Source organism: Panthera pardus, unplaced genomic scaffold, assembly GCF_024362965.1.
Source record: "Panthera pardus isolate Hobbes unplaced genomic scaffold, ASM2436296v1 HiC_scaffold_15, whole genome shotgun sequence".
NCBI lineage: Eukaryota > Metazoa > Chordata > Mammalia > Carnivora > Felidae > Panthera > Panthera pardus.
In genome coordinates this window covers 8,747,845-8,856,100 of record NW_026526710.1, presented here as the reverse complement: position 1 = coordinate 8,856,100, position 108,256 = coordinate 8,747,845, and the positions used below count along the sequence as shown (strand labels likewise).

Here is a 108,256-nt window from a genome sequence, read left to right as displayed (position 1 = left end):
CAGCAAGAGACTACCCCAGTGGTCAGGGGCACGACTGTGTCTCCAGAAATTGTAATTTCCCCAAAGTCCCTGACCATGTAGAGAAAGAGCTATCAGCATAGTAGAGAGATCTGGTGAAGATCTTTGCTTGAGACCAAGCCACTTAACCTCTCTGAGATTCAGTTTCATTATCTGCAAAATGAGAGCGTAACTCCCACAGGGTTGTGTTGTAGATTTTCTTCATAATGTATGTGAAAGGTGTTCTGGAAACAATAGGTTTATGCCAAGAGTGGTGATTCCAGAGGAAGTCTTCTGTCGCACTCTTTGGGGCCAGTAGTGTGGCTGTGGTTTCCAGACCGGTCTGCCCTATGCTTTTCCTGTCCCTTCTTTATTTTCCCCAGATGGCCAACGCAAGCCGTCTAGGAGGCTGTCATCCACAGAGAAGGACCTTGCAGGAAAGGGTGAGAGTCTAGGAGTGGTGAAGCGGGGTGCTTTTCTTCCTGAGGGCCTCTACCTCTGAGGCCCAAGACGCTGTCCAAGGTACCAACTGGACAACTGTCCCCAAACTTTCCTACTGGTGGGGTGCCAGTTTCCTAGGACATGGGAAGACTTGGGGGGTCAGTTCACCAGGGTATTGTGAGAATGCACAGATCTGGCTGTGGTGCCTTCTTGGCTGTATGTTTTGGGGTGTCTTATGACAAGACTCAGTATATTGCCTGTCACTCTGGTTCTGTGGGTCTGCGCGTGCCTTGGTAAGCTTTAGAACGTGGTTGAGAGCCATTGGCAACAGTCTGTGCCCATTAGAACCGGGGCTTTTCCTAATTAGAAACTGGAATGCGCAGAAGTTGAATTTGGCATTTTAGGACCAGTTTTCACCTGGCCCGTTTGAACAAGGGGGCACACTTCCCATTACAGGTCATTGTGGGTTGTGTGTTTAACAACGCAGTGGCCACAATGACTGTAGACATGACCGTTTTTATCCTCCTCATACATGATAGCATTTAGACCTCACTAATCCAGCAGCTTCTGAACAGCAGCCCAGTAGACTGTCGCCATTAGAACCCAAAAGCACAGATGCCAGATTCTGACGCCCAGGTCTAACGAGTCAGCGTTTCTGAGGGAGACCTGAAGTTTCTGTGTTTTTAACATGACTTCTGCAGCAGATTCTAATCCCCTCAGCTCTTGTCCACCACCTCATCTTCCAGAGGGGGAAACGAAACTCAGAAAAGGTATGTGACTTGCCAGAGGTCACACAGCACTGTATTGACAAACCTCTGTGTCTTGACTCTTTGCCAGTGCTCAATCTGATAGCATCATGTTTACTCCAGGATAGAGAAGCCCCATAGTTTCCGAACTTAAAGGAATTTCATTACGTCTCTCTCTCTCTCTCCCTCTCTCTCTGTAGCGCTCTCTCTCTCTCTCTCTCTCTCTCTCTCCCAATTGTTGTCAGATTGTTCAGGAGAGACTGATCAGGATTCCTTCCAGTCTGACCTTGTGGTGCATCAGCCCTATGACCCTGTGTCATGTTGGGCATTAGCTCCATTGGTGAACCCATCTGTCCTTGCAGAGAGGATTTCATTTAAAAGTGATCTATTGGGTAAAACTTTAGGAGCCGAGTAATCACAGGTGCTGATAAACCCTGTCTAACTACCATTGATTTCACCAAAACCATTGGTTTGAGCTCTTCGACAGCCGCGTCAGCCCCCGACCCAACCTTTCCAAGTCCTGCAGGTTTATATCACTCACAGGCCTATGAACAGCACCCAGCGATGCTGGAAGATTGAGTCTACTTGAATCTGTTAAATAAAAATGATCGATCAGCAGAAAAGGTCCCTAAGTCCCCCATAAAAGTGTAGCTAACAGGGTGCAGCAGACACGGGTCTTGGCATAGGCGTGTTTCGTGACGATCGGCCGAAGATGAGTAGCAGTTATCTGTGGCTCTGCGGCAGACGTCAGCACATTTGTCAAATGTGTAATGATGAGTGCTAAATGGCAGGCTCGGTGCCGGACCCCAAGGGCAGATGCTCAGATTAAGGTGGGGTGAGCCCTTCTCCGACGAAGCCTGTGGTCTGGTCGGGCAGTGGGCTCCAAACAAGCCTTGTGGCACGTGTGACGGTTCTGCGGGAGAGGCTGCAGTGAAATGTTGCAGCAGTCATCCCGGATGGACGACTGGGGGTATCCACGTAGGACTGCTCAGAGGAGGCAGCATCGGCCTTACTGATTCGTAGCATCCTGTCAGTGACAGGGTCTCCGGTGCCAAACTGGGTCAAGTGCAGCCAGGTTGAAAGGCAGAGACCACACGGAACATCGAGAAGGGATGTCATCTGGGGAGGCACCTGACACCAGGTCCTAGCACTTGTGGATTCTGTGACTCGGGGTGAGTGAGTTAACCTCTCTGAACCTCAGGTATGTCATCCATAAAATGGGGGTTATGGCTACCGCATGGAGCTGTTAGGAAGATTCAGTGAGATAGTATATGTGGAAGTCTGGAACGGGAAACAGCTTCAGGCCCGTGTTAGTGATCAGAACAAAGCAAAGACATGAAACCAAGAGAGACCCCTTTAGTTAGCCCTCTGTTGTGGACCATGCCTGTTCTCGCTCAGCGCCGATTTTCTCATCTGTGAAATGATGTTTAGCATTCAAGGGCAATGCCATTCGGAAACCTGCAGGAATGTTCTGGCTGCCTGGTACGGGCTTTGCATTTTGGTCTGGTCTGGTTTAGTTTTCTTTTCTTTGTACCTTTAGGTCAGAAACCCCACCATTAAATATTGTTTATGTCACTTGCGTGGCCCTTGAAGACATTTTCCATTTACAACCCCTCAAAGACCTTTTCCACTTTAACGTTCTGGGGCTCGCCAGAGACCAACATTTGCCCAATTCTCGTCTGTCAGTGGCATTCGTGATTTCTGCTGACAGTTCCTGAAGGAAGCCTGGTCTGTTAGCACTGGAAACACAGGGGCCCTTGGCAGGGGTGAAGTTCTCATTTCCAGCCCAGGCAACGTTTTCTCTTTCCTCACCTCTGATTTGTGATGTTCTGCCCCCGACCATCATAAGATCACCTCTTGTCAGTTGGGGTTCCCAGAAAACACAGGTCTTCTTTGTTTGTTTGTTTGTTTGTTTGTTGGCCACTTAAGCTGCTTTAGGCATCTTGACTAAAGGCACCTAAAAGAAATTCCACAGATTATCAAGGGTATCCCAAAAAGTGTCTCGGCTTCTGCTGGGAAACTTGGCCCACCGGTGTTAAATAATACTCTGGAATGCCCTCCTTATTCAAAACTTGACAGCTACATCATTACTATGGGGATTTAAATGGTGGGCCTTTCTGGAACCTGTTTCCAGGTTGAAATGAAGAAGGGCACATGGCAACTTCAGATGCTGTGGATGACCAGTCAGTGCTTCTGAGTTAAAGGATTTCTTGTCATGAACAAGAGTCTGGGCAGCCGTTTCTTCATCTAGCAAACGAGCCCCAAGCTCCCAGCTCTGTGACAGAACCCCGCAGGAGAGGCTGGGGCGTAAAGAAACAGAAGAAGTTCTCCCTACCCTCAAGGGGCTCAGGTGTCCAAGAAAGCGACCAACTTGCCCATAACTAGAATGCAATGGGGCACATGATGTGGGCAGTCCATCGCCTTGGGTCATTAAAACAGCCGTGTGGATTTCATTGTGCTGTATTTCATCCCAGGAATTGTAAGCCTAAAAATGTAACCTAGGGGGATAAATCAAAATACCACCTGATAATAACTGACATATTTTGGGCATGTTTCTTTTTTTTTTTTCCTTTGGATTTTGAGGCAGTCTCTTAGCTGTGACTGTTCAATATCCAATAAGGAAAATGAAAACAATTACGTTCATGTAACCAGAATGCAGGTAATGAAAATAGTCAATAACATCTATGTGCTAGTTCATTAAGATAAGTCTTAGCTGGAAAAACCTTCATCTGTCATTTCTTTCCGAGTATCACTGTAGTCGCTGAAATAAAATCCTTTTATTTCTCGCCAGGCAGGGCATAAAATAATGAGCCAGGATGGGTGTTTGGGGTTGATATTTTTATTGGTTTTGATTATTTTTTTTAACAAGCATGCAAAACTCCTACGTGTAGGTAAATATTTCCTTAACTGCTGTCTTCAATGCACAGGATTTCTTGGGGGTACCTCCTTCAAGGCTTGCCTTCCGAAATTACACATTTCTTTCCGACTCTCCTGCCTAATGATGGCTTCTTGGGCTTTTGTGGGGGGGGATTTGCATTTCAGAAATAACAAGAAGTCATTGAAAGGCACATTTTGTGTTCAAGATGGGTGATTACACGGGATGAAATCATGTGGAGATTCTGTCTTGAGGAGGGGCTCTTTTTAAAAAACAGTATGGTATAATTAGACTTGGAGGTTTTTGTTTTTTTTTTTTTGTCTGGTTCCAAACGGGTGTCTAAGTCAAGCATTGTGCTTTGTGCACTTGATCTTGAGACTCTGATGACGAGAACCAGCCCCCATGAAGCCAACAGTCTGCCTGCTCAGGAACCACTTGACAGCCTGTTTCCATGTTGCGATTGGCTTCTGTCCCCTGAGCGGTAGGGATTAGATTTAATACTTCAGTTGCCATTGTTTAAAATGGGACCTTAACTGAATATTTGGGGACCTTTTGCAAGTACAGATAATTTTCTTAGGTGTTATAACAGCACTGTGCACCTTGTGAGACACTGTCTTTAAGATATGTGTGCTTAAGAGTTAGGGGCTGAAGCTTCATGACATTTGCAACTTATTTTCAGATGGGTCGGAAAAGATAGATGCAGACCGAAGATAATAGGGTAGGTAGATAGATGAAGTCAGCGAGAGCTGATAGATGGATGGGTAGGTGGGTAGATGGACAGATGGACAGACAGGTACAAGCAGGGCAAATATAGCAAGTGGTGAGTCGTCCAATCTGGTTAGAGGTTCATAATTGCTATTGTACTATTCTTTTCAATTCTCTGTGTTTAAATATTTCATAATGAGAAGTGGGGTGGCAAGAATAGCTTTAGGCTTTCCTCTGTGTTGAATTTTCCCAAGTTTCTTACAAGAATAACATTCGGCTTCTCGTCTCTGCCCCCCCCCCCACACACACACGCGTACGCACACATGCACACACATATACACACGCTCACAAGCACCGCTTTTCCTGGAAGAAATAATCCTGCAGTTTAGCAGAATGTCACTGTTTTTCATGGCAGCCTTTCTTTACATTTTCCCCCCAGCATTTTAATTAGGGCTATGAGTCACTGTGCTTTATGAAGGCTGGTGACAATGTCATTTACGGCTGTTTAGCATCCCAATCGAGCCCTCTTCTGAGGCGCTCATTACATCAGGGGCATTGAGCAGTGAGCAGACACTTCTCTCTGTCAGCAGCAAAACAGGTTCTGGGCCTCTTGAGGAATTCAGAAACAAGGTGGAGGTTCGTCTCTGGAATATCTTCCCAAGTTGCCTTTTCCACTGCGAGGCTTGATAGCCCGGGTGTGGTTTGAGTGCGTTTCAGCTCCAAAAGGTGATCCAAAATTGAGGATTTGACATCCTTCTTGGAGACAGCAGGCTCTTCTCCCAGGCACAGGGGTCTGACTTGCCCTGACATTGGCTTCTAAATGTATGAGACCCCTCTGGATATGAGGTGATGGCAGGAGGCAGGATTCTGGAGCCCATCCAAGCCAGATTCGAATCCAGCCACTGCCACTTTCTCATCCTGTAACCTTGGGCAGGTTATTGAATCTCTCTCTAAACCTCGTTTTCCTCTTCTGTAAGCATGGGGATGATTCCACCTCACTGGGTTATTGGGACCGTTAAATGCTCAGTGCCTATTGGGTGTTCCGTGCATTTATTCGTAAGGACGAGGACCACCATTAAGGTAATCCAGTGTAGACATGCTACACCCTTGACCATTGCGGTTGCTTCTGGTGCTCCTCATCCCTAGACCCTGGTCAAGGTTTCTCAGCCAGGGTCCAACCAGGAAACAGAAGACACCTGTAGCTGTGATACTTTGATTCCAAGATAATGTAATGAAAGTATTATTTAAGAATGCAATTTAAGATGCCAGCAAGGGAGAGTGAAGCATTCAAGGACCAGCAACTGGGCCAGTGATGACCACCCCAGGCCCAATGGAGCAGGGGGAGGGAGCACGTTACCGAAACCTTCGGGCCATGGAATGGGGTGTGGGGAGCTCTCAGAAGAAGCTGTGCTCAGAGAGAAATATAGACCTCTCCAGACCACAGCACTGAGATGGCATGGATCCCCCTCTCCCTCCTCCACATCTCCCTTTTCTCCCATTGGCCAAACCCAATCAGAAGCCAGAGGACAAGGATCCTGTTGATATCCATAGAGGTCAGCCTCCTCCCGGGGCCCAGATAAGTTAGGAGAAGGATGGAGAATAGATCTGGGGCCACAGGATAGAGAACGACCGTCCCTGCATAGACAGGGAAAAGAGGAAGACCTTGTTGATTATCAGGAAGAAAGCCAACCCAACTCGGCATCTTCGGGCAGAAACATGCTTCCCTCATCTGGGATGAGCTGGAGTGTCTCCAGTTTTCTGTAGGATCCCCATGAAATTCTCAAAATGGATCCGGCATTTACTTTCATTGCAAGCACCAAAATACATCCCAAGGTACTTTGAGGAAATGGGGAGTGGGCATTATAAAGTCCAATCCATTTCAAGGCATCATGACTTAAGCAGCAAATTGTAGGGTAGCATCTTGGGTAAATAAAGCATGCGGTCTTCTGAGGAGGTAAGGCTTATTGGAGAGGCTGCAGAAATAGGCTTGGTGTTCAGTCAACAAGCAACCAGTTGGATGTCTACTCCATGATGCTCTGAGCACATAGCTGGAGCGTTGGCCAGGTATGACGTACCTGCCAGGTACTCATGTTGTGAAGCAGGAGTTCTTAGATGCCTTCGAAGCAAGGCATTCTAGTGGTGGCGTCCCAGGGACCCTGAAATTTTGTTGTTGACCTTTGAAGAGCTGTAGATCAAACATGAAGGAACTTCTTGGCCAAAGCCCCGTGATGATGTAGAAAGAATCACAGAGTAGGAGCCGGGGCACCGGTGGGGGTCCAGCAATGATGTCAGCACAGGCCAGCATTCTTCACACACATGCCAAGGGCCGGGTGCTGTGCTAAGCGCTGGGCTCGCTGAAACATAACTTTTCCAAGTGGTAAATTATGGTAAAATTCACATAAAATAAACGTATCATTTTAAACCATATGATTTAGTGGTATTTGCATACATCCTCAGTGGTTTACAACCATCAATTCTGTCCCGCTCCAAAACGTTTCCCTACCCCAGTGGGAAACCTCATCCCCACTAAAACTTGGAAACAAGCGTTCCGACAAAAACCTGTACATGAACGCTCAGAGCAACACCATTCATGATAGTCAGGAGGTGGAAACAACCCAAATGTCCATCAACAGGTAAACCAAAGGTGGTGTGTCCATACAATGAATAATATCCAGCCATAAAAAGGAATGGATTACTGACGTATGCCACAACGTGGATGAACCTTGACAACGTGGTGCTGAATAAAACAAACCAGGCACAAAAGACCACATGTTGTAGGATTCCGTTTGTACGAAACACCCGGAACAGGCAAATTCATAGAGACAGAGAGTAGATTGTTGCCAGGCGCTCGAGGGGGACGGGCGGGGAAAGGCAGAGGAGAGAGAGAGTGCTTCACTTGTACTCATTTTTTAAAATCTTTTATTTTGAAGTAGTTTTAGACTTCCAGAGATGTTGCAAAAATAGTGCACCAAGTTTCTTTATATCCCTTATCCAGCACCCCCTGATGTGAACGTCATTCAGAGCTCTGGTACAATTGTTAACTAAGCTACCAACCTCACTTGAATCTCACTTTTCCCACAAATGACCGTTTTCTGTTCCCAGATCTTATCCAGGATCCCACACATTTTTAGTGCTAATTTCTCCTTAGTTTCTTCTCCTCTGCGACAGTTTGTCACACGGGCTGCCTCTTAGGAGTTTGAAACTTCTGAAAACTACTGGTCAGTTACTGTGGAGGATGTCCCTCAATTTGACTGTGTTCAATGCTTGTCTCACGATTGGAACACGGTGGTATCCCTTTTTTAAATTGACTCATTAAATACTTGTTTTGATCAATAATAGACAAATGTAGCTGGCATCTTTGTACCACGGTTCCGTGGATATTATTCCTTAAGATGAGGCTGTAATAAGGGTGCCTGGGTGGCTCAGTCGGTTGAGGGTCTGACTTTGGCTCAGGTCTAATCTCACCATTCGTGAGTTCGAGCCCCGCGTGGGGCCCTATGCTGACAGCTCAGAGCCTGGAGCCTGCTTTGGATTCTGTGTCTCCCTCTCTCTCTGACCCTCCCCCATTTGTACTCTGTGTGTGTCCCTCTCAAAAATAAATCAACATTTAAAGTTTTTTTTTAAAAAAGATGAGGCTATAATAAGTATTTAAGGTAAAAAGTGAGTCAACTGTGAGGAAGACAGATGATTGCATAGGTGAGGCGCAGGTGGTCAGGGAAGCACGACATCGTTTTGTGTAATTTTCACAAGAGCCTCGCAAAGTAAATACTAGTATTTGCCATTTTACAGATGAGGAAACAGAGGCACAGAGACGCTAGATGTCTTGCCCAAGGCCACCCAGTCAGTAAATGGCAGAGTCAGGATTTGAACCCAGGGCCTACAGTCTTAACTATGACAATCCCCCGTAAGACTTCCTTCCTGCCTCTGTGATGTCAGCTTAGATGGTGCTTGTGGTGGTTTTACTTTCCAGGGGGGACGTTCGCAGAGCCCTGTTCAGTAAGGCTGAATCAGGCGGGCATGTGTCGCTCAGGGCCGAGGGAGGAGTGTCTTCTAGGGGCTTTCCAGATGCACTGGTACAACATGGGATGAAGACCCAGCCAGTGCAGGGAACCCCAAGGTAGAGTCACCTAAGGAAAATGAATGAGATCTTGGACTGTGTGTTCCCTCTAAGTGAAGGGAAGCTGGTCTCTGTGCAGCTCTTGTCGGAACGAGTAGGCAGACTGCTTTGACGTCAAAAGCGAAAGCTCCATTTAGAGAGAAAGGTGTCACTCCAGGAAGGGTTTTGTAAACCCCTGCACCAAGTTGAGTGAAGCAGCAGCTAGGGAGTTAAAGGTGACTGCTGTGTGAAATGCTCCCCCGTTCTCGTAGCTGTAACCCAGGGAACATGAGGGCTGGATGAGCATCGTCCACGGGGCACAAGCGGGGACAGATGCAGAGGGCTGTCAGGAAGGTGGGCATCCCATTGAACACCCAGATCAACCAGGGGCACCTATGGCAGGACCCAAGTCACTAAGCACATCTGTCCTTTCATTGGGCAGCTTCTAAAGGTGACCTTCCTTGTTTCTCTTAAAAACTCCCTATGTAACAGGGGTCCCACGGTCAAATAGATACCTCCAAGGTCCTGGCAAGGAACAAATGAGTGAGGGCGGCTGCATGGGGCTGAGGGGAACTGGAGAGCCCATGCCCCATCTACAGGGGGCGCTGCTATGGGGCGCCTGGGGGGGCTCAGTTGGCCAAGCATCCAACTCTTGATTTCTGCTCAGGTCATAATCTCACAGTTCGTGAGTTCAAGCCTCATGCTGGGCTCACCCTGATAGCACGGAGCCTGCTAGGGATTCTCTCTTTCCCTCTTTCTCTCTCTCTCTGCCCCTCCTCTGCTAATGCACATGTGCATGTGCTCTCTCTCTCTCGCTCTCTCTCTCTCAAAAAATAAATAAAAATAAACATTTAAAGTGGGTGCCGCTACCCACCCCAGCTGTTTGCCGACATTCAGAAATGCAGATTGAGGACTAGCACACCGTCCAGCATTCCAAAAAAACCCAGAAATTTGCATTTCATGTGAAACTTCCAGGTTTTTTAATGTAGTGGTAACCAATTTGAAAAAAAAAAAAATGTTTTTAGCTCTGTTGACCAAACAGAACTCATGTGTATGCCTATGGGCTGTTGTCTGTAGCATCTGACCCAAGACTTTTTGAAGCAAGTGATACCCTGGGTCTAAAGCACTTTTGTGCAGAACGGTTTATAGTTTAGGTGGAAATGAAATTTCACTGGCAATTGCCATTTTTGCAGGTCACAAAATAGGTGGATATCTGCAATTTTACTCGGTTCGACCTAATATTATTCTACCCCCTTGACTCAAGTATTCTGCTTGAAGCCTGAAGTGACTGCAAAAGGGTAACACAGGCATTTAGAGTCAAAGTGGACCAGGGTTTCTCAAGACATAAGGGCACACCAATCGCCCGGGGTCATCTTAAAATGCAGAGTCGGATTCCTAGGTCTGGGTTGGGGGCTGAGGTTCTGCAATTCCTAACCAGCTCTCAGGTGGTGATTGCTGTTCCGTGGACCACAGCTTCTATATAGTAGGCACTGGACTGTGTCCATCACTGGTGACTTTACAGACTTTGTTGAGAACCCCCTCCTCTTTGCCTCTCCTTTTTCTGAATCCAAGTGTTCTTACCCGAGGATGTGAGGTCTCCTTTATTTGTTCTTTGATTTGTAATGGGCCGTGTTGTCACCTCCCTGTAGCTGCGTGACAGCAACAAGTGAAATGACCCCGGCCCTGCCTTCCTGTGTGGCAGCCACCAGCCAGAATAGTGCTCTGGATGTGGCACGGGGTTCTCCAGGTCCCTACGGTCCCCATCGCTCCCTCTCACCTCCCGCCTGGGCCGCCTCCTTCAATAGTGTGGACTCAGGGATTGAGACTCTGATTCACTGAGCACCTACTGTCTGCTGGTCACCTTGCTGTGCCCCAGGGATCCAGCAGTAAACCAGAAAACCAGGGTTCCCATCTTCAAGGAGCATACGATTTCATAATTCATTTAGGATGATAGGTTTGGGGAACAACATAGTTACTCAGTAAAAGCTGAGTAAAGGAAGGAGTTGTGGCTGGGGTCTCTGACACTACGATCTTTCTTTTTTTATTTTATTTTTTATTTTAAAAACTGTGTTATTGTTTGTGGCTCCCTTCATCAATACTAGACAAGTATAATCAGCTTTTTATCTTAACAATGAATTTGATCTTTTAAACATTTTCTTTGACAAGCAATTAGTATGGGGTCTATGGAACCCTACAGAGCTCTCGGGTATCTAGGACACCCGAGAATCCTGAAATTGCATGTGCAGCTTTTGTGATGATTTTCCCCCTGCCTTCACCTGTCATGGTTTCTTCCCACCCCCTGTTATCAACCTTGGATAGGCAGATAATAATTGGAGGTGGTTCATCAGGAAGGGTGGGGAGGGATAAGATACTTGACTGCTTGGATTTATTTTGAATAATCAAGAAACAGTAAAAACAGACATCAAGGGCATCTACCGAGGAGGCTGTGCCTCACATCCTGAGATGAGCATTAGTGTCAAATATAGGACCCCGAATACATTTCCTGATTTCATGAGGGGAGTAAGGAAAATAAGCATAGAACTTGAGGTTGAGAAGAAATCATGCAAGAGACCTGAATCCTAGTTCTGACTCTGTCTCTAAGAACCTTTGGCAAATCCTTCCCTATCTGTAAGCCTCAGACATCTCATCTGTAAAAGGTAGGGTTAATCCAGTGACTTCTATTCTTATTGCTTACTGGGTCATGGAGTGCTTAGACAATCATATTAGGGATTGTCTCCCCATGTAAACACACATATGCACGTGGTCACAAAAGTTGTGCACACAATTCCAGGATTGTCAGGGATCCCTGAGCCCTGCTGGGGGTCCATATTATGAACAATTGGAATAGAAACCCCCTACAGTCCTTTCAGCGACCAATTACTAAAATTATAGGTGGTTATCAGGCCAGCTGAAATAAAAATACACAGTAGTACTTGGAAAGTGACAACAAAAAAAGTCTTTGAACTGTCATTATTTGTAGGTGATATAATTATCTGCTTAGAAAATCTGAGACTAAAATTTACTGGAGATAATAAAATAGTTTATCAAGTAAAAAAATAAATAAAAAGCAACGAGTTTGAGCTCAGACAAACTTGGTTTGAATCCCCATCATTGGCAGTGGCTGCATCAACTTCTATAATATAATTAATCTCTTTGAGCCTCAGTTACGATCTATAAAATGGGAATAATAAGATCATGTCCTTCATACAGTTGTTGCAAGAATGAAATTAGGTAATTCAACAAAGTGTTTATATATACAAATGTTCAAAATATTGGGTTGAATTTGATCATTTGCAAAACTGCTAATTTAGGAGAGTTAAACCTAATTAATAAAAATTAAATTAAAGAAATTGCTGTGGATAGCTGATCATTTATTTAGTAAATATTTATTTTGTGCTTACCAAGTGCTAACATATTTTAAGAGAGTGAATTATATCTTTCAAATCAAAGCAGACCTAGGCTGCCTTTACAAATGTACATCAAACCCATACCTGCCTTGGTGAGCTATTTTTCCTCCTGTCTTTCACCCTTGTCCCCACATCCATGCTAATATAGGGCAACCAAAATGCATTTAGTTAATCTGAGAGTCTTGATCTTTTACTCAAGTTTAACCCATTTACATTTATTGTTTTTACTGATATATCTGACATATGTGGTGTTATTCTTAACGTCGTAGTTTGCATTTTCTATTTAACATATTCTCCCTTTGCTGAAATTCATTTGTAACTGATTCAGACCTACGTGGATACTGTGATCTATTTGCAGGGAACTTTCAAGTTAAGGGAGCAGATATTATCACTTCTTCCTTAAGATAACCACTCTTACTTCTTTTTCCTTCCGTGGGCACCTTTTGCTTGACCCAGTTTCCCTGCACCAGGGACACCTGGGCATGAGAGGAGAAACTTGGTTGAGTCTCAAGTTGATACTGAGCAGCAATTTGAAGAGTACCATTCTTGATGTTGTCCTTGAAATAAAGACGTAGCATCGCTACTACAGTTGACATTCACAGTTTACAGAGTGCTCTTTACAGCATCTGTCTTATTTAATCTTCACAAAAACCTTGGACATGGTTGTTATTACCTTTTCAATTTCACAAAAGGAAATTGAGATTCAAAGTGTTTAATGATTTGCCCAATATCAAATGGCTGGGGAATGAGCCAAATCAAGTGTACGTTTCCTGTAAATATACAGTGTTGATGTGTTCCAAAATTATGGAAATAATGATATCAGGAAATGTTGACTTTTGCAATATCCTAGACCAGAGTTAAATTATTTATTGCTATGCAAGCAGGACAGTTCATCCAAATAAGATTCATTCATTCTTATCCTTTCTTTTACCCTATTTTTTCCCTGCCCTCTGATGCTCTCAGCCAAGAAATAGCATCACATTCCATCTTCTTGTGGAAGCCAGAAGCTGGGAAATCACCATTGACACCTCTCTCTCCTTTGTGCCCTCTACCCACTCAGTCACCACATCTTGTTGACCCAAACTCCTAAGTATCTTAAACCTACCCTAAGGAGCACCTGGGTGGCTCAGTCAATTGAGCATCTGACTTCAGCTCAGGTCATGATCTCGCGGTTTGTGAGTTCGAGCCCCATGTCGGGCTCTGTGCTGACAGCTCAGAGCCTGGAGCCTGCTTCAGATTCTGTGTCTCCCTCTCTCTCTGCCCCTCCCTCACTCATGCTCTGTCTCTCTCTTTCCAAAATAAATAAACATTAAAAAGATTTTTTTTTAATTATAAAAGGGGTGCCTGGGTAGCTCAGTCGGTTAAGCATCCAGCTTTGGCTCAGGTCATGATCTCATGGTTCATGGGTTCAAGCTCCACGCTGGGCTCTGTGCTGACAGATCAGAGCCTGGAGCCTGCTTCAGATTCTGTGTCCCTCTCTCTCTGCCCCTCCCCCACTCACACCCTGTCTCTCTCTCTCTCAAAAAGAAACATTAAAAACAAAGTTTAGGGGCGCCTGGGTGGCTCAGTCGGTTAAGCATCCGACTTCGGCTCAGGTCATGATCTCGCGGTCTGTGAGTTCGAGCCCCGCGTCGGGCTCTGTGCTGACAGCTCAGAGCCTGGAGCCTGTTTCAGATTCTGTGTCTCCCTCTCTCTGACCCTCCCCCGTTCATGCTCTGTCTCTCTCTGTCTCAAAAATAAAAAAAAAATTTAAAAAAAGTAAAAAAAAAAATTAAAAAAAACCAAAGTTTAAAAAAATTTAAAAAAAACCTGCCCGCTTTCCCCCTTCCTCCCTTCACTATGCTAACCACTGCCATTACTCATCTCTGGCCTGCCACAGCCTCCTAACTGGGCTCCCCGTAGCCAGCCTTGCCTTTCTGACCCATTTTCCATGCAGCAACCAGAGTGATATTTATCAACTCTAAACCTGACCGTAGAACTTCTGTCCTCAAAACTCTCCAGTGCTCATCATTGCTGTAAGAATAAAGGCCAGAATCTTAGCTTAGCTCTCAAGAGTCCTATGTGATCCAGCTTCTGAAGACCTCTCCAGATTTATAAGACATTGGCTTTCTTCTGCCACAGTGGAGAGGGCACAGTGGACTACCTCAAATGTCTGCTCTCTCCCTCTGCCTTCTCAGCGCCCTCTCTCCTCCCCTCCTCCCTCTTACCATCCACCCCTTCAGTCTGGCTAACTCTGACTCTTCCACCAGGAAGCCTTCCCTGACCACCACCACCCAGACTGTTTGGTTTCCTGTCCGTGTTCCTACTAACAGCCTGTATTTCCACTTTGTTCTGCCTGCTGCACTTGTCACTAATATCTCTTTTCCACCCCACTCTCCCCCACCCCCAGGTTGTAAGCTCTGAGGGCAGGGAGCTATCTTATCCATCCCTGCTTTTCCACCGCCATCCTCCTTGCTGACCCAGGTGGGAGCTGTGTACACTTTCATAATGAATGAATGGATGGTGTGAATGAAAAAAAAAGGAAGGAAGAGAGGAAGGGAAGGAGAGAAAAGGGGAGGAAGAAAGAGAGAAAGAGGGTAAGGTTAATTGGGGGTATGAAATATGCACTAAGTCTTTGTAATGGTTCTTAAGCAATGTTTCAGAGCCCACTGGTAGTGCTTCATTTTTACAGTAATGAGGCCATCCTCTTGGCTGTGATTATGTTCACATATCTGGCCTGAAATTGCTCATTTTCCTTGAGGTGCAGTCGAAAGCGACTCTAAAAATAGTCACGGAGCAGTGCCACACGTTTTACATAGATTATCCCATTGGATGTACTCCCACTTCATTTCTACCTGAAAGGTAGAAACCATCATTGTTCCCATCTTACAGATGACAAAGCTGAGGCTAATAGGTAGTAGAAGTGGGTCACAAACTCTCGTCTTCTGGCTCTAACGCTCGCCACTCTGACTGCTACATGACACAACCAGCAATGGAGCATGTCTGGCGAGGGTCGCGGGCAGTGGAGGTGCATCTTTGCGGATTTTTGTGCCACTGAGGGGTGATGGAAGGAAGCTAATTACCTTAGCCCCAAACCCTGGGGTTTTCTGTCTGTATGATGGATTTAGTGCTCTACAGCTGACTGAACTCACTCATAAAAATGAGCTTTGCAAAATGAAGATGAAATGTAGGCTCCATAATTCCCCAGATCTATTCCAACATGGGGACGACAGCCCTGTAGCTCTCTACTGATGATGGACTGGACCCACGACACCCCCATCCCACCCCAGTGGTGGTGACTCATCGCCAAGATCCGGGGCCTGAGTTTCTGGCTGCCTGTCTTGAGTTCCACATTCCAACACACCAAACCCTGCTCCTTTGGTGATGCGAGGACTCGGTGACAGGCACCCACTCCACTGAAAACCAAGACCAGCCTGTGTGTCCACGGCTTTTAGTTGTCCTTCGACACAAAGTACTTTAAGCAACGTATGTCTGTCCATTCACACCACAGAGGACCAAGAGCATAATGGCTGCCAGCGGGATAATTATTAGTAAACCAGTGAGAAGAAGATTCGTCTGATGGGCACTGACTGTAGGTACGGCATGTTGTAAGAGCTCAGAAAATATTAACTATTATTCCTTCTTCACAGACACCCTGAAGAAATGCTGTTCTCATCCCCATGTTACAGATGCAAAAACCGTGACTCAGAGAGGTTAAGCAAACTGCTCACCATCACAAAGCCAAGTGGAGAAGTCAGAGTCCAGATTTAAGACAGTCTGGCTTCAAAGCCCATGCTCTTTGGTTTATATATGATAGAAAAACAGAGTAAAAGATGAATAAGTAAGCATCACCAAAGAACATATAAAAAAAAGAATATATAATAAAAAGTAAGCTTTTCTCCCACCCCACCCCTAGCCTCCCAGCCCCCTTTCCCAGAAGCAAGCATATTTACCAATATCTTGGGTGTTTTTCCAGAGATATTCAACACATCATCAAACTTCTATGGAATTATGGATGAATACATAGGATGGATATGTAAATATATTTATATGTCAGTGCTCTCCACCTTTTAAAATTTAATAGTGTATCTTGAAGCTGCTTCCCCATTGGTCCCTTTTTTTTTTTTTTTTTTTAGAGAGAGAGAGAGCGAGAGCACCAGCCAGGGAGGAGCAGAGGGAGAGGGAGGGAGAGAATTTCAAGCAGACTAGGGCTCAGCATGACCTGAGAGTATGACCTGAGCCTAAATCAAGCGTCAGATGCCCAACCGACTAAGCCACCTCCCCATCCCCATTGGTCCTTTTAGATCTATCCCCCACCCTTATTTAATGCCTACACAGGATTCCACTGCATGGATGTGCCATTGTTTACTTAATCTGTTGATACTCTGAACAACCCTGCAAGGAAGGTGTGTGTGTGTGTGTGTGTGTGTGTGTGTGTGTTAAGGATGTTCCCTCTAGTGTATCTGCAGGAGAAAGTCCTAAAAATTGAATTGCCAGGCCAAAGATCTGTGTATTTTAAGTTTCAGGCTAAATCTTGCCAAACTGCCATTCAAAGAGTTGGTACAGTGCAGCAGAGTGAGAGAGTGAGGGCTTCCCGAAGCCTCACGACGAGGCACGCTATCAAACTTGAAACCCCCGTGAATCCTCATTCTGCTAACTCTGAACTACGCTTGTAAGATGTGGGCATCCGATCTGAGATCAGGGCCATCACCACCAGCAAGCTGTAGTCATGAAACTGGGGGAGTTACATGTCTCTGGGACCCCCAAGACACAGAACGCCAGCTCACCTCCTTGATTTGCAGAGGTTGGCGGGTTTGTAGCAATGACTTGCCAGCGTGGGAGAAAGCGTGTCAGCTTGATTCCCGGGTGGTGTTCTCTCGGGGGAAAGACTGCAAATTAGCAGTTCGGGAGATACAAGGAAGTTGATTGTTTTGTTGTGTTTTGCTGTTGTTTTTTTAAAGAGCACGGTTGAGTTACGGTTTGGGTCTTTGGTTTTGTTTTGCTTTTAAGAGATGGAGACTTGGAATTTGTTCTTAAATGAGATTGAAGGGAGATGGCAAATGGTGCCGTAACTCCATCCGTGATTTTGTGAGTGTGCAAGCAGAAAACACCCAGGAGTTCACAGGCTGGGTGCTGTTTCTTCGATACTGCTCACTTAAGAGGTAATATGTATGTAATTAAAAACATCATTTAAATGATGTTCAAAGAGAAAAATAAGGTAGTCAGTGCAAAGGATGTCTCCCTCCTACTTCTGACTGCTAGTATTCCTTGTGAATTGCAACCAATTGCTACCCATTCTTTCCAGAATATTCTCTGCATTTACATGTGAAGAATTCACACATGTGCATCTTTCTTTTTGTACCTTGGAGCTCATTTTGTACCTGTGAATAGAGATCTGGCTCATTCTTTTTTTTTATTATTTATTTTGAGAGAGAGAGAGAGCGCAAGTGCATGCATACGTAAGTGGGCGGGGTGGGGGGGCAGAGAGATAGAGCGGGGGAGAGAGAATCCCAAGCAGGCTCTGCAGCTGTCAGCACAGAGCCTGATGCGGGACTTGAGCTTACAAACCATGAGATTATGATCTGAGCCGAAATCAAGAGTCAGACGTGTAACTGACTGAGCCACCCAGGCGCCCCTGTTCTTTCTCTCCTACTAGCCTTTGAAACCCAGTGTGTGTTTTGCTCCTGCAGCAGACCTCAATGGAACCAGCCACAGTTAAGGAGTTCAATGGCCGCATGTGGCTAGTGGCTAGCCTCCTGGGGGGCACGGCCCTAGACACCCCCCCCCCCACCGACCTGTTGTTGATCCACGTTGAATGAGCCTCTTGCTTCTCCAGGCCTCTGTTTGCTCATTTTTGAACGGAGGTTGGGTTGGATCACCTCAACGGCTGTCCTTCACCCTAACGTCCTCTGACTTTCGGTGCTACAAATGGAAAGTCATGGACAAGCCAGGACAGTCAGGTCTTCTATGGCAGCTTGATCTCCACATCTAGAAGATGGGGACCATCAAAGGTGACCCTGATCAGAGTGAGGATGAAAAATATGGCAGCTGATGAGGGTGTGCTTTCGGGAGGAGGATACATGAGGCGTGTTGGTGTTAGGGGTGGTGTTAGGACTAGGACCGACCCTGGTAAGTGCTCAGAATCCACCTGCTAGATGCAAGGTTGCTGCCTGGGTTCACTTCACCTTGTCCATGGGTAAAGGTGGGGATAGCAGTTTCTCCTTGCGGTCCCTGCCAGGATCAAATAAGGCACCCGTGCTGAGGGCTCAGCGCCGTGCTTAGCACACAGGAGACTCTCCCTTACTAGAGACTGCTGCCCTCCCCACCCTTCTGGTTGCAAAAATGCAGCCCAGAACGGGGAGCGGCTTGCCCAAGGTCGCACAATGAGATGGTACTGGCAGACGCTGGCCTATTTTGGCTCCCTCCTTCTCCCTGGCAATTGTCCCGAAAGTCAGCCGCTAATTTCCTCGCAGCCAGGTAAATGAAATAAATACCCCCGACACCACTGAACTACTCGAATGAGGCCCGGGTCCAAGTATTGTTTCCACGGTATGCACGAGGGCGTGCACGCATGTGATTTGTTTAAAGTCCCTGCTCCAAAGGGTGGAGGCTGGGTCGGCAGGATACGCAGCCCGGCACCCGGCTCCTTGTGTTCAGAGCCCTGTACCGCGACCAGCGCCAGATTCCGCCGTGTGATTTCCAGCAAAGGACCCCGTCTAGATGGCACATGAACGACCTCTGGCAAAACTGCGATGGTGTAGAAAATTAAAATTAAAAGCCAGGAAGCCCGAATCGTTGCATATTATGTAACAAAAACAGGAAGCCATTTCTTCTGAGTGTTTGCTGTGTGACATTGCTTGAGGACCCCGATTTCGCTATTTTATTTAATCCCCCTGGTTACCCAGGGAAGTGTAATTGCTTACCAACCCCATTTTACAGATAAGGAAATAGAAGTTCCGAGAAAGTAAAGAACTCCTCTGGAAACACACAGAGCCAAAAAGGCCCTTAAGAATCTCCCCTGTGGGGGCACCTGGGTGGCTCAGTTGGTTAAGCTCTGGACTTCGACTTAGGTCGTGATCTCATAGTTTGTGGGTTCGAGCCCCATGTCGGGCTGTGTGCTGACAGCTCAGAGCCTGGGGCCTGCTTCAGATTCTGTCTGTCTCTCTCTCTCTCTCTGTTTCTCTCTCTCTCCCTCTCTCTCTCTCTCTCTCTCTCTCTCAAAAATAAATAAATATTTAAAAAAATTTTTTTAATCTCCCCTGTGGCAGAAGGGTAGCCAACCACCCCAGCTGACCCAGGAGCCTCCTGGACACTGGATATTCACAAGCTGGGACAAATCGGTCTCCCTGTGGCAACTTAATGTATTCATCTGTTAAATGGGGATATTTGAACCTGACCCTGGTCAGAGTGAGGATAAAAATATGGCAGTAGGTGAGGATGTGCTTTGGGGAGGAAAAGGAGGGAGACAAAAGTGTTGCGGGATTGTTATTAGGATCCAGATAGATCCTGGTGAGTGCTTAGAGTCTGGTCACCGAGACACAGGGCTTGTTCTCTCTCTCTCTCTCTTTCTGTCTCAGCAGACAGTGAATATCCCTGCTCCTCCCAAGCCCAGCCTCTTTCCGGTTGTTTCCAAAGATCAAGTTGCCTTCCTAAGGCCGAAGTCTGAGAAACAGCACCCCAATTTCCCAAGCGCCAACCAGCAGCCCTCCCTGATTTGGAAACCAACCGAGAAAGAGGAAAAACTGAGCGTGGCTGGGAAGGCGTGTGGATCGCTTTATTCTTTTCCTTTTCTCTTAAGCCAAGCCCAGGTTCTGTCCTTTCCAAGGTCTGGCCCAAGCCAGAAGTGGCAAAAAAAAAAAAAAAAAAAAAAAAAAAAAAAAAAAAAGCCCTCGGAAACCTCGCCTCCCTAGAAGCTTACGTGCGAGTCCCTTCTTTAATTAATGAACAGAGTCCACTGCCTAACTTGGACGCTCAAGAGAGATCTAGAGGTCCCGGCTGTCTCTGCTTCCACCTAAACAACGAACGTCCTGGGTTCAGTACCCAGAAGAAATGAGTGAAGGAAGCCAAGGGGTTGGGGGGAGGGCCGGTCCTCCACGGTGAGGAGAGACACAGGGGCTCTGGGTGGTTTTCTCTGCAGAATGCTGGAAGACACTCAGCTGGTCGACACACGGGCCACACACGCTCACACACACAGCAGAGGAATGACACAGCATGAGGGCGATGCATGAATACACAGAGAGAAACACACACACACAGCGACGCCAGATGGAGAGCGCAGCCCGGGCTGGGCCCGGGGATTCATTCTCCCCTCACCCACGCACAGGGACTGGTGGAGTTACATACTGCGAGCTGCAAAGGGGGAGGTTGACTTGCTCCCCGCCCCGCCTCGAGGGGATCCAGGAAGTGGCACCTCCTTCTTGGGGGTGTCTGCCCCCGCCTCCTGCTCACAGAGGCAGTGGGAGCCGGTCAGCTGCCTCAGCCCCCGGATGACCCCGGGAATTCGCCAAAAGGGAAACGAGGGAGTGAGTGTCACTTTGTTGGTAGTGGCAGATGGGGGCTCCCTCCCCGCGCTGAGTGTGGGGACGATGCCCGCAGGGAAGGGTGTCGGGATAGGGCTGGAACCAGGACTTGAACCGGGGGACAGAGAACGATGGAGGGGTCCTCTGCTGCCTCCCTCCTGCCCCCACTCCACCCACAACCCACAGACGACCTGCTCCAACCCAGACACGTAGGACTCACTAATAGCCGCCTGCTGTGTGTGCATTCCACAGGTGCAACCCACCGCCCCCCCCAGGCCATAGCATCTTCAGCGAGGTCCCCTGTTGCGCCCTGGTACCCCTAACCATACCCCGTGTCTCCAAGCCTGGGGGAGCCAGGGAGAGTGAAGAAAATAACCAGAATATGAAATTTAAAAAATCAGAGTGTAAGTTTAAAAGCTCGGGCTCAAGAGTGGGGCACACCTGAATTTAAACCTCTCTTTGCCATCATTTCTGCATGACCTTGGACAAGTGAACTACCCTTCCCAGGCTTCTCATCTACTGAAGGGTAATTGTGAGGATCAAAGGAGAAAAAATATATACGTTAGGAGCGTACATACTCAATAAGTGTCTGCTATGTTTAATCTTTTGGGATTTTTCTTCAGTCAACAAATACTCATTGAGCACGTGCTGTGCGCCTATGCTAACCCTTAGGGGGACACGGTCGCTCTTCCAAATGTTTCCGCATTAGGATTTCGGGTTGTCTGTGGAATGTAGATGCCCTCCAGAGTTTTGCGTGAACCCATGTCTTCCGTGGTTATCACACCAAATTTGGTTTATACTGGTTTGTAATGCGGCCACGTCTGTCCTTTTGAGCCTGGAACAAGTCGCTCATTACAAAAATGGTCAGAGAGGCCAATTGACATCATTGGTGGCCCTCCCCCTTCCAGTGGGTTTGTTGTGGGGACTTTGGGGGTAGCTGGGACAGAGGGCCCAAAGGTCCGTGCTGGCTGAGCTCCTGACCCGTGAGTGGAAAATGTTTGTAAAACACAGAGAGCCAAAGACCACGTGACAGGTTGACTTCACGAGGTGGGAAAGAGATAAGAGATAAGATCGTGATTCTTGCCATCTGATTTCCACAGTTATCAGTGGTTTTTCAAGGAGACCCTCGGTCTTAGAGGGCTTTGCTCATGGGAGATGAAAGCAGGCAATTTGCAGCTCACTGGGGAGGTCCCCCCACTCCCCTCGAGGAGGAAGGATTTCATTTCTAGGTTGGCTTCCAAGCTCCAGCGTCTCGTGGTTGGACTTCTCAGTTGGCTGCATTTTCCATCTCGGTTTTGAAGGTGGTGTTGGGCACTCCACATCAATCTCTCTTTTGTGATTCTCTCCACCCCCTCCCTTGTTCCTTCTCTCCAGCACGGGTCTGACGGGCTGGCGGCGCCGGGAGAATAGTGCGCCCAAGCTTGCGTCACCTCTAGACACATCTAGACACATCCACCAGACACATCTCCTCCCCAGTCTGCCTGACCTGTTGCTTGGGGACACGTCCCACGGCTGGTCCTGACGTCCGCCTGATCAACCATCGCTTCCTAGAGAACGAGGAGGAAGGCAGACGCAGGAGATCATGCCACCGATGGCCGGACAGCAATGAGCGGGTGATGCCGTGTTGACGTCAGAGACGGAGAAGACAAAGCCCCAGAGCAGCTCATTCCTGAGACGCCTCAGCACCAGCCCCCTCTTCCTCCGAGCACGCCCTGAAGCCTGGCTCCTCCTGGTGAAACCATCTTGGCTTGACGCATTTTGAGGTCTTAGTAGACACCATGGAGAATCAGGTGTTCAGCGTTCAGCAGATCCAACCCAACGTCATCTCCGTCCGCCTCTTCAAGCGCAAGGTGGGGGGCCTGGGGTTCCTGGTGAAGGAGCGGGTGAGCAAGCCACCCGTGATCATCTCCGACCTGATTCGGGGGGGTGCCGCGGAGCAGAGCGGCCTCATCCAGGCCGGTGACATCATCCTTGCAGTCAACGGCCAGCCCCTGGTGGACCTGAGCTATGACAGCGCCCTGGAGGTGCTCAGGGGCATCGCCTCTGAGACCCACGTGGTCCTCATTCTGAGGGGCCCCGAGGGCTTCACCACTCACCTGGAGACCACCTTCACCGGGGACGGGACCCCCAAGACCATCCGCGTGACACGGCCTCTGGCTGCCCCCACCACCGCTGTCGATCTGTCTCACCAGTCATCGGCCAGCAGAGAGCACTCACCGGCAGTGGACAGGGCCACGGGTCCTGGCAATGGGCCGCAGCACGCCCAAGACGGTGGGCAGGAAGCCGGCTCTCTCCCCCATACCAAGAGCCGGGCTCCCGGGCCCCCGGGCCAGGACTCTGCCAAGAAGAGCATCCAGGGCAGCCAGAACAGTGATTTGCTCAAAGAGATAGAACCTGTACTGAGCCTTCTCACCAGTGGGAGCAAAGGGATCAATGGCGGGGGACCTTCCAAGGCAGAGACGAAGGATGCAGAAGTCCAGGTGGACAGGTAAGCCCTGTGTGTGTGCATGGATGTGTCGTACGCAAACGTGTGTCGCAACTCAGTCTCACAGCCCAGAAGCCGACCCGAGCCGTCCCAGACACCTGCAGAGGCACATGCCCTCAACCGCTCTTGCCTCTTTCAAAACTGCAACCGTAGGAACAGAATGGGCGTAACCTCCAGCCTGTATCTCTTGCCACGAGACCCAGCTGACAGTCGCGGTGGCTGATGTCACGTCTTCCAGCAACCCCTCACTCAGCACGGGTATTTTTGCGATCTGCGATTCACGGGGCAGAAGACTCAGGCTCAGAGAGGAGGGGCCCTTCCCGAGTCACCCCGTGAGCGAGAGCCGCGTGTCCGCGGCAGCCTCCGCATAGGGTGAATGCCAAGGTCCTGGGAAGACAGAGGGGATGGGCTGAGGCCTGCGCAGGCCTCAGCCTAAACCAGCTGTCACCTTGGGCAGCCGCTGGAGAGCAAGGGAGGTTCTAAGGGAAAGGAATGGAATCGAAGTAGAGGCCCTGCCCCCCCCCCCCCAAAACGGCGCTCTTGCTCGGAGTCTGCAGGAACCGAGGCGAGAGCAGGAAGACCCGGGTCCCGGCCCTTCTGTGTTTGCCAGATTGGCATTTTCTGACTCTGTGGAGGAAGAGAACAGGTGACACAGTGGGCGATTCTAGCTCCTTCTCTGGGGAGGAGTGGGCAGCTGGGCCAAGGGGTCAGAGAATAGTGGGTCCAGGGATAGAGGAGAGAGGCAAGCTTCTCTGTGAGCCCATTCTGGTCTCAGGTTAGCACAGCCCCCACTTCTTATCCAGCCCCCATGTGGGGCCACCCAGAAACCCAGGACAAGGTTTCCCACCCACCCACCCACCCCATCCCCAAGGACCCCTGAGTGTCCAGAGAGCACTTAGAGGTCCCCAGGGTGTCCCTCAGGAACCTGGATTAAAGCAACTCTCTCCAGGCCCCTGCACTGATTTCATTTAACACATGTTTGTTGAAGACAAACCCGGCACCAGGGGTGGAGGGAACACGCCGACCCTCTGACCGTGTGAGTGAATGAAATAGACAAGCCCCGTGAGCTTGGGGACCTTACAGTGTCACAGGGAAAAGGCAAAGAATCAGTGAGATAAAAATGTTAACATAAGTAGGCCGTCAGATATGTGCTAAGGGGATACACGGAATCAGACGGGGGTCAGGACGTATTGCGGAAGGTGGATTTTAGAGAAGAGAGGCTGGGCAGGTCTCAAGGAAGCAGACGTTGGAAGACCCGGAGGGAGGGAAGAAGGGCACGTCGAAGCTTTATGGAGGAGGGGCATGCCGGGCAGAGGAATGGCAGGTGCCAAGGTCCTGAGGTGGGAGGGTGCCTGATGTGGTGGAAGGCCTGCGTGGGACCCAGTCTCCCTTCCTGACGGGTCAGCCCCCCAACCACACTTTGAGGGGGGCCCTCGGTCTATGGCATCGCACCTCAGGCCACCGTTGCATCCTGGAGCTTTTCCAACTTCTCCCACCTGAGCAAAAGCCCAGCTGATTCCAGCAATACCCCGAGTGGGAAGATGGGGTCTCTGCCAGAAGCCCCAGGGATTCCCTGCTGCCCTTTGAGCTCCTGTCCTCCAACCTGCTTCTTCCCTCTTCTGTGAGCTCCTGGGGGGGGGGGGGTGCGCAGTTTGGAGTCTCCCCATACCTTTGGTCCCATCTCCACAGGAGATGGAGAGTCTTGGCCCCAGTACACAGGACGTGGTGTTACCCTCTCGGTGGGGCAAGTGGGTGGGGGCCCCTATTGTCCTGACCTTCCTTGCCAGAGCTGGGGGCTGGGATCAGTCCTCAGGGCTGTCCTGGCATACAGAGATCTGGGGCCCATTTCACCCATGACTAAGCCTGGAGACCCTCCCCACCAGGCTAGAGCCGGGTCCTCGGGGGAGCTGCCATTTCCCAGGTGTCCCTACGACAGCACCTGCAGCAGAGATAACATATTTTTATTTTGAGATAACATAGGTCTTGATGTAGTTTCTGGGCAGCCAGCGGCCCCCAAGTCTCATCCGGTGGGCTTAAATCCTAAAGCATCTATAGAATCCAGAATCAATCATTGGCCTGGTTTTCTAGGAGACACCAGATGTGCCCCCCCGCCCAACAAAGTCTTCTGAGCACAACCTCTTCTTCCACATTCTGGATATATGTGCCTCCCTGCTCCTCAACACCCCCCTCTCCTAGGAAAAGCAATGGGGCCCTGAATGAGTGTGACAGTCCCCTCCCGGAGGCTGTATTTAATGCTCCATGTGCTTGGTTCTGATTCTCAGCTGGGCACGGGGTGGGCATGGGGTTGTGAGCATCAGAATTCCCTGGGGCTTTCTTTCAGCCCCGCCCCAGACCTAGGAGCCTGAATCTCCCTGTGTGACATAGAGAAGTCCCCCGGAGGGTCCCTCTTATCATTGGGAGCTCGGCCCTCCCCCTCCGAGAAGCCAGTGTGACCCTCTCCCAGCTGGCAGTGCGGGATGCAAAAACCTGATGCAGGACACTAGGCTTGGGCGATGTTGCCAAACGTGAAGGACTTTAACGGGAGCCTGGCCTCAGGGGCGCCTCCAAACACCGCCTCTGAAAAGCAGCCTTTGTTTCCCCGAGGACGGGGGCAGGACATGCTGGTCTGACACAGGGTCTCCTCCGGCAGACCTATTTTCCCAAATTGGGAGGCTGCACCTCAGCTCTCAACCCGCCCTCATCCATCACAGTCCTCCCTCCAGTGACCAAAAGGAGCAGGAAACACTGCTTTGAAGAAAGTGGCCCAGGGCAAGTACAGGGCTCCATGAACCCCACTAGGGTAAACGGTTCTCAGCAGGAGTATTATCCAATAATAGTGCATGGTCCCCTAGCTCAGTGGCCCAAGCCTGTGCTCAAAGCTCCCCACCCCCCACGTTAACAAATATTTTTAATTTTTTTAACGTTTATTTATTTTGAGGGACAGAGCACGAGCAGGGGAGATGCAGAGAGAGAGAGGGGGAGGCACAGAATCTGAATCAGGCTCCATGCTCTGAGCTGTCAGCACAGAGCCTGACCCAGGGCTCCAACCCATGAACCATGAGATCATGACCTGAGCAGAACTCAGACGCTTACCCGACTGAGCCACCCAGGCACCCCCACAAATATTTTTAAATGCCCCCTTTCTTAACCAGGAGCTAATAATGCCCTAACTATAAACTAAAGGAGACCAGGCATAAAAGTAATTTATCATAACAGAAGCTGTAATTTCATCTATCAGCGCTCAGCTATTTGCCCCTAAACAGAGAATTGGTCCACTCACGACCGCGTCAGATGCAGGTGGAACCAGGTGTATTGTTTTGGCCACTCAGATGCCACCAGCGGTGTCTCCTTGGTGATGTGATCTTCCGAAATGGTGACAGACTCCCAATGAAATGATGTCCTGTCTTTTCCCAATGGTTGCATGCATGGAAAACTGAGTGTATTTTAAAGCCATGTTTCAGCGTAAGACTGAATCGGGGTCTTGACTCAGAAGTTTAAGCTTGCTTTTCATCTTGGTTGATGTGCTAAGGCCGCATGGCAGGCAGGACCCTTCTTCCTTGTGTGGGTTTGCCCCTGGACCATCCCCAATGCCACCTCCTTTCCACCGTGATGCCAGGGACCCTCACCATCATTGGAAAAACCAAAAGTGCCCTCAGAAATCACCAAACTAGGTGACAGGAATAAGTGCCTTGTTAAGTGTCAGCGTCCCAAGTCAGGAAATGCAAGCCCAGAGACAGAAGGGTCTTCAACGTCACTCTCCGGGCTTGGCGGGCTGGGGACGATTCCAGCCCCTTGGAGCACGTGGCCGCCTGGAAATTACTCAGCCTTCCAGTGGCTTCCCCATCCCGGCTGCTTTTTGGGGTGGGGGTCAGAGCTGGCAGCCTGGATTCTGGATGCCCAGTGAGGCCGGCTGCCTACCAGGCCTGGAACCCCACATCTGGGTCACAGCCAGCAGGCCGTGGCTTCCGGGGGCCAAGCAGAGGCTGGGGCTGTCCCTGGTTCTCAGCGGTGCCCTTGACTCTCCTGCTCTCTTGGCCTCATTTCCTTCCTTCCGTCTTTCCTCTTGGACACGGACCTATTCACCTGCTTCATCTAACTCCTTGCCCTCACGGGGCGTCCCTAGTCCTGTTGTTTGGGAATGCTGGCCCTCCGTTGGGGAGAGAAACGATGTTTAGTCTAGACACAGTCTCTCCCTTGATCCCAGGGGGAAGGTGGGCCCGGCAGGTGGTGGCAGTGTGCGGGGAGCTTAAGGAAGGGAAATCTGGGGGCTTCTGGGACCTTCGGCACTTGGGAACGGTCACTTTAAAATGCTGCGTGTCAGAGGATATCCAGGTTGTTCAGATTGCTGCCCTGAAGGAGGGTTCTAAAGAGGCCAAGGTCCCTGGTCCAGCATCCATCTGGACCAGCCGGTCAGCCTCGCCCTGCGTTCTGATGACTTCTCCACTCGCAGGGCACTCGGTTACTTACAGAGAACCTTCATAATAGCCATCTCTTCAGAGCTTGGGTGAATTCAGCCCTGCTTCGTAAGTAGGTTGTATGGTTTGGGCCGCCTTATAGGCAAGGAAACTGACACTCAGAAAGGTGGGGCAACTTGCCCAGAGTCACACAGCCCTGGCCACAGAGTGCTCATCTTGGTTCTGCTAGAAATCTCATGGTGGGTGGCTACAGTTGACACGAAACCGGGCGAGAAGAGGTGGCTGGAGGTTCAGAAGTCAGTTTCGATCCTAGAGAATGAGCTTAACTGGGGAGAGGAGGTCTCCTGTGACAAGCTTCTGTTTTATGACCAACATGCTAATCAAGCTGTACTGAGCCCTCCAGGGGGCCTGGCCTCACACTAAGGTCTTTACATCAATTACCTCATTTGCTCCTCGTAGCACCCCATTTTCCTAGTAAGCAAGCCAAGGCTCAGAGAGGCACAGTCACTTGTCCCAGCTCACAGAGCTAGCAAATGACAGAGCCAGGACTTGACCCCAGGCCCATGCTCTTGGCCTCCACTAACATAGGTTACACTGTTGGCCACAGTGCACTTGACCGCTAGCCATCAAGTTTCTGAGGACTTGGGGTATTTTCTCAGTCTGGAAGGGAAACTGAAGTGCCCTCCACGCAAGATAGCACCCCAGGAGAACTGACCTCAGACCAACCAATGACCGCACTGATTCCAGGACTGTCTGCAATAGAGGGTCTCCTCCGTGACTGCATTTGACATGTCTTATGGCTTTGAATCAGTCCGTTGGCATTGACTCCAATGACTGCCTTCACACTGAACCTCAGTGCAAGTTTTCATTCTCACCTTGACCATGTGAACATAAAGGACTTCCCCAGTCCGTCGTTTCCTGGGGAGGGGAGAGAAGTCCTGGTTATAGAGCTATTACTCTTACTTTGCACCCTCTCCTTTCTGTGTCCCCGCCATCTTGTCAAGTGGCACCCCAGCCCCTCATTCTGAGGAGGAGCTATGGAATGAGCCCACGCAGCCACCCATTCATCCCCAGATTGTGTGCAAGGAAGGGGAGCTTCTCACCATCTTTCATTCAGCAAATATTCACGGAGCATCTTTTCTGCCCCAGATACTGTCCTTGGAACTGGGGATCCACTGATGAGCCTCTGCCATTATGGAGTCACAGACAAGAAATGAATGATAAACAGATAGACTCAGGCTCTCAGGCAATCATGTTAGATAGTGACACATGCTATAAAAGAAATGAAATAGTGATTTGAAGAAATATGGCTTGGGATTGGGAAAAAAAAAAAAACTAGATCAGAGGGTCAGAGAAGGCCTCCCCGAAGAGGCAACATTTATACTGAGGCCAGAAGGTATGAACCGTGTGAAATCTAGGGAAGGGCGTTCCTGGCAGAAGGTACAGCAGGAGCAGAGGCCCTGAGGCAGGAACAAGGTTGTGATGTTCAAGGAACGGAAAGAAGGTCTGTGGGACGTGAGTGTAGTGAGTAGGAAGAGAGCTATGCGCGCATACACACACACACACACACACACACACACACAGCCCAAGCCATCCCTGCCCCTGCCACCAAATATTCATTGTATCCATTTCCCCTTGCAGTCGTAACAAATGACCACAAATGTGATGGCTTGAAACAGTATACGTTTATTCTCTTACAGCTCTGGAGATCTTACATCTGCTCTAGGGGCAAATCTGTTTCCTTACCTTTTCCAGCTTCTAGAGCTGCATCCCTTGCCTTTCTTGGCTGGGGCCCCTGCCTGCCCCTTCCAGCATGAGCATCTTGCTTCTGGAGTCTCATGGCCTTTGTCTTCCATGGCAGAACTCCCTCTGCTTCCTTCTCATAAGGACGCATGTGATGGCATCCTTACAGCCATTATGGTTAATGGCCCATCCAAGATGATCTCCCCAATTTCAAGATCCTTAACTTCATCACCCCTGTAAAGACCCTCTTTCCATATAAGGTAACATACGTGGGTTCTGGGGATTAGGATTTGATGTCTTTGGGGGCCGTTTTCAGCCCCCCTCCCCCATCCAACAAGCCCTACTGAGCAATTCTGTGGCCAGACCCTGGACTGGCCATTACTATGAGGTCTCATTGGACTGGGCTCAGTGTTCTTCCTTCTAGACCCCCCTTTGCCATCATTAGCTACATATTTTAGGAAAGCCCCTTGACCTCTCTGGGCCTCGGTTTCCCCATGTGTAAAAGTAGCATGTGGACCAGGTGAGCCCTAAGATTCCTTCCAGAACTACCATTCAGGGTCCTCCTGAAGGTCATTGGTGGGCACGCTCATCACAGGCCAAACAACTTACCGGTCCACCTCCTGTCAAACCCACCTGGAAGGTTCACTGCTCCATTCGACCTCCCCAGACCATCACTCCAGGGAGAGGCACTCAAACACCCCTTTAGGTCAGAGGTCACAAACTGGGGATCGAGGGTCACACTCAGATCTCCCTCGAGTTTTATTGGGCCTGCAGAGTTTTCTGAAAAAGCGATTTTGTGGCAAAACAGAGAAATCAAGAGGTTTCACATTAAACCTGGTTTCCAGCCTCTCAAAAATAAAGAGAGCATCGGAAGAGCTATTAGGACCAAGTCTCTATTGTGGGGAGACAACCAGCCTCGGGAGCTGTGCGGGAGCTGGCATGGGCTCTCCAGTGGCCCAGGATCCAAAACCAGCCAATCTGCTCAGCCCAGACGCTGCAAACACTGGAGGTTGAGGATCCTGCCCAGCATTTGTGATGTGAGCAATTACAGTCGTGATTGCTGCTGAGCCCAGAGGCCCTCACCTCACTTCTCAGCTAGAGGATTTCGGTAAAATTCCAGCTCTCAAGAGCATACTTTTCTCCCTCACAACCTTCCCCCACCCCAGCATGAAGAGCTCTAGAACAAAGCTTTGCAGAGACCCCAGATTCATTTTCCACAGCCCCCAAGTCCTCCTGTTTTAACTTAGCTCCCAGCATCCACAGCCAGGTGGAGGGGGGGTGGGCGAGAAGGGGGGTGGTCAGGGAATAGTGTGGTGTCTGTGGAGAGATGCAGCAGGCTTCCTGCCAGGAGCAGCTCTCCTCAGCAGCCTCCTTGCCCGGTTGGGCCAGAGCAGGTGGCCCCCACTTCCAGACTGTGCCCTGCACACAGGCTTGGCCCTCCTGCTCCCCATCCTGGGTACTTGGGGTTGGTTGGTGGTCAGCACTGGGCTGATCAACACATGTGTCAACTTCCTGTGGAGTTGAGCCCACCCCCTGTGTGAGAGTCCAAGGCCTGGCCCCCAGGAAGCCCCCCAGTTGGAAGGATTTGGCAAAGGTTCTTAGAAGGTCTAGAGATGCCAGACTGACTGTTGGCTTGGGCATGATTGTCTAGCTAGCAAAGTGGAGGAAAAGGAGCTTTGGTTTAGTCCTTGCCAGAAAGCATAGAAAATGCTCGCCAAGTGGGAGTTAGACTTCCGTGCCTGGTTTTATGGGGGGAAAGAAGAGAGGGAGCTTGGGGGATGTTGATATTTCTGACCAGGAGGGCGCCTTGCTGTTCACAGCCAAGAGTCAGGCCCAGAGCCCTCCCAGGAAGGTGGGTCTTCAAGGAGGTCTGTGAACCATGTGGGGTGCTTTTGACAATGCAGGTTCCAGGGTTCCCTGGGGACCCAGACTCTCCAAAGGGCGAGTTCAGGAGAGTTTTAACAGTTGATGCTGATGCACTCTGAAGTGAGAAATTCCAAACATGATGGCATGATGGCTCTGGGGTTACTGGTCCACCTAGAATGCAAGCCCACTGGAGGATGGCCTTTCCAGAGGGCTAAGGACACCTGAGAGGAGATAAAAGCCACTTAGTGAAGACATTCTCTTCAATCCCATCTGGGAACAAGGGACAACTGGTAAATAAAGCCTTGTAGACACAGAGATGGGTATAGAACAAGGAAGGGAAGGACTGGGAAGCATGAGATCGGGGTCCTCAGCCACACCCAAGCCAGTGCTTCTCAATAAGGAGGAGTACATTTGGTTTCCTCTCCAAAGGGACATTGGGCAATGTCTGGAGAGATTTTGGATTGTCACAACTGGGAGGGACTCTGGAAAGGGAAGGAGTGTTACTGGCATCTAATGGGTAGAGACCCCCTAGAGAATGCTGCTAGACATCCTACAAGGAACAGGACAGCCCCCCACAACAAAGAATTACCCAGCCCCCCAAATATCAATAGTTCCAGTTTGAGAAACCCTGATCTAAACTGAGACCACTCCAGGCAGCTGGAAGGACCCACACTCATGAGTATGGCAAAGGGAAGTCACCATCCTGGCTTCTAAGAAGTCAAAACAGTCCCCATCCACCTCCACCTATGGACTCCCAGTATATTTATTTAAATGAAGAAATGATGCATTAAAGTTACGAAAATCTCATTCAACAGATAAAAACATTCAACATCCCTACTTCATTTGGAAAGAAAAATCAATACCTAAATTTGAAGTTCTTCAAAAGTATGAGGTTCAACCAAATGGCCCCTCCGCTACCCTCTTAATCTCTGTTCTCAGTGATTCTCAGCCAGCACAACAGCAAGAAGGAAACACCTGACTTTCAGGCTTTCTCCACTGCTCATTGGTGCTGTGACCTTTGACAAGTTACCTAATCTCTCTGAGCTTCAATTTCCTTAGTTGTCAATGTAGTGCACATGTTTAGTTAGTTCTGACTATGTGTTAGGCATTTTACATGCATGACTTCATTTAACGCCCAGGAGAGGAAGAGTGTGAAGTGGGTGTTGAAGGTTGAGTAGGAGTTGGTTCCTGGCAGAGGGAAAATGAAAGGGCATCCTGGGGACGGCAAGTATAAAGGTAGGAGTGGACAACAGTGTGCTCCTCGGGAAGAGGGGAGACTGGAGATCAGGACCGAGAATAATGGAAGTTGGGAATCTAGAATGGAAGCAGAGAATTCCCAAAGTCCTGTGCTCTGTGAACAGCTTAGAAAGGGTCTGGGTATCTCTGTCTGTGCCCCCCAACCCCCAGGGAAGATGCCCTTCTTGGCTAAGAGCTACGTGCGTCTCCATTCCCCAGTGTTGAGGGACGTTAGGCTTTGAGGGATGCTCACTGCTATAACCAATATGTCCAATGCTACAACCACCAGCTACATTTGGCTACTTAAACATGATGAAAGTTAGATAGCATTTAGATTCAGTTTCTCAGTGACCATAGGCACATTTCAAGTATTCAATTGCCACATGTTATCAGTGGCTATAAAACTGGACAACATAGACGTAGGATGTTCCTCTCATCACAGAGAGTTCTACTAGACCGTGCTTGCTTAGAGGAATCTTTTTTGTTATTATTATCTCAGAAAGAGAGAGAGCACATGAGTGGGGTGGAGGGGCAGAGGGAGAGAGAGAGAGAATGAGAATCACAAGCAGGCTCCACACTCAGCATGGAGCCCAATGTGGGGTTCAATCCCACAAGTCTAGAATCATGACCCGAGCCAAAATCAAGAATCAGACACTGAACCAACCAACACACCCAGGTGCCCCTTAACTGTTTCATAGAGAACTAGCATTTCCCTTTTTCTGTTTCTGGCTGATCATCCCATACATTAGCAGTAAGAGCAACCACCAATAAGTACCACACAGCTAAGGGCTGTAAGCTTTACCTTATTTAACCTTTGCAGCAATCCCATGAGCAAGGTATTATTAACCCTATTTTAGAGATGAATAAATGGAGAATTCGAAAGTGTGAGTATCCAAAATATCCAAAGTTGCACAGCTTATAGCCAGCAAAGCCAAGAGTTGAACCCAATGCTACCCAACCCATAGCCCATGCTCTTAACCAGCAAACTACCCTGCCTGTACGAACCCCATCAAGCAGCTAGATCCCAGGGTGAGCAGATTTGCAGCAATAAGCCAGATATTTCCCTCAGACCTGGTTATCACTGTCAGACTGAGAGTTGGGAAATACTGACATGTACTTCTGTTTTTGCTCCTGGGTGAATGGAAACAAAATAGCTCAACCTGGATGTTCCCTCTGGTCCCATATTAAAAATACTCTTCCCCTGCTCCTCGCACAGGACTCTTAAATAAGTTTGTTGTTGACAAAACACTTCAAATGCATTATTTAAACAGAGGTGTTAAAGGCTTTTTTACAAAGGGGGAACTGCAACACAGAATTAGCTCTCCCTGAAAATTCACACAAGACAAGCCATTTTGGAGTTGCTTAGGTAATTGTTGCCTGTTTAATTCTTGCAAACTGGCCTCTTTCAGCAAGAGATGTTGTATTACTTGCTCCTTAGCCTCTGGCTTAGAGTAACTAGTTTTTCCTGTCTCTGTGTTAAAAAAGGAAGGATCTGGGCCAAACATTCTTCAGACCTAGTTTCAAATCCCAGCCCTTCTTTGTCTTACTGTGGGAACTCGGGAAACTTACATGACCTTTCCAGGCTCAGTTTTTGCATCTGTAAAATAGGGCTTTTGTTGTCTGTTGGGATAAAATGAAGTAACATCTGTGCAAGCACCTGGTATGTTACACACGCTCCAACAATGCTAACCTCTCTTCTCCGCTGAATCGCCACTTATAGTCATGTGGTATCATGGGATCAGGACTTTCAGAGCTGAGAGGGAGCAGAGTGACATTTAGAGCAGCCCTCTCAACAGACAATTTCTCTGTTTATCACCATGTAGGTGAGCCGTTGACTTGTGAAATGTCTGTAATCAAGAACCACTCCCCGTGTGTTTTGGTGACATTTTTAAAGAGGGTAAAACAGAATGTTCCCTCTGACAATTGCAGACCTCTCCGACCAGAAGAGTCAAAGTGGCTCTGACGCAGGCCACCAGGACTTTTGGAACATTGTGAGGAGGAGAGGTCTGGATGGCCCCGAGTGAGCAGCCAGAGGGCTTGAGCCCTGGCTTCCGATTGACCCCAAATGACTGTCAGCGCCAGACTAGAGGTTGGGGGAAATTACAGAACCAGGATTCTAAGTCCCCAAAGCTGGGAATATAGAACAAAGGGCTAGGTAACAGCTTTCACACCTGGGACCAAAACCAAGAGGGGCTCCAGAGTAAGCCACAGACAGATGCTATAATCAGAGTAAAAGTGGACGGGCGAGTTCAAAAGAAGCCAGTTGTCAGGAAGCAGGGGGGCAGCGCCTGGAGAGAGAAAGAGGCGAGGGATGGTCAGGAGGTCTGGATTTCGAGGCAAAGTCAGTTCCATCTCAGCCATGACTTCTCTCCTTCTTAGAGGATGACCAGGCTGTGGAAACTAACTAAGATAGTCTCCCCCTGAATCTGAGTTCAAGAACAGAGAGCCAGGAAAACTTTGGTGTTAATAAGCCAGCCTTTTGAGTCAGGAACCAGTCTGGGTTTGAGTCCCAACTCCATCATCCCTGGCTGTGTGACTTAGGCTAGTGTTTTAACCTCTCTGAGCCTCAGTTTCCTGATCTTAGGAGGATTCTGAGGATTATGATTATAGTAATGAAGATGCTAATGACGGTGATGATGGAGGAGGTTGGTGATGCTGGTAATGATGGTGATGATGGTGAATATTATGATGTAATGAAGGTGATGATGGTAATGATGACACTGATTATGGCAATGGTGATAGTGATAATGGTTATGCTGATGAGGAGAAGTTGGATGAGGAAGATGGTGGTGGTGATGGTGATGGTGGTGATCATGGTGGTGGTGATGGTGGTAGCAATGGAAGTTTGGATGGTGGTGATGATGGTGGTGATGGTGATGATGGCCATGGTGATGGCACTAATGATGGTGGTGATGGTGGTGATGGTGGTGGTGGTGATGATGATGGTTGATGGTGGCAGTGGTGGTCATGGTGATGATGTAATCGTGATGGTGATGATGGTGATGATGCAATCGTGATGGTGGTGATGGTGGTGATGGTAGTGGTGATGGTGATGGTGGCAGTGGTGATGGTGGTGATGATGCAATCGTGATGGTGATGATGGTGATGGTGTTGATGGTGATGATGGTGGTGATGGTGATGATGGTGGTGATGATGGTAATGATGGTGATGATGGCCATGGTGATGGCAGTAATGATGGTGGTGATGATGGTGATGGTGATGATGATAGTGATGTTGGTGATGGTGGTGATGGTGGTGATGGTGATGACGATGGTTGATGGTGGCAATGGTGGTCATGGTGATGATGCAATCGTGATGGTGATGATGATGGTGATGGTGGTGATGATGTTGGTGATGATGGTCATGATGGTCATGATGGTCATGATGATGGTGATGATGGTGGTGGTGGTGATGATGGCCATGGTGATGGCAGTAATGATGGTGGTGATGGTGATAATGTTGATGGTGGTGATGATAGTGATGGTGGTAGTGATAATGGTGGTGATGGTGGCAGTGGTGGTCATGGTGATGATGCAATCGTGATATTGATGATGGTGGTGATGCAATCGTGATGGTGATGATGGTGATGATGATGGTAATGATGGTGGTGATGGTGAGGGTGGTGGTGATGATGATGGTGATGATGGTGATGATGGTGATGGTAGTGATGATGATGGTGATGGTGATGATGGTGATGATGATGGTGGTGGTGATGGTGGTGATGATGCAATCATGATGGTGATGATGGTGATGGTGATGATGATGGTGAGGGTGGTGGTGGTGATGATGGTGATGATGGTGATGGTGGTGATGATGATGATGGTGGTGGTGGTGATGGTGGTGATGATAGTGGTGGTGATGGTGGTGATGATGCAATCGTGATATTGATGATGGTGGTGATGATGCAATCGTGATGGTGATGATGGTGGTGATGGTGATGATGGTGATGATGGTGATGACGATGGTGGTAGTGATGGTGGTGATGATGCGATCGTGATGGTGATGATGGTGATGATGATGGTGATGATGGTGGGGGTGGTGATGATGGTGATGGTAGTGGTGGTGGTGATGATGGTGACAGGGGTGGTGGTAATGATAATGATGCTGATGAATGGTAATAATGAGAGCCCCCACTTCAGAATGGGTGTGAAGAGTGGGCGGAAAAACTGTGACCTTGAGCATCTTAGCCTTTGTCTCACTTACACCGTCTATAAAATGGTGGTTAATATTCACACCCACCTCACAGAGTCGTCACAAGGGTTAAATTAAAACATTTGTAAAGTGCTTGACACACAATACGTGCTTAATAGACACTAGCTATCATTCTTAATGGTATTTTATTTTTTTGCTCTGTTCCCCTCATTTTCAGAATCATTTCTGTTTCTCTTGGGCTGGTAAAGTCTTATTATCCATGTTTATTCAGCACTGAGATAACTTATCACCCTGGACCCCAGGACTCATTATCTTATCTGTGGGCATTAAGTTGTCCAGGGGGGTCTGCCAGGAGATGAGCCTTCTGCGTTCCTAGGTCTTTGAAACGGGGAGGGAGGAGCAAAAGCCCTGTCATCGTCATTCTGAAGGGATGTCCACACGGTGGGTGCACGCCACCCATCGGTGCCGACGTCAGTGCGCTTTGTGCTTGACGACGGGGCTGCCTTCCCACGTGTTGCTGGTGATACTACCGAGGGGCACGCTGGGCACCCACAGCTTGCTGGCTCTACATAGAGTCACGTGGGTGAACCATGGAGGTTCTGTACAGACTCGGAACTTTGAGGGCAGGGCAACCGGCCTGTCGTTCCTGATGTCTCGCCTTTCTCACTTCCCCTGCTTTGCCTTTCAGAGGTATGGATGGCAAGTCACACAAGCCACTGCCCCTGGGCGTGGAGAATGACCGAGTCTTCAGTGACCTGTGGGGGAAGGGCCACGTGCCTGTCGTCCTCAACAACCCGTATTCAGAGAAGGAGCAGGTAAGTGGCTCTCACACTCTACCCGCGGTCCCTGGCCCTTCTCCGGTGTGAAGATGGGGGGAGGGATGCCAAATGGCCAGCCATGTGGGGATGGAAATGAGCCACCATGGCTGAGGGGCGTTGAGGCCAGGAGTGTGTATCCTAGGATATGGATTTTACCTTTGTTTTGTTTTGTTTGTAATCTTGCTGTACCTCAAATGTAATTCTGTTTCCACCAAGAAAGGCACTCACATGCCATTTGCACTCCAAATTTAGAAGGTAAAGACACATGGTAAAAAGTTATCTTCTCTCCCCTAATCCCAGCCACATGGTTTCCCTCCACCGAGGCAAGCAATAGTCATCATTTATGTGGTCCTTTTAGTAATACTTTATGCATAGACTGACGAAGACACACACATATTATTTTCACACAAGTGACAGCACATTATGCATATTGCTTTGCACTTTGCTTTTTTCACTTACCGCCGTATCTTGGTGATGAGTCCCCATTAGTGGGCAAAGAGAGTCCTGGTTCTTTTTCGTGGCTGTATAATATTCCATTGCATGGCTCCACTGTACTTACTGAGCTCATCCTCCATAATGGACACTTCAGTCACTGCCAGTATTTTGCTGTGACATCCCATAAATGCCTTGCTGTGGCACATGGACAGACTTTTCAATAGAATAAATTCCTAGAAGTGGAATTTCTGGGTCCAACATTACATACATTTGTGGTTTTGGCAGACATTGAGAAATTGCTCACTGTAAAGATTGTCCCAAACCTACCAGCCAAGCAGGAGAGTGGTGGTTTCCCCACAGCCCTGCCAACCTAACGTATTACCGAATTTTTCGGTCTTTGCCAATTTGCGGAGATGTGTTTTGACAGCTGAGTCAATACTGTTTCTGAGCACGGATAGATTTGGCCACAGATCAGCAGTGCCTTTTTGTTACCTTCTCGGGTACCTAACGGACCAGGCCGGCGCAACCCCATTAAAGCATATGAATTTCCCACCCAGCCTCTGCACTGCAATAAAGTATAGGTCAGAATGACAAATGCGAGGTCAGAACCGGGAGATGGCCCAGGTCACTCAGCAGGCCACCTTCTTCTCTCCATCTGTCTCAAGCCCTGGACGGCATAGGGCAGGTTGCCAAATTCTGTCTTCTGATGCGTGTATGTGGATGGCACCTTTCACTACTACCAGTTCACCTGAGCAACGACTCAGAGCCTCTCTGTGTAGCCTTAGGGGAGGATGGGACATTCCAGAGCCTCGGTGGGGATTGCTTTCCTCAGCTGCTGATAGCTGGCCAGGAAGACAAGGATGTCACGGGTCTGCGGTAGGTCAGAGCCGTGCTCCCACCGGCCAGTTCTTCTCTCTCTTGCAGTGACCTCTGAATGCTTGGAAGATGAACAGCATCGTAGACTTCTGCTATGCTGTCCTCAAAAGTCAGGGCCACGCTGTGAGCAGGAGGGGACTACTTTCCGTTCATGATTAAATGAACAAAAAAGTTAGCATTTTTCCTTATATTCTCTTTAACTTACAATAAAGGGGTATTGGCATAATTCAGACCCTCCCAAGACAAATAAAAAGGACGGAAAGAGGCAGCCTCAGGCTAGATCCAGGCTATGGCCATGAAGTGTTAGGTCTGCACTCTAGCGTCCTAAGAGACAATTTATATCTGTACTTTGAATCTACTGCCAGTGTTTTGCAATTTTACCTAAATATCATAATCACAGCTTCTCTTAACAAAATGTGGACAATCTGACCACCTCGAGCCTGTGTTCTAACGGGACGATAATCTGCATGGACTGAGCAGCAACTGTCCCTCTAGACAGAGCAAGGACTCCCTAGTTTGTCTCAATCCCCGCTACTCCATATCACATCCCTCTTGTTAAGGCTGTTGTCTGTTGTCACCTTTTATAACATCAATGCTGTTGATTTTCTTAGGACGAAAGGGAAATATTTTCATATCCATGACTTTGTGATAAGCGGCAGTTAGAGTTAGACCAAGAGATTTATATGTTTCAGGAAACACGAGGAAGATTTCGTGTCTTACAACAATGAAGAATATTCTTTCATGCTTAATATACATCCGTCTTGAAGTTAGCCAAGCTGCCTTGCTGATTTGCCTTAGCTTCCTACCTGTCCCCTCCAGGTATCGGAGTTTATAATCGCTGGTCTGCAGTAACCCCCGAGATCTGACTCACAGAGACAAAGCAGAGGAAGCCTTGACCCCACTAGAAAGACCCTTAAAGTCACTGCCGAAATCGGAGCAGTGGCAGGACGAGAGCCATCTCCTTTTATGCTGTCCACCTCGGTTAGACAGTGACAGCTTGAAAGCCATAACCTCGAACGCCAAGCCTGAGTAGTGAGGTTCTCAATGTTGGGAACAAGGCAAGAGTGATTAATAGGACCGCTGACCACCCCCATTTTTGGAGCTTTGTGATGAAATGATCAAATGTCTTAGGTCAGGCAGGCTGCTTTATTTCCAGAATTCCATAAACTGGGTGGCTTACGAACAACAGGTATTTATTTCTCACAGCTCCAGAGGCTGGGAAGTCCAAGATCAAGGCACAGACAATTCAGTGTCTGATGAGAGCCCACTTCCTGGTTTCTGGCAGAGGTCTTCTCACTGTGTCTTCACAAGGCAAAGGGGCATCTCTCTGGGGTCTCTTTTATAAGACATTAATCCTCTCCATAGGGGCTCCACCCCTGTGATCGAATCCTGTCCCCGAGGCCCCACCTCCCAATACCATCGACCTGGGGGTTAGCTTTCAACATATGAATTTGGGTGGGGGACTCAAGTGCTCAGTGCATAGTCATCAGGGAGAGGTGCTGTGAGACCTTGTCTCAGGGCCCCTCGAAATGGCAATTCCCTTTGCTTGGAGAAGTAGAGAAGGTGATAAAGAGAGAAGAAAAGACTGCATCTTCCTGAGATGAAGGCAGCCAGGCAATTTTAGAATTTGGGAGCCCCTGGACGCATGGGATACAGACCAGCAGTGGTTAGGATGTACATTCACTCCTTTATCATTAGCAAATCCTTGGTGTTGTCCGTGATCCCAAAACCACTGGCCAGCGAGATCATCCTGGCTCAGTTGTCTGAGACTCAGTGTTCATATGCCTCTCAGAAATACAGCTGGAAGGGGACAGAGATCCAAGCGCCTGGTTAAATTGGAATCCAGCCCCAGAGCTAAAGGAAGCAGCCCTGTTACCTCCTGCTAGACATCTCCATAGGCACAGTGCTGAGAAATGTTTCCCGGGCTGAGCAAATTAATAGAAAAACGTAACGTTCTTCGTTCTGTCCTAAAAGATCGGCGTATGTGCTTAGTCTCTTCTCTACCTGCTCAAAGCCCCTTTACCTGGAGCTCCTGGGATCGGCTTCCTTCCTCCCAGTTGTAACCCACATTTGCTGCTTTTTTAGGCATCTGTGGGGAATAGCATTGTTAATAACACAAAGAGAGACCCGGCCGCTACCTGCCTTCGTGAGTCAGGAATAGACAGCAGAAAGTGGAAGCATAGCTGGTCCGCATCTTCCCCAGGGACCCGGCAAAAGGCAACAGAGTCCAAGTGAAGCAGGGCGGATGCCGGTTAGACAAGAGAAAGCACTTCCTGATTCAGAAGACTGTTAGCTCCCCAAAGCAATAGTGAGGTCTGCTTCATCCTTCTTGATTCTCTCCTTTGTCCGAATTCAAGTAAAATCAGCCACAGAAGCACCTTCTCTTAAACCAGTCTCAGGAGGCTGAAATGTCCATCTGTATCTAATGGTTATTTCTCTTGCTAACAGTCTGGTTCAGCAGTGGGCATAGCCAGCGAGACCCAAGTCCCTGGAACACTGGGTGTGATTCGAATTCTCATCTTTAATTGTATCTGGCATGTGCTGGTAGATTAAAAGGATCAGTTTACCCATCACCAAACATTCACCCCATGCCTGCCATGTGCACGGCTCTGGTGGAAGCGAAGATGAGTAGACATGGCCCTCCCTGCCCTTAAGACCTTCGCAGACAAATGTGGGGAGACAGACACAGATACAGCGCAATTAATCTAAAACACAAAGGGACACAAAACACTTGGGGAACATAAATACCTCAGCAGGTATCAGGAAAGGTTTACCTAAAGAAGGGACATTTGAACTGGGTTTTGAAGATCATGTAGGAGTTTGCCTAGTAGGAAGTAAGAAAAGGTATTCTAGTAAAAGGAATAGCAGTGGCTCATACACTGCCTTTTTTTTTTTTTTTTTTTTTTTTTTTCTTGCTAAGGATCATTATTGAACCTCTGAGGTTGTCTTTAGCGTTAATACCAACGGGGACACATATTGAATTTTGACACCATTCTAAAGGCCCTTTACGTAATAACCCTCTGAAGTGCAAATGCCATCCTGGGAAAGTGACTTGAGAAACTGCCATTGGTCTGTTCTCCCTGCAAAACCTCAGGATTTGAATCAAGCCCTTCTCAGCTTCCCTTCTTATTTTTTTTAATTAAAAAAATTTAATGTTTATTTATTTTTGAGAGAGAGAGAGAGAGAGAATCCAAAGCAACCTCCAGGCTCTGAGCTGTCAGCACAGAGCCTGACACAGGGCTTGAACTCACAAACTGTGAGATCCTGGCCTGAGCTGAAGTCGGACTGAGCCACCCAGGTGGCCCTCAGCTTCCCTTTCATTAAGCACCTTACCCACCTGGTTTGCTTTCCTAAAGGGGGAAAGGGTGTCCGCCTTAAGGGCAGAATGTCTATTTTCAGATGCTAATTAAGCATTGGTCGTCCAGTCCTTAGTAGATGTGAGGGAGGGTCTTGAGCCTGGGGGAGGTGGGATGTCCACTGTCATCCTCCCCCCATCTTATTCAGCCTGCTGCCTGTCTCTCCAGCCTCTTGCTGACAGAGATGATCAGGTAATCAGAGAGATGACTGTTTTATCGAAATCCCCCTCCCCCTGCCCGTACTACATCCGGAGCCTGGCATTTCCTCACCCCTGGGGACCTGGGGCTGGCTGGCTGCTTTCAAAATGTCAAAATCTGTTGAGAAGCTCTTCTCTACTATGAGGTACGCGTCGGCATCATCCCAGTCTCTCTGGGGAGCCCCAAATTATGAGGCATGTGGGGAGTGCTTGCGGATCCCCAGTCTTGAGACGATCAGAGGAGGTCTGGGCCCCTCTCCACTCAGGCACAAGCCCCAGCTGGCCAGCAGGTGCTGGCTTTGCTGAAAACCGAAAGGCGAAAGGCGGCAGCCGGCCCCACCCCGGCTGCATCCGAATGAAGGCAAACCAGCAGAACTGTCTGCCTCTCGATGACAACCCAGCCTGCCACAGGGAAAGCTAAGTCAGCCCTGACTCACCGCGCGTTCACGATGTCAGGACAAAAATAACAATAATGAGGATTCCGACACCACCCTGTGCGGTGTGGCCATTGGAACCCTCAGACTCCCCACCCTCAGCACGGGGCCAAGAGCTCAGCTCTGGGGTCCGCTGGGTTTGGGCCTCATCCCACTGGTGACCTTGGACAGAGAACAAATTTGCACCTGCACCGAGGCTCTGTTTCCTAACAGATTCATCCAGTCGTGGGGAGATGAGGTGTGGAATGGCAGGATCTGTGGCAATAGTCGCTGATATTTGCTGAGCAACCTCAGGCACGGTGCTGGGCGCTTCGGGTCCGTGGTCTCCGTTAACCCCCAGCCCAATTCAGTGAAGTTCTATCGCCCCCATCTGACAGGTAACTAAACTGCGGCACAGAGGGTTAGCTGGATGAAGGTCACATGACTAGTGCGTGATGGAAATGGGCCTTGAACCCAGGCCACAGAGCCCACTCTTAATTCTTAAAGGTCCGGCGCAGAATAAGCGTTCCAAAAATGTGCATGATTATTATCGCTGCTTTTGCTGGCGTTTCATCTGGCTAATTCTCGTGTTGCTGATTCAGATGTAGATTTACTGCTAATTGTTATATTGCTAACGGGAGGCACGTAGGGCAGGAAGCACAATCCCCTTTATACAGATGACACCCATGGGGCTTAGAAAGGGAAGGTAAGCGGCCACGGAGTCACCGAGTGACACAGCTGGACCTGTCTCCCTCTGTGACTCCGTTGTCGTTCTCGTCGATCGTTGAGATCGAGGCAGTGTGTGTATCTTTCTGCCACTGCTTGAGGCCAGGCTCTGGGAGGATACACTGCGAGCAGCCTGTCTGCAGTGGGAAGGCGGGGGCTTTGCGGGCCCAGCTCTGTTGCCTGTCAGCTGTTAATTTGAAGCTTGTCATTGCACCTCTCAGAGCCTCTGTTTTCTCCTCTGAAAAATGGGTTTACCATGAGGATTCCGTGAGCCCCTGGATGTGCAATGGCCCGGCCCCAGCCGGGCACCGAATAGGCATTCACGGGACGCCGCTCACGATGGAAGGAGATGGGACACGATCACTGCCCTGGAGAAGTTCACCGCCTGGGCGTCGTCTTTTCGTCAAATAGTTGCCTCAACCTCCGGAAACTTCCATGTCCGGGACAAGCGACAGACATCACATACACGCACACACGGCAGTTATTATACCGTGATAGTTGGAATCTCGTAGAATCACACTCAGACGTTCCCTGCAGACCTGCCTGGCGGGCGTTAGCCAGAGACACTGGCTCCATCGGGCTGCCGGTGGATTATTCCCTTCCCTAAGCCTCTCTGAGCACTTAAGGAAACTCCTGTGTTTGGAGATTAATCTCTCTCTGTGGGAAGGTGCCCAAATTGCAAGCGATAAACTGCTACTGGACTCATTATCGCCCCCAGCTCAATCGGACTAGCTATCCCTTGGTTGGTTCCAGCTCGTGACCAGGATAAGACCATCTAGGCTGGATTTCCCCAAAGTGCCTTCAGTACCCCCCTCTGTTACGTTACCCAGTGTTCCAGGGACGCCCTCAAACAGGGGACAAAAACAGCCTCAACAAAGATACTTCTGGGAATTATGTGGGGCAGAGTCTTCGTCAGGCCCCAGTGGCAGCCAAATCCAAACCTTGTTTCCCTCCACCCACCTTGTCACCTGCTGGTGACCCTCAGGGTCTTTGTAGGTCATTTAGCCATGAGATCAGCCTTCCTATCCTGCCGCCCCAGGTGGTCAGAGCCAGGGAGGAGCCAGGAAGCGGGGCCTGAGTTGATGGGGGTTTGGGTTCAGCCCTGCAGGAATTTCCACGTCTTTTGCTAACTGTTTGTTTTAATAGTATATTCAAAGCAAGCCGTCCTGGCGCTTTCCAGTGCGACAATGATGTCTGGTCCAGGAATCCGTGACACCACTCTGCGTGCTTATCCATCGCATCAAACCGTATTCCTATTCTTTTCCCAGATAAGCCAAGTTCGGTCAAAGTCATTTTTCCTCTTTGTGGAAACTGGTAGTTCTCCAAGCAGATCCTTAGAGGTCGATAGAGCCCCAACCCACTTCCATTTTCCGAGGGTCCTAGGATATTTTATTTTTTTTAATTTTTTTTAATTTTTATTTTTTTAACGTTTATTTATTTTTGAGACAGAGAGAGACAGAGCATGAATGGGGGAGGGTCAGAGAGACGGAGACACAGAATCTGAAACAGGCTCCGGGCTCTGAGCTGTCAGCACAGGGGCCCAATGCGGGGCTCGAACTCACGGACCATGAGATCGTGACCTGAGCTGAAGTCGGTGCTCAACCGACTGAGCCACCCGGGCGCCCCCAGTCCTAGGATATTTTAAAAGGTGAAAAGGACAAAACATAATCACCAAGTTTGTTGTGCATTTTAAATATTTACCTTTAGCAAGTTAATGCTCTCATTTAAACACGCACACGGTGCCAATGTAGCAGAAGGGGGTTAGGCCACAAGGTAATTCCAAGATTTCTTTTAAAGTGAATTCGGGGCGCCTGGGTGGCTCAGTTGGTTAAGTGTCCAACTTCAGCACAGCTTATGATCTTGCAGTTTGTGGGTTCGAGTCCCGAGTCGGGATCTGTGCTGACAGCTTGGAGCCTGGAACCTGCTTCGGATTCTGTGTCTCCCTCTCGCTTTCTACCCCTCCCCCACTCGTGCTCACTCGCTCTCTCTCTCTCCCTCCCTCTCAAAAATAATAAAATAAACATTAAAATTAATTCATAATGCACAGATATATTTTGGTCTGGTAATGGGACCAAATTTAGAGTTGTCTAATAACATTTAGTTGCCTCACGACATCAGTGCAACTTTAAGCATCTACTCAACAAAATAACTTAAAGACCCCTTATCTGCAGAGGCCCTTGTCTGTGGATCCAAACTGTGATGGTCTGACTGTAGAGAACCTCCTTTCTTTAATCATCCTCTACAGAAAATGAACTGTTGAATCGGGGGAGGGGGGTAGAGAATAAACGATTTCAAGCTTCGGTGGACTTATTATAAAGAATGAATCACTTTAGAAATAACGCTTGGAATACACCACAAGGAAATTATACTCCAAGGTACGAAACACAGTTGGTTAAGTTTTTCTTTTTTTTTTTTTTAATGTTTATTTATTTTTGAGAGAGAGAGAGAGAGAGCACGTGCACAGGATAGGCAGAGAAAGAGGGAGACAGGATCCCAAGTGGGCTCTGTGCTAACAGCAGAGCCCGATGCAGGACTCAAACCCACGAACCGTGAGATCGTGCCCTGAACCGAAGCTGGACGCTTAGCCAACTGAGCCACCGAGGTGCCCCAGTTAAGTTTTATAAGTAGCAATTTTTTTCACGGCACAGATGGATACATACCTGCTGGTTTGCGGGTCTGTGGTCCTGGCCCCTGAGCTGCCACAGCTCATAACCGGGTTACACTTGCTGCCCTGGGGAGGTGGTGCCCACAGGCTGCGACAGTGCTGCTTGAGGCTGCAGCTGAGGGCACGGCGTGCGGCATCTGGCCCCCCAGGGTGGCTGGCCTGACGCCCGGCTCAGCCCCAGGATGCTGCCCTCGTTTTAGGACAAGCCAAGCGCCGCGGGTTGCTGCAGGCCCAGGAGGGAGAAGCTGTCCCTGGTGCTGACAAAGAGTAAGAAGTTACTTGCCTTTACAGGTTTGGGCTTTAGCTGCTGGGTTCGTTCCCGGGGCTATTCTTACAAAGCATGACAAACTGGGTGGTTTAAACAACAGAAGATGTATTGTCTCACGGTTCTGGAGGCTGGAGAACTCCTGGAATCAAGGTGTTGGCAGGTTGCTTCCTTCTGAGGGCTGCGAGGGAGAATCTTCCTCAGGCCTGTATCGTTGGCTTAGGGATGCTCACATGGCTTCTCCCTCTGTGTGTGTGTGTGTGTGTGTGTGTGCCTCGAAATTCCCTCCCCACTTTTTTTTAAAAGTTTATTTATTTTTGAGAGGGAGAGAGAGCAGGGGAGGGGCAGAGAGAGAGGGGGAGACACAGAATCCGAAGCAAGCTCCAGGCTCCGAGCTGTCAGCACACAGCCCGACACGGGGCTTAAATTCATGAACTGTGAGATCATGACCTGAGCTAAAGTCAGATGCTTAACCGACTAGGCACTCAGGTGCCCCCAAATTTCTCCTTATTATAAAGGCACTGGCCATATTGGATTAGGGCCCACCTGAATGACCTCATTTTAATTTAATTGCCTTGTTTAGGACTCCACATCAGGCCGTATTCTTTTTTTTCTTTTAATTTTTTTAATGGTTATTTTGAGAGAAAGAGAGAGTATGAGCAGGGGAGAGAGAGGGAGAGAGAATCCCAAGCAAGCTCCACACTGTCAGCACAGAGCCCAACGCAGGGCTTAGTCTCATGAACCGCAAGAACATGACCTGAGCCGAAATCTAGAGTCAGACCCTTAACTGACTGAGCCACCCAGGTGCCCCAAGGCCATATTCTGAGGTGCTGGAGGGTTAGGACACCAGCATATGAATATGGGAGAAACACAGTTCAGCCCATTAATGGTTCCTAAGATGTTGTGTCTCCCAGGGGCTTCCCTCCCTGCTGTCAAGCTCTTGGCCCCATCCCACTGGGAGGCCCCTGACTGTGACAGCCCACGGTTGGGGGAGGGCAAGGTGCTTGGCCTCTATTTCTAGATCTCCCAGATTCTGATGTCTCGTGTCTGTCTTCCTGCGTTCAAATCCCCCCTCCCTCCACCTTGCCATCCCTTCTGCTCCTTACTCCCTAATCTCTGCTAGAAAGCTCCAGAAGGTTCCAGAAGGCTCGCCATACTCCCACTCACGAAGAACCTGCAAGTCAGTGTTGACTCGGTCCCCTGCCCTCCCACCCTCTCACACCCCCAGGCTGTCTTTGCTGCTGCTGGCACCCCAATCTCCAGCTCCTCCCACCCCCCTGCAGCTGCGGCTGTGTTCTGCCTTCCCGGCTTCCCACCTGCACGTGGGTCTCTCTGCCCTCACCCTCTCCCCACTGCAGCCCTTGCAGTCATGTGTCCTGAACTAGAGCTTTGATAAGCTCCCCCCTGCATCAGGCAGCTTCCAGGGTCCCCCCTTCTCTACTAAGTCAAGACAAAAGCCTTTGGCTTAGCCTTCGAGGGGCTCTATAATTTTGAAATGCATTTAGACCTGGCATCCATCAGCACGGGCTACCATCACAAAATACCACAGGCTCTGGGGCTTAAACGTAGAAAGTTATCTCTCATAGCTCTGGAGGCTGGAAGTCAGAGGTCAGGATGCCGGCACAGTCACATTGGGTGAGGGCTCCCTGCTTGGCTTGCAGACGGCCGCCCTCACTGTGCCCTAACTCTGCCATTCTGTGTGTGCGCTGAGAGAAAAAGACAAAGAGAGAGATGTCTCTTCCTCTTCTTATAAGGCCACCAATCCTATCAGTTTAGGTCCCACTCTCATGGCCTCTTTTAACCTTAATTACTTCCTAAAGGTCCCGTCTCCTAACAGAGTCATATGGGGAGTTAGGGCTTTAACGTATGAATTCAGGAGGGACACAGTTCAGTCCATCGCAGACCTCAAGTGTTTGTAGCATATGTAGATAGAGCTAAGTGGACAGCGGGTAGAGAGAAAACTGTATCTATATCTAATTATCTGTATAAGACATAGAGACATAGATACGTATGCATTCACCTACAGAAACATATATACTCATAAATTGCAGGCAGGGATAAGGGCCTTGAAGAAAAATAAAGCATGATAAGGGAACAGGGAATATCAGTGGTGGGGTGCTGTTTTAAAAGATGATCAGGAGAGATCGCTAATGCAGGTGGAGACATAAGTAACATAAACTGAAGCATTCAGCCACTGGAATTCGATTCTTTGGATCAAGAGTCCACAGACTTTTCTGTAAAGGGAGAGGTAGGAAATATTTTTGGCTTTTGTGGGCTGTATGATCTTGGTCTCCGTTACAGCTACCCTGCTCTGTTGCTGTATCACAAAAGCCTCCACAGACAATATAGAAACAAATGCGTATGGCCATGTGCCAATAAAACTTTATTTATGAACACTGAAGTTTGAACTTCATGTACCTTGTATGTGTCATGAAACATTACTCTCTTTTTTTTGATATTTTTATTCAACAGGCTAAAAATTGGAAAACGATTCTTAGCTCATGGGCTGTATAAAAATGTGCAGGGGACCAGGTTTGGTCCCCGGGCTGCAGTTTGCAAACCTTTGCACGCAACCATATGAGGCTTCTCCCAGTTGTGGGATGAGAGTGGGGACCACTGTAGGGCCAAGAACACAAGTCGCTGGCACACAACACGTGTTCGATACGTATTTATTTTTTGTTGTTGTTGTTCTTAAGTAGGCTTCATGCCTAGCGTGGAGCCCAATGTGGGGCTTGAACCCATAACCCTGAGATCAAGACCTGAGCTGAGCCAAAGAGTCTGATGCTCAACCGACTGAGCCACCCAGGCACCCCTCGATACATATTTTTTTTAATCTTTTAAATGTTTATTTATTTTTTAGGAGACAGAGAGAGACAGAGCATGAGTGAGGGGAGGGGCAGAGAGAGAGGGAGACACAGAGTCTGAAGCAGGTTCCAGACTCCGAGCTGTCAGCACAGAGCCCGATGCGGGGCTCGAACTCACAGGCTGCGAGATAATGACCTGAGCCGAAGTCGGATGCTTAACTGACTGAGCCACCCAGGCACCCCCCTCAATATGTACTTTTTGGAGAAGAGAGAGGAGGGAGGGGGCAGAACGAAACAGGGTGCAGTCAGTTAAGTGTTCAGAGCCTCCTGTCTGTTTTTAGGGGCAAGCATCTGGGCACCCCCCCACCAGAGCCCACCAAGACCTAGCCGTGTCTCCTGCCACCTGAAAAACTTCCACTGACTACCCCAGACACAAATCTAGAAAATGACATGCGTAGCCACAGCCCAAAGCCTGCGTATGCCCTGTCCCCAGCTTAATAACTCACAAGTGCCACTAATGTGCATTTTTAGCGAGAACCTTTCAGTCCCCACTCAGAAAAGTCATTTGCATCCCCCATGCAGGGCCCCTGACTGCTATATTAATCTCCCCATTTGTCCCCTCCTGAGTCATCTAATATGACTGCTGGCTAATTAAAACATCAAAGCCCCAAGTACAACAGCCCCGCCAGAGGCCTCCTACTGCCTGCTTTCAGGGGTGCCGTTCGGTGCAGCCCAGGGTGGAGCAGGGCAAGGCCCACGCCTGGGGCCCCCAGGTTCTGGGCTCGAAATGACCACCCCTCGCACATCTGGAGCCTCCACAGATGGCCTTTTTCATTATGCCTGTTACCTCGCTATTTCCACACCCTGCCGATGAGGGCTGCTCAGTGTCCCCCCCCCCCACCAGCCGCACCCCACGCCTCTTCCTCCCGCCTCACTGTGCTCCCCACCGTCTGCCCTCGCACCCCCTCTCTGGGTCCTAGGCCTGACCCCAATGCCACCAAGGCACCTCTTATCCCCCATCTGGGATTCCAGCTACTCCTCAGCCTCTGGAACATCCTTAGGGATGGTCAAGAGAGTTTGTAACCTGGCTGAGTGATGCCCAGTATTTAGGGAGAGTGGCCGGGGTGCTCCCACATGGGCAAGGTCAGATTTTTTTTTTTTTTTTTGGTTCTCATGGATGCTGAGGAATTTGTCACCACAGAGTCTTGGCTAAAGATGTGACTTCTGTCACCTGCGTGTCTGCTGGGAGAGACAGTCACGGAGACAGAATCTTAAAGAAGTGTGGAGGCTGTCTGGCCAGGCCTCCAAAGGAAATGGAGCTGTTTGTATGTGGCCTCACAAGGGGACAGAAGTAAACTAACTTGGAGCTGAGCAAGCAGAAAATGTGAACGGGAGTGAAGGGAAGAACGCCTCCAGATCCTTCTCCTGCCCCCAGGGTGGCAGGACTGTAGTGATACTTGCGGCAATGACCACAATGACCACACTGGCAGGTGCACTAAGGGCAGCAGATTCTCATGCCAGCAGCAAGAAGTGATGGCTGACACTCAGGAGGTGATTGCATTCATCCAGGCGAAAGATGATGTTGGCCTGGCCACGGGGCTCGCCAGTTCGGTGGGAAGTGAGAGGAGGCGGTGGGTTCTAGAGCTATGGAGAAGCTGCAATGGTGGGACCTGAGGAGGCACTCGCTGCGGGGGATGAAGAGAATGATGTCCAGGACAGGCCCCAAGTGTGGCTTGCACAGGTGGTTGGATGGTGATGCCCAGCACTGAGACGGGAATCGCTGGGGATGACCAGATCTGGCCACAGCAGGGAGGTGTGGAAGATGAGGAGTCATGGCACCTTCCATTTGTTCTCTGCTAACTCTTGCATGGTTCTGGAGAGGTCTTTAACATGCTGTTCACCTACCCTCTGGGCCCCAGATTCCAACATGGCGGCACAGACGCTTTAGCACAGAGCTTCTCTATTCTGCTGGCCGGAAAGGTGGCTGTGGTGTGCCTCTCACCTCAGGACCTTTGCATAAGCTGTTCCTTCTGCCCACAAGACCTTGCTCTTCTCTCTTTGCCGGATTAATACCTACTTGTCCTGCAGGTCTCTACTTAGAAGCCAAATGCTCTGGGTTAGGTGCCCCTTCTGTGGGCTTCCACAGTTGTGCCCTGTACACAACCAACTTCTCATGTTAGGGCAGCCATTGCACCTGGTTTTAATGACTCGTAAACTGTCATCCATCCCCTGACCCCCATCTTGCACAATGAACTCCATGAGGGCAGAGATCACATCTGTCTAGTTTGTCACTGTAGGCCTGGCCCTTGCTACCTTGCTTGGAACATAGGAGATACTCAATAAACACATGTTGAATGAATGAATGAATGAATGATGCATAATGGCCAAGAGACAGGAGAGTCAGCAGTTCAGGACATGGTTTGAAAGACAGACTGCTAGGATTTGACTCCTGGTTCCAGCTTACTAACTTTGTGACCTTGGACGACTTAGTTAACCTCTCTGTGTGCCGCAGTTTCCTCATCTGTAAAATGGGCATGATAAGACTTTGCTTGGCACATAGTGAATGCTTATTGAATGCCAGTTTCCAGTAGTAGTCCTTCAGTGTGCTCCGTGATTTCTTTCCCGGACTTCGTCCAGTTCATTGGAATTCACAGCTTCCTCACCATCCTGAGCCCCTCAAGCTGATGAGATGATGATTCGGCCTCCTTTCTGACTTCATCTCCTTGAACTAACCGTACTCACGCACTCCAGCCACACTGGCCTCCTCACTGGCCCCCTCACTGGCCCTTTGAACTTAACAAGCTCATCTGTACCTCAGGGCCTTTGCACTTGCCTTTCTGTCCTCCACTTAGTCATCAATATATATCCTTACAACCAACTGATATTATATCATTTGGGTGTTAGTTTACTTATAATTTATCCTCATATCTCTGACAATAATGTCCCAGAAGGGCGAGGGCACTCTCTGTCTTGCTCATTACAGTGTCCCCAGTGCCTAACAGTGTCTAGCCCATAATAGGTCCTCAATAAATACTAGTTGAGCATGAGCATGCCCTGACACAAGGTCACTACCCAGTGCTCCGATCTTTGGTATGAATGTCACTCCACATTGGCTTGTCTTCTCCCTTCTCTCACTCAGCTGTCATGTCAAGGTGTGCCTGCTGCCTCTCCCTGACAGCCGCTGACTGACTGATGCTTGTCTGGTGCAAAAGCAGATAGACAGTTCCTCAGAAACACCCAAGACAGAATGTGATCCTTAGTAATGAGGTCTCAAGTGGATGGGCCACGATGCTCAGCCCAGGACTTATCCCCCACCACCTACTGGGCAATTTGTTTATAGAAGTGAAGACAAATGGGGGACTGAAGGTGCTCAAGACAGAGGATCAGTCAGTGCAAAGGCCCTGAGGCAGAAACACACTGGGCATTTTTGAGAGGCAGAAACCTGAAGTTTGGGGAAATATTCATGCTTCAAAACTATCCAATTAAATCTTTTCTGTTTCCCCAGTACTCGCCGGAAATAGTGAGTTTGGGCTGTAGCAGGAAAGCCCGGAAATCCAAGTAACCTGACCTAGCTTGGGGTGTGATTCCTCAGGCCTGAAAGCCAGTACCGTTCAGAGAGGCTGATGGTGTCCCTTGCTCATTTGCTCATTCAACAAACATTCATTGAGTCCCTGCTGTATGCTAAGACCTGTGTTAGACACCAGAGAGACCACCTTTGAGTTCCTGACCCCTCTCCCCAGAACGGAGCCCAAAAGGCTTTTCCATGGTGCCTCCTTCTTCATAGGCAGAGGGACCAGGTTCCCAGCCACCTTGCACGTGTCACCCCGGGAGAATCGAGTCCTCTCTCTGCAGACCCTTGGTAACTCTGGCAGATTCCAGGAAGAATCCCAGAGGACAGTTTTCGAGTGCCCCCCGAGCCCCGTCTCATGTTCCACCTCCAATCTCTCCTCCAGCCCCCTGCCTCGGGAAAACAGTCTCCTACAAAGAACGGCAGCCCCTCCAAGTGCCCCCGCTTCCTCAAGGTCAAGAACTGGGAGACTGACGTGGTCCTCACTGACACCCTTCACCTTAAGAGCACACTGGTGAGTACCCCAGCAGGGCATGGCCCAGCCTCCCAATTAACCACATTTGGCATTGGCTAAGCCTTTGTTGTGGGGACAGCCCCATGCACTGTGGGACGCTTAGCATCACCCCTGACCTGTACACGTGAGATGTCAGTAGCCCCCTTGAAGTTGTGACCACACCAAAAATGTCTTGAGATATTACTTACTGTCCCCTGGGTGGGAAGTCCCCTCCCATTTGGGAATCACTGGCAGATACTTACTCACTCATGGAAACACTTTCTTTTTTAATTTTTTTAATGTTTTTATTTATTTTTGAGAAAGAGAGAGAGACAAGGTGCGAGTGGAGGCGGGGCAGAGAGAGAGGGAGACACAGAACGTGAAGTAGTTTCCAGGCTGTGAGCTGTCAGCATGGTGCCTGACGTGGGGCTCGAACTCATGAATCGCAAAATCATGACCTCATCTGAAGTCGGATGCTTAACCAACTGAGCCACCCAGCTGCCCTAGAAATACTTTGTATTTGTGTACCTTGAACCTGAAAGAATTCAAGAAGAATTTCTGCTTCTGAACGCATTTTCTTCATCTCTCACAGTCTGACCGCTGATGGAGCCTTGAGCAAGCCCTTCCTTTGCTTTCACTGTGTTTCTGCTAAACTTTTATACCATTTTTTTAACATTTTATTGTATTTTTTAAGAGACAGAGGGGCACAGAGCACAAGCAGGGGAGGGGCAGAGAGAGAGGGAGACACAGAATCCTAAGCAGGCTCCAGGCTCCGAGCTGTCAGCACAGAGCCCAACGCGGGGCTTGCACTTATGAACTGTGAGATCCTAACCTGAGCCGAAGTTGGATGCTTAACCGACTGAGCCACCCAGGCGCCCCTATCATATTTTTAACAGTCAGCAAATCACCATATTGCTTTACATTTTTGTTGAAATTGAGCTTCTTAGAAGAACATTGTATCGGTGAGTTATAGCCACGTAACAAATTTCCCTGACACTCAGTGGCTTGAAACAGCCACCACTCATTTTTCAAAAGTCCACAGACTGCCTCGGTGGTCCTGCTGGTCTCAGTTGATCTCAAGCATCTGCAGTCATCTGAGGGGTCAGCTCTGGGTGGGCTGGCTAGGATGGCCTTGGCCGTGATCGCTCACCTGTTTCATGTGGTTTCTCTCATCCTCCAGCAAGCTAGCGCGGCCTGGTTCCCATGGTGGTTGCGAGGTTTTCAGAGGAAATGAGCAAAAGCATGCTTGATCTCTTGAGGCCTAGTCATGGGATGGGCACAGTGTCTATTGGCCAAAACCAGCTCACATTCAAGGGGAGAGGGGAGAGGTTCCACTTCTCAATGACAGTTGCTGCAAAGTCACATTGCAAAGGGTGTGGATGCAGGGAAGGGAGGCATTGGGACGACCTTTTTGCAATCAATGTGCCATAGACGTGTTCAGCCATAGTAGTTCTTCCTTGATGAACATGGGCTCAGAAAATACTCGAGGATTCGGTAGGAATGAGTCTGATTCCCAGGGAGTGCCAGTCAGAAAGCCCCTCTTCCCCTAGTTGGGTAGAGCAAACACTTTGGGGACCTTCGAATGCTGCCCATCATTCCTTACCATGCCTGATGACCACACCCTACAATGACTTGAAGCTGGCACCTGAGCAGTGCCGTTTGGGAATTAAAGGCCAAGCCAACTCTACCACAAATGTCAGATCCATGGCCTCAGCCCCCCACGTGCCTCCAAGTGGTAGCCCAAATCTCTCTTTTCCCTCCAGGAAATGGGCTGCACCGAGCACATCTGTATGGGCTCCATCATGCTCCCCTCTCAGCAGATACGAAGGCCTGAAGACGTCCGCACAAAAGAACAGCTCTTCCCTCTCGCCAAAGAGTTCATTGACCAGTACTACTCATCAATTAAAAGGCAAGTGTATGTTGACTCCGGGGTCCCAGGGCGAGTTCCTGAGTACCAGGGACAAAGACTTCGGCTCCAACAATGCCGACAGTTGAACCAAGAGTAAGGGCTCCGCCCACCATACACACACAGGTTGAAAACTAGCGGCCGAAGAGCCACATCTGGCCCCCAGAAATGTCTTTGTCTGGCCTGCAAAGTGTTGCTTCAATTTGAAATATTTCAAGCAACTCCATGCCTAGGTATACGTGCCCGAAAGAAACTCTCACACGTGTTCGCCAGAAGGTATGCGTAAAAATGGTCACCGAAACATTGTTATAATAGGGGAAAAAATTAAAAAGAGAGAGCCAACCAGAAACCACCTCGACTCCCTCGACAGGAGGATGCATGGGTAAGTGATGGTATTTTCTGAGTCAGGGAATATTACACAGCTGTAAAAAGGTGAATGAGTTAGCGCTCAGCACATTTGTGGGAATGAAGCTCGCAAACAAACTGTGCAAAAGGAAGAAAGGATAAGTTTGTGCAAGAATGCATTCAGGGTAGCATCATTTATGTAAGCTTTTTAAACATACAGAACAATATTGTATGTGATTTAGGGAATATGTACACGTATGACAAACATATGAAGAAAAGCATGAGACACTTCCAGGAAGAAAGTGGGTTATGATGGGAAAATAGTCCCCAAGGAATTATAAAATCATTTCTCTTCTATTATTTTTTAAAGTTTTATTTATTTACGTAACCTCTCCACCCACCATGGGGCTCAAACTCACAACCCCGAGATTAAAAGTCATACGCTCCTCTGACTGAACCAGCCAGGCGCCCCTCATTTATTATTTCTTGGGCTTGAGTATTCATCATATTGTTTTTGATACCTTTTTGTAAGCCCCAAATTTTTTACAATAATTTTTTCAGCTTTCTAAACTTGAATTCCTTGTCATCGTTTAAAAATTAGGAGAGTCCCCTTTACAAATCAGATTTCCAGGGGTGCCTGGCTGGCTGAGTCAGCGGAGAGAGTGACTCTTAATCTTGGGGTTGTGAGTTCGAGCCCCATATGGGGTGGAGACATTACTTTAAAATAAAATCTTTAAAAATAAATAAATAAAGGGGCACCTGGGTGGCTCAGTTGGTTAAGCGTCTGACTTCGGCTCAGGTCATGATCTCACAGTTTGGGAGTTCAAGCCCCGCGTGGGTCTCTGTGCTGACAGCTCAGAGCCTGGAGCCTGCTTTGGATTCTGTGTCTCCCTCTCTCTCTGCCTCTCCCCCTGCTCATGCTCTGTCTCTCTCTGTCTCAAAAATAAAAAAATAAACACTATATATATATATATACACATATATATATGTATATATATGTGTGTATATATACACACATATATATACATATATATGTGTGTATATATATATATATACACACATATATATACACACATATATATACATATATATGTGTGTATATATATATATATATATATATATATGTATAATAAAAATAAAAATCCGATATCCGGTTTCTCTTGAAAGGAGACCTTTGGTTTTATTTGTTTGTTTTGGTTTTTTTAATCAAATTTTAATCAAATTTTGTTTGTTTGTTTGTTTAGAATAGAATTTAGTGATTCATCACTTACATATAACACCCAGTGCTCGTCCCATGAAAGGAGACCTTTGAGCCAGACACGGGCTCGCCTGTTGGCCACAGTCTCCACCCAGCCAGTTTAGTCCCTGCTGGGCCTTTGTGGACACTGGAGTTTGCAGTCTTCTTATGATTGAACTACTGTCTCCACATATGGACCCAGACTTGCTGCAGCTTCTGGCCTCCCCGAATGGCTCACTCCTTCCACTGACCCCTAACTCGGGAGCAGAGGTGACACTCCCATGTCCCCTTCCCTCCTCGCTCAGGTTTGGCTCCAAAGCCCACACGGAGAGGCTGGAAGAGGTGAACAAAGAGATCGAAACCACCGGCACCTACCAGCTCAAAGACACGGAGCTCATCTACGGGGCCAAGCATGCCTGGCGGAACGCCTCCCGCTGCGTGGGCAGGATCCAGTGGTCCAAGCTGCAGGTAGGCGGTGAGGCTCTTTGGTGGGTGGGGAGGGAGGGAGGGATGGAGCTGTACAAAGGGTCTGGTCTCGCCAAGGCCACCTGGAGGGTATGGCGAAGTCCCAGATGGTAGGCATGGGGTCCCAGATTCTCGGATCGGGACTCAATCTGCTTCATAGTCGTGTCTCACTTAGCCAACATGCTGGGGATTTTTTTAATGTTTACTTATTTTTATTTTGGGAGAGAGTATGAGTGGGGGAGGGGCAGAGAGAGAGGGAGAGAGCAGGCTCTCTGTCCCAAGCTCTACACTGTTAGCACATGGAGCCCCATGTGGGGCTCGATCTCACGAACCGTGAGATCGTGCCCTGAGCCGAAATCAAGAGTCAGACACTCAACTGACTGAGCCACCCAGGTGCCCCAACACGGTTTTTTTTTTTTTTAAAAAAAGCAACTTGCTCGTCTCTTGGTAAGGCTGATGCTCTCCAGTTTACCACAGACCCCACCACTCTCTTTTGTATTCCACCTACTCTCTGCATATTTATATTACCCACCTACTCCCTGACAGCATTAGATTCTGTGTTCCCTGATACGATTTCTGCCCCCCTGGGGAATAGTTTAAAGTCAGAAGTAGAATAGTTACCAAGGTCAGCGGGGTTCTGTTTGATTTTTCTTTGTTTTGTTTTGAAATCCCTCATCCCTAGTAACCTAGCAGGAAATACATGCAGCCCACTGAGGTCTCCCCTTTGCTCATCACCCCTTAACCACGTTCATGTACACACCAGGCCTGCCTTCGGGGGATTCTTCCTGGTTTGACTGACCGTGGTTATTAGGATGGGAAAAAGAAACCGTAAAACCCAGCCCTGATCACATTAGGGGAGCGCTCCCTACTCTGGCGGGACAGCAGGTGGCATGGGCTCCGGGTTCTCGTCCCCGTGGGAAGGCTGCACCGGGGGAGCCGGGGAGGGAAGGAGGAGGCACCCGTTCTCACCGTGCATCCTTCGCAGGTGTTCGATGCCCGCGACTGCACCACGGCTCACGGGATGTTCAACTACATCTGCAACCACATCAAGTATGCCACCAACAAAGGGAACCTCAGGTGAGCCCGCCAGCCCCGGGGAGGGGGGTCTGATGTCCCCAAAGCGTCGACCCTTGGGTGTGGAGTCGGCTCACCGGCCGAGGAAATGCTCTCCCTCTCCTCTCGGGGAGACGTGCCAAGCCTCGAGAGGGGGCCTGGCTTCTTGTCCCACCTGCCGTGTCCTGTCTCTTCCGTGGCTTGCAAAGCTACAGCAACCCAAATCACGTTCAACCCTCACAGTTCGGTATCACCTGTGGAGGGGGCAGGAAGGGGTGTTTCCCTTTCCAGGACTCGGAAAGTCCCATTGCCAACAGTGACCTGCTTTTACCAGCTCTCGGTCTTTTGCCTGCATTTCAAAGACAGTTTCTCTTCCTGCCGCTGGGGGCACTGTTCCTTCAGGTTCGGCCAAGCCAAGCCACACCTTGGATTCCTCTTGCCCCAAAGAACAAAGCCCCAGGGAGGAAGCGAAGGCAGGGAGGCACCATGTGAGCTGGTGGCTTCCACACTGGCAAGTTGCAGCTGGAAGGCGACAGCTGGGGCCCCGCAGCCCGACGGTTAGACTTGTTAATCCCGTGCAATCGGTCCTTGTCCCAGCTGCTGAGGACCAGCCCCACAGTGGGGCCGTGTGGGCCACTGCAGGGATATTCCCACAAGCCCCAGGCTGCACTGCGTCACCCCCATAGTGGCTTGTTTGTGTGAAGCATGGGTTTTCCTGGATGTGTCCCTTCCTTGAGAAGGAAACAGTGTCCCAGCTGAGCCTACCAGTAGGAAAAGGGCCTGTAATATAAGCCCAGAGCCTGCTCGGGGAATTAGTATTTAGATCTTTTCCTGAAAGACCTCACCCCTCAGAGAACATCTTCTTGAGATCTTCTATTTAAAAAATATTCGGCTGATTCCTTTTTTTTTTTTACAATTTTTTTAAAATTTTATTTGAGAGAGAGAGAGAGAGAGAGAGAGAGAGAGAGAGAGAGAATCCCAAGCAGGCTCCATTTTCAGCATGGAGCCTGATGGAGGGCTCAATCCAACAACCATGAAACAGTGACCTGAGCCGAAATCAAGAGTCAGACACTCAACAGACTGAGCGATCCAGGCACCCCATTTTTTTTTCACAAGTTTTTAAAAATGTTTTCGATATTTATTTTTGAGAGTGAGAGAGAGAATGAATCTGCGAGGCGAGGGAGGGGCAGAGAGAGAGGGAGACAGAGGATCTCTGCCCTGACTTCCCGAGAGCCCCCACGTGGGGCTCAAACACACGAACCACAAGATCATGACCTGAGCCAAAGTCAGACGCTTAACCGATGGAGCCACCCCAGGTGCCCCCACAAGTTTTAAACCACAAATCTGGATGTAAGAGGGTCTTAAGGGAATGTGCACCATCTATAGAAATTATCAAAACATAACAGAGGAAGGCAGGCAAGGGAGAAGAAGGGAGGGAAAGAGGGATGTAATTTAAACGGAGCAGGCATTCGATCTGTCGTTCAGTGAAATCATGTTCAGGAGGCATAAGTGTGTTCTATTTCTTCCGTTGGTCTCAGTTCCCGCACATGGAGTAAGCATTCCACACGCTGTGTGTGAGTCTGGTGTTTCTGAACGTGCTTTTTAAATACATATATTACACAAACACCCTGTATGTGGTGCTCAACCAAAGAAACGGCAATGTGTTTTGCTGCTGGAGGGAACAATGACCGTTTGACTCGTTCTGTGTTCATCTCCAATATGGTGCCTTTGCTACAAGATTGTTGAGAGCCCTGTTGGCCCTATACGACTTCTGCCTTCAGCCCCCGTTGTAGACTCAGCCCCAGGTACAGCGTCCCATCCCTGCAGCATTAAATGCAATACTGTCTTGCACACACGGCAAGACCTACATGGGCTCTGAAAGAAGGTAGTCCTGGGAACAGACGAGACAGGAGATGCTTTGTGGACGAGGTGAATCCGAGTCTGGCCTTGAACTTGGGTACATGACAGCAGAGATGGATTCCAGCCAAGATGGGATCGAGTCCCCTAATGAGACTGTTGAGCCGGGATGGCAGGAACTCCTGGTATGAAATAACATTGGAATCACGTCGTAAAGAAGTCATCCTCCTTTCAGTTGCTTTCAGTCCTTCTGATGATCCCCAAATCCCAGTTTGATGATGAGACATCATTAACACCTAACACTGCTGATCTCCCCCTTAGGGGAGCCAGCTGGGCGCCAGCCCGGTGCCTTCCACAAATGACAAATCTTCCTGCAACATAATAACAGTGTATGGTCTCACAGTTGCCAGTTTGGGTAGGTGAGGCCAGTGGCGATCTCCAGTTTTCCTTTAGAGTAAATGAATGTGAGTACAAGGGAAGTTGATTTCTTCTTAGTCCTATGTCTGTACACTTTGGTATGGTACAGGGAGGGGTGGGGGTGGGGCAAGCAGGGGAGAAGTAAGGATGGTGGAAAGAGCAAGAATGGAAGTTGGGGGGCGCCTGGGTGGCTCAGTCGGTTAAGCGTCCAACTTCGGCTCAGGTCATGATCTCACGGTTCGTGGGTCGAGCCCCGCATCGGGCTCTGGGCTGACAGCTCGGAACCTGGAGCCTGCTTCCGATTCTGTGTCTCCCTCTCTCTCTGTTCCTCCCCTACTCTCACTCTGTCTCTCTCTGTCTCTCTCTCCCTCTCAAAAATAAATGAGATAAAAAAAATTTTTTTTTTTAAAGTGGAAGTTGGAAACAGTGGTATTCACTCTTTGTGGGGAAAGAGGGCCCCCCATTGTTTCCCTGGAGATTACCGGCTACCCAAGAACCCCTGGAAAGCTGGCCCAAGTCAAGGGTGTTTCAGAGACTCCAGTTAGAGCAGCATTCTCCACTCTTAAGCGAGCTAGCGTGGGGCCTCCCATATTCCACCCTTCCTCAGACCAATGGTCCAGTGGAGGGACAGGGCACGGTCCCTCCCTTGCAACAGCGGCTCCGTGGGCCCTTGGGGACCTTGGCACAGAGGTGATCCACCCTGAGCCTCTGTGGGTGGCCTGGATGGCGCCCTTTGCAGTACGTCCACAAGGTGCAAGCCCTGCCCCGATACCACGTCTCCCTCTCTCCACCACAGATCCGCCATCACCATATTCCCCCAGAGGACGGACGGCAAGCACGATTTCCGAGTCTGGAACTCTCAGCTCATCCGCTATGCCGGCTACAAGCAGCCTGATGGCTCCATCCTGGGGGACCCAGCCAATGTGGAATTCACAGAGGTGTGTGCCTCCCACCCTGCCCAGTCCCCCAAACTGTCTTCAATAGGCTTTTCTTCGTTTCCTGTTATCATCATAGGGAAAGCAGCCAGTGGGGTACCGCTCCTCTGCAGACCCCCTGCTCCTTCGGGCGGCCCCCAGTCCAGCTGGTTCCCTTACAGCTGGTCATTTGGTCGTTTCCATCCATTACCTCACCCGACCCTCATGATAGGAGCTGTTGTCACCACCACCTCCCCATTCGGTGGCGACGCAGACGGGTAGCACAGGTTAGCCACGGTAGCTTCCGGCGTCTGTGCCCAAGGGAGACGCCACGGGCAGACCCCTGCCTAGAATGATCTCAGGCACACAGCCCGGCACCCCTTTTCCTGATCGCTCACTCATCCCTGGCCGAGGTTCTTCTCTGTTCTTTCCTCAAATGCCACCCCAGTACCTTCTTCAGGACTGAGCTGGCCAGACCAAGCCCTGCTCCACTCCCTGGCTGCTGACTTCATTTGCATGCGGCTTTTCTTATTAAAATGTTATTACCGAGAAGAAGGGGCTGTAACCAGGGCGACCAGGAGTCGCACCTGTGCCGGTTTAGACTCGGCCAGACTCGCGGCTCCACTTGGCTGAGCGCTAACTGCATAGTTGGCTGACCTTGTCTTCATGGCCACCAGAACATAAATGCCACAGCCCCCTCCTTCCCTTCTGTCTCCAGAAACCTCGCTGACTGCACATGTTTGCCTAAGCCCCTGATTTCGAGCTTCCTCTTTCTACTAACACAGCAGAAAGAATCACCCCAAACATAACCACATGACCGTATCTTTCGAAACCCTCTCACTCTGCCCTGGCCAGCGTGGCAGCCGCTGGCCACATGTGGCTAGTGAGCCCTGGAAGTGTGGTGAGTCCAAATGGAGGTGCGTCCTAAGCTAAGTGCAAACCACACACCGGGTCTCAAAGAATGAGAACAAAACAGAGAGTAGGAACCACCTCATTAATAATTTTTATCTCAGTTACCTATTGAAATAATATTATAGATAACGGTAGGCTAATCTATTATAGTTATTAATAGTTAATACACCTATTGAGTTAATAACTATATTAAACTTTATGTTAATGTTAAATATCTTTATTATGGTAATATTAATAACATATTTAATCATTTGTCATTAACAAATTAATGATGATTAATACACTTAATTGTATGTTACACAGTGTATATTTGACACATTTGTTGGATGAATATATTTCATATTTAACTTTAATGTCAAATATATTCATATATGGATAGCAATACTTTAATTCAATACTAATAAGTTGATATTATTAATCTAATAAAGATTATAATTATGATGATTATTAACTAATAATCAAATAGTGTTGCAACTTTGAAACTGTTGAAATATTATTAAGATGAATATACTATTTAAATTATTTCACCTGATTTTTGTTTGGACTTTTGTTTACTTTTTCTAATGTGGCTACTAGAAGAATGTGTTAATTACCTATGTGGCTTGCTTTATGTTTTGATTGGACAGCTGCTCTAACAGATGCATTTATGCGCAAATTCTGATCATTCCGCCCTCCTCAAATATGATAGGTTTTCTTTATCTCTCAGGGTGCTCAATGCAAACAGTTCCAGAGCGATTTCCTAGGACATGCCAGACCCTGTGCTCGAGGGCGTTACAGACACAACAATCAGATTCAGCTCTTATCCTCCGGGAGTCCCCGGGGCCACAAGAAAAACTCAGAAAACATAACAAAGCACAGTGCAGGAGGACAGATTTGCCTTCTGTCCTGTGGACCGGGAGACGTCACACAGACGTGTGTTGTCAGAACTTTATAGAGGAGATGGCGTGGCCCAGAGCCTCCAGAGAAAGGTGCCGTCCGCAGGCTTGCGTTGGGATCTCTGCCCCTCCCTCCATTGCCATAGCACCTGGAGGGTCTGGGGACAGGTCGGCGGTGGCCGTGGTGTGACCTGGCCGCTTCTGGTTGCAGATCTGTGTGCAGCAGGGCTGGAAACCCCCAAGAGGCCGCTTCGATATCCTGCCACTCCTGCTCCAGGCCAACGGCAACGATCCCGAGCTCTTCCAGATCCCCCCAGAGCTGGTGTTGGAAGTGCCCATCAGGCACCCCAGGTAAGAGGGACTGGCATGGGGTGGGTGAGGGTGGGAGGATTCACCCAGTGCCTCCCCCTGGCCCCCTAACCCCCTGACTCTCCCTCCAGCCCAGACAGAGGCTGGAAGGGGGCCTTGGTTCCTTCCTGGGCCTGGGCAGAGCGGGCCTCCCCAGGAATGAGCAAATCCTCCTGGACCAGCCAGGGGGCACCATCTCTTCTGAATCAGAATCTCGCTCCCCGCCCTGCTCCTAAGCAAGCAACCAGAACTTGCCCTTTTTCCAGCCATATGGGTAGAAAAGCAGAAACACCTCTTGTCTTGTTGTGAGCACTAGAACTGTGTGACCTGATGTGGGTCAAGTCCAAAAGGAATTTGGAGCCAGGAAGGAACTACAAGGGCTGCGCCAGCCGCACCAGCAAAACTCACACTTTGAGGGGCCCCTGGGTGGCTCAGTCGGTTAAGCGTCTGACATCGGCTCAGGTCATGATCTCACGGTTCGTGGGTTCGAGCCCCGCGTCGGGCTCTGTGCTGACAGCTCGGAGCTCGGAGCCTGGAGCCTGTTTTGGATTCTGTGTCTCCCTCTCTCTCTGCCCCTCCCCCACTCATGCTCTGTTTCTGTCTCTCAAAAATGAATAAATGTTAAAAAAAAATTAAAAACAAAACACGCTTTGAGAGTGAAGGAGATCCTTAGTGAGACACTATCCTTGGAGGCAAAATCGAGGGGCAGGGTAAGGGAGGGGTGCCCCAAAGCTCAATAATCAAGATAAATATTGTTTTAATGTAATATACTTATCAAAATGAATTTCTATATCAAAAATTGGATCCAAATTTAAATTTTTTTATCTGAAAATTTCAAATAAAGACAGGATCCAGTTCAGGGCTGAGATTCAGGTGAAGCAAGCAAGGTAAGTTATGCATGTGCAAGGTGAGACCCGTCTTTATTTAAATTTGGGATATTTTGTTCGCTATGGATTTTTTTTTAACGTTTATTTATTTTTGAGGGAGAGAAAGACAGTGTGTGAGCAGGGGAGGGGCAGAGAGAGAGGGAGGCACAGAATCCAAAGCAGGCTCCAGGCTCCGAGCCGTCAGCACAGAGCCTGACGCGGGGCTCGAACTCACGAGCCATGAGATCATGACCTGAGCCGAACTCAGACGCCCATCCAACTGAGCCACCCAGGCATCCCTCATGATGGATTTTTTTTTTCCATTAATTTTGATTTTTTGAAAAGCGTTGAGTTAATTTAGAATATAATGTGAATAAAAAGTAGCATTAGACTCAATTCCTCGTTTTGTTGGTGCACCCTTAAATTTTGCATCCAGGGCTAGTGCCTTATTTATTTCACCCTAGCCCCAGCCCTGAAGAGGAACCAAGTGCCCTGAGGCTCATGACAATATCTGCCCAATATCTGGGAACTCACCCAGTCTCCCTGGTGAAGCCTGGCCTACATTCATTAATGCATTCACTTACTCATTCGCTCATTCAACACGGTTTATTATTCCTGCTCTGGGCCGGCCATTGTAGCTGACTTCATTTCTGCCTCCATGACACTTTTGATCTCAAGGAGAAGAATTTGCACGTCCTGTTACCCAAATAACCACTTAATTCCAATAAAGTGCTGCAAAAGAAATTTTATGATGCCCAGAGGGACAAAGTTGCCCGACCCAACCTAAACTGGGCATCAGAGAAGGGCTTCCAAGAGTAAGCAACATTTTAGCTGACGATTTAAGTTTGGGTAAGGGCTGGACAGACACAGAAGGAAGAGAGAAGATCCCAGGAAGAAGGGACTGCCATGCAAAGGCCCTGAGGTAGGAAGGAATTCGGCAAGACTCCCTTTTCTCCTGGATTAACTTTCAGGGTGGGTTCGGGAGAGGAACAGCAGCCTGGCGCACTGGTTCCCAGGCCTGGATGTTCACCCAAATCACCTGGGAAACATGTTTAAAATGCATATTATCAGACCCAGCCGTGGAGCCTGTGATCCCACAGGTCTAAAGCAGAGCCCAGGAGTCCGGTTCTGACACAGCAAGTCCCGGGAGGTTGCTGGCATTTCCGCATCCCCAGACCACGGCTGTCCCGCCCACATGTCTGCCTGAGAGACTCCCGCCCCATGGTGAGCGGGGCTGTGTCGCTCTCCACAGGTTTGAGTGGTTCAAGGATCTGGGCCTGAAGTGGTATGGCCTCCCCGCTGTGTCCAACATGCTGCTGGAGATTGGCGGCCTGGAGTTCACCGCCTGTCCCTTCAGCGGCTGGTACATGGGCACAGAGATTGGCGTCCGCGACTATTGTGACAACTCTCGATACAACATCCTGGAGGTGAGGTCCCTCCCCCGCCATCGCGATGGGCCAGCAGAGGGCAGAGGGCGTGGGCCCCACAGTCCTTCCCCACAGCTGAGCTTTGGGGCTTGGAAACTTGGAAACTTCCGCAACCTCGGTGGAGCCCCTGGCAATTCCAGGGCATCCACAGCGTGAACAGCGCATGTCCTGTGGGCAGACACTGTTCCAGGCACCTTGTATGTGTGTGCTCAGTTAATCTCAGCACAACCTCCAGGTATGATAATCCCCATTTCGCAGATGAGGACGCTGAGGCCCTTGGGAGGGTTAAAGTGACAAGCTCAAAGTCACACGGTGGCAGAGCTGGGAAATGAACCCCGTTGGGCTTTAAGGTCCAAGTTCATAACCACCCGGCTACACGGCCTCTTGTTAGAAGGGTTTGAAAACGACCCACGAACCTGGGACGTTTCTTGCCTCTTTTCTGAAACACAAGGGAAGGGGGTTGGCAGTGGTTGCCCAGCATCCGCATCAGATCCCCTCCTGGCTGAATCATCCTCATCTGCTGAAGGCTGCTGGGGTGGAGTCCGGAGCTCAGATCTGGAGAATGCATCGGGACAGCTGTGGTCTTGCCAGCAGCCGTTGTCCCTAACAACTGTCTGCTGTGGTGGGTCTTGTTTCGAAAGGAGGCACTGGGAAACAGAAAGGTTAAGCACTGGGCCTATGTCACACAGTAAATCAGGCAAGATTAGAACTCAGAATCAAGGGCCGCCTGGGTGGCTCGGTCGGTTGGGCATCTGACTTCGGCTCAGGTCATGATCTCATGGTTCGTGAATTCGAACCCTGTGTCGGGCTCAAAGCCTGGAGCCTGTTTCGGATTCTGTGTCTCCCTCTGTCTGCCCCTCCCCCACTCACGCTGTGTCTCTCAAAAATGAATACACGTTAAAACGTTTTTTTAAAGAACTCGGAATCAAGCATTAATTAGGTTTATGTGGTTAAAATCCACGGGCGTTCATGTGGATGGACCTTGAAGACATTACGCTAAAGTGGGTTAAGTCAGACAGAGACAAATACTATATGATACATACCGCTCATATGTGGAATCTAAAAAAGCCAGACTCATAAAAAAGAGAATTGAACGCTGGTCACCGGGAGCTGGGGGGTGGGGGGGGGTGGGGGGGGACGGGGAGTTAGGGAGGAGGTGTTTAAGAGTACAATCTTGCAGCGTAAAGATAAGTAAATTCTGGAAATCTAAGGCACAGAAGGGTAATTATAATCCACAATCCACTGAATTGTACACTTCAAAGTTGCTAAGAGACTAGATCTTAATTGTTCCCACCACAGAAAAAGAAATAATAATTATGTGACATGACAGAGGTGTTAGCTCGCAGTGGTAATCATATTGCAACACATGAATGTATCAAACCAACACCTCAAATTTGTACCCCTTAAACTCTCACAACGTTGTATGCCAACTGCGTCTCAACGTTTTTTAAAAATTCCATAGGTATTAGCTTGGAAATCGAAGGCCGGGGTCCTTAGCCTTGCCACACACCGGAGTCACCTAGGGAACTTCATTATTGCCAGATTCCCACTCACCGGGATTCAGATATCGTTGCTCAAGGATGGGGCCTCGATACCAGCATTTTTCAGAGCTCCCCAGAAGATTCTAGAGGGCAGCCACTGATCTGTACAACCTCCTGGCAGGAAAGGAAGAGACATTTCAGGCAATTTCCATAGATGTGCCTCAAGTCACATTTGGGGATTTTTAAAAATCACATAATCTTTTTTTTTTTTTTCCTGCAAATGCTTTCCATTCTTTTAAGCAAAAGAATGCTGTAGACGTAACAGTCTCAGCATAATGGCTACACATGCTTTCCTCTCTCACAAAATTACTCGAGTTTTTAATGTATTTATGTAAAGCAGCGAATTTCGTTCTTTCTCTGTGTGTGTTTGTGTGTGTGTGTGTGTGTGTGTGACTATCAAAGGACCACAGAGGAACCTAACGCCTCGGCCTCAAAGAATGAATTAATATGAGATCTGCTTTTCATGATTCCTGCTTACATTTTGATTGCAGAGAGTTGTTCCCGAGTAACTCAGATGAGATCCTCTCTCACTCCAGCCCTCCAGGCCCGACGGCTGTTATGTACGAATGTTGAGAGCAGGGCTGGGAAGCAGTTTACCCAGACCTGAGAAACTGTCGTGTGCCAGCCCCGTAATGAGACCTGGGCTCCCACAAGTGACTGGAATTGACAGAGGAAGGAACAGCAAGGCTCTAATTAATGAATTTGCTCTTGGGTGTTTCCCACTCCTGACATCAGCTCCTGAGTCGTAACATAAATGTCAGGAGGTTTTTGTTTTGTTTTTTTTCCAATAGTTTTGCCAAAGGAGTCGGCCGGCTATGGCGGCAGCTCTCGGGTCCTTGGACGTTATGCGTCTGCCTGGGCTCCGGCTCTGAGGCCAGCTGGCTCTCTGGACCTCTCTGAGCCTCAGTTTCCTCATCTGTTAGATGGAGTCAGACAGGTGTCCGCCTGAGGTCAAAGCGCCCATGATCTGGACCCCAAGTGTGGAGCAGGATCAGTGGAAAGCTTTTCCTTCTAGAAGGCAGATGATGTCACTCTCAGACCCACTCTTCTGCTTAAAACCCTCCGAAGACTCTTTCCATGCTACAATATTGGGAATAAAATCTTGACTCCTGGGCTCATCCCAGATCCTGCACGATCCAGTCCTGCCTTTATCTCCCACCAACTCCCCTGGCTCACTACCCACCCCTCAATACACCAGCCTTCTTTCTGTATCTCAGATGGTGGAAGCCTGATCCCACCACAGGGTCTTTGCACGTACTGTCCTCTCTGTCTACAGCCTTCCTCCGTAGATCTGAAGATGTCTTGCTTCTCATTATTTTGGTCCCACCTGGTATGCCACCTCCACAGTCGGTCCTCCCTGACTGTCCTGGCTAAATCCGGCCCCTGTATTCCTCTTCATCTCATATCCTTGTCTTATTTTCTCCCTAAATAGTAAATGTCTCTCTCCCCCACTAGAAAGTAAACTCAGAGGGGTGGCTGGGTGGCTCAGTCAAGCGTCCTACTTCGGCTCAGGTCACGATTTCGCGGTTCATGAGTTCAAGTCCCACGTTGGGCCCTGTGCTGCCAGCTCGGAGCCTGGAGCCTGCTTTGGATGCTGCGTCTCCCCCTCTCTCTCTGCCCCTCCTCCACTTACATTCTGTCTGTCTCTCTCTCTCTCTCAAAAATAAACATTAAAAAAGTTCAAATAAAATAAAATAATAAATACATAAAAAAGAAAGAAAGGAAACTCAGAAATAAAAGGGCCGTCCACGTCTCTCTAGTTTCCTGCAACCAGTAGGTTCTCCATTAAAAAAAAAAAAAATCTTTTGAATGAGTTCATCAGTCCGGGAATGAGTTGACTAATTCGTTAAGAAATTCATCAGTGACCACTAGCCAGCCCTGTCTCTCCACGGGTGCCCCAGCCTGTGAGTCTGTGTTTCCTTCCTCTTCCAGGAAGTGGCCAAGAACATGAACTTGGACATGAGGAAGACGTCCTCCCTGTGGAAGGACCAAGCACTGGTGGAAATCAACATTGCTGTTCTCTACAGCTTCCAGGTAGCACAGCACACACGTCCCGGAGGGGAACTAAAACGCCTCCAAGGTGTGGAGCAGACGGTCATGAGACCTGGCTCCTGGGGCGGGGGGGGGGGGGGGGGTGGGGCACCAACGAGGTCCACTTCCCATCACGTACACCTAATCTCCATTTTGGATCTTGGGTGGGGACCATTGGAGGAAGTGGTAATAGGTGGGGGAGGGGAGCTGTGACCTGTTGCTTATGATCGATGACAGTTGGGCTGGCAGGCCGCCTCCTTTGTGTCCTGCCCACCTCTTCGGGGTTCAGACTATCACACAACAGACACAAGTACTCATCCTCATTAACCAGACACGCACAGGCTTCTCAACGCGTGGCGCTGTGGTAAATGATATTATGTAGGATGAGTTTAGAATTTATCATCTAAACCATGATACTCGTGTTTAAGTTTAGTTTATTTATTTTGAGAGAGAGAGAGAGAGAGAGAGCATGCATGCAAGCAAGGGAGGGGCAGAGAGGGAGAGAGGGAGAGAGAGAGAAACCCAACGCAGGGCCCGAACTCATGAACCGTGAGATCATGATCTGAGCCGTAATCAAGAGTTGGACGCTTAGTTGACTGACCGCCCGGGTGCCCCAAACCATGATCCTTTTGAGGGCAAAAGGAAGACACTGCTGATAATAATGCCAGGGTGATGGGCGTAAGCTGGCGTTCTCCTGGGCAAACCTGTCGACTGCAGAGTAGAGCTCACGCTCTGTTAACAGAGCTCAGCTCTATCCTCTGGGGGCTGAGTCTGGGAAGCTAGACCCTCCCAGACACGCACGGAAGGCACACAGAGAATGAACGCATCACGTCATCGGGGCACACGAATGTGAACTGCAGGCCCCCAGGTCAGGAGCAGGGAGAATGGATACGCTGAGGAATATCCCAGGGAAGAGACAGGCTGAGATGGCCTGAGACGGAAGCAAGCCCCCTCTCCTCTCTCTCGGCCATGGGCGAGTGAGGCCTCGGGAGACGTTGAGGAGGATGGAGTGTGGTTCAGTGGGCTTGAGACAGCAGGGATGTGAGCAGGATGAGTGGCTGAGGACGGAAAGTGAGCAGAGAAGGGAAGCACTGTTTACACACGGTGGGAATCCAGACCGGCCCACCAGAGGGGGCCCCGGGGCCGGTTATCCAGATTTGCAGTCCACCCAGCTCTGTTGAGATTTCTGCCTCGTGGTGTTAATAAACCCATCCTTGGGGCGCCTGGGTGGCTCAGTCTTTAAGGCATCTGACTTCGGCTCAGGTTATGATCTCACAGTTAGTGAGTTCGAGTCCCACATGGGGTGAACATGAGCCCCACTTCAGGTGAGCCCTCTCTCTCTCTCTCTCTCTCTCTCTCTCTCTTCCCCTCCCCTCCCTCCCTCCCTCCCTTCATCCCTCCATCTCTCTCTCTCTCTTCCTCTGCCCCTTCTGAGACTCTCTCTCTCTCTCTGTCTTCCCCCTTGCTCACTTGCGCCCTCTCTCTCAAAAACTAAATAAATGGATAAATAAACCCATGCTTAATACTTAAAATTCTTTACTTTAAGAGGATTCTGTATCACTGCCATAAATGGAGAGTATCGGTTGCCATAAATAGAAGGTAATTATAATATTAAATTAATCAGCAAATAAACAGAAGGAAAGCAACACAGAGTTGTCAAATTCTAGCTAAATGCTGCCTGAGGTTCCTCTCTCTTATTTAAAAAAAAAAGGGAGGGAGGGAGAAAGGAGAGAGGAAAATTGGCAAGAGAGGTATTAAAAGGTGTATTAGCGTCAAAAGGAGACTCTTCCCTGGATGTGAGTGAGAGAGAGATGCAGAGAATCAGCTCACAAGGCCTCGCAGCATCTCCAGGACCACCCTTTGGGAAGCGCTCCCCGTGGAGAAGGGAGTCCCGGAAATACCCCAGTTCCCCTCCCGCCTGACTGTGCCCCCTCTCCTCCCACAGAGTGACAAAGTGACCATCGTTGACCACCACTCTGCCACCGAGTCCTTCATCAAGCACATGGAGAATGAATACCGCTGCCGGGGGGGCTGCCCCGCCGACTGGGTGTGGATTGTGCCCCCCATGTCTGGCAGTGTCACCCCTGTCTTCCACCAGGAGATGCTCAACTACCGACTCACCCCGTCCTTCGAATACCAGGTCCCGCCCCTTCCGGCCTCTTTTGTGCTAAGTCTCCAATACCTGGTATATGCATGTTTGGCTCCAAGCATGTCTCAACTCAGACTTCCTCTGCGGACGCTCAAGTGCTCCATAGTCCACGTGGCTAGCGGCTACCATATTGGACAGCGCGGCCCTAGCCAGAACACTAATGGAGACAAAGGGAGTAGTCAGGGGTCCCCAGGAGAGGGCTGCAGAGGGACCAAGGGCTGAGTGAGAAGGTCTAGCAGGACAACACAGGCAGACTGGACTGGCCAGTCGGGGCAAGGACCGCTGTGGTCACCGCCAGCAGATCTCCTCCCTTCAGGGGCTGAGGGTTGGGCATAGCTGGGCAGCCACAAGTACCCAGGGAGTCCCGAGCCTCTCCCAAGAGGAGCCAGATTCGCTCACTGCAGTGACCATCGTCCTCTCTTCCTAGCCTGAGCCTTGGAACACCCACGTCTGGAAAGGCACCAATGGAACCCCCACAAAGCGACGAGCCATCGGCTTCAAGAAGCTGGCAGAGTAAGTCTCCTGGAAATAGGTGGGGACTGGAGGTGCCTCCAAACTCGGAGAGCCCCAGAGAAGGAGGCTGGGCAGATGCCTATGCCTCTGACCTTTTGTGCGATGTGAGTTCTCCATTTTCTCTGGCCACCTCGTGCCTTCTGTGCCTGAGGGCCTGAGATATGGATGTTGCGCCAACCTTTTTTCCTTCCCAACCTCACTTGCCTCACCTCTGTTTCCTAAATTCTTGTCTTAGAGGCAATGGCATTTTGATAAACCAGCTGTTCTAATAATAATAACAACAACAACAACAGATGTGTAACATTTGTCCATTTCCAGGGTGTAAATACTCCCCCCATGGCCAATTTCAAGCTGCTAACAGGAAGTCACTGAACCCAGAGGAGGGAGGAGCTGGTACAAGCCAACCCGGGAGGGCTCTCTCTTGCTCAGGGCTGAACTCTAACATCGCTCCTTCAGTCATTCATTCATTCATTTGGCCAACAAGTGAATACCGAGTGCCTCTTCTGTGCCAGGCACTGTGCTAGGCTCCAGCAATGCCTGATCAGCCAGTTAAATGATGTTCTTGTCAAAGCTCAAAGCCATTCATTTGTCCAAGAATCACACAAATACAGTGCGCCATCGAGGAATGGTTTCGTGGTGCCGTAAATAGACCGAACCCAGTTTGGGATGTCAGAGAGGGCTTCCTTCAGAAGATGACAATTGGGCTGAAGAATGAGATGAATAGACTAAGCTGAGCAAAGGAGAAGAGGGAAGGGTCTTATGGGCCAAGGCCACTGAAGAGTAATAGGCCTGAAGAATGTGTGGCCAGCCAAAGGACCCTCTGACAAGTGAGGTGGGGCTGACCAAGATGATCGAATGGGGATGCCAGCCTTCTCCTAAAGAAAGCGAATTCCACTGGCCCCTTCAGCAGAGACCCCTGTTTGGAGTTAAACTGCTGGCACAGAAGCTAGGCATGCACTGAGCTGCTCCTCCATCGGCCCTCTTGGGTCCAGAACTCTCTGGATACAATCCCTAGATGTACAACAGGTGCCATGCAGGCCACAGACCCCAGAAGCGAGGGCTGTGGATCCCACAGGGACTCAAACCCAGGTCCTGGCTCCATTCCTATGGCCCAGAGCACCTGTCTCCCTCTCTCCCTCCTCTCTCCCTCCTTCCACCTAACCCCATCTCCCAGCCAAAAGAGAACACATCAGCAGCCATTCTTTCCTAACAAGAGAATCACAGGTATTGTCAGGGAGAGCAGCCTTTGGCTTCAGTTCGGTTCAACTGTTTCTGGGAGAAGGGAGGAAGAAATCTAAAACATTAATTGCACTATTAAGTGAGGGGTAGAAACAATGGGAGTTAATTATAGATGCTTTTTTATGCTCCAGTCATTCAAAGGGAATCCCCCAGGCACCTTTGATTCTTTTCTGTTTCTCCCCCTTGGCTCAGAATGCTCCTGCAATGTGGGTGGTTTCCCTGATTCTAAAAAATGATGAATTTACCATCAATAATCCCCAGATGGGGGTAATTAGCGATTTGTCTACTCTGAGGTTCCTAATAGAGCCGGGATGCTGGCTCAGAAGGTGAGCCCAGCCATTCCCGAGCCACTGCCTGTCTGCCACCCCGGTGCCCTGGTGGATGGGAAGAAAGGAACACTGGCTCTGAATTCTCCATTTAGCAAGAAAGAGCCTCGACTTGATATTTCAACTCCCCAGGGCTCCGGTGGTAGCAGCATCTTTAAAAATCATCCCTTCTTTTGATATTTATTTAGCGCCTATTAGATATCAGACTCTGTGCTAGACTCTGAATATGCAAGCCTGACTAAACCAGACTAGTCCTTCCTTTGTGGATCTATAAACCTCTAAATTTCCTTCTAATTCAATGCCTGGTGATTTATTAGTGATTCTCTCTCTCTCTCTCTCTCTCTCTCTCTCTCTCTTTCACACACACACACACACACACACACACACACAAATGTAAGCCCTGTGACACCTACTTTTTTATGTTCTTTAGCTCCTATAACTATACCTAGCAGATGTTCTGCACTCAACAAATGTTTAATTAATGAACAAATGAATGAATGAATGAATGATTGTCTTCAGGGGCAATGCTTGGCAAACCAAGGTTCTCAAGACTAGGTTTCGACAACCAAGCAACAAACTAGCAAAACCAACCATGGTTTTAAACTTGGGCTTCTAGTGTCCCTAAAACCATCAGAGATCAAGAGAGTAAGTTCTCTCTCATTACATTTCGAGGATCATGGTTCTGGCCCCAAAGTCCCAGCCTAGCATCTTCCCTTTTTTCTACATTTCCCATTTTCCTCTCCATTCTTTTCTCTCTAGAGCCGTCAAGTTCTCAGCCAAGCTTATGGGGCAGGCAATGGCCAAGAGGGTCAAGGCGACCATCCTTTATGCCACAGAGACGGGCAAGTCGCAGGCCTATGCTAAAACCTTGTGTGAGATCTTCAAACATGCCTTTGATGCCAAGGTGAGTAGGGGGAAGCGCCAGCTCCCTGGCCCCCGTGGTATGTGTAGTTGGAAGGGGAGAGAGTGGAGTCAACAGAGAAAAACCTTTGAGAATGGATGACAGCACATCCCGGGGTAGCCATCAACACACATATGCACATCCACCTAAATTTCAGGGGACTTTGATGTCCTCTCTTCCCATGACCTTCTAGGAGTCTAGGAGTCCACAAAATGAAACCCCATCCCAGAGCAAAATCTTAGAGGGTTTATGGAAAAAAAAAAAACATTCTGGGGTCAGCTTGGGAAGCTCTGCATTAAACACAGTTCAGTGGGTTTCTTTGCTGAATGACTTCTTGGAGGCTTGAATTTGCAAGTCTGTATGGCTGACCCTTGAAAAACATCGGGGTTAGGGGCACTGAAAATCCACATGCATCTTTTGACTCTCAAAAACTTAACTACCAATAGCCTATTGTTGACCAGAAGCCTTACTGATAACATGAACAGTTGATTGACATGTTTTGTATGTTACATGTATTATTACCATATTCTTACAATGAAGTAAGCTAGAGAAAGGAAAATGTTATTAAAAAACCATAAGGAAGAGAAAATGCATTGACAGTACTGTATTTATCGGAAAAAATCCACGTATAAGTGGACACACACAATTCAAACCCATGTTGTTTTAGGTCAGCTGTATTCTAATCTCCCAATGAGAAGGGGATAGAATACAAACATGTTTGTGCATGGCTCACTTATTTTTAAGGAGCCTCTCGGAAGACTGGGCTTCCCTAGAACCTACTTGGAGAAATGTGGCCCAAGAGATGCTAAGATAGAGAGCAATAATCTTCCTTAAGGCAGGGATCTCGGACTTACTTGGCCCAGGCCCCATACTGCTGGAGGGAGGATTAGCAAGGAGACTGAGCAGACCTGGTCAGATCCAGCCGGGCCATTCCCAGCCTAAAAGTGGTCAAGAAGATTCCCGGATCAGTTGGTTATAAGAAGCCCAATGATCTCAATCAAGATCTGTCTCTATTAGCAGCCAACCCCTTCCACCATTGCCCCAGGTTCTTTGTGGTCCTTTAGGCCACTGTGACTTTAGAAAGGTCCCACACTACCAAAAAGCTTTTAGTGCTACCCACTTGAGCCCATTGAAATAGTGACACCCAGAACTTTTGGTTCTTCTTCCAAAGGAGATGGCTCAAGATGACTCATCTTTTTCCTCTCTCTTCTTCTCCTTCACTTTTTGTTCTCTCTTACCTCTTCTCCTTGTCACCACCTCACTTCCTCTCTCCCCACCATCCCTTCCCCCTCACCCACCTAGGTGATGTCCATGGAAGAATATGACATTGTACACCTGGAACATGAAACTCTGGTCCTAGTGGTTACCAGCACTTTTGGCAATGGCGACCCCCCAGAGAATGGGGAGGTAAGACGAGCTTTCACCTGTTTTAGCATGTTCCCCATCAGGGGGAAGAAGGAGGGGCCTCAGTTACACCTGCCGTTCAGTTAGCAAATCCTCCCAGAGCCTCAACGCCCACGACTTGGATTTGGATCCAAGTTCACAAAGATTTGGGACAATTCCAAGACCTCAGCCTATTGGTGCCCACTGATGAGCCAATCTTTAGTGACAGTGCTGTCGCCTTAGTGAGCTACTTCTTTTGGAATGGATGCTCCCATTAAGAGCTTGGCATCCCCTGCTCCAGATGAGAGAAGTAGAGTCAATACTACTTGGCAATGAGAAAGAATGAAATACGGCCTTTTGTAGCAATGTGGATGGAACTGGAGAGTGTTATGCTAAGTGAAATAAGTCATACAGAGAAAGACAGATACCATATGTTTTCACTCTTATGTGGATCCTGAGAAACTTAACAGAAGACCATGGGGGAGGGGAAGGGGGAAAAAAAGTTAGACAGGGAGGGAGGCAAACCATAAGAGACTCAAAAAATGAGAATAAACTGAGGGCTGATGGTGGGGGGGAGGGCGGGGTGGGTGGGTGATAGGCATTGAGGAGGGCACCTGTTGGGATGAGCACTGGGTGTTGTATGGAAACCAATTTGACAATAAATTTCACATTTAAAAAAATTTGTAAAGAGAAAGCCACAATGGGGATTTGTGTGCTGGGAATTGGGGGTCCACACACTGTAGCCCTTTTATCAGCTGGCCCTTTCACGCACATCTGCTGCCCAGCCTGAACCCCTAACCATCTCTAACATCCTGGCCCCCAGAGGCATCAGGCTCCTCTTTTACCGGCCAGGACCCCAGATGCTCAGTGCCCTACCCTATTCTGGGTTCATAGACCCATGCTTCACATTTTACTCCTCTCTTGGCTTCCAGAAATTCGGCTGTGCTTTGATGGAAATGAGGCACCCCAACTCCGTGCAGGAGGAAAGGAAGTAAGTGAATGACCCTCCAGGGTCACATGACATACTCTGTGGGTAACTGAAGATTGTCTTTTGGCATCTGGGGTTCACATTTGGGTTCTGGCTGGATTTTGTGACCTAAAGCCCCTTTGTGAGCAATTTTAGCTGGTGGGTGTCTGGAGTCCACTGGGGCTGATATTTTGGCTTCTCTGGTAACTTCACAGCCCCGTGTCTCAGTTTCCTTGTCCATACAAATACTTGCCTTAACTTCTTGTAAGAATCAAAGGAGAAAATAGATGTAATAGCTATAAGCGTCTTATGAAAACTTAGAAGCCCTATGTAAATACCAATTCTTATTATCTTTCCCCTTTGGAAACCTACATTCAAAAACAGCAAAAGTGAGCTCCTTTCCCTAAAACTTTTCCATCAGACACTCATGGTGGAGTTGTAGCTAATGTAGAGGTTGAGTTCAGTAGATAACGTACCTCATAAGGCAAAAATGAAACAAAAAAAACCTGTAGCCAAAAGACATTCATGCTGAAATTGCATCCCAATGTCAGGTTGGGTTCTAAAGGTATTTCCTAAGATGACAAATACCTGTAATGATGACCACCCTTGCGAAGCCTGTAAGTCCCCCCTAAAGTAGACAACATATGGCGTGTGCATGTTGAGCTGTCTTTCCATTAGGCCAACACGGCGTCTCCTCCAGCGTGGAGCAGAGCAGACACCACAGCTGACTGGTGTTTGGAGACGGCGGTCTGCGGAAAACCTCTCCTGGGTTTCTCTTAGCCAAGCACCTGTTGCCAAACTCACATACATTCGTTCCATATCCAAGGGACAGCTGAGTCCCTCGTGATCGGTCATCTTTGACCATGAGCACCTTAGTCCTCGCTCTCCCTGCCCTTCTTTCCCAGGTGGCCATCACAGGCTCCCCCTCACCCCTCCTTCAGGGAGAGAGAGGGCACCATCCATTCTCCCCTCTAGGTACCCGGAACCCTTGCGTTTCTTTCCCCGTAAAGGGCCTCCCCTCCCCCAAGGTGACACAGAAGTCCATGGTCTGGCTGCAGCCCGTGACAGCCAGCAGAGGTAGAGTGCGTGTGTGCATGTGTGTATGTGTGTGCATGCGTGCATGTGTGTGCAGGCGTGCGTGTGTGTGCACATGCATATGTGTGCGTGTGCATATGCGTGCGTATGCGTGCAGGCATGCATTATGTGCACGTGTGCGTGCATGTGTGTGTACATGTGCATGTGTGCACATGCGTTCGTGCACATGTATATACCGCGTTCATATGTGCATGCAGGCGTGTGTGCGCAAGGCGTGTGTGATTGTGCACATGTGCACACATGTCTGATGCCCGAGCATCCAAAGCCACCTCTGGGTATCAAGGAGACCTGCACTCTAACCCGGGCTGTGCCACTAACTCACTAAGCAGACTTGAGCAAGGCGTTTGACCTCTCTGGACCTCAGTCTTTCTCATCTGCCAAATGGGGAGAACCCATCTCTGCCCTGACCACCTCTGGGACTTGTTGAGAGGATCAAAGGATAAAAACAAAGAGGAAAGCATTTGGAAAAACCTCAAACCTCATACAAATACATGTGCTGTTATTTTTAACCCACAACCATCAACCATCCCTCCCACACTAACGACACAGCCACCCCCTGATATGTTGCATGACTTATTTGGAGAAGTGACTCAGTGTGAGACTATTTTAGGGCAGAAAATACACTTACATATATTTAGAACTTTCCTGATGCTGGAACAAAAACTTTGAAGAACATCCAGCTTAGAAACCCTGCTGCCAGAATGCACAGTGTCTTTTTTTTTTCTTTCGTCTTCTGCACTCATATTTGTTAAGCTGTTGTGTTTTGGTTTTGGTCTCTTGTTTTGGGGGGAGTTGTTCTGTTTCGTTTTTTTGGTCTGGGGATTTTTTTTTGTTTTTATTTTGTTTTTGCCTTGTCTGAGAACAAACCTTACCACTCTTAGAGGAAAACGGGGAAACTGGATCTTTTTTTGAAGTCTCAAAGCTCCTGAGCCTCTCGTGCTGAGGTCTGAGTTCCAGTGACATCTTCCTTCCCCTTCAAAATCGTTTAATAAGGAATTCAATCTCTTTTTATGCCATGTCTCAGTGCGGAACGTTTTCCACATTGACTTCAAATGGGAAATGTGACAGATCCTTGAAACATCCAAGGACCATAACTTGATGAAGAGAGAGTATTGAATGGGAATTGTCCAGCACGATCCAATGAAACTTTCTAAATGCTGTATGTCTGTGCCATCCGATAGGGCAGCCACTAGCCACACGTGGCCCTTGAGCACTTGACACGTGGCCAGTGCAAGTGAGGAACAGAATTTTTAACTGTATTTATTTTGAATCAATTTAACTTTACTTTTAAATAGCCACATGTACAGGCGCCTGGTGGCTCAGTTGCTTAAGCGTCTGACTTCGGCTCAGGTCATGATCTCACAGTTTGTGGGTTCGAGCCCCGCTTTGGGCTCTGTGTTGTCAGCGCGGAGCCTAGAACCTGCTTCGGATTCTGTGTCTCCCTCTCTGCCCCTCCCCCACTCTCTCTCTCAAAAAATGAATAAACATTAAAAAAAGTTTTTTTTTAAATAGCCACACAGAGATACCAGAGTGGACATCACCAGTTAGTTCCTGGCTACTCGAAGTGAGGTCTGGGGATCAGCAGCATTGGTGCCTCTTGGATGCTTGTTAGAATGCAGAACTTTAGGCCCTGCCCAGATCTGCTGAATCACAATCTGCACTTTCTGGGGCGCCTGGGTGGCTCAGTCGGTTAAGCGTCCGACTTCGGCTCAGGTCATGATCTTACAGCACATGGGTTCGAGTCCCTCATCCGGCTCTGTGCTGACAGCTCAGAGCCTGGAGCCTGCTTCAAATTCTGTGTCTCCCTCTCCCTCTCTTCCCCTCCCCCGCTCATGCTCTGTCTCTTTCAAAAATAAATAAACATTAAAAAAATTTAAAAAAAAAGAATCTGCACTTTAACAGCATCCCAAGATGATTCTTGTGCTTGTTAAAATTTGGGAAGCAACGAAGCGTTCTCTAATGGTTAGGGGGTGGTCTGATCTATTCGTGACTTTTTTGCCAATTAAATCGTTTTGGCTGTCTGGCTCTCAAGATCCCTGAGTTGAGTATGGTGGGAAACCTCTTTAAATACAAGCGGGGTCATGTGCAGATGGCTAGCTCTAGTGGTGGGTGAGTAAGTTTATCCATTCTGGAAGAGTCCATGGAAGTGTTATGGTCTCAACCAACATGCAAGAGAAGGTCCTTGAAACAGGACCTCAGGAGGAGGTTCCAAGCCAGAGCTCACAGGGTCTCTTCTGTTTTGGCAGGAGCTACAAGGTCCGATTCAATAGTGTTTCCTCGTATTCTGACTCCCATAAATCATCAGGAGACGGGCCAGACCTCAGAGACAACTTTGAGAGTGCTGGACCCCTGGCCAACGTGAGGTGAGCAGGGGTCAAGGGCCTCAGGGAAGCCATCTTGGGGAACTGGATTTAGTTGCAAAGTGGGCTTAAGGTTCCTCCCTTGTATTCCTGTCCGTCTCTTGAATAACCAGCTGCACTCTAGCTCTCTGGGGACTCCCCTCGCCCCATTAAAGCACACTACCCAGACCCCTTCCTATACACACTCTGTCAGAGCCCCATCACCCAAATCTCGCCCCGTCATCAGCACATCATTTGTGCCAAAGGATGTTAATCCCTGGAAATTACTCAGTAAGCTGCCCTTCCCAATGATATGTTACACCTAATAGAAACTTCTGGAGACACCCTGCCATGCCCCAGTGGCTCTCAACCTGGGACACACATCAAAATCATCTGGAGGTGTTTGCAATATACTGATAATCAAGCCCCATTTCCAGAGATTCTGATGTAATTGGTCTAGAATTGGGCAAGTATTGCCTTTTTTTTTTTTTAATTTCCCCAAGTGACTCTAATGTGCAGTCTCGTTCAAAAAATACTGGCCTAACCCCATGTTTACCAAAGGGCAGTGGTCACATACCAAGAGCTCATTTTATATGGGATACGGGCAGATATTTTATATTTCAACAGTTGGGAATGTGGTCCAATGAGCATTTAGAAAGAAAGAAAACTGCAGATCCCTGGTTTCACAGATGTTTGTGAAAACAAGGTTGATGTCCACTGAGTATCCGGGCCTGGCCACAAATCTTTCCGACCTTTGCTAACCGAACCTTTTCCTACCTGCTCAGGACAGTGCTCAGTAGATGGTACACATCACGAGGGGTCCTGGATATTGAAGTCTTATGCCCAGTAGTGCACGTTGTAATAGACTTTATTTTTTCCAAGTAGTTTTAGGTTCACGACAAAACTTAGAGGAAGATACAGAGAATTCCCATATATCCCCTCCCCCAACAGAAACAGCCTCTTCCACCAGCAGCGTCTCCATCCAGAGTGGTCCATTGGTACGGTTGATGAACCTACACTAACACATCATCATCACGCAAAGTGCATAGTGTACATCCGGGTTCACCCTTGGTGTTATTTTCTATGGGGTTTGACATCAGTGCGTTGTTTTAGTTTGACATTGAAACACCGGTTTTGTGCTTTGACAGCCGGACCCGTTTTTCTCTTGCTGAATCTATCACGGCTCAGAGCAGGCATTGGCAAGCTGTAGCCTGGAGACCCAATCCAGCCTGACCACTGTATGTTTTTACACAACCCATGAGCTGGGAGTGGTTTTTGCACTTGAACATTGGCAATTCACTTGAGGATAGAAACCGTTACCGTTGAACCCCAATTAAGCAAAATGCCACCCACCCCCCCATACAAGGAACCCCAGTCTCATAGGTAGACATATTATTAAAAAATCATCCTCAATAACTGTAATAATAATTTTTTAAATGTGTATGTCGTCAATAAAAACGTGCAGGAATTTGTTTTCTCTCTGTTATGAAGGCATCCACATAACAGCTTCGATTTTGTTTCTTGGCCTAGAAACCTAAAAATATTTACTCTCCAGCCCCATGTCTAATAAGTTTGCCAATTCCTGGTTTGGAGGCTTAAAATGGGAAGTTTGAAACCCCAAGGTGAAGGTCATAATGGAAACGTGAGTCTAGGAGATGACTGGGAGGCAGGTCTTTAGGTGCATCGGGAAACGTATTAATGCATGAATTACCCGAACCACCTGCTAGTGAACACAAGTGGTTTTGATGAGGTGGTGAAGACAAATTCAAAGCAAGCTAAACAGCGGTAGTAAGTAAATAATAGTATCAGCCGTGGTCACATATGGTGACGTCGTGAACGTAAACTTCGCATGTTTGAGGAACAACGGCTTAACCACAAAGCCATTACTCGTGCTGGGAATTTCCAGTCTCCACTGGGCCGAGGTTAAGGGGGGCGTGGCTTGGGAAGGAAGTTCCTGGCCCCCCTCCAACCAGTCCACTCCTAGTTATCAGCTCTCCTGTCACACCATCACCCTTGGAGGAAAAGGTGAGGAACCCACCTCCAGGAAGGGCATGAGCGGGCAGGTGGGGGAGGGGGGCTGCGGGGGCAAACACTGCCTAATCCCATGTACTTTCTTTAGAAAGCCTCTACAACCAGGGAAAGAAGGGCAGGAGAGGAGAAGAGGCCCAGAGAGGAAGCATGCATGTGGGATTAAAAGAAGCAGATGTTAACCCATGCTAACCTTCACCTGACCCGTGAGACCCCCGGAGCCATGTCAAGTGCATTCTCCAATGACAGAGAGAATGGGAGTCCCTTCCCAGCTTCCCCTCCTCCTCTCTGCTTCCCCCATCTCAATCTTTCGCCAGCCTGACCCCTTCATTCTAAACAAACGGATTGGGAGGCAGAGGCAGAGACAGTATGGAATAGCTCACACAGATCCACGCCTGGGCTTGTCTGGGATGACAGTCTCCAGCAGAAAACTCCAGGCTAGGAAAGACGTGGGGTGGGGCGTTCTCGTCCCACTTGTGTGAACCTGTCACTTCTGCCCCAGTGACGTCGAGACCCACAGCCAGGACCAAGTGTCAGTCAGACAGCGAACTAGCAAGAGCGGCCATCTGACACACAGCCCTCCCCTTCTCACACCTCAGTCAAGGCCACCCCACCTTCCCAGAGAGGAAAATCTCATTAACCTGACCCCCGCTGATGCCAGCAGCCACGTTTTCTTGGTGGTACCTGGGCAGAGAGGGTTTGTGAGGCAAATCAATGTCAGAGACATTGCAAGGGGTGGAGTCAGCATCTTTATAAATCTTCCATCCCCTTGTAGAAGCAGCTGTTTACACACCAACATTTGATGTGGGTTTTTTTAAGTTTTTATTTTAATTCCAGTTAGTCAACGCACAGCGAACATTTGACGTGCTAATGACAAGGCCTTCTGATCTCGTTAATGCAGGTCCCTGAGGACTTCTGTGTTATGGTTTTCATTACCTGTGTACTTAAAACTAATCTGCTTGTGTCCCTTGTAGAATTCAAGCCCTCCCATAAAATAGACTAATTTCTCCAGCTTAGAAAGGGGCACACAAGACACAGCCAATGGTTCTGGGTCATCGCTATCCCCAGCTCATCCTCCGTAGGACCATTGGGAATTTTCTCCCGAGGATGGTCATACCTTGCAGAGACCAGAAGGAGAGGAGAAGAGGCCCCAAGGGCTCCCAGATTTTTTTAAAATGGCCTAACCCAGGTGGGCTTGGGGCTGTCTGACCACCATGGGCTAATGGAGATGCTTCTGGAGATGCCAGATGTGTTAGTCTGCTCAAGCTACTGTAACAAAATATCAGAATGGGTGGCTTCGACAACAGAAATTTATCTGCTCACAGTTCTGGAGGCTGGAAGTCCAAGATCAAGGTGCCAGTAAGATTGGTCTCTGGTGAGGCCTCTCTTCCTGGTTTGCAGACGGCTGCCTTCTTGCTGTGCCCTCACATGGCCTTTCCTCCGTGCACATTCAGAGTGAGAGAATGCTATTGGGTGTTTCTTCCTCTTCTTCTAAGGACACAAGTCCCGTTGGACTAGGGACCATCCTTATGACTGTATTTAACCTCAGTTACCACCTTAAAGTCCCCATCTCCAAATACAGCCATATTAGGGATTAGGGAGGGTTTCGATATATGAATTTAGGGGAGACATGGAGTCCATAAAACCAGACGCCCCTCACGCCCCACAGTCCCCTAACACAGACCATCTGTTGTCTCCTCGGCAGGTTCTCCGTATTTGGCCTTGGCTCCCGGGCTTACCCTCATTTCTGCGCCTTTGGACATGCCGTGGACACCCTCCTGGAGGAGCTGGGAGGAGAGAGGATCCTGAAGATGAGGGAGGGAGACGAGCTCTGTGGGCAGGAAGAGGCTTTCAGGACCTGGGCCAAGAAGGTCTTCAAGGTAACCACCTGCCCAGATCCCAGAGACCCAGGGGGAGAAGTCATGACCCCCGAGACCTCCAAAGACACAGTGCCTACACCATATGAAATAGAAGAAACCTGAGAGAACTTCTGGTATTTCCCCACCGTGTGTCCAGCCAGGATACAGCTTTAAACAACTCAGATGAGTTTGGGTGGCCTTAAAACACACATTCTTCACCCAGAATCTGACCTCCTGCATCATGGGCAAGGAGTTGGTCTATAAAGCATTGTGCTCTTGGAATTTCAGAGCTGGGAGGAATCCATCCCTCGCTCACATTTGGTAGACAAGTAGACAAAAAAACCATAAAGTAGGTTAGCCACACCAGGGGGCTGTGCCTCGACCTGGAACTCAGATCTCACCGATTTGTCTACTTTGACATACTTATCCCTTTTGAGCTAGATCTTTGCTGACCAATGCAGGAGCTGCCGGCCCTATGTGCTATTTAAATGTAAATGTGAATGAATTCACATTCAGTAGGATGAATGGACAAGTGAATATAGTATGTCTCTACAGTGACATATTATTTAGCCATAAAAAGTATAAAGAACTTATACCTGCTACAACATAGCAGGTGGATGGACCTTGAAAGCATTATGCTAAGTGCAAGAAGCCAGACACGGAAGGTCTATGATTCCGTTTAAATGAAGTGTCCACAATAGACAAACCCATACAGACAGAAATTAGAGTAGTGGTTGCTAGGGGTTTGGGGCCATGAGAGTGGGAGTGAGTGCTGACAGGTACAGGGTCTCTTCTGGGGGAGGAAGATGTTCTGAAACCAGACTGTGGTCGTGGTTGTGCAACTTTGTAAATACACTCAAACCCACTGAATTGTACATTTGAAAGTGATGAATTTTATGTTACGTGAAAAATTTCTAGGGGCGCCTGAGTGGCTTAGTCATTTAAGCATCTGACTCTTGATTTCGGCTCAGGTCACGATCTCGCGGTCATGAGATCAAGCCCCACGTTGGGCTCTGCTCTGATAGAGTGGATCCTGCTTGGGATTCTCTCTTTCTCCCTCTATCTCTGCCCCTCCTCCCCCTCTCTCTTTCAAAATAAATAAATAAACATTTTTTTAAAAGAAAAGTTTGCATATATATATGTACATAGAAATAATTAGGTGATTAATTATAATATATAATATTGTATATGAAGACAGAAATATTATATATTGCATAATTGCAGAAATATATTGATATTACATAAAATAATTAAATATATTTATATACTATAATAGATGTATAAAATTTTAATTTTTCATTAAATATGTAACTCTAATATACACATATTAAATAGAATTTTAAAAACTCTATTTAATATACACATATTATATAGAATTTAAAATCTCATTCCTTGGCTGTGTATTTCATATTTTCAGCAGCCACAAATAGCTATTGGTTACTATATGAGACAGCACAGAACATTCCCATCATGATGGAACCTCGTATTGCACAGGGCTATTCTAGACATGAGGTCACAGGGGAAGAAATGCATAATGGCCTTCTATCTGCATGGGGGCATGATTCGATTGGCCATCCTGGGAAAAACGGAAAGCCATGAATACGGACCTGCCACCTGTCACCTGCTCCTTCCTCCACCCTGGAATGCATTCTCTTCAGCAACCCCAGGAGAAAGTGGATTATGTAGCTGCCTATCATCCAGTTGGCATTTTCCGTCCTGCATGTAAATGCAGATAGAAAGAGGGGAAACTGAGGCCCCTGAGCTAGAAGGATATTTATGGGGGGAGGCTGTGTCCATAAGCCTCTTTCTGGATTTCTTCCTAGATTAGAAGAACTGAGATAACTCGGCTCTTTTTACCTTGAGAAAACTATGGTTCTTGACTTCGTCAGCCAACTTCGATTGAACGCCCCAGAGTCAGGGTCTGTTACAAGCCCCTATACCCTTTGGTTATCACCGCCCCCCTCCCATCAAACTCCCAGTCCTGACAACCACTAATCTACTTCCTGTCTCTGGGGAGCTGCCTGTTCTGGACATTTCATACCAATGAAATCATATAATATGTGGTCTTTTGAAACCGGCTCATTCACTTAGCATGTTTTCAAGGTTCGTCCACATTGCAATATATATATTAGTACTTCATTGCTTTTTATGGCCAAATGATACTTTGTTGCACGTATATATTGTATTTTGGTTAGCCGTTCATCAACTGATGGACATTTAGATTGTCTGAAAATCAACGCAAGGCCAAAAAAGGGTTAAATTTAATTATTAGCTTTTATTCCAAAAACCTGAATTCCAAACAGTAATTCTTAGGACCACTAAAGTCGGAGAACTTATGAACTTGGCAAAAAAAAAAAAAAAAAAAGGAAAAGAAAGGAAGAAAATGTCATATGCAGGTATTCAAACATTCAGTATGTTCTGTTTTTAATGTAATTTTTTAAACCTTTAGAGGAAGATGGATGGGAAATTCTAAGGTGTTTATTTTCTTTTTTAATGTTAGGTCTCTACAAATATTGGTTTTAGGAATAAATGACGTAGAAGTTACATGTTAAGTAGAGGTTAAATCCTAAACTTATTAGTAAATATGATATGTCCAGCACATCAAAGGCGTTCAAAAAATACTGGATGGATTAGTGGATGGATTGATGGATGATTGGCTGGCAGGTATGTGGTGGGATGGAGAGATGGCTGGGTAGGAGGGTAGATAGATGGAAGGAGGGAAGGAAGGAAGGAAGGGTAGATGGAGAGATGGACAGATGGATGGATGAATAGATGGAAGGAAGGAAGGGAGGGAGGAGTGAGGAAGGGAGAGTAGAAAGAAGGAAGGAAGGAAGGAAAGGAGGGGGAGAGAGGAAGGAAGGGAGGGAGGGAGGGTGGAAGGAAGAAGGGAGGGAGGGTAGAAGGAAGGAGGGAGGGAGGGTGGAAGGAAGGGAAGGGAAGGAAAAAGGAAAATAAAGGAAAGGATGGGGGAAAGAGGAAGGAAGGAAGGAAGGAAGGGTAGATGGAGAGATGGACAGATGGATGAATAGATAGAAGGAGGAAGGGAGGGAGGGAGGGAGGAGTGAGGAAGGGAGGGAGGAAGGAAGGAAGGAAGGGAGGAGGGAGAGAGGAAGGAAGGGAGGGAGGGAGGAAGGGAGGGTGGAAGGAAAAGAAAGGAAAGAAGGGGAGAAAGGGAAAGGAAGGAAGGGAGGGAGGGAGGGAAGGAGGAAGGAAGGAAGGAAGGGAAAGGAAAGGAGGGGGGAGAGGAAGGAAGGAAGGAAGGAAGGAAGGAAAAAGAAAGGAAAGGAGGGGGGAGAGAGGAAGGAAGGAAGGGAGGGAGGGAGGAGGGAGGAAGGGAAGGTGGAAGGAAGGAAGGGTAGAAGGATGAATGGGCGGGTAGGTGGAGGGATGGAAGGATGAATGGACGGATGGGCGGATGAATGGATGGATGGAGGGATTCATGTCATGATTTGGAGCTGTTGGTGGAGAGTCCCTCTTGGCTGAAAGAGGTCACCGGAAGCCCTGTGTGTGCCACAGGCAGCCTGCGATGTGTTCTGCGTGGGAGATGACGTCAACATTGAGAAGGCAAACAACTCCCTCATCAGCAACGACCGCAGCTGGAAGAGAAACAAGTTCCGCCTCACCTACGTGGCCGAAGCTCCGGAACTTACACAAGGTACCTCTCCCCCCGCTCCTGGGGAGGCACGCAAGACGGGGCGGGGGGGAGGCAGGAAAGACAGGAGTTCTCACCTCCACCCACTTAGAGGAGGTGGGTTTCATTACTTATCTTTCGTGCAATCCTCTCAAAACAAGTCTACTGCCAGCGCCCCCCCCCACCCCTGCTCAGCCAGGCGTGTCCTTGGATGTCCCTCCCTCCAGCAGGAGGATGTCACTCTGACCTCTTCTCAACTCAGCTCAACCAGATTTGCTTTTCCTTCGCATTCTCCACAGCCGGCACCACCCCCCCCCCCCCAGAGTCTTTTCTTTCACCTCTTGGCTTCACTCTGGGGGACAGTGGAAGTGCGAAGAGAGAGTCAGTAGAAGCTGGAAGGTTTGCACCGACCACAGTTTAACCCCATCTCAGGAAGACTGTTGTTTTGCTCCCCGCAGGTCTATCCAATGTCCACAGAAAGCGGGTCTCGGCCGCTCGACTCCTCAGCCGCCAAAACCTTCAGAGCCCTAAATCCAGGTAGGAGCACCTTTGGTTGGCTCGGGGTTACCCCCCTGTGCTCCGGGGGTCACCCACGATCGGGGCGGAGAGTACTGGTTGGCTCGGGGGACTGGCTTCCCCGTCACTATTCCAAGTGCCACGGAGACCCCCCCTGCTGCAGCATCGAGATTTTCCTGCTTTCCCTTTGCCAAGCTCTGACCTAGAAGGTCCAGGAACGGAGGTGGTGGCGACCATCGCGGAAAGCAGAGACAGGAAGGATTTATGAGGCATTTTTGATATAGACCGCACCCTTGTCAGACTGCTAATGTGCATCGCACCCCAGCATCCCGGTCAGAGAACATTTCCTCCTTGTGGGTCCTTCTTCTCTGTGGAGTCTTGAAAACTGGCTACCCGGACTCCGTTGAAATTCCTCTGGGACGACAGGAGGTTCGTCACCTCACAAAACAGCCCGCGCTGTGTTTCGAAGTGCAGGTTGTTAGAGATTATCTTAGTCTCGCTATGACCAGAGGGCATCTTCCTAGCACTTCATTTTGACCCCGGTTATACTCGAGCGACACCCAAACCAGATTCAGTTCTTCCAAACGAGAGACCCGCTAAGAGCCAAAGCCACCAACCAGCCTCCCCTGGGGTCTTGATTCCTTCCCGTCGTTCTTCCTAAGGCCTAGTTTCCCGAGCCTTTCGCTTTCGTCAAAGGACATGCTGTGCCCTGCGGGGGATGTCATTGTCAGACCTGGTCACAGTGCAGTGGAGGGCCTGTCGGAGCTGCCACATGCCCCGAGGCTCTTATAACCTTATAACCACCACCACCACCCCCCCACCCCCGTTTGAGCGGGACACCCTGAGGCCGCCCAAGATGTCAGGCGTTGTCCTGATTGCCACGCTGCTCTCGCATTAAGCTTGCACCCTTGCTGCTCTTAGACATCAAGTGTTTTCAGAGTGATGGAGCCAGGTCCGTCCATCACTGTCCTTGACTAAATAGTATTTGTGGCCTTAATGAAGTCCTTTGCATTGATCCCTATTGAAAGGCGTTTTTGTTTTTTTTTTTTCACTTTCCAGTTACAGCCCACAACGCTCTTTTGAAATCTTGATTCTTTGCACATCGCATAGTGCAAAGAGTAGGCTCGCAAGCTGGACAGCCCTGGGTTCTGCTGCACACCAGCTGTGTGACCGTGGGCAAAGTCACTCAGGGCCTCGGAGCCCCGTCTCCTTATGTCAAAGGAGAGTGGTGGCCATAAAGATCGCTGATGGTTAGCTAGTGCTTTCTGTGTGCCGAGCACTGTGTTGAGTGCTCTCTGTGTGGGATCTCCCAGAACTCTTTGACCAGCCCAGGAAGTAGGTGCTCCTCTGATCATGAAGAATGGCAATCAGAAAATGCAAGTGACTTTTCCAAGGTCATGCAGACTCGGTTCTCTGACTCCAAAGTCTGTATGCCGGACGGCTCCACATGTGACCTCAAGAGCATTGCAAAGCCGTTGTATTAAGGACAAGGTGCACAAGGCAGCTAGCATATCATACGTTTCCCTTCTCTTCCTTGTCTGTCCCAGCATCAAACACCTGCAAATTTAATATGCATGCTTTCTACGTGGGCTCCAAACCTCTGATAAAGTTACCAGCAGGATGAAGCCCCCAGAGCTCTCATGTTCTCTCTTAGCTCCTCAAGCATGAAAGAAATGGATTGGGAAATTAATCCCTTTGAATAATTAGTTAAATGCTACATTCGGAGCATAATGATCTCTGATACAGGGAGGGACTCTGTATTTGAAATACGCACCCTACTTCCCAGTCTGCCCTGTGGAAAGCGATGACTTTGGTAGCCCAGAGGAGAAGGGACCGAGAATCCACTGGAAATTTCCTTTAGCAACAAGCTCTGAAAAACCAGATCACAAAAATTACTCCCTAAACCATAAAAAGCAAGGTCCTTTGCAAATGTTCTGCATGCTAAGTTGGACCGAGTCCCAGAATAACCCCCACTCACCTCTGGAAAGGACAGCTGACTCTATGCTGAGGGAGAGAATACTTCAGCAAGGTTAGGACCTGGAACGTAGTATTAAAGTCAGCCATGAAGGAGCACAAAAAGAATCCGATTGTATACAGGTGTCTACGTCTTTAGAAGCACAATCCGTAACACTACCTCTTTTCAGGCTTACTACCGTCTCCAGCTTTATAAGTTGTTGGGGTTTTTTTTTTAAAGGATGATTGAGTCAAAAAGTATGACACTCTCTCCCATTTTCCCCCTGCCCAAGTCGGCACAAAGTCACGGTTTTGGGGCCAGGAGGCCATGAGCAAGATATCACAAATCATTCTCCGCCCCACAGACCCTTAATTGCAGGCAAAGTGAACTGCAATTCCTCTTCCTCGTCGAAAGAGAAATATGACCACGGTTACCGCCTGGCCAGGAGATACACTCTCTAGGTACACCAATTAGCAAACAATAGAGAAGCAGATATAATGGAGTGGTAATGGGTAATCGGGTTGGGTGATCTTAAGTCCCAGGTGTCAGAAGGAGGAAGGAAGACACAGGGTAGGCTTTAGAAAGGAAATGAGGGCAAAGGAGGAGCGTCTAGGCAGAGGCTGGCAGGAGCCAAGGTGCAGCAGGGGTCCTGAGCCCTGAGGCATCGTGAAGGGTGGCAGGACATTACAACGGACAGTTCCTGGTGGGGGAGCTCTCGATTCGTGTCTCGCCTCGGATGAAATTGCTTCTCTCCAACTTTCCCACTTCGACAGAGAACATCGACATTTGGCTTAACCCAAAAACTCAAGCGTCCATCTTGCCTCCTGCCCCTCCCTTACACTGCACATCCAGCTCACAGCCGGTCCTCTGGTCCTATGGGACTTGACTTTCAACTTCGTCTCAGACCTACAGCTGCCACCTGGAACAAAGCCGTGTTCATCAATGGTATTTGTCTCCTTGTGTCTTGGCTTTTCTCTCAAAGATACGTTTCCAAACAGCAGCCAGACCAGTCTTTTAAAAACGTAAATTGAATCCTCTGCTGCTTCAAGCCCTTTAGTGGCTTCTCACTGGATTGAGGAGACCTTCAAACTTCTTGCCATGACAGGTCATGATGAGGCCTTTGTGATCTGGCCTCTGCCCGGCTCTCTGATCTCCTTCTCCCACCTCCAAACACTCCAGCCTTCTTTCCCTTCCCCAAACGTGCCACACCTTTTCATACCCCAGGGCCTTTGCACATGCCCACTCTTCCCAAACAGATCTTTGCATGTCGCCTTTTTCTCTTTGTTCAGGTCTCTGGGACATGTGACATCACAGAGGGCTCCCTGACCATCCTTATCTGATGGTCGCTTGGCCCGCTGCCCCCAGCCCATCACCACCCACCCATCCACATCACCAACCCCCTCCGAGACCTTTTTAAGTTGCTCCTCAATGAGAATAGAACACTTTGTTGTGTGTCCATCACTGTCTCACCAGTGCCTAGAACAGTGCCCAGCACTCAGTATAAATTTGCTAAACGAATGAAACTTGAAACTTACAATATTTACTCTTTACACTGAAGAATGAAAGTAGCTATTTTTTTTTCCATTTAATGCTGGATGTTAGCTGACTGTTGTTTCATCTGTGAGCCCGTCAATGAGCCACTGCCAAGCACACTTGTGTGTTATGCTTCCGTGTGTGGATATAAATCACAAGCAGTGGATACTCTGGAGGAGGGGATGGTGAGGCTCCAAATGACTGCTACCTTCCCGTCCCTCCCTTTCTCCCCTTCCTCTGTACTTCTCAATGGCCCATATGTGTCCCAAGCTAAAAAAAAAAAAAAAAAAAAGCTTACAAAATCCTATACAATTCTTACAAACCCCTCCCCCCCCCCAACTGAGATTTCAGACAACTGGTCTCCAGGTTAGTGCAACTGGGGAGGGGTTGGGGGGAAATCTGCTGCCCCCACAAAGTCTCAAGGACCAGCCCATCAGGGTGTCCTGGGGCCACGCAGCCATTCAGCGCTGGGCTTAGGAAGTCATGCCTGATCAGAGGCTTGCAGAGTCCCCCGGGGTTAACTTCCCAGCCTGGGGCACAGCCTGGGCCCACCCAGCTAACCTGCCAGCTGCCTCCCCATTCCTGCCCCTTGGCGGCCTGACCACCTTATGTCACATTCAGGAGGACTTGGGAGAAATGACTGTGAACGTGAGCCAGCTCAGCAAGTACGGGTCCTCCGCATTTCTATTTTGTACCGCCCAGAACGGAGGCGAATATACTTCTGAAAGAAATCGTGATGATCTAGGAGAAAGTGGGAATTGATTTGCGGGCCTTTCAAAGGCTTCCTGTGGTTGGCGCGAGAGGCTCCGAAATGAGCAGCCCCACAGCGCCCCCTGCTGGCTCTCAGCCTCTGCTAATTCTGATCGTGGAACTGGCAGGAGGTGATGATGTCTTTGCTCTCCAGGAACCAGAAATCCCTATGAACTTAGAGCAGAATCAGTCGTGCAAGTCCTTATAATTGACAAGATTAGTGTCCCAGGGATAGCAAAATCTGTCCAGGAAAAGAGAATGGGACCCCAGACCCTGACAACACCATTCACAATTTCAGCCATCAATTTCCCCACCAGACTAAGGACGGGGGTGCCTTGCTTCAAGAAAATACTTGCAAAAGTGAATGTGCCAGCACAACTCTTTTTAATAATGGTGGCTATTTGCAGCACAAAAGGCTTCTTGGGTGTGCCAGAGACTCCTTTAAATAGCGAGTCCCATTGATCTATTCAAGTGTTGATTTACATTCTGTGGAGAATGTAGAAACTTCACATTGAATACGAAGGGTCTCTATCAACTGAGAACCAATTAGCAACAAAGAAAAGCAGGTCGAAATGCAGACTCAAAGAGTACGAAGAATCTGATTTTCAAAGTGTGATGGGGCCCCCAAGTTTCCAGGTGGATCTGTACTAAAACTTTGTAAAGGACCAGAATGATCGTAGTCTGTGAATTCATTCTTGAAGCCTTCACTTGGCATACGCCTTCTGCCCTTAAAATTCAAAAACCAATGCAAAAGAGAAGTACCTGACAGATATAAATAAATTTCTCTCTGCGTTTTCTCCTTAGATCTCTCAAACTTATATTGGTGGATTTGCACACAACAAAGACCAATTATGTTTCTCATTTCCATGACAATATGGGGACCCTCCACTTACAGAAGAGGGGTGGAGCTTGGGATTCCCAGGAGAGCCGGCATTACACAGAATGGGGACTCAGCTACCTTGGCTCCAATGGGGTAGTGGTTCCTGGGAGAACCCCAATTAGTACTGAGAACAGAGTCTGTTATGGCGGCTGGTTAACCCTGGGAGTCTGAGGTCTCTTCATCTAATAAATATTTCCTGAGTACCAACGATGTGCCACGCACGGTCCTATTTGCCAGGAATAGAGCAGTGGAGAAAACAGATTCCTTGCCGTCTAGAATTTACATTGCCCTGGAGGTCAGGGGCGCAGGCAGGGGGCCAGACCACAAACCACATGACGATGTAAACTCTACTAGAGGGCAGATGGCGGTAAGTGGTTTGGAGAAAGGCAGGTGAAGGAAGATAGAAAAGCAAGGAATCTGAGGACTGAACCCTGAGGTACCCTCATGCCCAGAGTTTGGGGAGACAAGAAGGAGCCGCCAAGGAGAGAAGATCAGGAGAGCCTGGGGTGCTAGAATCCAGGACAAAGGGGTTGAGAAGGAGGAAGTGAGCAGACATGCCCAGTGCGTCTTCCATGACCAAGAGGAGCGCTCGGAACTTTCCATTGGATTTGCAACGCGGAGCTCATGGGTGCCAAAACCTGTGGTGTGGAATGATGGGGGCAGAGGACTTGGGGCCTCACGGAATGGAAGGAGGGGGATTGCAGCCACAGGAAGAGACAAAGGAGCAAGGAGAGGAGGCAGTAGCTGGTGACCTTTATCCACCTGTTCCTCGACTTCCCCTCCAGCCGATCAACGATCTTCGTGCGTCTCCACACCAATGGGAATCAGGAGCTGCAGTACCAGCCTGGGGACCACCTGGGCGTCTTCCCTGGCAACCGCGAGGACCTCGTGAACGCCCTGATGGAGCGGCTGGAAGATGCTCCCCCAGTCAACCAGCTGGTGAAGGTGGAACTTCTCGTGGAGCGGAACACGGCTTTGGGTAACTATGGCCAGGGCCGGGCACCCCACCCGGCTGCTCCCGAGGCTCCTCCCCTTCCCCCGGGGGCTCCAGGGGCAGTGCGTTGGGGGGGGGCGGGGAGAGGAGGAGACCCGTCCTTCTTCCCCATCACCACGCCAGGTGGCAGAATGGGTCTCTGTCACCTCCAGTTTATGAGACTGAAAACTCCTCCCGGGCTCATGGCTGAACAACCTTGGCCCAACTGGCTGAGCCCGCGTCCATGGACCAGCGTCCATGATACCAGGGCATCCATAGCTCATCCCTGGGGGCAGGGGCTTCTGCCTGCCTTCATCACCACCGCCTCACTGCCCACCGAATAAGTAGCAGCTGAGTACCCCTCCCTCCTCTTAAAATGAAAAGGCACTATATGCAGCTCGATGGCCCACTAGAGGTTGAACCACGTTTCTGGCCTCGTTAGATCAGGTTCCGGTCATTTCGGTGACCATCCTTGACATTCCTGTTGAAGAACTTTCAAAGGCAAATGGGTCTCGGTGCTTCAGCTCAGTAGGCGCAGGTAAGCCTAGGGCTCAGGTATGAGGAACCACAGTGACCTTACGTGACAGCCCCTGATTTGGTGACATATCAGCTTTCCGAAGGAGTTAGGGTGTACCGTCAGAGCAGAATGTGGAAATAGTATGTGGTCAGAGCCCTGCTGAAAAGCCCACCGAAAGATACCACTTTGGGGGCGCCTGGGTGGCTCAGTCAATTAAGTGTCCAACTCCTGATTTCAGCTCAGGTCATGATCTCACGGTTCGTGTTCTGTGCTGACAGTGTGGAGCCTGCTTGGGATTCTCTCTCTCTCTCTCTCTCTCTCCTCCTCCTCCCCCGCTCAAAATAAATAAATAAACATTTTTAAAAAAGAAGAAGAAAGATACCACTTTGGAGAGACAACACTTTATCTTCATAAATCCTACCCAGCCAAGTTCTTCCTTGGTGTTGGACTAGCGCTTTTTTATCTTGGGTTGAACCCCTGATATAAAGTAAAGGCTTGTGTTTAGGGGCTATATCAGGTGCAAATTACACAGACGCCCTACAGTGCAGTAGTCAGAACGAGGTCTGGAGCAGTGCTGCCTGACTTCACACTTATGAGCTGTGTGGCCTCGGGCAAATCCCTTTACTTCTCTGTGCTTCTTCCTTTTTTCTCAGTGGCAACACAGGGATGATGATAATAATAGCACCAATCACCTAGGATTGTTGTAAGGACTAAATGAATTACTGGAGAATAGCACGTGGCCTAGAGAAAGTGCTAGGAAAGTGTTAGGTATGTTTGCAATTTTAAATACTGAAATCCCACTGAGAGGTTTGAGAGGCTGGCACCATGAGAGGGCAGACAGAGCCAAAATAGACCCATAGCTTGTGTTCAGTAGGGGGGCTCACTGCATAGAATGCCACGGGACTGTCTCATGCTATTTTAATAATGGTTTATTCTTTTTATTTTTGAACTGGTTTGCTCAGTTGATTTTGCATATGCGCCTTGCATAGATGAGGTGATCGCGTGGTCCCCAGAACCCTGGGTGTAGATGTGGAACATGGAAGGTGGCAAGCCAAGGCTCACCGGCCCCGTCCTCTGTCCCAGAAGCAAATCTGGCCTTCCTGGCCTGGACCTAAGCCCTCGGAGCTCAGACTCTCCTTCCCCCGTCCACCCCTCACCTCCATAGGCGTCATCAGTAACTGGACAGATGAGCACCGCCTCCCGCCCTGCACCATCTTCCAGGCCTTCAAGTACTACCTGGACATCACCACGCCGCCCACGCCACTGCAGCTGCAGCAGTTTGCGTCCCTGGCCACCAGCGAGAAAGAGAAGCAGCGACTCTTGGTCCTCAGCAAGGTGGGTCCCTGGCCTTGTACAACCCCCAAGGGCACCTTTCACCTCCTAGTTGGTGGAGACTTATAGAACTATAACCACAGCTGTCCAGCAGGTGGCAGGGTTGAGCAAGAGTTGCCAATTTTTGTTGGCAGGCGGCCGCCATATTGGCTAGTCCTGACCATCTCCCTTCATTCTAACTAAGGTCTGACAGAACGAGGGTAACTCTTTTGAATCTCAGAGTTCTCTGGCCGAGTAGAAATTGCTGTGCTAACTCTTGTTCCTCCTTCCTTCGCAACTCTTGAGCTTCCATGAGTTCTATCTGAGCCCGTACTTAGAGGAGGAAAAGAAATAGAGAATCCCACTTGCCCTGTTTTAGAGAGAGGCCTTTCCCAAAGCAGAGGACTTATTGGTAGGACTGCAAGATATAGGAGCCCCTCTGATGGTAAAATGAATCAAACAAACACTTCTATCACCCTTGGTTTGAAGCCTAGGGCTTCCCTGCCCCAAGCTGCTGCAAAACCTGGCTCAGTAGAATCCTACCCAGGGGGGCCACCCAGACTTCTCCCAGTGGGGGCTCCTCTCCACTAAGCAACGTTGGTTTAGCGTTCTTCTGCTGTCCAGGAGAGGGCACTGAATGATGAGCAGAGAGGAAGAGGCTAATTCAAAGAATGCACATTACAGTCGACCCTTGAACAACACCGGGGTTAAGGGTGCTAACCACCCCCCATGTAGTAGAAATCCGCATATAACTTTTGACTCCCCCAGAATTGCCACAAATATAGCCTACGGTTGACTGGAAGCTTTATCAGGAAGATAAACGGTCGATTAACACACATTTTGTATGTTATATGTAGTATATACCGTATTCTTATAATAAAGTAAGTTAGAGAAACGAAAATGTGTTTGAGGGACCCGTGTTGTTTGAGGATCACCTGTATTTAGAAGTGAGAAAAGTAACACCAAAAGGAACATTTATAGAGAGTTGTAAGGGGTTAACTCTGGAAAGTTGGAAACAGATTGGAGAAGTCAGAGCATTAATTTTCATCATAAGCTTTGCAGAATTGTTTCACTTTTTACGCTGTGTACATGCATGACTTTAATTTAAAGGTGTAATTAATGAGTCAGGGGCTGCTATGAAGAGGGACCAGAGATCAGCACTGTTCGGACGGGATGATTTCAAGTAGAATTTGATAAACTGTATGTCTTAGCCCGTTTCTTCCAAAGAGCGCAAACTCTAAGGTGGGATTAAATGAGTGAGGATTTTGAATAAGGGAAACACCTGTGTGAGAGAAAAATGGCAAAGACTCAGGTAAGGCTGGGAGAACCATCAGACCTCTAGCAAGTCTGACCCCAAGTGAAGGAGAGGGAAGGAAGTTTGAATGGAAGCATCTAGAACGGCAGCTGCAGCCTTCGGAAGGACCAGCACCGGTGACCCGTGTCTGTTTCTAGTGGGTGTCCGTTTCAGACAGAAGTTCCTGAGGCTCTTGGCTAATTGCACCCTTGTAAGCTAGAGATCAGTGAGACTGGAGGTCTGGGGGGGTGGCGCGTCCTTAAGGGTGCCATACCCTATCAGTAGAGCAAGGGTCGCCTTTAGGAACATGGGGGAAAGCTTTGTTATACGATGCACTTATAATAGACTTTATTCCTCAAAGTCTGAGCATCATGTAAGCAATAAGGGAATGCCCAGGGCAGCTTCTGAGATGTAGGAAAAATAACTCCAGAGCCCCAGAGGGGCTGTGCTGTCCACATGCCCCTGAACATGGTCCTCCACACCCTAACCTATTCCTTTGGGGCTGTCATTCACCATCTTAAACTTGACCTATGCTCTCTGCAGATGCATCGTCTCCAGCCCTGCAAACTCACAGATCACAGGTCTGAGTTCTGTATCAACGAGTCACAACTCCTTCCATTTCCAGGTCCTTCTCTCTTGACCTTTACATATGGCAGGACCTGTAATAGTTGGGAGCGCAGATTCTGGGGCCACACGGCCTAAAGTGGGTGTCAGCAACCTTTTCCCATAGACAGCCAGGTAGGAAGTATGTTAGGCTCACGGTGCCTAAGGTCTCTATCGCAACCCCGTAAACTCTCCTGTTATAGCCCAAAAGCATAGACAGCACCTAAGTGGGTGGGCGTGGCCAGGGTCCAATCAGACCTCATTTGTGGGTGCAGAAATTTGAAATTCATATCACATTCTCGTGTCGTGAAATAGTATTCTTTTGATTTCATCCCCAGCTCCCATCCGTTCAAACACGTAAAAACAACTCTCAGCTCCTAGGCTCCTACGAAACAGGTGGTTAAGCCACATTTCCCTGTCGGGCTGAAGTCTGCCACCCCCCACCTGGATTCAAAACCCAGAATCACTGCCTTAAAGCCAAAGGGCGTCCATATTTGTCCGTTGCCTCATACGGTCGTAAGAATTAAAAGCTGGCACGGGGTAATTACTGCATAAATGTTAGCCATCATTTATGATGGCTCATTAGCTTCCCTGGACATCCTGGTGCCCTCGTTGGAAGTGTGTACCGGGGCGGGTGCGAGTCCTGTGTCCCTCTCCTTGGCACAGGGCTTGCAGGAGTACGAGGAATGGAAATGGGGCAAGAACCCCACCATCGTGGAGGTGCTGGAAGAGTTCCCGTCCATCCAGATGCCCACCACCCTGCTCCTGACCCAGCTGTCCCTGCTGCAGCCTCGATACTATTCAATCAGTTCTTCCCCAGACATGTACCCTGACGAGGTGCACCTCACCGTGGCCGTTGTCTCCTACCACACCCGAGGTGGGCAAGGGCACTGGGAGAGCCTCCGGGTCTGCGTTTGCCCCCAGGGGCCTCTGCAGGTCTGCCAAATCCCAAGTCCCCAGGGAGGAGACCCATCCCCAAGGCCAGGAGCTGGGAAAGGGGCAGGGCAGGTGGATCGTCCCTTCAGGCAGAGCCAACCCGGTGCAGAATCAGGAAGCGAGAAGGATGTGCGCTTGAAATTCTTCTCTACTCCCCAAGCCTGAGAGCCCTTTTACTGTCATCTCCTCATCGCCCCCCCCCCACCAAGGCAGCGACTCAAACAAGCCACCCCACCCATCCCTCGGGGTGGGGAGCTCCCTGCTGCGTGATGTCCAGCTGGTTGTAGGTCAGTCAGATACCCGAGCGTTTTCCTCCTGTATTTTCCCTCCTTGATAAAGCAGTTAAAATGCACAGTGCCTGGGGAAGCTCTGAGACCGGCATCCTGGAAGGTCACCCAGAGCACACTGACCGTGACCTCAGTCAGTGGCAGGATCTGAATCCGACCCACCCTTACCCACAGGAACCCTGGGCGGTTTCACAGCCGTGAGCTCACCCCAACCATACCATATCCAGACAAGGAATTCCAAGGCACAGACTTGGCATGGGGCTCTGGGCCTTCTGCTCTGGAGGGAGCGGGGAAGCCGGGGACGGGGAACCCTGGGGACAGGAGGCGCGCCAGACCGCCTTGGTTCCTCTGCTAGATGGAGAAGGACCAATTCACCACGGCGTGTGCTCCTCCTGGCTCAACCGGATACCGGCTGACGAAGTGGTCCCCTGTTTCGTGAGAGGGTGAGTGGCAACTGAAAAGGAATGACCGTTGTCCCAAATCTGCATATGGATGTCCTGAGGTGGGGTAGGTGGACCAGCCCCGCGGGTTCTAGAGAAATGGCTGAGTCAGACAGAATGGAGATCAGCAAACACTCCGAATCACTCCAAGTTGTTAAGTCAGTGGGATCATGGGAGGGCGACGCAGCAGAAACTGGGCAAGCCCTCCAGTTCAAGTCAGGTCAAGGTAACAAATATGTATCAAGTGCATGGACTGGGCTGGATGCTGGGGCTGCAGGAAACGGCCGGGCAAACGCAATATCCGCTTTCCTGGAATCGGCAACCTTGTGGAAATTCTATCTGATGTCTCCCGGCCACCCTATCCGTTTCCCACTTTCTTGGAGATGGGGAAGATCCAAGCCATCCCCCCACCCCCACCCTGCATCGATCAGAGCTGTTCCTCCCAAACTCACTTTGATTATTTTTTTTTATTTTTTAACGTTTATTTATTTTTGAGAGAGAGAGAGAGAGCGAGAGAGAGAGAGACAGAGCACGAGTTGGGGAGGGGCAGAGAGAGAGAGAGGGAGACACAGAATCCGAAGCAGCTCCAGGCTCCGAGCTGTCAGCACAGAGCCCGACGCGGGGTTCGTACCCAAAACCGCGAGATCACGACCTTAGCCGGAGCCGGACGCTTAACCGACTGAGCCACCCAGGTGCCCCCAAACTCACTTTAAAAGGGCATTCCTGCCTACGGTGAACAGTGCTATACTGTGCACTTAAAACTTTTGTTAAGAGGGTACGATTCATCGGGGCGCCTGGGTGGCGCAGTCGGTTAAGCGTCCGACTTCAGCCAGGTCACGATCTCGCGGTCCGTGAGTTCGAGCCCCGCGTCAGGCTCTGGGCTGATGGCTCGGAGCCTGGAGCCTGTTTCCGATTCTGTGTCTCCCTCTCTCTCTGCCCCTCCCCCGTTCATGCTCTGTCTCTCTCTGTCCCAAAAATAAATAAAAAACGTTGAAAAAAAAATTAAAAAAAAAAAAAAGAGGGTACGATTCATTGAAGTGTTCCTACCACAATCAAATAAAAAATACAACTTAAAAAAGTTTTCACAATAAAGGATATACCTGAGCCCACGCTAGGTTCCTGCTTTGGCACCCAGAAATTTCTCTACCTGAGCAGTGGTCTCGACCAGTGACTTTTCTCAGCTGCTGGGAGTAGAGTGTTCATGGGATGGTCCATATGCCATCAGCGTGAGAACCCCCCCGTGGTGCTTCAAAAATATAGTATCCTGAGCCCAGACTTGCTGCATTGCCCAAAATTCGGCACTTTAAACACCCTCCCCCACCCGTGGTTCTTTTATACACGGCAGTCTGCTCCCTGATCTTGGGAGATCTCACGGGTGGTTAAATCGCCAGTTCTCGGGGTGCCTGGGTGGCTCAGTTGGTTAAGCGGACGACTTCGGCTCGGGTCATGATCTCACAGTCCATGAGTTCGAGCCCTGCGTCAGAGCCTGGAGCCTGTTTCAGATTCTGTGTTTCCCTCTCTCTGACCCTCCCCCGTTCATGCTCTGTCTCTCTCTGTCTCAAAAACAAATAAACGTTAAAAAAAAAATAAAAAAAAAAAACCCACTGGTTCTCAGAGCAGGGGATTCTCCCCTGCCCAGAGCACATTTGGCAAATTATGTGGACACTCTTGCTTGTCACAGATAGAGGGTGCTCCTGGCATCTAGTAGGTACAGGTTCAGGGGGTGCTGCTCAATATCGCACGGGGCACCCCGCCCCCTCGCAGCAGAGAAGTGTGTAGCCCCAAATGTCAGGAGTGCTGAGGTTGGGAAACCCTGAGTTAAATCGATCCCACTGCCCTTTGCGGCTTAGCCCAGCAACGAGGAAAATTGGGAATTGGAGTCGTAGCCAGACTACCTCCTGTTTGGGGGATTCCCCAAATCTCTGGGACCCCCCCCCACTCTGATCAGACCCCACATGAAGAGTGCGATCCCACTGAGTTACCAAAACGGTCAGGCATCCTTGATCAGACTTGGGCTCAGCCAGCCTTCTGATTCTCTCTTTCTTGCCCAGAGCACCCAGCTTCCACCTGCCCCGAAATCCCCAAGTGCCCTGTATCCTCATTGGCCCAGGCACTGGCATTGCCCCTTTCCGAAGCTTCTGGCAGCAGCGACAATTTGATATCCAGCACAAAGGTGGGTCAGAGTTCAGCAGCCGTGGGGTTTCCACCCCGCCTGGACCCGGGGACACCTGCCTGTGTCCCAGCCACCCAGACGAATGATGGCATTACCTCTCTGTTGCATCACTGCCTGGGGAAGGGCGGGGGGGGGGGGGTCATAGTACTGACCGGACCCATAGGTGAGGTCCACGGTTGTACTCCAAAGGACACATCCAAACAACTCTCCCAACCCAGTTCATCCTCGGGCCTGAAATTCCATCCCCAGAGGACATTTCTTTGACCGTTAAGATAGGACCCATCTGAAATGTCACGCAGACCTGGAAGAATAAACCTTAAGCCTTCTCAAATGCATGTGTGGGTGTGGGATCGTCCCAAAGGTGGTCACTCGAGGGCAAGCCTTGCTGTGTGAGAGACACAACACATCAGCTTTGGGAGGAGAGAGAGCAAGAAACCCACAGGGGCAGTATGCGTTAAACGGGGATTTATTGAGCGTGTGAGAAATGCCAAACGCTGTTGTGGGTGCCACAGGCACAACGATGAGCAAGACAGAAAAACAAGTTAAAATAATATTAATAATAATAATAATAAGCTTCCGTCCTAGACCAGTCATTCTGGTTGGAATAGCTCATACTGATAAAGGATTCGCCACATGCTGGGCTCCCCTGTTTTACTTCTCAGTCACCCTGGAAGATAGATGCTATTTTTATTCCATTTGCACGTGGGGAAATACACACCTAGAACATTAAGTAAGCTGCCCACCATCACACCGAGCTGGGATTTGAACCCAGGTAGTATGGCTCCACAGTCTACGCCTCTAGCACTACCCAATTGGGGGGGGGGGGGGTGCTAAATAGCCAGGGGGTGCGGGCAGAAGGAAGGATTGAGACCCTGAGCACACCGTACCTGCTTCCCTCAGTGTGTGCATGTGCGTGTGTGTGTATGTACCCCAGCCTGTCCCCGTGCTTGTGTGCCTGTATCCGCAAGGTACACACCAAGGCTTTCAGCACCCCACCCCTGGCATCACCACCCACAGCCCCAGCTCAGGCCTCAGAGCTGTCAGTGACACGAGATCTTCCCGGTCCCCAGGAATGAGCCCCTGCCCCATGGTCCTGGTGTTTGGGTGCCGGCAATCCAAGATAGACCACATCTACAGGGAGGAAACTCTACAGGCCAAAAACAAGGGGGTCTTCAGAGAACTCTACACGGCCTACTCGCGGGAGCCAGACAAACCAAAGGTAACATTCGGCCCGTTCACAGTCCCCACACCCCAGCCCAACACCTGCAGACACCCCCACCTTTCCCGAATTCTCCTGCGGAACATTGCTCTGTACTTCAGGAAGCAGGAGCACAAAAATACCGATTCAAAATATTTAACAGCCCATATCCTCTGATGCCACTTCTATGAAATATCCGGAACAGCCAAATCCATAGAAACAGAGAGCAGATTTGTTGGTTACCAGGAGTTGCGGGGACGGGGGGCTGACTGCCGATGGGCACAGAGTTTCCTTGGGGGGTCATGAATAAGTTCTAGAACTAGACAGAGTGCTGGTGGCCCAAGATTGTGGTATATGAAACGCCACTGAATTGTCCACTTTAAGAGGGTTAAGCGGTTCATTATATGTGGTGTGTATTTTACCAGAATAAAAAAAATATTTAAAAATATGAATAATAAAAAACCAAAAAACACATTTAACAGTCCATTAGAGGCACTACCCGTCAGAATGGTCACAGGTCACCGGACTGGAGCACGCTCCTGCTGGGTCTTAGGGAGACCCAGGGGGCGGTCCCCGGAAACGGCCCAGGGCAGCTGGGGTGGGGTGGGCACTCAGAGGGTCCGGGCAGCGGCTGTTTGACAACCGGTGTGCTGGGTTTGTGCGGGTGTGAACTGAGAGCCCCTCGCCCCTCCCGCCTCTTGCTGTCTGGCCTGGGGCCTCCCTGGGACCCCAGCCCAGGATGCCCGCAGGCGCGAAACCCGCACCTCGCAGAGAACAGGCGTTCCCAGCCCGTGGGTGACCGCTGGCCGTTGCAGAGGGGAGCAGGTAGATAGTGCCCTGCTCTGTGCTGCTCCAGGGGGTGGCGCTGGGGTGTGTCCTCCCCCCTAGAGGGTCCTTAGCACAGCTGAGCCCCGTTCGCACACCCTTGGCTTGGCTTTCGCTGTCTTACTCACTCCTCCCAGTCCCCTGGGGTCACGGGTGTCGGGCTCCGCTCCCCTGGGGGAATGAGCTGCACCAGACCCCAGCTCCTCCCCATGGCTCTTCCTGCTCCCCGCAGAAGTACGTTCAGGACATCCTGCAGGAGCACTTGGCAGAACCTGTGTACCGAGCCCTGAAGGAGCAAGGGGGCCACATTTACGTCTGCGGGGACGTCACCATGGCCGCCGATGTCCTCAAAGCCATCCAGCGCATCATGACCCAGCAAGGGAAACTCTCAGCTGAGGATGCCGGCGTGTTCATCAGCAGGCTGAGGGTGAGTGACAGGCCGGCTTCTTGGATCCCTTTTCTGGCATCCAGTTCCCGTCTCCTCTTCCTCACCCCGCCTGTCTCAGTGATCGGGGGAGCCTTGATGACATCCTCGGCTGCTCCATTTTCCCATGTGTGGCTCAAGGTAGAGGATACTGGTGGCCCCAGACCATAGTTGAGAGAGAAGGAAGGGTGACTGGGCGCTGGGTCAGTGCAGGTGCAGGTATTAAATAGGGATGGCGGCAGTGCTGTGTGAAAATAATAAGTGAGTGGGCTGCTGGGTGGCTAGATAGAAACCGTCCACACCCAACTTTTCCTGCCCCCAGAACCACGCTGCAGCACTGCCCTGCGTGGTGGTGCAGGTTGAACACTGCACAAAAAAAAGTTTGTCTAAGGCCAGCCACCCTATGTTTGCACAGAGCCATGTACCTTGGCACGGAACTGTGTCTACCCCAGAAAGAGGGGTACTTTCACTTAATTTGCACAGAGGCTAGAAGCAGCCCAGCAAGCAGAGTCCTGATTGAGTGACCAGCTGCCCCAAATAGGAAGAACCGAGTCCCATGCCTCCACAAAGCTCCAGAGATGATCCCATCCTTCCCCCTTCTTCCCTAAATGAGCATTAAACATTTTTTTGCACAAGAAGTCTTGCCCTAAATCTAATGCTAAACCCCAGGTGGTTAAAAAAAGAAGAAGAAGAAGGAGAAGAAGAAGAAGAAAAAGAAAAGAACTTTCTGGTAGAAATGCCACAGATCCAAGGGGAGCGGCAGAGAGCTCCTATCGCTCAATCTCTTTGGTATGAGCCTTGGAGACACTGTCATAGATTCCCGGACCTCTGCAAAATAAGGTTCAAAGACTACCCCAACTAAAGGTGAACCCATTCTACAAATGTGCAACTTCCTTCAGGACCGAAGGGTGCCAGAACTGAACTCTGTGCCTCGTTGTGCTTCACTGTGATTCCGCGTTGTTCCCCCAACCAGTGCCCTGCCTCAGCAGTGGGGCACACTTTCCCCTTGTTGAATCCTCAAGGACACGGCCCTGGGAGGATGTTCTTGCTGCCTGCCCCTCAGTTTGCTGAAGGAGCTCCCACATTCTCCAAAAACTCTTAGACGCCAGAAATCCGTCATCACTTGTGCTGTTTCTTGAATCCCCAGAGGAGATTCCTCTTTTTTGGTTGTTTATTTCTGCGCAAAGATGCCCGTCTTTGGATAAACTCATGTGTGCCCGCCAAGTCTCCACTCTGGTGGCTGTGCAGTGTTCCCTGAGTGCTAAACGGGCACTTTTCTTTTCTCCCATCTCTGCTGGCTTCTTCGGGCTGTGATGCCTTTTACACTCCACCCAGCCATGCCCAGAGCTGAACTTTGCAGGAACAGGAGGAGGGAGAGAAGGGGAGCGAGGTTTCCCTTTGACCTCCTCACTCCCTCTGCCCTCAGAATCAGCAGCTCTCTTTCTGGATGCAAAGCGAAATGTTCTTTGCGCCCTGGGCTGGAGAGACCGCTTGTGAAACGCAGCCCTGGAGGCCAGAGATCCTCCAGGGGGCGCTGGGTTACACCTTGTTTCTTTAGGAACCACTTCTTTCCAGGGTGTCAGCATTGTCTGTCCCTTTCCCGCCTTTGGCTGGCATTTGAGGGCTGTTTCTGTCCCCCAGGATGACAACCGGTACCATGAGGATATTTTCGGGGTCACCCTGCGAACATATGAAGTGACCAACCGCCTTAGATCTGAATCCATTGCCTTCATTGAGGAGAGCAAAAAAGACACTGATGAGTAAGCAGCCTCCATCCTGTGGGCAAGGGGCGGGCAGGGGTGTCAGGCTTCGTTTCACGCTGGCTTTCCCACAATGTGGGGGGGGAGGGGAGAGGGAGGAGGGCAAATGCACATTCTCAGGCCCCCCCACACCTGCTGACTCTGAAACTCTGGAGCGAGAACCTCGGTTTGTGTTTTAGAAAGCCCTCAGGGGATTCTGAGGCCCCCCCCATGTGTGGGAACCCGGGCTTTGGGTGCCCAGCGTCTGCCTGGGGCGCCCCCTAGTGGAACAATGGCTCCAGCCTCTGGGAAGGCGTGTTGTAGCCACTGCTCCCGCCCCCCAAGTCGCTCAGAACATTCTCATCCACACAAATCCCAACTGGTGTTATTATGACAAGTTTACCGGCCTTCTGGAAGTTGCTGGGAACAGTCAGAGGCGTCGCGAGACTGGATTGAGTCTCAGGATTTCAACCTTATCTGAAGGCCTTGACCTTTGAACTGCGACTGCAAGGTCGCTCACCCTATTCCCGCCACAGAGAACTTCCAGACCACCACCGGATGCCCCTTGTGTTGAATTAAGTGGGAATTCGGCTGTCTCGTTTTTGGTAGCAGAGGGAAGACACCCCGTTTCTTTTTTCCTTAAGTTTGTCTATTCTGACAGAGAGAGAGAGAGAGCGCCCACGCGCATGTGAGTGGGGGAGGTACAGAGAGAAAGAGGGAGAGAGAGAATCCCGAGCAGGCCCCACGCCACCAGTGCAGAGAGCCCAATGCGGGGCTTGAACTCACAAACCTCAAGATCATGACCTGAGCGGAACTCAGATGCCACCCAGGCGCCCCAAGACGCCCCATTTCTTAAGCAGCCTCCTTTCTCCCCTCTTAGGATGACATATTTCGTGTCCAGTAGGCCCACACTTGATTGCCTTTCAGATTACAACCCCTCTGGCTGTCAGAAAGCCCCTTTCATTGTCCCTCTTCCTGGCCCTTTGTGTTGTTCATTCCAGAGGAGCCCCAGCTGGGGGCAAGGAGTGGGGGGTGGGGGGGGGTGGGGGGGGGGTGGGCAGGCTACAGAAGAAACGGCAGAGCTTGGTGCCCTGTGCCCAGAGCTTGGTGGCTTCCCTGGGGCTCTGCAAGGAAACAGAGCAGCTCTGTTCTGTGACACTAACTCCCTCCCTCCCTGTCTTCCTACAGAGTTTTCAGCTCCTAACTGGCTCCTCTTGCCCAGATGGATGGCCGGGGGGCTGTCCCCTGTGCTCCGGCAGGGGCGGCTGCAGGTTTCCTAAGCGTGGACACTGCTGAACCTTCCCTACGGGACCCCACGTGGCCCCCGCTGTCCCTCTCGTCCTGTCACCGTGGTTGTTCCTCTTCTGGGTCCCCACCCCTCGGTGGTTTCCTTGGCCCTCCTGGGTTTTCTCCTTGAGTTTTCCTGCTGCAATGCAATGCCTTTATAATCCACAGTGGCTCTTACAAAACTGTGTCCCCCTCTCTCTCTCTCTTCCTGACAAGGGCAAATCACTGGTGCATGAAATCACTGGAACATGGCCGTCGCTCCTATTAGGGCTTGTTTTCTGGGGTTTCCCCTGGAGAGGCTGCAGGGACTGGTCAGGAGAGTCCCAGCCAGTCCCTCTGCCGCTGAAGCCCCCCCCCATCCTTTTTTTATGATGACGTCCTCGTTGTGTGTGTGTGTGCACGTATGTGACAGGCCTGGGTCCCCGTCATCTGCCCTCTCCCCTGGACAGGCGTGTTGCCAGCAGCCTCTCAGTGCCCCAAACCGTGCCCTGGCCTTGTATTGGTTCCTCACGTGTCCATAACTTAAGATCTGTGCTCCGTGTTCCTGAAATTCTTATCCCTGAAGCACCTTAACGGTCCTGGTTGCAAAGGGCAGGGAGAAGGGAGTGTGACGATTAAGGGGAAATCTCCATCAAAAAGGGGCTCACAGAATTGCATGCATTTAGATCCCAGCACGCACCAGTGAGCGAGCCCTCTCTGGGAAACTAACCCATC

At 49.4% G+C, this 108,256-nt stretch overlaps 1 protein-coding gene across 2 annotated transcripts; it reads left to right on the top strand.

Moving 5' to 3' along the window:
• The first annotated feature begins 22,538 nt into the window (after positions 1 to 22,538).
• On the top strand, positions 22,539 to 107,727 carry NOS1 (nitric oxide synthase 1). 2 transcript variants are annotated; one of them, XM_019467330.2, is made up of 29 exons: positions 22,539 to 23,253; positions 37,351 to 37,477; positions 53,171 to 53,299; positions 55,042 to 55,187; positions 57,072 to 57,234; positions 58,217 to 58,308; positions 61,355 to 61,496; positions 63,471 to 63,610; positions 65,726 to 65,900; positions 69,374 to 69,475; positions 71,418 to 71,612; positions 72,049 to 72,134; positions 74,459 to 74,603; positions 75,903 to 76,007; positions 76,916 to 76,974; positions 77,926 to 78,027; positions 80,292 to 80,408; positions 84,118 to 84,292; positions 87,788 to 87,926; positions 88,361 to 88,439; positions 94,321 to 94,514; positions 96,191 to 96,360; positions 98,900 to 99,110; positions 99,812 to 99,899; positions 101,948 to 102,069; positions 103,140 to 103,288; positions 104,325 to 104,519; positions 106,158 to 106,276; positions 107,444 to 107,727. In XM_019467330.2, exons 1-29 carry the CDS (start codon positions 22,544 to 22,546, stop codon positions 107,457 to 107,459), a joined length of 4,392 nt encoding a protein of 1,463 aa, XP_019322875.1. In that variant the 5' UTR covers positions 22,539 to 22,543; the 3' UTR covers positions 107,460 to 107,727. The 2 variants fall into 2 exon arrangements, with proteins under 2 accessions (XP_019322875.1, XP_019322877.1); XM_019467332.2 differs by lacking the exon at positions 77,926 to 78,027.
• Positions 107,728 to 108,256: the final 529 nt, after the last annotated feature.

Bases quoted from the DNA above. Each gene is read 5' to 3' on its own strand.
- NOS1 (XM_019467330.2), top strand. From the start codon at position 22,544: ATGGAGAATCAGGTGTTCAGCGTTCAGCAGATCCAACCCAACGTCATC. The intron at 102,070-103,139 runs GTGGGTCAGAGT...CCCGGTCCCCAG, and splicing joins ATTTGATATCCAGCACAAAG to GAATGAGCCCCTGCCCCATG. The intron at 103,289-104,324 runs GTAACATTCGGC...TGCTCCCCGCAG, and splicing joins GGGAGCCAGACAAACCAAAG to AAGTACGTTCAGGACATCCT.